The following is a 144,179-nucleotide window of genomic DNA, read 5'->3' on the forward strand; positions in this document are numbered from 1 at the left end:
TTTGATGAAGTAGCCACCTTTTGAGCCATAGATAACTCTTTATATAATAATAAACATTAGAGTAAGAGGTATGTAATTTGTGTCACCTTTATGTGCACTTATTTTCTTTGGCATCTTTTAAAGGAAATAAAGTTGTATTTTAAAATATTAAGGACGTAAGAAACAAACCAACAATTGTAATGCCCCAAATGAATCCTGAAAATTTATTATTTGGGAGAATATCTGATATTGATCCTTTGTTTTACAGCTCATGATAATAATCAGAAAATATAATACATTTTGAAATGAAAGGCAAAGAAAAGAATAATTACATATAATACATATTACATATTTTTTATTTGTACATAAGCAAAGCAAGTACTAAAAGCATATTTATGTGTCCACAATTAGTGAATGTGGCAATTTTCTGTTTAAAGCTGCAGCAACTCAAATCCTTCTAGGGTCAATAAGGAAAAACATACTGAGAAATAGATTTAGGGCTATCACCATGTCTGGCTGTAAACCTATTTTTTAATCTTTCCCCTCCCCCCATATATATGTATATACTTTATTGCCTTTATATTTCTGCTGGTTTAATATAATTAGTATACTAAATAGTTTTCTGCATTTATTTGGTTTCTAAAAATATATAAAATGCATTGGAAAGAGCTCCTGCAGCTTTCAAGCAGTCACTGTCCTGGCATAGAAAGCTTATTCTGGAAATGTAAAGCAGCAATACTGAATAAATAGTGATTGTTTTGTCTTCTTGATACAGCTGATGGCCTTCACCCAAAACTTAAAAATACTGTAGCAAAGAGTATAAACATGCAACTTTAGAAAATGGACATAATATAAAAGTAATACTTATGAGCTAATTTTTAATACAATATAGGTCACTAAAGACAACTTTAGGTAGAAGGGGGATGTGAACACAGCGTTGTTATTTACATGTAAATTAAGGCCCAATTTTTCAAAGGCAATGCACAATGGGAACTGACTGCCCTTCTGCTTAAGCTCTTTGCATGCCTGAAATCAAGAGATTTTTGCCTTTTCCGTATTATTTTCTTAATCCATTACAGTTTTAACTTGAAAAGATGTTCACAGAAGTAAGTTCTTTTCTTTAAAGACTGTTTTGCTCTTATTCACAAAGAAAATTATCTTTTAATGCAGGTGTAAATTTTATTTATGCTATGGAAACAACAAGTGCTTATATGTTCTTCTTATACACTGCTATAGCTCACATTTCACAGTATAAATTCTATTTTTTTTTACTTTATCTCATATATATATGTATTTTACTCTATCAGTCTTGTTTTAGTTCTTGTTGTATATCTAATTTGAACTATATGAATTCATGATTGGCTCATTGATTACTAGGGGAATTAAACAACAGGTAATTCTTATTAATACCAACGGAAGTCTCACATATAAAAAATGCCTTATGCATCAAGACAAAAAAAAAAGGATAACAGATACTCAAGAGGTCAAATATAACAATAGTATTAAAATTATTCCTTGGTAAGAAAAAAATCTTTAAATGTATTTAATACTTATAGAAAATTACAGTAAAACAATTTGCAATATGATTTTTTAAAAAAACACAAAAACTTGTCATCTAATTTAGTATTTAGAACCTGAATATTCCCCTAGATGCAAAATTTTATATTTGGTATTTTCATATACTATTGCCTGCTCTCCCCCCACCCCCGTCAGAAATGTATCCAAAGATGTAGCACTTAGTGCAACTCATTTGTATTCACAATAGATAAAAATAATCACAAATAGACTAAAATATTTTAAGATGTTCCTACGGAAATGAATTGTTTCCCTCTAAGTCTTAGAAAATATTCCTTAGATATGTGCTTCCAGAAATAATATAACTGATTAAAAACTATAGCTGCTCAATGTATTCATCATATTCACACTTATATATTTTCCCCATATAGGAAATAGTACATTTTGTTTTTTTCTATCTGTAATTAGGTCCATGAAGATTGTTTGGCAGCTTGGAAATTCTGAGGAAGTCAGAGAGGTTAACTGGACCCATGCTGGGGGACCCAGGACTGCTGTAAGTTGCAAGGATGCTACCTATCTTTAAAGTTACTAGGTTAATTCTGATAATAATTTACAATAATTAAGTTGGACACTGAATTTGTGTTTTTCATTGTATGCCAAGGCATCTGTGTACTTTCCAATTGCAAAATTTAGTATTACCTACACGTTTTGATTTAAACAGAATGCAATTAATATTAAAAATGTTTTTCTTTGTGAATAAGGTCTCAATTTCTCTGAACAATGACAAAATGACTCTTAGTATTATAGGACAGGACTCTTTAAAAATAAGGCATATACTGGGCATACATAAATCAATGTTGTCACAAAAGCTACAAATTACTTTGATTTTTAATTACCCTAATTTTAAATATATGTTGAAATGAAATAACTATTTTAAACTGAGAGCAAATGTGTACAGGCTGTGGTTATTTAGTTAAAAATCATTTACTTCTTCAGTTATTTGCAAAGTAATATAATGGCAAGATCAACTCGATAACTCCAAGAACCCTCCAAAATAATATCTTCAGGTGAGGTCTGCCACTTAGCTGTACTAGAAAACTCAACTCTACATTGTTACTTTCAGTTCTCTAGAAGCTTCTATATATTTTCATAGCCTTTCTTAAAATGTTTTATAGGAAACCTAAGTAAAGCAGCATTCTCAGCATTCATTGAACCAAAAATAAGTCAAATGTGTTAAAACATCCAAAGTTGCCTTCATGCATAAGACATATCTTTTTATTGTTACCATGGCATTACTACGTTAACCCACTTTTATTTTGTTGCATGTAAATGACACAGAGAATTAATTATCTTCAGAAAAACGACTTTAAATTTCAGATTAAAGTCTTCATTATTCTGTACCATATTTGACCAGAGGGGATGTCAAAATGGCTAAGTGGTATCTGACTGCCTCTGTCTAAATATTCTTATAAATCTCAGTTAAGTCACTACTCATAGGAGAGGCATTGACTCATTTTTGGTTTTATAAGTAAAACAACATGTACAAATGCAGATTAATGTCTTATAACAGTCAAGCTTAAAAGTAAAAACATATACTGAATTTGATTTTATTCCCTTGGTGAAAAGTACCTAACTCCAATCGACTTTCCCTCTAAGTGTCTAGAGAAATCCCAATGGTAAATTATGTGCAAGCAATAACTTACCCATGGGTATGTATATCAATAGGTCATACATATGAAGTGGTATTTAAAAATACAGCACTTAAAACGACATTCTGCAAGTAGAACAATCTGGTCCTCTATAACTTACGTATTATGTCAATTCTAAGGACCTGTGAGAGGAAATGACAGGGCAGGGCAGAAACGAAACATATAATGTATCAGGAAACCCCATGCCTGTCTGGATAGATATCAACGATTCCATTTTTGTTCCAACAGTATCTGAAAACACTGAAAACCTTTTACACATACAATTTGCCTCATGAAAAATATCATATACTTGGGAATATTGTAAAGGAATGACTAAATTCTAGATTTACACACACAAAAAAACCCTCAAAATTATTTCACCTAATTAAGCAATGGCTAATGGACAGTTTCAGAAAATAAATTCAAGTGGGTTCTTCTGGAGTTGGTTTCGATGGCGGAACACCCCACGAGGCTCGTGTAGTTGTAAATTAGCAATGCGCGGATGGAGTCTGGCAACATGCACACGGAGTCATAAGCACACAGCATGTAACGAAATTAAGTCACAGGATAAGTATTAATGAAAAAGATTAAAACATCAACATTCACACATGAATTGATCACACGAAATAAATTAAACTAAGGCCAGTCACAAATGTTTCTTCACTCTTAAGTCACGGTTTACTTATGTAATACACACAAGATGACACTTGGCTAATGCTCACAAAATGCTACAAATAAAAATGAAGGCTTTGCATTACAGCTGCTGGACAAAGATATCAACACTGTTGACGTGTGAGAACACAGTTTCTTTGTTCTTTAGCATCAGTGCACAGGGTATGGCTCCAAGTGGGATGCGATTTAGGAGAGAAAAAAAGACACGGCGGCTTGTGAAATACACCCTCTGTTCATCATTGGCACAAATCAAAGGGAGAATTCTACTGTCCTTGGTACCTTTATTGGGTCTCCCCCCCCAGCAAAGACCGACAGTGTTATACATATATGCCTTCGGGGTTAAAACCAGATGAGATAGGATTCTGTAGAATGCGAAGATTACTGGGGAGCTGCCGAGATGAACCAGGTCGCTTCAGGGACCCGGACTGGAATGGCACCTCTAAACAGGAAACAGAGAAAGTCATTGAATGTAGTAGTCAACTTAGAATACTCAGCAATACGAAAAATTAGAACCTGAAAGAAACGTATAGAACAACAATTGCAAGCCCCTTGTGGCCCTGGACTGGGAGGTGAGGGTTAAAACCCTCTCTGATGGAAGCCTATTTGATAAGCCAGATTTCAGTGATTTGAACAGTGAATGATCCTTTAGAAGAGGTGAGCATTTTGCTTCTCTTTCTTAGATGTTCACGCCCTATGTGTACACAGATTTGGAATTGTCTTTTAAATATCAGCTCAAATTAATAAAAACTTTTAGAAGGAGGAGAAGGAAAGATGGGGCATCTGGAACAGAGAGAAGCTAAAAGTCAAATTAACAGACTATGACTCATATATACCTCAAAAAACATTTTTATAATGAAGCAGTTTAAAACCAGTGATATGAGGCTGGGCGCGGTGGCTCACGCCTGTAACCCTAGCACTCTGGAAGGCTGAGGCGGGCAGATCGTTTGAGCTCAGGCGTTCGAGGCCAGCCTGAGCAAGAGCGAGACCCTGTCTCTACTAAAAAAAAAAAATAGAAAGAAATTAATTGGCCAACTAAAAATATATTGAAAAAATTAGCCGGGCATGGTGGCGCATGCCTGTAGTCCCAGCTACTCGGGGAGGATGAGGCAGGAGGATTGCTTGAGCCCAGGTGTTTGGAGTTGCTGTGAGCTAGGCTGACAACATGGCACTCTAGTCTGGGCAACAGAGCAAGACTCTGTCTCAAAAAACAACCCCCCCCCCCAACAAAAACAATAATATGAGATCTGGTGATTAGATGCTCACCTAATACATAATTTGAATATTATTGATTTTTCCCAGAAACAAGATATAAGGAAAAAATATTTTTCAGTGGCCCACTTAAAAGGATAATACTTTAACTGAATGCAAGCAGTTTATTCAAAGTTAAGCAATGAGAGTAAGGGAGAAAAAGCATCTTGGTCAACGTCTTACCCCTTTGTATATCTGCGTGTGAGGCCTCTATTTCAGTGGGCTCTGCTGGCAAAACAGTGACTTTTGTCCCTGTTTGCTGGATGAATTGCTGGAGATTGACTTGCCGCAGCTCTTTAGTCAACTGCTCCAGTTCTTGTTCTTTGTCCTAGATGGAAATTTATTTTTATTTTTTTTAATTTGAGGATTCACTATTGGTCAGTTCAAGACACCCTAATGACAAGTCCACCTGCTGCAGGGGTTAAACATGAGGTACCTGCCTTTCCAAGATCACATTTATATCAGTACAGTGGGCTAACGAGGTCACTTTCACTCTGTGGCATGGGCCAAAAAACAAGCAAAGGGAAGACAATAGCTTCTTCAGTTTGTCCTCTTAAGTGTGATGCTTTCCTCTGAAATACCATTATGTACCCTTATGAAATAAATGCATGTCTATAAATTTTCATGAAAAAAAAAATAAGGGTTTCTACCCATCCCAGTGGGGTATAGCAATCTTGCTAGTAAGCTGGTCACAAATTTCCCTGTTATCCACTTCATGAATGACTGCAAAATTAATTGTAATTTGGTCCTGAGATTGAGAGCTCTTGTTTTCTGTTAACTGCTTAAGTTTTCATGGGATCCGTTAAGACTTATCTTATAGCACGAGTAAAGCAAGATTCCCATAAGATTCTCACTATGAGGTTCTTGACAGATCAGAGAACTACAGAGCCCTAGAGCAGGATAGCAAGTTTGGACAGCTGGAACGCTCCAAAAGCAAGGTATCATTCAAACAGCTTTTCATCCCTTTCTCTCCTCTACTGCCCTATGAGTAGCATGGCCCCACGCCCTATCCCAGGCTGGGGGCATCCAAAGGGTTTGGTAGGGGTTGGGAAGAGACAGTAGAATTTGGTGGTTGTTTTCTCCACTTACTTTGAGTGTAGGGGATACTTGGTGACATGTTACTAATTTGATTATTAGACACTTTTCAATGGGTGGCGGGATTTACTACTTAGGATTGTCATAAGTTGGTGTTTGCTGTTAAGTAATACCAAAGGCAATAAAACTTCCACTTGTACCTTTTTAAGTGTCAAAATGAATCCACATAGTAAAATACGGACACATCAGAGGCTAACAAACCTCTGAGCGTGAAAAATTCCTGATTTTCAAAATTCTGATAGTAGTTTTCTCTCTCACCACACAGTTAATGACAGAGAAAGGAAATCACATTGGTTTTTCCTAAAACCTCAGCTTTCTCTGATTTTGAAATTGTTCATATTCTAAAGCAGCTCTTCTCAAACTTCAGTGTGCACAGGTGCTACGTAGGGATCTTGTGACAATGTAGATTCTGAATTTCTAACAACTGTGCCCAGAAGCTGCCTGGTATGGACTGCACTGTGGCTAGCAAGCTCCTAAACCAGCGCAGTCCAACAGACCTTCCTCCGGTGACGGAAATGTTCTGTGTCTGTGCTGTCCAGCACAGTAAGCCATATGTGCTACTATGGCTAAAGACAGAGTTTTAAAATAATTTTAAACAAGTATGACTAAAAAACAGAATTTTAAAATTATGTAACAATTTACAGGCTTATTGAATATTATTTCATTTTAAGTGATTTAAATTTCAATAGCCATATTATAATGGGTTGTGTTTATTTCTCATCTCATTTGTTAGAGACTGATACTTCTTTGCAACTCCCGTAAAACAATCACGGTGTCTTTTCAAGAATGCGCACCCAAGAAATGTAAGGGTCGAGTGACCAGGGTCTCAGGGGGGAATATAAATGTTATTACATATGAACTAGAGAGGGGGAAAAAATCCGAGAGGGATCTTTGTGCCTCTCTCAGGAAAGCGAAGGGTAATCTCGAGAGTGGAGAGATGGGGACTGTTTACAACTCGGGGAAAGAAGCCGGGGCTGGCTGGCAACAAGGTGCATGTGACAGAGAAGCAGTCCACCAGCCACACTGATCCTTGGTCAACCAATCTGTGGTAGCCTCTTGGGGCTTCAGGTCCCCTATCTCCAAGAGGAGCAGATCAGATTCACCGTCTCATCATGAGAGTCCCCTCCAGCGCTGACATTCTGTTCTCTTATATGCAATGATCTAAAGCTACAACTGCCAACAGTAAAAAAAAAAACAAAAAACACCTCTCCCCTGGTGCAAGGATTGGTGGCTTTAGGTCTTCTCTTTATTCTGATCTTATATCCAAGCTTTGTCATAAGTTACAAGAATTATACAAAACTTACGCGCAAAGCCAGGTTTCTAATTCTTTAAACATCAGGGAAGCTGGACAATCATGAAAGATGATTACAAGAATATACTAATTCTTTTCAATAGACGAAACGTGCTATTTACGTAAAGATTCCTACCTGTAATCGTTTGGTGGCTTGTCCAAGAGATCTTTCCACAGCTTTGATGCCATTTTCCAACCTCAGACTCTGCTGACCTTGGATGTCGATCTCCCCTTTGACCTTCCCGATCTTTCCTTTAACCTCTTCCTCATTGACTTGTGCCTCCTGAACCTCCCGCTGCAGTTTTTCTGCTTCAAGACCACTTTCCATGGTCTGGATCTGGGCCAAATAGTCCTTTAATTTGCTTTCACACTCTGTTATTTTCTGTCTTATTTCTTGAAGTTGATCCTTCAGCTGCTTTTCATTCTCCTGTTCAATCTGCAATTCATTTTCCCAAAATTCCTCCTCCTCAATTTCTACGTCATTTTTTTTGATCTTTTGCTCCAGGCGAACAATTTCCTCTTCGAGGTTGGAATTATATTTCTGCTCCCAAAATCGTATTTCTATTTCATTAGATTCCAGCTGCTTCTCGATGGACTGAAGCTTCTCTGTCTGCAAATGGACCAGTTTCTTCAATTCATCCGCTGTCGTTCTGCAGTTGTTCAGCACCTTTTGCTTAAACTCGGTTTCTTTACCTTTTCCGAAAATGTCCATTAATCCTTTGGCACCTCCTGTAAAGGTTAGCGATTTCCTTTTGGGTTCTCTCCTTTTGATTGATTTGTCAATCTGAGGCCTCAGTTTAGCTAAGGGGGGCAGGCTCTGCCTGTACAAAGTTCTTTCGGGAATGCGAGCCACGCTGTCCGAGGTGGGCCGCTCGCCAAGGGACGGCCCTGTCCGGCGCAGGATTAGCTGTACGTCGCTGGCATACTGACCCCATTTGTTTAAGGATATGATAGGATTTTCATAAGGTGCTAAATGTCTTTCAGTATCTCTCCATTTTTCTATAAGGGTGTACCTTCCAGTTCGACCTAGACGAAACAGATAAGAATAAATTGTCAAAATGGGGCACGCAATAGCTAAATAATGCAACGGAGGACACCATTTGATAACTGTCTACCTTGATTAGCATCGAGTTTTAGAGTCCAGTCCCTGCTGCCTCTAAAATCTTCACTTGAAGATACCGAACCCCTCAAGATGTGTTAACGGTATAAAATTATAGGATGCATATTGCATATACTCCTCAGGCTTGCTTAGAGAGATTCAACCTGCATGAAACTCTTACATTCCTGTCAAATGTCTGACTGCCTAGACTAACTTATTTGGGATAACACTGAACAAAGTTTGTTTTCCAGCTGAGACAATGAAAGACACTAGAATCCCTATTTGAAGCCACGAGGGGCTGGTCCCAGGAACCAGGGAGAACTACAAAACTTGAGTGAACGTCCACTGTGTAAATCCCTCTGCATTGGCCGGGTGCGGTGGCTCATGCCTGTAATCCTAGTACTCTGGGAAGCTGAGGGCGGGTAGGTAGCTCAAGGTCAGGAGTTTAAAACCAGCCTGGGCAAGAGCAAGACCCTGTCTCTACTAAAAATAGAAGGAAATTAATTGGCTAACTAAAAATATATAGAAAAAATTAGTCAGGCATGGTGGTACATGCCTGTAGTCCCCGCTACTTGGGAGGCTGAGGCAGGAGGATCGCTTAAGTCCAAAAGTTTTAGGTTGCTGTGAGCTAGGTTGACACCACGGCACTCTAGTCCGGGCAACAGAGTAAGGCTCTGACTCAAAAAAAACACACACAAAAAAACTCCCTCTGCTTTCTGTGCTCATCAGGACTTGAGAAGGCTGGAGGCGCCACTTCTCCTGAAGGGAGACTTGGAGCCAAAGGAGAACCTGCTACTCGGCTAACAGGCAGCTGCTGACGTGTCTTGTCGGTCTCCCATGAGTGCTCAGCCAGCCCACAGCCAACTCACACAGCGGTATCTTCCTGCACATCGGTGGCAAATAAAAAAAAGAAAATCACCTCAATGAAAACAATTCTTCAAAATAATGTCATATAAAAAGAGGGCCCTGAAAATGAGGCCTCTAAACTGTCAGTTTTTTTCTCTTCTTTCTTTCTTTTTTTTGAGACAGAGTCTCACTTTGTTGTCCAGGCTAGAGTGAGTGCTGTGGCGTCAGCCTAGCTCACAGCAACCTCGAACTCCTGGGCTCAAGCAATCCTGCTGCCTCAGCCTCCTGAGTAGCTGGGACTACAGGCATGTGCCACCATGCCCGGCTAATTTTTTCTATATATATCAGTTGGCCAATTAATTTATTTCTATTTATAGTAGAGATGGGGCCTCGGTCTTGCTCAGGCTGGTTTTGAACTCCTGACCTCAAGTAATCCACTAGCCTCGACCTCCCAGAGAGCTGGGATTACAGGCCTGAGCCACCTTGCCTGGCCTGAATTGTCAGTTTTGATAGTAATAGTTTTAAAGATTCTTCTAAAAAATGAAAAAAATCCAAAGTGAAATATTATTTATAAAATCACATTTAAATTAAAAAAATATGCTGAACCTATCTAATAATTTTGGAAGACAAAATTTCAGAAGACAATGTAATATCATAAGTCTGAACAAACCTCCTAAATATTCTCATTTAAGGTAGGTAGTTCAGATGGATTATCTTTTTTTTTTTTTTTTTTTTTGAGGCATAGTTTCACTCTGTTGCCCAGGCTAGAGTGCTGTGGCATCAGCCTAGCTCACAGCAACCTCAAACTCCTGGACTCAAGCAATCCTTCCACCTTAGCCTCCCGAGTAGCTGGGACTACAGGCATGTGCCCATGCCCGGCTAATTTTTTCTATATATTTTTTTAGCTGGCCAATTAATTTCTTTCTATTAAGAGTAGAGACGGGGTCTCACTCTTGCTCAGGCTGGTTTAGAACTCCTGACCTTGGGCAATCCTCCCGCCTCAGCCTCTCAGAGTGCTAGGATTATAGGTGTGAGTCACCACACCCAGCCCAGATGGATTATCTTAATTTTGTGAATAGTGTACATTAGTACTTAATGTTATTACAAAGGAAAAAAGACTGACCCTGCCACCTGGAAATTATATTGGCATATCCATATATTAATTTACCTTTCCTGCCTTCTTTTTTAAATTTCATGAGCTTCTGAACTAACAGTACTATTTTCACAATTATTGTGTCAATAGATGGAAATCTGGATGTGTAAATATGAAAACCCATGTATGCAATTCAGGAGTAGCACAAAGAATGATTTTGCTATAAACATATGGGGTATCTTCTCCTTTAAGGAAACCTGAATTTTGGGTGCAGCTGAAAGTCAGGCCTTTGGAAACAACCAGATTGAAGTTTTTAGCCGTGGGTGAATTCCTTACTAGAGAAATAGTGTAACTTCACTCCTAGAACGTTTCGCAGATTCTGAGGGTCAGGTGTAATAAGCACCTATCACATTGCCTGGCCCATAGCAGGCTTTCAAAACATGGTAGCCATTATTAATGTAACCATTACTATTTGCATAACAAAAGGGCTGATCAGAGACTTCCTTTAAATGGTGATTTATCATGAGAATAATCTGACTTTAAAATAGCAACTTTCAACCACAGAAAGCTGGACTGAGTAGAAGGAACAAGGGCTCTGGAGAAGAAAGGCTTGTGCTTAGATCAGGCTCTGGCATCTATTATGATTTGCACAAATTATTAAGTTTCCTTTAGCCTCAGACTTCTCATCTGTAGGGAGAGAGTAGTCGCTCCTTACCTGACAAGGTTGTTCTGAGAGTCAAGAGAGAATATTAAATATAAAAATGTCTTGTATAATTGAAAGGTTCCATACAAGTATTAGTTACTATTATAAAAATACCCAGGCAAACAAGGGGAATGAAAAAGAAAGCCTCAGCACATTGGATTGGCTTTTTGGAATAAAAATGTTTCTCAGCCGGGTGCGGTGGCTCACGCCTGTAATCCTGGCACTATGGGAGGTCGAGGCGGGAGATCGTTTGAGCTGGAGAGTTCGAGACCAGCCTGAGCAAAAGCGAGACCTGGTCTCTGCTAAAAAGAAAGAAAGAAATTAGCTGGACAATTTAAAATATATGGAAAAAATTAGCCAGGCATGGTGGCACATGCCTGTAGTCCCAGCTACTTGGGAGGCTGAGGCAGGAGGATTGCTTGAGCCCAGGAGTTTGAGGTTGCTGTGAGCTAGGCTGACGCCACGGCACTCTAGCCCAGACAACAGAGTGAGACTCTGTCTCAAAAACAAACAAACAAAAAAATGTTTCTCATGATTTTCAGATTAAAAATTACTATAACTGTCCCAAGAAAAACTACATGACATCTGCAAGGTTGAAACTGTCCTGTGCATACAAACTGCTGCGAAGATCACAGCGCTTTGTGTTCCCGGCTCTGCTGCCTATCAGCTGCTTTTAGCATCTCATTCCTTCTCTCTGAACCTCCGTGTCCTCTTCAGTAATGTGAGGGATTAGTCTAGACTGGGAGAGCACCCCCCCAAGTCTATCAGGTCAGGGAAACATCCGTAAAATGAAAACTGAATCATTACATGAGCTAAATTAAAAAACTTAAACTAATTTAGTCATGATTAATATAAAGCTGATTTTCCAATGTTAATGGTACTGTTGCCTTCTGAGAATGTTTTGATAGAAGGTTATTTAGAATTGCTTTTACTGCCAGCGTTTCCTTTTTGTTAAATAATGTATACTTAGTACTATTAGGCAAAAAAAAAAAAAAAAAAAAAAAATCCATCCAGCAATATAAAAAAGCTTTTTAAAAGAAAGGTAAATGAATGAAATACATTTGACTATAAAAATTGGTTTTTAAATGTTTTATATAAGAATTAAATCCTGTAATCATTGTTTTTAATATCCATACTTGGCAAGGCCCTATAGATACTATTTCATTTAGACAGATTCAGATTCTTCCGGCAAAATTCCTTTTAGGGCATTTTATTAAATGGATACATTTAGTTCTACCTTGCATACTAACTTGATATGCCTTAAAACTAATAAAAGGGATATCTATATCTATCTATGGCGTGTGTAGTTTAAGCTGTTTTGCCTATGTGGGACTGTGTGTCTCTGCCAAGTAGCTGTGATTTAATTTAGCTGGTCGATCAGAAATACGGTGGCTTTTGACCTGCAAATGTTGTCTGAGGTGAGGTAGCCTCGTAGCCCTGAGCCCTTTAACTTGTGGGATCTCCAGGCAGATAGTTTCAGAAGAGAAATGAACTGTTGGACTCCCAGTTGGTGTGAGAAGTACTGTAAGTAAGTAAAAATGGCTCAAGTGCTCACAAGATTCTAGACATTGTTTTAAGCTATGGGAATAAGTGATAAAAACAGTACAGACAAAACACAAATAAATGAATGCAGGTCTACTGTCCATTATCCAATTGCTTTAAGGTCACCTGCGTCAAAAATCTGGATTCTAAAAATCAAGAATTTTTTAGATTGTAGAAAGGGTAATGATGGTGCTGTCCTGAGAGTTTTGTAATCAAACATTCTAAAATTTCCAAGGTAAAATGTATCAATGTTCATACAGACATAAATACAGACTAAAATAGCCTCACATCAAATTGGATCACAGTTTTTATCACCAAGTGAGTTTAAGCTATACCAGGCATTGCTAACAAATGAAGCCTAATAAACTTTTAAGATTTCAGAATTTTTTAGGTTGCACAATGTGGATAAGGGATTGTGGCCTACATGTCACATGTCAGGTGGGGTAAATGTTATTAAGAAAAATAGGGAAAACCCTATCAGACATTGGTCTAGGCAAAGAATTTTTAAGGAAGAACCCCAAGGCAATCGCCGCTACATCAAAAATAAACAAATGGGATCCCATCAAATTAAAAAGTTTCTGCACAGCTAAGGAAACCATCATTAGAGCAAATAGACAACCCACAGAGTAGGAGAAAATATTTGCTCTCTACACTTCCAATAAAGGCCTAATAACAAGAATCTATCTAGAACTTAAAAGAATAAACAAGAAAAAAATCAAACAATCCCATCAAGAAATGGGCAATGGAAATGAACAGAAATTTCTCCAGAGAAGACAGAATAATGGCCTGCGAACATATAAAGAAATGCTCAACTTCTCTAATCATCAGAGAAATGCAAATCAAAACCACAATGAGATACCATCTAACCCCAGTGAGAATGGCCTGTATCAAGAAATCCCAAAACAACAAATGCTGGCGAGGATGTGGAGAGACAGGAACACTCCTACACTGCTGGTGGGACTGCAAATTAGTGCAACCTCTGTGGAAAAGAATATGGAGATAACTCAAACAGCTAGATATAGAAATACCATTCGACCCAGCAATAGCATTGTTGGGCATCTACCCAAAAGAGCGTAAGACATTCTACTATAAAGACATCTGCACCCGAATGTTTATGGCAGCACAATTCACTATTGCAAGATCATGGAAACAACCCCAGTGCCCATCAATTCACGAGTGGATAACTAAAATATGGTATATGCTCACAATGGAATACTATTCAATTCTAAGAAATGACAGTGAGTTAGCACCGTTTATGCTATCCTGCGTTAAGCTTAAACCTGTTATCCAAAGTGAGGTGACACAAGATCAAGAAAACGGGCTTCACATCTACTTGCCATCAAATTGGTACTGACTGATTAAAACTATGATGCTCAAATGGGGATAGTGCCCACTAGGGTTTGGGGGAGGGGGAGATACATCTTAGGGTTGTGGTGAGCATAGTGGGGGGGGGTGGGGGAGAGGGAATACATCTAACCCTTCCAAGGGAAAGGCTAAGATATACAATGTAACCCAAAGGTAAAAAAAAAAAGGAACAAACAAACAAACAAACTTTTATCGGGTGGTGGGCAAATGGGAGGGGGGAGGAGGGGAAGAATTTTCACTTACAAAATAGGTGCGATGCGCACCACCTGAGAGTAGGACACGCTTGATGTTTTGGTAAGGGGGGGCGGGGGGGGGGGAATGGCAGGGGCAATATATGTAACCCTAACAATATTTGTACTCCCATAATATGAAAAAAATAAAAAATTAAAAAAAAAGAAAAAAGAAAAATAGGGCATGCCAAACAGAAAGCATGTGTGTGCATGCACGTGTGTGTGTGAACTTGGTGGTCAGGGAGGGGCGCTATGATAAGATCACATTTGAGAAGACACCCAAGGGAGTTAAACACAAAGACACCTGGCTGCAGAGTACTATCAGCAGAGAGAAGAAGAGTTGCAAAGACTCAGGTGGAACGTGCCAGGTTTGTTTGAGAGGAGGCCATCAAAGGGAAGGGTATGAAACAAGGTCAGACTGGTGATGGGAAAGTGAGGATCCACTTAGGGCCCTGAAGACCACTGTCTGCACAGACATTGGGATTTTTTGAGTCAGAAAACCACTGTGGTGTTTTGAGCAGAGGAGTGACATGATGCAACATATTTTAAAGGGATTACTTTAAAAGAAACCTGTTGAGATGCGGCCGGACAGGTCAAGGTTGCATCAGGGAGACGGGCTGGAAAGCTACAGAAAACACCTAGGTGAGAAGTGATGGTGGCTGGCAGTGGTTGTGGGGAGAAGAAACAAGACTCTGGGTACATTCTGCAGGTAGCACAGATAGGATTTGTTGATGGCGTGGTTGGAAGGTAGCAGAGAGAGGAAAGAATCAAAGACCATACAAAGGCTTGGGATTTAATCAATTAGAAGATAAGAGTTCTCAGTTGCAGAGATGGGGGAAAAGGAAGAAGCTTGGGAATGGGCAGTAGTTGGCACACAGAGCTTGGGTTTTGACGTGTTTAGACTTGAGATACCAATCAGTCACCTTCTAGAAATGTGTCATTTACTACCATAGCCAATAACCTTACTTAAATTTTAATTAAAATGAAAAATTCCTTTCTTCAGTTACACTAGCCACATTTCAAGTACTCAATAGCTTCATGTGGGTAGCGGCTACCACACTGGACAGCACAGATACAGCATATCCTTGCAGAAAGTTCTACTGGATAGCATTGTCCTAGAAACTAAGTTTTATTGAGTAGCTACTTTAGGCAATGCAATGGTGTAAGAAAAATAAGCAAGCAAGAGCCCTACTCTGGAGGGAGTTCCAGAGAAGAGAAGTGCTAACAAACACTAAAACTAAAATTTACTATAAAAATGTGTCTTTGAACACTGATTTTGTTGGGGCAAACTATATGAAACATAGCTTTTTAGAAAGAGACCACTCTACCTAGGAGCCCAGCCCCAATCAATCTGTTTCTACTAAATGCTTGTTCTGGCCCCAGTTGAAGAATATATGGGAAAAGGATCACAAGAAGTGGGAACTGAGATAATTCTAAATCATTGGTACTTTAAATGGTACCAGGTATCAAACTATTGTGGATCAGAAACCAAAACTTTAAACTTCCCTTAAACTTCATGATTTCTTCCTCCTCCTCTTTCCCTCCCTACTCTTTTGTTGGCTAGACTTTATTTCTGTGTTAAGCTCTAAGCTATTTGAGGGCAGAAATATATCCCTTTTCATATTTTTGGTGTGAGACAGTGTTAATTAAAGCAAATGCATTTTCTCCACTATAAATTTATACAGGTGATCTGTCAAAGGCTTTTCTGTTTCACTTACAGACTTGAGAAACAGTTTGAACTCTGAAATAATAGCATTTCTCGGATAGTTTACAGGGGAAACAAAGTAGAATATTTAAATTGGGAATGTTTCAGAAAGCCCAGGATGTATAGTGACCAAACACACAGTGTACTCTTGTTGGGCAGTTTAAACACTTCATGAAAATACAATGTTTCAATCATGGTTTCACTTTAGCTATTCTGTCACATTTGAAAAAGTATTGTTCATCCATCATCTAAATATAATGTGTCAAAGCAGTCAAAGATTAGTGTAAAAAGGATTTCTTCCTATAGGTTAGATACATTCAACATCTTTCACCAAACTAAGTTCGTTTTCAGCTCTTTTCTAATTTGATTTGATTAATAGCCTAAGAAAATGTCAGCTGTCATACATATATCTGTAGATTGCCACACTGTACACATATTTTCACAGTAAATCATTCTGATAGTTTCTGTGGTTTCCTAAAAATAATTTTAACCATCCAGAGCAACTCAGTAACTTCTAATCAAGATTATACTGTGTGTGCATGTGTGTGTGTACATACTATATGTTATATTCTGTGTGCGCGCGCGTGCGCGCGCACACACACACACACACACACACACACACAGAGTATGATATATAGTGCCCCCATGAAGCAAATATGTAGACTTAAACCCAAGAAAGCAGTTTACATGTTGTTTCAGTAATAAATTCTTCACAAACTTTTGTGGGTTTGTTCATTCACTCATAGTATAGCTAAACATTTACTTTGTCAAGCCACGGAAATTCTGGAATTGTTTTTTAGAGCAGTAATTCTCCCTAATTAATAAACCCTCACAACAGAAACAGGGATCCACAGCTCTTGGCTACTTGCCAGTTAAGTCAACTCTTAGATGAATTCTGAATCCAATGAAATGTTTATGATACAGCAAAAGAGATGTTTAGTTGAGTTTGGAGGAATATTATAAAACACCTGTATTCAAGTTGTCAACTTTTCAAAAAGGTCTTGGGCTGAGTTATTGAGCAAGCAAAAATGGGAAGGTAGAATAATTTAAAACTTCTTTTTCATTTGTTCGCAAAAGTATATTCTTTAATCCAAATGAATAAACATATACATCTGGACATTTTTTCCCTTGAAATTCTGTGTAGAAATGTTGTTACCATATGCACAGAGGCAGCTTATAACACTACTCAACTACTCTGACTTTGTAAAAACTACTCATTGTTTTTTTTATTTTAGCACTGCCTGTGGCTTAATTCCCAAATACAACAAAGAAAGCTAAATTTGACAAATGATAATCCTAGTCTTCACTAAGGAAAATAAAGCTGTATATTTAAATTCAAATACATTATGTGAGGCTCTTAACAGGGGCAATTACGAATAAGTTGGTAGAAAAGAGTATGAAATTAAATGCCTTAATCTTCCCCTCTTTAATTATTAAACTTAAGTCTACAAATATTAGTATAAGATGCAAGAAAATTTCATTGGATGTGAAAGCCTAGGATTTTTTGCATTGCTGTAATATTTTAGTGTGCTGTAGTGTTTGAGGAAAAAAAAAGGATGTCAATATTAAAAGAAAGCCTCTATCTTTGTATAGGGCATTATCAACTTCCAACAGTGCCTCTCTCTGTCACAACACAGGTGGCACCCTTATCCGTACCAAATGCTAAGGTGCCTTGGCAACATCGTAACTCTTTCAATAGAAACTAGCAAGACATAAACTTTTGATGAGAAAGGCAAAGACGAAGGCACTGACAGATTTAAGATCAAATACAAACTCTAATACACATCACTGGTTTTACTGATGCAGGTGTTTATGCCCTTCATGCTGTTCCAAAAGGATTTAAGGAACTAATAAATATGAATAAATTATGATACATGTCAGTTTAAAATAAATTAGAAGAAAAAGGTCAAACAGGGTAGGAGAGTAAGATGGGGCCAGGAGCTGTGCTTCACCTTTGCCATACAGTAAGATTTAAAAAAGTAAACATTACCTTCCTAATGAGGAACAATGTTACTGACTTTGCTGTATTTTCTAAAAGTATTCAGAAATAAACAATAAATAGGATTTTTTCCTAATGAGGGATCTAGGAACTAAGAATCTAAGTTTTGGCTCAAGAAAACTTCTTTAGTTCCTCCAGAAATCACTGTTTAAGGTGAACAAGGGTGGGGTGTGGTGGCTCACGCCTGTAATTCCAGCACTCTAGGAGGCGAGTAGATTGTTTGAGCTCAGGTGTTCGAGACCAGCCTAAGCAAAAGCGAGACTCCGTCTCTACTAAAAATAGAAATTAGCTGGACAACTAAAAATATCTATAGAAAAAATCAGCTGGGCATGGTGGTGCATGCCTGTAGTCCCAGCTTCTCAGGAGGCTGAGGCAGGAGGCTCGCTTGAGCCCAGGAGTTTGAGGTTGCTGTGAGCTAGGCTGACGCCACAGCACTCTAGCTCAGGGGCAACAGAGTGAGACTCTGTCTCAAAAAAAAAAAAAAAAACTCACAAAAAAACGCTGAACAATGGGTGAGGAGAAGGCAGTGGAGATGCTAGACTCGAGGTGAGTAAAATCTTTGGGGGAGTCAGAGAACAAGCATCATTGCAGATTTACCTAAATATGTGGGCAAACAGTAATGGGTAAAAATGCGCCTCCGTGACTTACTATGGAACCAAATGAACAACATCCACTGGAGACCTGTATTTCATACAAACATAATACACACATGCACCTAACAAAAGGAAGCATGATGTACTTTCATCTCGGACGCCCACTGGGTGCGCTTACCTATCGCTTGAGCTAAGGCTATTACAACCTCCTGGCAAGTAGTGACTTCGGTGACCCCACAAACAATCCTCTGAACTCCATCCACCCATACTTTAAGTTCCATCGTGCACCGGCCAGTCACGCAAGGGCCCTGAGAGTGGTCATCAGGGTGTCAGGTCATGTCTCAGGCTACAGGAACACGGATGGGGAAGGCAGAGTCTGTGTGGTCAGCTTGAAAAAGGAAAAAAAAAATCGTTTTTAATAAAATAAATCTTAACATTTCTTCCAGTGAGTGTATTAATATTACACAATTTTAATGTCATAATCCTACTATTGTTAAAGTCCACATGCTTACTTATCTTACAGAAATGAATTCAGCAGCGCAAATGCAACGACAGCCACCTGACATCGATTCATGTTACTATTTTTATAATAATGATTTTAATCATTAAGTCATGCTCCATCGGGTTAAAAATTCTCATTTCCTTGACATATTGCTCAATACACGAGCTGTTTTTCTGTCCTTTTTTTTTTTTTTCTTTTTTGAATTCTTTCATTAGGACAATTTCTAAGGTTAAAAAAAAAAAAAGGAAAAAAAGTTTCTGTCATTTCAGGAATCATAAATAACCGCACCAATTTCCATCACTTGGCCAGTGTTGCTAACAGTCTTTAAAAGCAGTTGTCAAGGTAGCTTACTAACTCAATCTGCACTGCTCTGTTTAATGTGCCCCTTGCCTCCCTCTGTCCCCCAGGAGTCAGAGCATCTTCCTCACCGCCGGGACCCCAGCACCGAGCACAGCATGAGGACGGGGGTGCAGAAAATCTTACCAGAAGGAAATGAATTACTCTGATGGTTGACAGTTTCCCCACGTATGAACTGCTTGCCCTTTTCTCATTTAAATGGGCTTGACTGTTTTCTTAAATTTTAAGAGTTGTGCAAATAATACAAACTTTAACCTTTTGTTATACTTGCCGTATTTACCCAGTGTTTGATTTTTTTTTAAAATCTGGTTGTGTTATATGCCAAGCAGAAAATTTTACATTCTCATATAGTCAAACCAAATGCCTTGACTTCTTCTATTGATTAGAATGGTACTAACCTGCTAAAAATCAATTACGCACACTTTTTTTTTTCCTGTGGGTTTTAAAAATCTCAACTCTTCCCGTGTTAAATCTCTAATCAATCTATCATTTATTTTCCCCATTGTTTTGTGGTCTTCCTATTTCTTTGTTGTTTTTACAAAAGAATGTTAACATTTATGAGATGTGATGAACACTGATTTAATTAAGAGAACATTTGGATTTGTTTAAAGGTTTACAATGGCGCTGGTGTTTCAGGATTAATGACTTACTGAAAAAGTTATTTAAAAAACACTAAAACTTTTTCTTACAAAACAGTATTTTACTATAAGCAGTAGCTTGGTCCCTTGCACATTCTCTTAAAGGACCCAAGACAATTCTGGGCCGCCTGGTCACCTGGGTAGATGAGTCAGAACATGCAAGGTGAAGGAGAAGAAAGCTAATTACTCTATCCAGAGAAGGTACGAAATTCCTTTTTGTCATCCTGAAAACAAGAAAGGACTGACTGAACATCAATTGCCCAGCATACAGCTTCAGCTCTCTCTGCCTACGACACGCTGCAAGGTTTCATAACCCTACTGTATACACAGAGAAAGGGCGATCTTGGCAAGAACAAGCTGATTCCCATAACTGTGATCAGAGGGCCTGCGAGGTGTTAAAGTTTCTGGGGAAAAACGGTTTCCAAAGTCAAAGAAATGTAAGAAATCCAGTAAACAAAGTTAAACAAGTTCCTTTACAGCTAGACTTCTATTACACTTTAATAGGCTGGTGTGCACTCTAATTTTCAAATATGAGTTTTATATGTTGCCCTTCAATCTAGAGAACATTTAAGGAAACAGAAGAGTTCTAACTTAAAAGACTTTTTTTCTTTTCTACTAAGCACCCTACTTACTAAAATTAGAACATGTTTTATTCTTTCTTTATTCAAAAAATGGCTAAACATTAACATATTGCTTTATTAATTTTTTTTTTTTTTTTTTGAGACAGAGTCTCGCTTTGTTGCCCAGGCTAGAGTGAGTGCCATGGCGTCAGCCTAGCTCACAGCAACCTAAAACTCCTGGGCTCAAACAATCCTCCTGCCTCAGCCTCCCGAGTAGCTGGGACTACAGGCATGCGCCACCATGCCCAGCTAATTTTTTCTATATATATTAGTTGGCCAATTAATTTCTTTCTATTTTTAGTAGAGACGGGGTCTCGCTCTTGCTCAGGGTGGTTTCGAACCCCTGACCTTGAGCAATTCGCCCGCCTTGGCCTCCCAGAGTGCTAGGATTACAGGCGTGAGCCACCGCGCCCGGCCTTTATTAAATTTTTTTAAAAGCTGAATTAAAGTCCATTTAATATCTAGTCCCTTATTTTTCACCAAAAATCTTAAACTTGGGAAATGTACCAAGAAAAGTCTCATTAAAAACCTCCCTTTCCCCAAAGAAACTTGTCATTTACAAGAATCCTATGAGACTCATTTTTTCCTTAATTGTGAAAGAACACTTAACATGAGATATATCCTTTTAATACACTTAGTTTAGGTTAGTTTTTGAGACAGGGTTGCCTCTGGCAACTTCCATTCTATTCTCTATTTCTACAAATTTGATTGTTTTAGACACCTCATATAAGTTCTATAATCCGTTTTTGGCTTTAGTATACTACCACATACATTCTTATCTGAATTACCACTGTTTCACTTGAAACTTATATTAAGTGAACAGAAATGAACATAAGGTGTGTAAATCTGTTAAATATTACAGAGTACAATAATCTTACGGGAAAACACTGAGCATAAATAATACTGCTGAGCAATATAAACTTGCAAAGTATTCATCTTCTTGATCGGAGACTTCCCACCGTGGCTCATGACACACAGAAGACCAGTGTCTGCATTTTTGTTTCAATACCACTAATAATATCTTTCAGACATGAGCCTGTAAGGAGAGCAGGCCTGTGTGATCCATGGTTAGGAAACTGGGCTGCACAGCAGGAGGCCAGCGAGTGAAGCCTCATCTGTATTTACACCTGCTCCCCATCCCTCGAATCACCCCCCTGAGCTCCACCTCCTGTCAGATCAGTGGCAGCATTAGATTCTGCATTATGGTGAGTTGTATAATTATTTCATTATATATTACTATGTAATAATAGGAATAAACTGCACAATAAATGTAATGCACTGGAATCATCCTGAAACCATCTCCCACCCCAGTCCGTGGAAAAATAATCTTCCATGAAACCGGTCCCTGGGGCCAAAAAGGTTGGGGACCACTGCCTTAATAGATCAGGTCAATGGACCAGGCTGCCTCAAATTTTATCTCTAAGAGGGCCACCGTTTTCAGGAAAACATGGCTTCTGTCAGGTTTTGGGGTTATACTGACAATCATCTCTAGCACCCCTAAAAAAAAAATCACAGCATCACTCATGAGAGTCATTTGAAGAACCTGTCTCTCCTCTCTTTCCTCTAGGAAGAACATGACCTCTAGGAGCTGTAACCTTGACCTCTCCTTCATACCCTCCAGAATCCGACTGCAACAGCTCTAGGCCCAGCCTCAAAACTAGACTAGAAGGAAAAATGGAAGTCCTACATTGTAGGTGTGTGTGATGGATCAGTCATCTTTGGAAGTGATGGCCCAGGAAGCAAACGGACTCATGCATTCCAGTTGGAATTTGGAATGAAGTTTTCCATGGAAACAGTGATGTAGACAGAAGTAAGGTTCCACTGCAAGGGTATCAATATAGTCCAGTTACTGTTTTCATTATGAGGTTTCTATATGCAAGTCACTATTATTTTTATAATTTTTAAAATGAAGAACTAGGTTTATTCAGTAACATTCTAGCAGGGAACAAGTGTTCCTTAGCTATGTACCGCTGACTGTCATAAAAGCTTACTGGAATTCAGCATCTGCATTTGTAGAAACGTATTCCCTCAAGATCAATGCTTTAATAAAGCAATTATAGTCAATCCTCATTACGTGCAGATTCCGCATTTGTGAATCAGTCTAGTTGCTAAAAATTTGTTTGTAATCCCAAAAGTCAATACCCCTGGTGCTTTCACAGTAATTTGCGAATGCGTACACGAGTAGTGGAAAATTCGAGCTTCCTGACACACACAGGTTCCCAGCTGAGACCAAACAAGGTGACACTCTGCCTTTTTGTTTCGGCTCTCATAGTGTCAAGTGCTCTTTTCTCAGTCTCTTTAATGTCATGTATGTTTTGCGCTTTTTGTTGGTGATTTCACTGTTCAGAACGGCCCCCAAGCATAGTGCCAAAGTGCTGCATGGTGTTTCTGAGGCAGGAAGGCTGTGATGTGACTTATGGAGAAAAATACGTGTTAGGTAAGCTTTGTTTAGGCATGAGTTATAGTGCTGTTGGCCGTAAGCTCAATGTTAATGAATCAACAGTGTATATTAAATAAGGTGTCTCTAAACAGAAAAAAAAAAAAAAACAACCCATAAAACAGTGTTATGTATTGCTCGGTGAACAGAAATGTTGTTGCCAGAGGCTGGAAGAAAACGAACCCTGTGTTTCCCCTAAGAATGGTGGTTCAGTATTTGCTAATTCAGCGTTCATGTGGATCTTATACCTGGGCCAGGTCTGCGTCCCAGCAGGAACCAGGTGCACAGCAGGGGGCGCTCCACCTGCACCCACAGCCACTCCCCATCACCCCCTGCCCCGCTATCACTGCAGCGATCAGACCCTCAGAGGAGCGCGAGCCCCACTGCACACCGCGCATGGGAGGGATCTAGGCTGAGCGCCACGTGAGAATCCAATGCCTACTGAGTGGAGCCCAGGTGGCGAGGCACCAGTCTGTGGAAAAACTGTATTCCATGAAACGGCTCCTGGTGTCAAAAAGGCTGGGGACCACTGCCTTATAGGACATCAATATCATGAACAACAACAACTTACTGTATATTTTTAGGGGGGCATAACTTCCTTCTGATGGCAACCATCAAGCTATTGAGCAAATTCCATTACTCCCTGGGCATTAGAAGCAAGCATACAGGCGCGGCTTACTGCCAATTTTAACACTTCTGTCATTGCTAATTTTGTTTAAGATCTGAAGTGATACCATATCAGAGTACTCTTTTAAAAAATATAGAATACAGATATGTTGGGTTATATAATAAAATCTTCACAATCAGGCTAGCAACTTTAATCAAATCAAGTACTGATGCCACTAGTTCTTCTGGTGTCATGGAGAAAGAGATTCAGCACAATGAACACAGTATATACTGAATAGTACTTATTAGAGCTATTAATAATCAGACACTAAAATTCTCCTTTCTGTAGAAAATCGGACCAAGAAAAACCAACTAAAGGGAGTTAGTTTACTTTATTCTAAAAGTAATTTAAGGTGGGAATGAAATGAAGTTATGTAGAACATCTGTTATCAACCAAAAAAGTGTTAACTTTTTTTAATGTTCAAAGGATCACTGAGGTAAAGAAAAAAATATTCATAGGTGGCCTGGTACCTGCGGGGATGGGAAAGGAAATGAAGATGAAAAAAACTCCTGGAGAACATGATAGGATGAAGCACAATGTGAGAAAATGAGGAGAAGAGAGAGGGAAATAATAAGGGAAAAAATAATTAGGAAGGCAGGCAGGGAGTAGGAAAACAATATGGTAGATACATGGAACAGTTTTTGGGAAATGGCCTCAGATGCCAGTCACGTGTTACCTGCCCCTGAACTGCAATATTCAGGTGATGCATGTTTGTGACACTCTGGTTTTGTATTTTGGAAGCCCAGTTACACACAAATTGCTTTTAGGGCTGGTCCGAAGGTAGTGAGTTATCTCACGTGATTGTTCACAGTCAGTTACAGATTGAACTCCTTGTTCTACTACTTTCCCCCCTCCTCACTACTGCACTTGACTAGTCTTAAAAAAAAAAAAAAATATAAAAAAAAAAAAAGAAAAAAAAAAAAAAAAATTGCTTTTAGCAAACCCATTATTTTGCTAGAACGCACTTCTGCAAATGGTATCACAGAGAGTGGGGTGCTATTTAAAAGGTGCAATGTTAAGACTGAGTGCTAAGGAAGAGGACCATAGCAATATAAGTAAGTGCCTCCCAAAATGAGTTCTTAAAAACAGCACTCCTGAGAGGTGCACCATGGGGAAATAAGGTTTCATGGTCCAACAACTTTGGGAAACATTTCATAACACATCGTCTCTGGGAGATAAACAATGCCCAGTAAGGTTCTGCCCCATGGTGGAGAAACTGGTTAAACTTTATCTTAGTGATTTAGCATGGAAGAGGGTTGTGTGGAAAAGTGACACAAAGCATAGAAAATATCCCCCTGAACCACAGGACACGAATTATCAACTTTTGAAAAATATGCCTATATACAAAATTAGAAACATCTGTCAGCCTTTTAATGCATGTTGAGGCACCTAGAAGTGATGGGTATATCATTTTACCTATACGGACAATATAGAACAAATGAGAAAATTTTACAGAGCCTAGCTTTTCTTTCTCCTCAGTAAAAGGTCTTCATTGTTACCATTAATCTATCTCTTCTAAAGATGAGTTTACATTTTTCATTTTAAAGATTTATCTAAATGATTTCTTTGATCACATGCTTTTAAAAGATAACAATTCTAAGCAATCTGTGCCTATTCATCATTATTAAATCAAATAAACCATGCTCTTTCCACTACAATTCACCATCCTCAAGTGAAAGCATTCAAATACACCCAATGATTTAACATTTTTCAAACGTGATATGCATAAGTGACGACTATTCTGCCATTATAGCAACAAATGGCATGAGTTTACTACAAGCTAGGCACTATGTACCATGACTCATTTATTCCTCACAATGTAATTCACTGATACAGATACCATTAGTCTCCTTTTAAACATGAGAAAAATGAGTTTCAGCTTCAATAACTAACTTTCCCAAAGTTACAAACCTAGCAATTTATGGACACATTCAAAATTTGAAACTAAAGAATAAAAGCATTCACTGTACCCAAATAAATGTTTTTAAAATGCCCTAAATTGCTCTAAGAAATCTTCTCTATAATCACCTGAAAATTTGTCAATAAACCACCATCAGAAAATATATGCAAACTTGCCATTCTAAAAGAAAGAAAAGCAAATCTATTAAATCATGCTAAGAAACCATAGTTTATTCAGAGAATCTATGATAAACACACATGCCAGCAAAATTAGTGTCTGAGGGTCGGGTTTGTTTTCCAGCATCAACTAATTATTCCTCCAGTTTTGGAAAATCACATTCAGCTTTATTTCAACAGAGTCATAAATAAAATATATTTGAACATAAGTATTAATTTTAACTCCTGTCTTAAATACAAACCAAAGCTTCTTAGAGATTTCCTGTATTTTCTTTTAGTTCACACCATTAAAAAATCCTTTCTGGAATAATCTATTTTTTTTTTTCAAGGCAATGTTGATTGGTGGCCACAGCATGCACTCCGGTTCAAATTCTGAGTTTATTACTTACTGTGTGATTTAAATCAAGATGCACCACTTTCCAAGCAGCATTTGTGAGAAATGGAATGAGATAATGTCATTTTTTTTAAATGTACCTAAGTGCAGGTCTTGGCATGCAGCATGAATTCAAAAGTTAGATCTTGGTACAGAAATTAAAATTATAACTTTTAAAAATTATAAACTATTTTTATGAAAAGAAAAATCAATAGCAAAGCAAATTTTCAGAAACACATATTAATAAAAGCATCTGAAAAACAAGGCATTTTAGCTTATTACAGCATGTACCTAAGAGCAGCTAACACCCTTAAAAGTTCTAAATGACATTAGAAATGATAATCCCTATGTAAAAATTTCAATCACACAGAAATACTGATCCTTCTATTAAGAATTATTTTTTTATGTGTTTAGTAAGTGTTAGCTTAAAAATTACATTTTTCTCAGAATGAACTTTTTAAATGGATATAACTAGTAATATTATTTTTAAAAATTTAGCATCAAATTTAGTGCTGCGAGGGCCATCACCTTCAGTTGAGTTTCTTATTCAAAGCCCATCTCTAGAAAGCTTATTGACAATTACGTTAAACCCTTATCTATGACTTTGAAATAAAGTCTCCCTTACTCAGAGATGTTAACCAATAGTTTACAAAATAGTATCAAAAATCTTTTGGGAGTGCATTATTTCTCAGAATAACTAAAGAATGACACTTATTTTGGAATTAACAATTTGGGTAAAATTTGAGCTTGACAATTGAAGCTCACAGTAGAAATACAGAATTCCTATTATAATGACTATAATTCAAGAAAAAGCAAAATTTTTCAATTACCATATTTAGAAAACAGAGATACAGATATGTTTTCAGTAACCAAGGCTAGTCTCAAAAATTAGCTTTGCTTCAAAACAACCCCTCTTACCAGTCTACTATACTAATGGACAACACTAAAAAATCATTTCTGCCCTATTATTTCCAAGTTAACCTTTTGTAAAATTGTTTGGATACTCTATGGAAAGACTTGTTTATTATACTGAATTCTTCTTTGACATCTATCTGACAAAGGTAATAAAGCAAGTATTTTACTTAGGATTTTAAGCCTGGAACATCATACCTTGAAAAAAAAGGCACACAGAGAGGCCAAACAGCCGTGGGTGGCATGAGACAAGTTCGAAGGAATGTCATAAAAGTCATGGAAACAGGCTGGGCGTGGTGGCTCACACCTGTAATCCTAGCACTTTGGGAGGCTGAGGTGGGTGGATTGCTCGAGGTCAGGAGTTCGAAACCAGCCTGAGCAAGAGCGAGACCCTGTCTCTACTAAAAATAGAAAGAAATTAATTGGCCAACTAATATATATAGAAAAAATTAGCCGGGCATGGTGGCGTATGCCTGTAGTCCCAGCTACTCGGGAGGCTGAGGCAGAAGGATCACCTGAACCCAGGAGATTGAGGTTGCTGTGAGCTAGGCTGACACTACGGCACTCACGCTAGCCTGGGCAACAAAGCGAGACTCTGTCTCAAAAAAAAAAAAAAAAAGTCATGGAAACAAATAGAGACCGATACACAGAAATGTACAGTTCAGCCTAGGTCAAGGCCTCCAATGGCCCTGTAGCCATCACTGCAAACCAATTCCTGATGGGTCCAAACTCTCTAGTGGCAGCAGCCCTGGTGAAATGCCACCATTCCACACAAATGCCCTTATCCTCCACACATGCATCTTTCTTCTCCTTTTTTCCCCCTCCTCTCTACCATGCCAGCTTTGCTATACTCTTCTTTCCAAGTCACAAGCCTACCAACGACACCCGAAATACGTCTGGCTCTACCTGCTGAAGGCCCTAAGGAAGCTGTGGTCTCCTCGCACCTAGCCACGTCAGAGAGGCATGGGCACGTGGCGGTACTTCCTCTAGGCCATGTAAAGGTCGTTATTTCAGAGAGTTCACGGAAACCAAATGGATAAGCGTAGTGAGTTGCTTATAATTTTATGTTGCCTTGACATCCACTTTAAAATATAAGTTTAACTTCCTCACACCAGAAGCAGGGTTCGGTGGCCCCTGCCACAGTTTCCAATACTAAATACCCTACTCAAACGACTCCAGCCCATGGCCACAGATAAGAACTTAGAAGTACCTCTCCCACCTAGCCGACTGGACTCCCTGCTTTCCAGCCACTTCCTTTAAATGCACCATTCAGGCATCTGCCTGCGATCTTACAGTGACTCACATCCTGTTCCCCAATACATACTGCTAAGTTGCCAACTCCCCCTTTCTCTTTCTACCTGCTCGCCCTCCCTGACTTTCCTGTGCATGGCATCCAGGCCTGCCTTGCACTCCCCCAAGGATCCCTAAGTACTAAAACCTAAATCTTTCCCATTGTGGTTGTGTCTTTGAAGCTATGCCTGCAATCTAACCCCCCAACAACAAAGCTGCCCTGAAGGGACTCATGCAGGTGGATCCCCGGCTGGTGCTTTTTTGTCCAGGCCTCCCAGCTGTTGGAGACAGTAGCAGCCAGCCAAATTGATAAGAGTTTCATTCGAAACATTAAGATACTTCGCCTTTCCTGGCTAGTGACTCACTGGCCATCAACTCGTACAATCATTTCATTGAACACAGAAGGCTGGGGCCTGGCCAGATTATACCACTGGATCAAGGTCACAAGCACAGGTGTAAGCAGAGCTGATCTTTGGAATAATACTCATTTAAGAATACTCAGAAAACTGAAATCAAATGATGAAGCTTTACATATGTTGAAATAAATTAAGTGCCCAGTATAGAAGATGTTGAGGGGAGATGGTGTTCCTGTCAAGAACTCTAGGTGAGTGATTATTGATAAAAGAACATTTTGCATTAAAAAACTATGTGTGGTCTGTTCTTGCTAGTCTTCTTATATGTTTACGGAAGGTGGAACAATATGGGACCTTACAATTTGACTTTACTGGCACAAAATCTCATAAATAAGAAATATAAAAACCAATATACCATTGGGTTCTATTTCTTGTAGCAATATTATTAAAAAAAAAAAAAAAAGAACATAAAAAGCCATCTGTTCTGCAATTATACTTTCTGCTAAGGTCCCAATCTACTTTGTGATCCTCCAGAGATAGTTTGAGGCATGTGTGTAATGCCAAGTTCTATGATGGTTTAACTCCTGTTACAGCTCTCAGAACTGGGATTAGAGGCCACACTCAAAGTCTTAACGTGAAAAAACCCTGAACTCTGGCATCAATTAAATCATACTTTCTGCTACATGTGCGATTTCACGCTTTCTTTCACTCATCATTAAAAAACTGGCAGTGAGTATAATACACTGCTACTGAAAAAAAATTACTGAAAACTTGGTGATGTTTTAAAAGGTAGATTTAAGTACAGATAGATTTGTGATATTTCTCCTTGAGCAAGTACACTTTGGTACCTTCATTGTAAACCAACCCATCAAATGGTAACACATCCTTCCTTTTATTGAATCTATCTAGCAACAAGAATAATAAGTACCTGATACTTATGGAACTCTTACTATGTGACAGATACAATGTTAACTGCTTTATACAAACTATTTTATTTAATCCTTTCAATACTCATCTGTAGGTCTGTGTCACATGGATTATTATTAAATAAATGAGGAAACTGAGGCATAAAGAAATCAGTAACTCACCCAGGGTCACCCAGCTGATAACTGGCAGATCAAATCTGACAATGCTCATAACCACTAAATGGTTACATAAATTTATGAAATGAAGTTACTCAGTAAAGTTTGCAAGGACATTTGTAATCATTAATCCTGGCTCAGGAGGAAAGCAATCAAGCACATGTGACCATGGGAGCTATAAATTCCAACACTACTAAGCTGAATGCTATACTTGGTCCAATTACAGCCACAGGACTGAGGAGAAGCAATGAGCTGATGTTTGGTAATCAAATCAGACTTAGTAAGAAACACATGATCCTGAGGTTACTGTTGAACACTACTCTTCCCAGTTTCCATCAGCTAAAGCAGGAATAGAGCTATGGTCTGAATCCAAATGTTATCTGACCACCCTCCACAAAAATCTATGTCCACTAGAGCCATTGGCCAAAGACAGAATCATTTTTCTTCTACACACCTGAATAGATGTAGGCTATTTCATTAGTGATTTTTATCTATTTGTGTGATGGCAAATTATGTTCATTACCTTACGGTCACCATACAGGTATAATGAATCTAATTTCTGAATTGAACACTGAAATTAAACTATTTAAATTATTTAAAATTTGATATTTAACATTCTGTGATGAAATCCATCATTTTCCTTAAGAGGGGATAAAAGACATTTATCTTCATCCATGAAGCCAACATGACTATGGTCATTAATGGTATCATAAATATTGAGCCTATAAATTCTGACAAACAAGGCCATTTTTATGATTATAATAAAGTAAATTTGATAACTTTTCAACAAAACATTGTTCATTCTTAAGACTGGAGTCTTCTGTCTTCAAACAGCCAAACTTCAAGTCAAAACATGTATGCTCCTTTGCAGGTATATATTTCTGAGCTAAATTAGTATATACACATTTCAAGATAACATAAAAAATTCTGTAAGGAAATAGTAATAAAACAAATATAAAGATTAAGGAAAATGTGAGCCCCTGACTCTTCAGTCAAAGTGGTTGCCAGACTATAAAACTTCTACTAGACTTCAATGTTAAGATTTAATTAACACAGTATACAAAGCATAAAAGTTTAAATGTATCTTAAAATTTCATTGCTTTACGTCCTCAGTTGATAAAGTACTGAATGCTATAGTTTAAGGGATGGAAGCCAGAAATTATATTTGCCAAAACCATGCATGATCTTTAAGAATTTTTGTTAAATTAGAACCCTTTTGGTTCATAGATAATGGAAAAAGTGTCCATTTAAGCCATTTAAAAAGGCAGTAGTTTGCCCTTTATCTGTATGAGTCAAGAATAATTTTGCTTATTCTGTTTCCTAAAGAAAATTTAAGTCAATTAAACAATTAAATCCCTAGATGACATACAAAAATAGGTGCATCCTTTGGTGATATTTTAAAGTAATAGGTATCATCCACTGTAGCAAAATTTTAATAGGGAGGCTAGTTATTCAGTGCAATGAAACAAATAATGCTATTATTCGAAAAAGCCACACTTTACTTGCCATTCCCTTTACAGACATACTGTGGTGCTGCTCTGCAATTGGGAAAGTTCTGGGCTCCAAATAATCTAGGAAGTATCATTCTGTTTAATGAGCATTTAATATTTTTAGAGAAGACAGATGCTAAGTTTGAGGTGTACACTGTGAAATGTCAGGGCAAAAGACCTGATGTTTATTGTAAATATAATCAGTGACACAGACTAAGGTGGCACTCTATTTCACAATATTCTATTTATAGAATTGAGCTTAGGCCTAGTTCCTGCCCCTTACTGAAACTACATCACCAGGTGATGATGAAATGTCACTTGTCAATTAGCAGTCAGACTGAATGAGGAAATTATACACCTAACCTAGAGCACATGAATAACATACACAGCTTAACTGTAGAGTATAGCTACTGAACAAATTAACTATTTAAAATCCCCAAACACTTTCCAAAACAAACTGCTTGATTAAAGGCTGGGGGGAACCCTAGTTTTTTTGCTATGCTTAAATAAACATATTTGCACGTCATCGGTATAACTGATTTCCACTATGTATTTATACTTCACCGATTCCTTCATTTTCCAGGTAAAGAGCAAACTCCAAGCACTGCTACAGCAGTTATTCTGGCAAAGGTTGCTTAAAGAAGCATCATCATCCATGGAATAAAATAGGTTCGGCAAAACAGCCAACGATCACTGCAGCAGTCACAAAAATCTCCAGCCTGCCTCAATCAGCCACAAAGTGGGAGGAAGCAGCAACATGGCAATAAGTGACTATTTAGATAGAAGGGGGCAGGGAATGGAGTACTGGAATAGTGTTCATGCCAGCAGTCAAGTAAATGGATTTTTTAAGAAACATCTTAATTGAAGTATAACATATACAGAAAAATTCAGAATTCCTAAATGGGATAAATTTTCACAAAGTGAACACACCTGTCTAATCACCTCCAAGATTAAGAACCTCTCCGCTAGTCCCAGTGCTCTCCTCCAAAGGCAACCATTATTATGATCCCTATCATCACAGACTAGTTTTGCCTGTTTCTGAACTCTGCAAAAATGGACTCTTCATATGTAATGGTAAGCTTCATCCATGTCGCTCTGCACAGCAACACATCATTCTTTCTTGCAGCAGTAGAGATTCCATTGTATAAATGAACCACAATTTATTCATCTATTCTACTGTTGATGGACAAGTGGCTTTCCAGTTTTTGGCTATTACAAAATAATGCTGCTTTGATCACCTGTACCCAGGAGTGAAACTGCTGCATTTTGCAACTGCCTGCTAATTGATCTCCCTGCCTTCCCATCCTGCCTCTCTCCTTGCACATCCACTTTGCACATTATTGCTAGAGAAAAATGTTTGTCAAATACAAATTTGAAGCCGGGCGCGATGGCTCACGCCTGTAATCCTAGCTCTCCCAGAGAGCGGGCGGATCCTTTGAGCTCAGGAGTTTGAAACCAGCCTGAGCAAGAGCGAGACCCCGTCTCTATTATAAATAGAAAGAAATTAATTGGCCAACATATATATATATATATATATATATATATATATATATATATATATATATATATATATATATATAAAATTAGCTGGGCATGGTGGCGCATGCCTGTAGTCCCAGCTACTTGGAAGGCTGAGGCAGGAGGATCGCTTGAGCCCAGGAGTTTGAGGTTGCTGTGAGCCAGGCTGACGCCACGGCACTCACTCTAGCCTGGGCAACAAAGTGAGACTCTGTCTCAAAATAAATAAATAAATAATAATAAAAAAAACAAATACAAATTTGATTCCATGCTCCTGCTCAGAATCCTCCAACGGCTCTCCACTCCTTTCCAGATAAAATCCAAACTCCTCACAGGTCACCGATGAACCAACCCTTGATCATCTTACATCTCTCCTAGTTCCCCTCCACCGTTATTCCAAGACATTTCAGCTCTTTGACTAGATCACTCTCTCAAGCATCTCTGAGCTGCATACGCTGCTCTCCTTCCTTGGAAAAGGGTTCTGATTCTTCGCCTGCTAATTCATGCACATCCTTCAAACACGTAGCCTTCCCCAATTTTGTAGTCCCTCTTCTGATCTGGAGGTGGCCACTCTTCCCTGTGCCTCCAAAGCACTAGGTGGTTTCGTTTCATCATGGTAACCATTAAAGTGCTTACCTGCTGGCTTACCTGTTAGCTTACCTGCCTAACTCCTCTGATTCCTATATTACCCCTGGAACCTCTCAGCACAGTGACTGATGCACAGTGGGTGTACTGTATGTGTTTGGTGAATAATACAGGTACTAGCTCTGCAGGATGGAAACTGACAGAGTTCATGCTTAACTGGGGGAAAAAAAGCACAATACTAATGAGAAGGCGATAAAATTGGCATTCAAGTATTTTTAAGTCCAGTAAAGTCCTTCTCTATTGATTGAAACTCCTAGAATAAATGTTACATCTTACTATTATTTGATGCTACTGTGAATATGACACCACATTGTAAAATTCGTACATATATCCCAAGGCTAAATTTAAAGAAGGAATATTATTGTTCTAACCTATAATACAACTTGTGGTTTCCATATGATCTTAAATAAAGCAGTTAATTGAAATAATTTATGAATATTTTAAAATACTCAGTGAAAGGAAATGCTCAAGTAAATCCTACTTTTAAAAGCAAACAGAAAAATAATTACAAAAAACGTCTAATGTAGCTTAGAAATGGGAAAAAAATCAGTATAGTATAAAATTCTCCCGACATAACTCTTTCTTTCTTAATACTTTCTCTGATTCCAACAAAGCGTTTTCCTCCCTACAAAGAAATAAATCAAAATGGACCAAATGTCACCAGTTGATAAGAAATACATGGTTCACCCTATAAACTAAGAAGGTTTTGATAAAAAGAATGTAAGGAATCTAATGAAATCAAAACAAAAGAATTGATAGAGTAAACACCACAGACTTTTCAAGCCATTTTCAGAGTCTGGTTTATAAATTATCTATCTGAATAACTTGCCTAAGATTATGAAGACAAACAAACTCACAGATAGGCCTGTGATTAACATTCTCTCCCATTCCTAAACTTGAGAATATATAAAGTGAACACAAAACAGCAGGTGCTGTTTTTCCAATTCTTCCTTCCAATACACTGTTTTCTCAGTTGATACATTTTTAAATTGCTGTTTTTCCTTTTAGCTGGGGAAATATAAACTAACCTTTTGACTGATAACTATATTATTTCAGAAAAGAATTAAATTAAACAAATGCCTTATTTCATTTTTAAAATCAGACTAAAAATTTCAAAACATTTACAGTAACTAGCAGTTCATTCTTTCAGTGTGAATCTGCCATAAACAAAAAGTTGTTAATTAAGTTTTGGATATCTTGAATTTGGAAGGACAATACCTATTTCTGTAGCGCTATCCAGCAAAATTAGAAATTTGCATCTAGAACTGAGAAGACTATACAACACATCAAATTATCACAGAGGTTACATAAAGCTATAAAACTCATTTAAGTATATGCCACACCTTAAATTTGTATTATAACACAAATTCGTATCAGCTTGTCCTATGCTTCCATTTTAAGACTGATCTAGGCTTAGAATTTAGTATTTTAATATGTGTGTACATATGTACGTATGTAGATATGTACATGTGTACACAAACTCTGCTTCTTTATCATTTAAACTAGAAACCAGGGTTTCCTCCCTTCTTCATAACCCTCAGTCTTGAAAACAATGTATACTCATTACTCATTAACTGTATCACCCTGCAGGTAAACTATTCAAGTAACACAATCAGCCAGTGTCAAAGCCAGGAGATCTATGCATTTCCAATTACCTAGATTTCCACCTAGGTAGTAATAATAATTATTCATAATATTAATAATACATTCATAGTGATATTAATCCAGCTGAGTTCCCAAAGACATAACATGGTATATAGATCTTTAAGAAACAAACTAAACAATGAAAAAAACTCTAAAAGCAGTATATATGAAAAGTAACGTAAGAAATCCTCACAAAATCCTGGCTTTTGTTTCAACATGATAGATAACATATTCCGAAGACAAGATGGATTAGATTATTAAATTTTAAACTGTCAAAAAATCACATAGAATAAAACTATGCGAATCATGGTCTAACAAAACGAACTTAAATAATTATTCATCTTAATTCTCTATAAATATATTCAGTGCTTAGAAAACAATAAGAAGTCACAGTCCAATAAAGAGCCAGCAGTTTTATCTTACTAATAAAATGGGAATCAAGGATTCAAGGCCTACATAAGGTACTGCTGAGGAGGTGTGGGGACAGGCCGTTAGGGACTCATTGCAGTAGGGGCAGATGTTTTCAGTGTCAAGGGGTATCTCTCTAAAGCTATCAGTGGAAGCACTAGGTAGAAGCTGCAGGTGCCACTGACCTGGTTCCAGAACCCTGTGACACAGTTAACCAGAAAAAAACATTTCCTACCCTTGTTTCCGGACCCTTACAAACTTCAGTCCAATATATTTTTCCTCCTCCAGGCAAGATGTCACTTCACCACTTCCCTTGGCCATCCTCACCCAATGTCCCACCCTCACTGACATTAACCCATTCTGGAAAGTTTTCCACTGTTCAAAATTTACTTAATGGCAGCAGAATGGCTAAGAGAATGAAGTTGCTAATTTTTTTTTTTTTTTGGTTCAAATCCAAGGAACCAATTATTTGTGCTTAGCTACTGAACCAAAAACCTTATGTTAAGAAATCCTAATTTCTTTTTCTAAAACCAAGAATACTAATATATTTCAAAATATGATTCAACAACTTAAAAAAGACGGGGATTATTACTAAAAATAAAACAAAAAAGTCATCGTTTAAGTGAATCTAATACTCGAATACATGTGTTGAGAGAATGACCAAAATCAAAATAAATGAAATTATAACTTAATTTTAAATGCATGATGTGATTCACATGCTCTATTATAGTACTACGAGGGCCAGACATTCAGTAATGCATGATTATTTAGAAAAAACACAAATGACAAATATTCCTTTTCTTTTCATAGTTATTTATTAAATCTAGGCAAATCCACTGATTTCTCTAAATCAAACCATTAGTTATATCTTTTATTTAAATAAATCCACTCAAGAAGTAAATAACAAGTAAAAGCAAAAGTCTTCCCCTGTCATAAGGTGATTCCTTCAAAAGTAATATGGTAAGAACATGGAATAAAAACTCATACTATTAGAAAAATCAATGGAAGACGACACGAAAATCATCAACTACCAGTATTCTTAACATACTATATTCATTAAGTTTTACACAATGGTAAATAGGTTAAAATGTGAGAATAATTACAATTCTGAGATAACTCCTGCTTTTTTTCCTCTGAAAAATTCAAAGTGCTGACGAGTCTTAGATAATTTACAAAGTTAGGCAAAGCAGTTATCACTACCACCGTTTTGTAACATCAACCTCCTCCCCAAAACACCAAACAGATGAGATTAACTGATTTACTCAAGAGTTAAGGTGCAGGAACTTAGGTCTCTTAGACAAAGAACTCAGGTCTCTGATCCTTGTCCTCTAAGATCCAGCCTCCCCGGGACTCCACCACTGAAGTCAGAACTCTGCCCACATGCCTAGACTCACTTCGAAGGAACAGAGAAGTCACATTCCACCTGCTGAGGAAAAACGGAGGAATGAGGACTGTCCTATCTGCTTAGCAAAGGTAATTCTTCTGGGAATGCTGAGTCACCTTAAGAACTCAACTTCTGAGCCTGACCTGAGCAGTGCGCCAATTTCGTGGGCCTAGGATCCCCACTCAAAGCTGTGGGCCATGTCCCCTACCCCAATCACAGGACCATCCATGATGCTCCCTCCAGTTCTGCAATTCTAATGCTTCACGCTGTGAATACCATTAAATAGCTTAAAAAGGCCAGGCACGGTGTCTCACACCTGTAATCCTAGCACTCTGGGAGGCTGAAGTGGGAGGATCATTCAAGGTCAGGAGTTCGAAACCAGCCTAAGCAAGAGCGAGACCCTGTCTCTACTAAAAAATAGAAAGAAATTAATCGGTCAACTAAAAATACATAGAAAAAATTAGTGGCATGGTGGTGCATGCCTGTAGTCCCAGCTACTCAGGAGGCTGAGGCAGGAAGATCTCTTGAGCCCAGGAGTTTGAGGTTGCTGTGAGCTAGGCTGACACCATGGCACTCTAGCCAGGGCAACAAAGTGAGACTCTGTCTCAAAAAAGAAAAAAAAAAGTTAAAAAAACAACAAAAAAAAGACAATTCAAAAGCAAACTTTTAAGAATATGAACATTTTCTAGAATAATGGAAAAAGTCCTACAATTATTTAGGAAGAATAAACATCTATGAATGTTCCACAAAGCTCTAAGTAGAAAAGACACAGACCTGGGTGATAGCAAGGATTTGTCCTTGAAAACAAAAGTGTAATTTATCAGGGCAATAAAATTCATTGTGAGGACACTAAAGTCAATTTAAATAAAACCAACAAGAGACAAGAGACAAAACAATGTCCTAGTTTTGTGCACTGGGAGCTGAGGCTTCACTGAGCACTAATTATAACTGGTGGAAACCAAGCAAATTAAACATGTTCCCTTTTAAACGTGTGTGTGTGTGTGTGTGTGTGTGTGTGTGTGTGTGTTTTACCAAAAGCATTTCAAAGAACAAAGCATTTTGAATTATTTTCTCAAATTAATCTTGCAAATTAAAGAGAAGGTTATATAAGATTTTTTTCCTTTTTTAAATTTGCCTTGGGTAACAAGTGATGAAGAGGTACACTGAAGATATATTTAAAAACCAAATACCTAGTTCTATAGTTTTGGGCTTTTCAACATGCCTCAGAAACTAGAGTTCTAAATGCAAAGTATAAAAGCACATAAGTAATTTAGTAGGATCTGAGGTGCTCATTATTGAAAATATAAAATATTTTCAAGGAAGCTGTCAAAACCACACATTTTTAGCATATTTATTTTTTGTAGTCTCCATTGCAATTTTTTCTTCTAGCCAGTTCAATTTCCAAAGGCACTGAGGATGTTTTTCTGAGACTTCGATATGGAAACAAAGCTTCACTCTAAGAATAAAGGCACCAAAAGAGTAGGCAAGACCCTGTGCTGAGAGCAAACTATTTTATTAGAGTGACAATAGGTCCCGTAAAGTGCAAATATCACATGCAACCTGTGTGCCAATGCCAGAAGTTTACAATCACAACTCAATGTAACTGTGAAGGTGGGGGTGCATACAAGGTAGAGAGACAATATACCAAAGAGGAAATGACAGTGTACGCAGCTCAGTCCCAGAATTGAGCTGGGCTTGGTTTAATACATGTCTGATTCTTTCTGTCTTCCTTTAAATAGCTTCACATTCACAGGGGCCAGGACATTATTTTCTTTTAGTCTCTGACTTCGGAAAGTGTGTTGTGGTGACCATTTAGGGGCAGCTCTTGGTTTCAGGACACAGCCACTCCCATGAAGCTCTTTCCCCTGCAACCCATTCCACTGTTTCCAGCACAAACCGCTTGCACCCCAATGCACAAGCTAGAGGGGCTGGAGGAAGCAGTCATGGAGGCCCACTGCCCATGCTATGAAATATATTTGCTTGTGAAAATAACTACCTGAATTAAATCAGGTAGGCTTGTCATTTCAATGCTAATCTGTTTGCTGGTTATAAATGTCTAATAAGAAGACCCAAGAATATTATTAATTAAATGCAATCTTGCAATAAAATGTTTAAAAATCGGATGAAGATTTTGAAGAAAGATATAATAAGATGGGATCTTGGTAGTAAAAAAAAAAAAAAATTATAAACTTGACCCTCTTTCTAAAACTGCCAAAACAAAAAGTGTGCAAAATATAAAAATTATGTGAAATAATTTGTATGAAATTTTAAATTTATTTGTATAACACTGACTTTTTCAAGAGCGGTCCAAAGGGAGTGAGGGGTGGAACTGGCTGTGGCAAAGATCCACCCAGGTGACAAAGAGCAATTTATTACTGATATTGCCTAGAATTTCAGGAACATGGTGATAAGAAGAGAAGGTCAGCTTTTAGGACTCTAGGTCAGTTTTGCTGTTTGTAAATTGCCTACACCAGGAGACACTGCCTGCTCCCCTGTCCTTGATACACCACTGTTAAGCAGTTACCCAAATTCAGTCTAGTGGCTTTTATATCCATTGTGCAGACTGTTTTCATACAGCAAAAAAGAATTTAAAACAATTATTAGGCAACCTAGCCAATGCTATTAGTAGAAAAAGCAAACTCTGATATAAATGGGGGGGAAAATCAACTTCCTTCCTATCGCTTAGATAGTAATCATACACACAGTGTAATACACACCTTTTAAAAAAAATTCAATCACCACAAAGTGACTCTGCTAAGAAAAAAGAAAAAAGAAAATTAATATTTAGCAAAATCATTTATCATTTTTAAGGTAAAATATATATATAATAAATAGTTAAAAGAAAGAAAATTAATAATAATAATAAAAAATTCAAGTTACCAATCTTTTGGGCTAAATTAAATATTAGTTTCATGGTCATCTTGACTCTTTTAAAAATAAAACTAAGGATGCCTTATATTAAAATTTTAAAACACACAGCTGCTCCAAATAGCCTATATATGAAAATAACTTTCTAAAAAAAAGTGATAAATATTGAAGTAAGTATCAAATTTCCAACAATGGCTGAACCTAAATTTTTGTTAAATCATTTTCTCTGTATTTCTCAATAAGAATTTTTCAGTTCGGGGAAGAGAAGACATTTTGTCAAAGAGTTTAAGACAGATCTATAAATTGAGTCACAGATACCCCCCTGCCCTGCCCTGCAATTACAGAGAAACGATTCACCAAGAATATTCAGGCTGTTTCTACCATTGTTGATCTAAAAATGTATTATTACGTCAGTTGTTTCTAACTCGTGTCATAATTTGGGTACAGAAGCAAGAAGGAACACCACAGAAACTCCGGAAGCCTTTTAATGAGGATATCAGACATTACCTGACTTCAACGAAAACATATAAATTAGTACCAACTTTCTGCACATTCCACTCGCTTATTCCACATTAAATTGAGAGGATGAAGTGGTTTCTCACCTTTGTTCCCTTCCTAATTCTCTATGCTGCCTATTAAAAGAAGGTAATTAAACCAAGGAACACAATGCTATCCGCATCACACAGCTTAGTCTGCTTTAGTGCGCTGCACTCCAGAGCTATATTCATACTCATCGAAACAGAGATGCTACATCACCAGGCTGTATATTCTCTTTTTGTTTAAAGAAATTCTCCCATCTAGTTCACTTCAGTAATTCTTTAGCAGCAGTTATACACATTTGAAAGACTAAGACCTGCAGTGCTTGAACGGATCTAGAAATCACCTAGGCCAGGGGTTCTCCATCTGCTTTCCAACTCCAACACCAGAAGTTCATGAGCACCCCAACCACCCAATGACTGGGACTGGGGGTTGTAGGGGTAGGAGTGAGGGGAGATTTGTCAATACCATTAAGTCCTCAGGGGCAGAATAAAATAGTCCCATGTTCTATCTAGGATTTTTATCATTCTTACTACTTACAAAATTAAAACTCATTCTTTTCAGTGGAAATGATCAAGCAAATGATCTTAGAAAAAAATGCATCATTCTCCTTTTCTGTCAGGCTAAGTATTTCCTATTCCTTTTCTTCCTGCATTTACTTTCCATATTTCAAAATTAAAGAACCGCCTGCTTTCTACATCCTTACCACAATGCATGAAGGAAGGGAGAGGAAATCAAACAGCGGTGGGACAAGATCTAAACACAGCAGAATTATTTATTACATCTTTTCCATGTAATGTGCCTACTATCATTCATGATTAGATGAAAACTTAAAAAAAACCCATCTAACACCATAAGCAGATTTGCCAACGAGCTGTAGATTCATTGTAGACTGCTTTTACCTTTCTAGATACTTTCTGTCACAACACTTTGGTTATAATTTCTATGTGCATTAATTGCTGTAATATATATCCTATTTCTGAGATTTATAATGATTACTCTGATGTTTCCCTATAAACTTTAATGGGCATTTTCCCAATTGTGCAATCCTGCTGACAGAAATTATTAGCCCCCAGAGGTAAGGTTAGTTAATGAGCTTCTTTTTTAGCCTGGACCAAAGCTCTGACCCCTAATCTGTGGAACTGACTTTCTGGTCAGTTTTACTCTTGTATAGTAAATTGTAGGATCTAGTGACAGATAGTCCCCATTTCCACAGCTGGCTTAGAAGAATGCCACCAGGGCTAGAAACAGAAGAACTTATTTGCACAGTCAACATTTCATTTTTTTTTTTTTTTAAAGTGTTCGTTTTGGGGGAACAAAAGCCCCAGAAAACACTGAAAAGATGAAAATATAAAGCCGTATATGACTTCACTCCTCTAACCACAAGGCCTCAGACTCAGTCTAAAGATCAGATACTGTGACAATCTCTTCATTTTAGATTCTTTCCTAAGCCCCAATCCATCCAAGATCCAGCTAATTCATTCCCACAGATTCACTCGCTCACTTATATGACATGAATATACATCTGGGCCTCTCTTGCTTGCATCCGTGAATGTTCCTCACTAACTCTGGGATAACGTCCATTCCTTCTGTTGCCTGACTTGCTCCAGCCCCTTCTTCTACTACTTCCCCCTCTGTGAGGGGGCCGCATCTCCCACCCCACCTTGTGCTGTTCTCTCTCCTAGGAGGCATTCCTCCTTCCCTCACTCCCCTGCTGCCTCCCGGGCACCTTGCTGGGGTCTGGCCCGTGAGGTGGAGGCAGAGGGAAAGGCAGCAGCAGACGCCAAGTCCCTCCTCTCTGCCTGGCACATGTTAACAACTCAGCATCACCCAACGAGGTAAGTTATTATTCTGGTCCCCACCCCAGCTCACAAATGAGGACCTGGAGGCTTTGAAAGCTGAACTAACTGGATGCAATATGGCTAGTCTGAGGTGGAGCTAGGATCCGACGGGAGTCTCACTCCAGAGTTCCTGGAGGGTGGGAAACCTGACAGGGATCAGGCAGGTCTGCATGTGAAATGCAAAGAAACAGTTCTCACCTCCACAAAGAAATATGCTCTTTTTAAAATATTTTAATACATGGCCCTTTAAGTTTATTTCTTTCTATGAAGATGGATAATATTCATGTTCAGCTTATGTCTATCATCAAAAAAAAAAAAAAAAAAAAAACAACAACCCTTTGTGGAATTCATTTTCTTTTTCCCTCTAAAATATCAATCTGGATATTTATATTAATGTCATTTTTCTAGAGAAACCACTTACACTCTAGAAAATGTTAACGTGTTTTGGGATGAGAGAATAAAGATAATACTTCACTAAGCTTGAACAAGGAATATAGTAGAAAAATATAAGAAGATATGGAAGATCTCACTACACTTGTTATTTTATATTGTGAAAACAACAAAAAAATGCTAATATAAACTATTTGTGGTTTTTCTGTTATGACCTGAAAGGTCATCATTTTTACTTAGTGTTTTAATGCTTACACGAACAAATATCAAACTTTTTTGATCAAAGAGCACCACCATATTCTGTAACAGCCTGAGAACAGAGTCTCATGTAGTTTTGGTGACTATCTGGTCATTACAAGAGTATTTATGGTTCAGCCGAACTCTGTAGCAACGTTTAAAAAAATCAGCCTTAATACTTACCTTAGAGGAAAAGTCCCATTTCAAGGACGACTGAAGTATCTCCTCTATTTAGTTACTCCTTTAAAGCAGACAGGTCTGCTTGAAAACAAGGGCACATGTACAAACTGCTTTCTGCAGTACCTCTGTGGGTGAGAAGCGCTTTCTTTTAACTGATTATGTAATATTTTAGCTTTGGTAATAAAAGACTCCAGATGTTTACTCCAACAGCTTTGGTAGACACACTGAGATTAATGTTATACACGTAATCACTGGTTTTGGAGCGGGGCCAAAGTGTGTACATATGCTGTTTAATTATGTTGGCATTTCAAACATCAACAGAATTTCTCAGCTGATATTCCCATTAGGAATCCTGCTTTAAATAATTGCAGAAGGGTGAGGAAATTGGGCATTGTACATGCTAATGAAATCTATTTAGCTCTTTTGACAAATAAATTTGGAGGTTTTACAGATTAAAAAAATCTCTTAGGGCAATAAATAGCAGTAGGTAAATATAATACAAAAACTGCCAGGAAACACTTTCCTCAGAATTCTTTGCAGTATGCCAGTGTAAAAATTTCCAAATTCTTTTCTGTTATTTTTCTTTTTTTCTAAAAATTCGTATGTCCCAAGGGAACCTTTGACTAAGTCATGAAAACTTCCCAAGAGTCCCTAGAACGTGACTTTGGTTTATATTTCTCCACACAAACAGTGCTAGAAGTTTGTGTTGTATAAACATTCCAAAGTTCCTTACCTAGATGCTTTTGGACAACCTGCTATGAATACAAAAACATACAGACACAGAATTTTGATTTATATTAATGACTCCAATTCCTCCCACTTCCTTTTTGAAAAAATGAAGCAGCAACATATACAGTATTCCCACAAATTTTCTAAAAGACAATTAGACGTTTTATGAAAAATGAGTAAAGGGTGAACTGGCCTAATGAAGTGTTACAAACTATCTTGGACCTTTTCAGTAAACTAAGATCAATGGAAAAATCCCTAATTGGGAAATTTTCTGGATATAAAGTTTCCAAACATCCCAAGACCATACCTCTCTTAAGTTAGTCACTACTTCTCCTGGTATATGGAAAGTTGCCTTCATGTACTGTAGGCTGATGACTAAACACATAGAAACATACATTTCAGTAAAGTATGTGATAATGAGAAACTTAAGATATTTTGGCAAATTTATCTGGAACACACTCACAAGTGAAACATATAAGTCGGATCAAGCCATAGAAGCATCCCTGCAGATTTTTCAGATTTCTCTGAATAAGGAATATTTTCAATAATCATGGGAATATTCGTAATTTTATATTTGTGGCTGCTATTGAAATCTCCATTAAACCCTTTTTTCTGCTCTCAAATTATCCTATTCTCATTCTAGTCCCTGAGATTCCACTTAACGAGTGCCTTTAGAAGCAGATAGCCATTTTTTCCTAGTCCTTTACTTTAAAATCTCTTAGACCATCAACTGTCTGACATTCTTACTACCAACAGCAACAGTTCAAAACCCTTATTATCCCAGATCCTCATAATTTTAGAGCCGCTTATGCCTTTCGTCAATCTACCTGGCACACTGCCACCAAATCCTACCCTTCCCTCAGCCCAGCTCAGTCTGTCTACACCTCTCTCATGCATGCAACAGAAGTTTAACAAAGGGTTGCTGACCCAGTTCAAGAACTCTTTTCTGACTTCACGCCATCATGAGGAAGAAGGATGGGTCCCAAGTGTAACACAATACTTTGTGGATCCAAGAAAGTAATGGTGTTTAAAAAAAATAAAACAAAAAACTAAACAATCTAGCATCTTTGAAATTTTAAAGGTTTGGCAATTGGCAAAAAAAAATCAAAGTAATCCAGAAATCTAGCACAATGCAACTCCACAAAGTTGACATCCAAGGCAGAGAAACTGTAATGCTGGCAAACTCAAAATGTAGAAAATAGCCTGACATTTTAAAACACTTTATTAGTAGAGTATCATAAACCCATATAGGCTAGAAAAAAACGGAGGGGGGAAAAAGTCTACGCGTTAATTTGGCACCAAGCTACTAGCTGTAAAGGAAAGTTTTCTGGACTGTTGACTCAGGCATTTGATCACTGTAAGGAATCTTCATTTGTACTGAAGGCGGCAATAATCAAGCTGGTCAGAAATCAGACATATTTAAGAGGAACTCCTGTATTTCCTTCTGCTTCGACTCACTATTTCTATGATCATCTTGAAGGGGCTTGCAAGTTACAGCCTGCCACCTGTTTTTGTAAATAAAGTTTTATGGGAAATAGTCGAGCTCATTCATTGCCTACTGTCCATGGCCCTTTATATGCTACAGTAAGGGAGTTGAGCAGTTACAATTAACGTCAAAAACCAATCACTTGTCTGTACCGTTACATGTGAGGAAATACTTTTTGAGTCCTAATTCTGTTCCAGATGTGAATCTGGGGCTGCTTACCTACTAAAATGTAATTTTAGGCAAAAAGGGTAAGTTCAGAGATGTCTATTTGGCTTACAAAAGAAAGAAGTTAAATATTACTCAGTTAAAATAACATGCTTTTTCTACTTCATTCAGGGTAACGTGGGAATTTTTGTTTCATACCAAACATCTCAGCACTTTGTCTATGGCATTAGTGATAGCACTGCAGAGCCTCACAGGCTATAAAAGCAATTCTGTGTGTGACGGACAAAAACTCAATACTAGATCACAAAGGAACAGAATCCATCTTATATGGACAAGTGGTTTTAAAAAGTACTGAACCATACACAATTTTTTTTTGAAAATAAGTACAATTACGTAGAATGGATTAACTTCTACTTCTTACAGTTCCTCTATTTAGGATTATAAAAAATGGGAAACAATATAGATTTCCACTATCACAGAAAAAATTTGAAAAACATGGCTGTTAAATAATAACAGGTTTTTCTTTTCTCTTGAATAAAACATTATTTTGATTATGGAGGAAACTACTAAGAATAATCTCATCATTAAGTGATTATAATTAATCACTATAACATTTATCAATTACATGTTAGGAAACAAATGAATTAAAATAAACTTTGAGACAATTTAGATACGTTATAGCATAATATATAATCCAAGAAAAAGACACTTTATCCTTTTGACTCATTTTTATTTTAAAATTTATTTTTACCCTTTAAAAAAAAAAATGATATGCCTCTTTGTAAGTTGCCCTAATTCTTTTTAAACAGAATGAGACATGAATAACCAAACTACCAAAGACTGACATAAAAATAAAATCTACAATCTGGCTTCCATTTATTGACAGATAAAATGAGTTAAGGGTAAATATCTTTGAGGAAGCAACCCAATTAAATATTGGTAAGATGCCTGATTGAAAGACAGATAGTAGCCAGGCCCATAAATCGGACAGCATACTTTGAGACTGATTTTTTATTTAACCAGCAGGTAAATTTTTCTAACTAGAATGGTTAAAATTTAAACCAACAAAGAAGTTTTAAGTTTTAATAACATAAAGGAGTGCCAAAGAGATGGTCTTGTTCCTCAGAACAAGATATAATCTGCTACAAAAATATTTTGGCCAGCCTGAGCAAGAGCAAGACCTCGTCTCTACTAAAAAAAAAAATAGAAGGAAATTAGCTGGACAACTAAAAATATATATAGAAAAAGTTAGCCGGGCATGGTGGTGCATGCCTGTAGTCCCAGCTACTCAGGAGGCTGAGGCAGGAGGATCACTTGGGTCCAGGAGTTTGAGGTTGCTGTGAGCCAGGCTGACGCCACAGCACTCTAGCCCGGGCAACACAGTGAGACTCTGTCTCAAAAAAAAAAAAAAAAAAAAAAGAAAATATTTTGGATCTTGAATCAAGGCCAATGACAAATACACAGCTGGCAAGTAACGAAAGATGCAGCCTTTAAACATGGTGGCAAAGGGCATTGATTTACTTGGAATGAGTACATGGTACATCATAAAAAGTGACAAAACACGAACATATGAACACGACTTAAGCAGGGATGAAATAACCTTTTGGTCTCCTGAAATGGGGCTATGGTTTTAGCCACCAGAGGTCACCCTTCCCCAGAGATATAAAAAGCAGGGATTCTGCAGCACTTGTCACTCACTGTGTATTTGTTAAAGGGTTACCATTAAAAAATACATGTGTTGGCAACATTCTTCTCTTTCCTCACCTAAAACACATCTGAGGATGGATCCTCCTCTCTGCTTTTGCTGATACACCGGTAATGGGGAACAGCCTGGGGGCCTGAAGCTTTCTCCAAGACAGAGTTGAGTCAAATCACTGAGGGGTGGGGGAGAGGATACAGCTCTCAGGAGAAGAGAGATTTTTGGAACGGTGCCACGCCAATGAGGGACAAAGGACAGACCTGCAAGAGGTTTCCAGAATTTTTACTGTTTTATAAATATAACCATTCCTGGACATTCTTCAGTTAAATACTGCAATAAAATTTTATATATATATTTTTTTCAATTAGTTTTGCATGTCAAACCTAAGTTTTGTCAACAAATTTGGCTTTGGAAAAAAAGCAAATTAGCCAGGGCTCCTTCAATGTGCAACATATATATTTACAATCAAATTGGAGAGAAAGAGACCCTTAATCCATCACAGGGCCTTGCACAATTATACTCAATAAACACTCTCTCCTCCTCACCCCACTTTACAAGAAGAAGCTGACAATCAACCCTATTAGTTAAGGGAGGGCACAATTCTATTTATTGCCACTTACTTGTAACTACAAGTCGGGGTAAAATTCAAGGATTAGAGTGGTTGCCAATAATTTCATGTATGTGGCCAAGGGACAATTCAGCATAGACACTTTAGATTACCAAGAGATTAAAACCTTCCAAAACACACTATTTCTTATTCCATGAAGCACCAAAGGAAATCCAAAGAAAAGGGTATTCAGTATCCCAGCAGAAGTCCCTAGCAGCTTGTGAAATACTTATTTAGAAAACAATGTTTTGTATTCCAACATACTGCCAAATAAGGTGGTTGCACATCACCCTATCTTTTGGACAACTAACAACTTTCTTTTCCAACTACGAAGACAAAATATGTCCATTACAGAATATTCAGAAAATGGTAAATGCTTTGAAAAAACAAAATCACCCATAATCCCACAGAACATGGGAAACAGAATGAAGTTCTAAAATATTTTAAAAACACATAAAACAGGCCGGGTGTGGTGGCTCACGCCTGTAATCCTAGCATTCTGGGAGGCTGAGGCGGGAGGATTGCTCGAGGTCAGGAGTTCGAAACCAGCCTGAGCAAGAGCGAGACCCCATCTCTACTGTAAATAGAAAGAAATTAATTGGCCAACTAATATATATAGAAAAAATTAGCTGGGCATGGTGGCGCATGCCTGTGGTCCCAGCTACTCGGGAGGCTGAGGCAGTAGGATTGCTTGAGCCCAGGAATTTGAGGTTGCTGTGAACTAGGCTGACGCCATGGCACTCACTCTAGCCTGGGCAACAAAGCAAGACTCTTGTCTCAAAAAAAAAAAAAACCCACATAAAACATTAAATTTGCACATGGTTTCAAATACCTTTAAATTATTATTCATCTATATTCATTCCCCAATCAATCATAATGCTTCCCCCCCTTTAGCACGGGCGGGCTATGTGTCCTACTGGTTGTGCCCTCCCTGGAGCATCTGTACTGCAGGCCACTGCTATACCTGCTCTTTTGTCCTGACTTCTATGTCCTACTTTCCACGGCTTCTCCTGCCCCTGGAGACACTTCCCCCTCCAGTGTCCTGGGCTGTTACTTCTAAGGCTAGCATTAACTACTGGATTTCTGGCTCCATCCTTTATGGTTCTCATTCTACCATCCCCCTAGGTGACCAAAGTCGCTCTCATGGTATCAACTACTAGCTCCAGATTGATGTGCCTAACACATAATAGGTGCTTAAAAACTGTTCAGTTTTATTAATGGCTTAATGATTGATGACTTTCAAATCTAATCTCCAGGAAGTTCTCAGCTCTGTGGCCAGAACCACAGGGCATTAGCCTCTTATTCACCACAGGTGAGACTGGTAACTGGTTACCACAGAAGTAGGTCAAAGGCAGTGAATCATAAAACATGACGGAATAAGTATATTATATGTTAAATTTTAACAAAATAAATTCCCATTTATCTGCCAATATTTTTAGAGTCAAAGCCTTCTCTTTAAGGGCCTGCTGACCCTTCAGTGTTTTTCTTGCCTAAATCATACTTACAGTGAATTATCTGTGCTATCTAGTTTCTGTCTGCTTAACAGCTTTACTGAGCTACCACTAACATGTCGTACAATTCACCTGTTTAAGGTATACACCTTGATAGTTTTTAATATGGTCACAAAATTGTGCAAACATCACCACAGCCACTTTTGGAACATTCTCATTACCCAATAAGAAACCTCATACCCATTCACACTCTCTCCCCACCTCCTTTCTGTCTCCATGGATTTGCCTACTCTGGACGTTTCATATAAATGAAATCATACAACATGTGACCAAGGTTCATCTGTGTTGTAGCAAATATCAGTACATCATTCCTTTTTATTGCCAAATAATATTTCATTATTAATGAAATTAACAATCTCACATGAAATATCCACATTATTATTAAATGTGGACACACCACATTTTATTCACCTATTCAGGACATCTGGGTTGTTTCTACCTTTTGGCTATTATGAATGATGCTGCTATGAACATTCATGTACAACTCTTTGCATGGATATATATTTTTAACTTCACTTGTGTATACACTCAGGAAAATTGCTAGGTCACATGATAACTCTATGTTTAACATTTTGAGGAACTGCCAGACTGTTCTCAAAGTGGCTGTATTATTTTACAGTCCCACCGACAGCGTATGAGGGTTCCCATTTCTTTACAGTCTAACACTTGTTATTATCTGCCAACTTAGTGGGTATAAAGTTGTATCTCATCTTTGTTTTGAAGAAATGTCTATTCAGATCCCTTGCCTGTTTTCTAATTTCTAATTGGGCCGTTCGTCTCTGTTACTACTGAGTTGTAAGAGTTCTCAGACTGTAAGCCCTTTATCAAATAAATTACTTGCCAGTATTTTCTCCCATTACACAAAAGTTGTCTTTTCACTGTTTGATGGTATCATTTGAAACACAAGTTTTTAATTTTGATGCTCTCCAGTTTACTTAATATTTTACTTTATTGCTTGTTTCTGGTGTCATATCTAAGGAACCACTTCTAATTCAGGGTCAAAAGGATTTATACCTAAGTTTAATTCTTACAGTTTTATAGTTTTACTTCTTACATTTAAGTCTTTGATCTATTTAGGTTAATTTTTATATATGGTATGAGATAAAGCGTCAACTTCATTCTTTTGCATGTAGACATCCACTGCATCCATGACTATGTTTTTTCCTTTATTTCCATCATCTTCAATTTCTTTCAACAATGTTCTATAGTTTTCAGTGTATAACCTGTCATTCTTTTGTGAAATTTATTCCTAAGCAATTTATTCTTTTTGCTACTACTATAAATGGAAATATTTTCTTAACTTCACTTTTTTCATTGTTCACTGCTAGTGCACAGAAATACAACTGATTTTTGTATTCTGATTTTGTATCCAAGCAACCTTTCTTTCCAATCTGGATGCCTCTTATCTCATTTTATTGCCTAATTGTCCTGGGCTAGACCCTCCAGCACAATCAATAGAAGTAACAAGGGTGGAACTCCGTGTCTTCTTTCTGATCTTAAGGGGAAAGCATTCAATCTTTTACCACTAAGTAAGATGTTAGCTGTTTTTCTTAGATGCCATTTATCAGGTTGACAAGTTCCCTTCTATTCCTAGCTTGTGGAGTGTTTTTATCATGAAGGGTTGTTGAATTTTGTCAATGTCTTTTCTGCATCTATTGAAATGGTCATGTAGTTTGGGCCTTCATTCTATTGATATGGTGTATCAGACTGACTTATTTTGGTATGTTGAATGAATCTTGGGTTCCTAGGATAAATCCTACTTGATACTAATGTACAATCATTTTTATATGCCACTGGATTTGGTATGCAAGCGTTTTGTGGAAGATTTTTGCATCTGTATTCAGAAAAACCATTGCTGGGTAGCTTTCTTGTAATGTCTCTGTCTGGTTTTGGTATCAGGGTAAATTCTGCTCACACAGAATGAGCTAGGAAGTGTGCTCTCCTCTTCTATTTTTAGAAGAATATGTAAAGAATTGGTATTAATTCTTCCTAAAATGTTTGATAGAACTTACCAATGAAGTCATCTGGACATGAGCTCTTTTTGTATTTATTCCAATGACATATAGTAATGTTATTCCAGTAAAAGTCTATTTCCTCTTCCCAGTTTTTGTGTCTTGTTTCACAAGTAAATAAAGTAAATATTTCACAAATAAATAAAAGATACTACTTTATATATATATAAAGTAATATCTACAAATTTTACAAACTCAATAATACACTGTTATAATTAAACACTTTATAGAATTTTATGACTATGAAATGAGCTCAGTAAGAATAGCAAGTACATAGAGAATTTGGTATATTAATCTTATTTACCATTTCTGTTTCTCTTCATTTCTTCCTGTGGCTTTATCATCTAGTATAATTTCCTTATTCTGATACAACTTTGCATCCGCCAATCTCCTTTAAGTTGGTAGTATGAAATATATTACATTTCTATCTCTCGAAAACCCCCAAATACAATTATATACATATTATTTTATGCAGTTTCTTTTTAAAACAGTTACTAGAAAAAAACAAACAAATGTGCATCTATACTATGTTTCATAATTACCTTTAGCAGTGCTTCTTGTTTTTTAATGGAAATTCAAATTACTGTCTGGGGTCACTTACTTCTAGTCTGAAGAACTTCCTTTAGTATTTCTTACAAGGTGGATGTTAGCAACAAATTCTCTCTAGTTGATCTGGAAATGTCTTTCTTTCGTATAAAATTCTTATTTGAAAATGCCTTCTTAGCTTTTTTTTATGTCATCCACTGACTTCTGACCATCATTGCTTCTGATGCGAAGTCAGCTGTTAATCTTATTGGAGTTTCCTTGCAAGTAACAAGTCTTTTGCTATTGCTGCTTTTAGGATTTGCTCTTTGTCTTTCAGCATTGTTACTATGACATGTCTGGGTCTCTTTGTGTTTATTATACTTGAAATTTGTTGAGCTTTGTGGATTTGTAGATTAACACTTTCCATCAATTTGCAAAATTTCCAGCTGTTAAATTGTTGGCTGGTTGCTCTACTGTTTTCATCAATGCTCTGGGGCATAATTTGCTCCACAGTCTCATCCAATTAAATGGGGGAGGGGGAACAGGGGGAGGAGGAGGTAGTACTATTTGTCCAGTCTTTGAGGTTCGTTCTGACCTCAGGAGAGATCTCCTTAGTTGCTCCTCTGATTCTCTTTTGTGAACTAGCTGGCCTATGGTTTAGCTTGTTGCTCTTAAAAGAGGCTAGCAGTCACCTCTTATTTGTTTACTACCAAAGTCTCCATTCTTTTTGAAAGCATCCTTAGGCTTGAATTTCCCTACATTTTGTTTCAAATAAAATCAGTTCCTTTGGGGAGCATTTTGGAGCTCTCTGTTCTTATGGAATGCCTCTCTCATTGGCCAAAATCTCTGTACCACTGCTTTGGAGACTTGGTAGGGGTAGTGGTAACCTCTGGTAGCCTCTGGTATTCTTGGCTTTTGCCAGTGTCAAACTTCTCCCTTAGAAGTGAGGACAGTTGGGGCCCCAGTATTCTAGACTTGCTACACCTAGGGTAGAGCCCTCTGACCTGTGAGTAGGGGCTAGGTAGAAGAAGGGGACCCCTGACCTCTTTGCATCTCACAAAGAATATAGGCTCTGCACTGAAGCTGCAGAGGATAAGAAATGCTTATAGTCAGCCTTCCCAGTGGCATACAGTATCCCTTCCTGGAATCTAAAAGGAGAGGAACCCTGTCTTCTTAGCCACATCTATTGGGAGTAAAACTTGTGTCATGCTGAGCTGGGAAGAGTGGTGGAAGGAGGGAACATGTCTTAGTGCATTTTGTGCTGCTAAATCAAAATACCTGGGAGACTGGGTGATTTACAACAAACAGAAATTTATTGGTTCACAGTTATGGAGGCTGAGAAGCACAAGATCAAGGCACTAGCATCTGGCAAGGGCCCTACTGCTGTGTCATCATGTGGCAGAAGGCAGAAGGGCAGGGAGGCAAATCAATCCCACACTTCATAAGGTCTCACCTCTTAATAGTGTTACAATGGCAATTAAATTTCAACATGAGTTTGGGAGGGAACAAACATTCAAACCATGGCATAGCTCAAGTCCAGGACGTGCTATTCTTACCAAGTTTTAGATTTTGTTAAATATATGTTTTTCCCTTGTTATATGTCCATAGGACAATTTCCACTCGCTTTAATTCCTTTAAAAAAAAAATCATTTTCACCAATTATGGAGTAGGTCTATTCTGTGGAGCTTCTCATGTTTCCATTCTCAAAGTGGAGACCCAGTTTCTATATTTTAAGTGCAGAAAGAGAGAAAAGCTTTTTGAAGTAATCAGAGTGAAGAACTGGCCTAGATGTTTGCATTTTATTCCAATATTTATTATAAAAAATGAATTATACTCTACATTTAGAATGTGCTAGACACTGTCTTGAGTGCTTAGAAAATATTGATATATTTAGTCCTCCATAAGGTAGGTAGATTGTTTTATTATCCTCATTCTGTAGATGAGAACAGAGGCTCAGAAAGCTTCAGAAATCTGGCCAGCTCACACAGCTAAGTGGAAAAGCAAAAGGTTTAAATAAAAGCAAACTGGCTCCAAAGGCTGTATTTTTTTTCTAGAAATAGATACTTAAAATTTGGTTCATAAGTTTTCATCCTGTTTTTACTTAGTATTATATGGTAGTCATTTTTTTAAACCTTAAATAGTATTTAAAAATAGTTTCTAATGGTTACATAATTTTGTTCCATATTTCCAACTTACTTCACATCTTACTGTCTCCTCACCATCACTGAAAACAGGACTCTCTTTTTAAATAAAAATGTTGTCAATCTCTTATGGTTGCTTTATTTTATATTTATTAATACATTCTAATTTTACACTTATTTCATTACTAAGTGATTATTTAGTTTCCTAGAGCTGCTGTAACAAACTATCACAAGATAAGGTGCATAAAACAACAAAAATTTGCCTGTCACAGCTTTGAGGGCCAGAAGTCCAAGATTAGTTGCACTGAGCTGAAATTAAAGTGTTAGCAGGACCATGCTCTCTCCAACAGTTCTAGAAGAGAACTTTTGCCTGGCTTTCTCAAGCTTTTGGTGGCTTCAGGTGTTCCTTAGCTTGTGACTGTGTCATTCCAGTCTATGCCTCCTTCATGGTCCAACTGCCTCATCATCTTCTGTCTCAAAAACTCCCTCAGCCTCTCTAAGCATAGACGTGACCGCATTTGGGTCCACCAAGATAATACAGGATATGCTGCTCTTCATCTCAAGATCTTTAATCGATTTATTTTGCCGTATAATATTTACTCTTTCGCCATATAAGGCAGTAAGAATATACTTGAGATGTACACCAAACGTGATCCTTATATTCATTTTCTTCCTTTTACATTTCAGAAAAATGCCATTAAGCTGCAAATTTTAAGCTGCAGCTCTGAGGCACCTCCAGAGACACAGTTTAAAAACCATTATCAATCAACGAATATCCAGAAAAATAAATTTCCCCTTAGAGAATTATCTAAGTCACAGTTAAAAATATGGTGTTAAAATCTAAGTAGTACAAGGCTGGGCACAGTGGCTCACACCTGTAATCCTAGCACTCTGGGAGGCCGAGGTGGGCGGATTGCTCGAGGTCAGGAGTTCGAAACCAGCCTGAGCAAGAGCGAGACCCCGTCTCTACTATAAATAGAAAGAAATTAATTGGCCAACCAATATATATAGAAAAAAATGAGCCGGGCATGGTGGCGCATGCCTATGGTCCCAGCTACTCGGGAGGCTGAGGCAGGAGGATCGCTTGAGCCCAGGAGATTGAGGTTGCTGTGAGCTAGGCTGACGCCACGGCACTCACTCTAGCCTGGGCAACAAAGTGAAACTGTCTCAAAAAAAATCTAAGTAGTATATTTGTACCTAATCCAAACATTCCTTTAAAAGAAAAATAACACAGTGTCCTTCTGCAAAATGATAAAATCTCTTTCCACAACTAGGAATCCTTTTAAAATTCAAGATTTCTTTTAAACTCAATTTAGTTATAAACACACACACACACTCTCAAACTTTCACATAAGCCTGTGCATGAAGAATATTTATGCTATTTAGTCTGTTTTGGGAGGCATAAGGAAGTTTAGGTCTGGCTGCATCAAAGCCATTTCTAAGACTTATGGCTATAATGTAATGAGACCACATTTTTCTTTAACATATAATTTCACACTTCTGTATACAGATGCATGCTGTACCTTTTGAGGCAGGGTATTTGGTTAAATATATACTTATTAATTTTTTGCTATTTCTTAAAATATATTTGAGCTCCTCTTTTAGCAATTTCTTCTATTATTAGTTTATTACAGCCACTAAGAAGTCCTATTTTTAATGGTCATACTTTCTTTAAAAATAGCATTCCTAAACTCACTCATAAGCATTGGCTGAACTTAAGACAATCACCTCTTTTCTTTTTTTTTTATAAAAAGCAAGCTTATCCTATGATTTGTTTTTGTTATTCCTAAGGTTATTTTGAAAGAAGATACCACAATAGAGTACACGCTGCCCAATTCCAGTGAGCAATCACCAATGCTGTCTACAACCAACTGGGTCAAGCAGATCTACTGGTCATACTGGAGACACTCGTCAAGGGACAGTTATGACCACCCCATAATAACCTGAGCAGACCCATTCTCCAGTTGCCTTTGCATAATCTGTCCCATGCCACCCATGACCTGGAAGACCTCCTCTAAATGCCTACTTGATTAAAGGACAACCCATCACTTTACCACTATGGCCAAACCAAAACAGGTGGAAGCCAACAGTCTCACTTAGCCATGAGGACCAGATTCACGAGAATTTAGTCCAGCTTTTGAGAAGAGAAAGGCTTTTTAGGCAAATTTGCATGTACTGACTCAAGCCACTCGTGAAGTAGTTACTCTAAATAACTGAACTGATTGTCAAGAGGCCAAAGGTCTGGTGCAGGATCGAATTTGACAATGGAATCAAAGACTGTTCTGGTGGGCATGTCACTGTCTCTGGTTTGGCCCAGTATTCATCCAATGCCCTCTTTCGTCTGAGAGTGGCATGGTACAACAAGAACAACATAGGATCACCTTACATTGTTATGTAGGGAACCCCCTTCTGCTGGTTCTCTCAACTATGTAATTTGTGGCCATTTTTAAGTTTTAAATTTCTAAGTTTTAAGTGTTTGGTTTTTCTTACAACTTTATCATCCTCTAAGAAATTAAAATCACATCCTCTGTTTGGCTACGAGTGCTGGGATCCACCTTTGGCTTTATGAAATGTTCTTGTTTTTAGGTTGTTTTTTTTTTTTTAGCACATGCATTTTATTTCTGTTTGTCATTAAGAAATGCTAAAGTGACATGTTATAAAATTTCAGTAAGGTTATGTAAATGGCAAGAATTTTTAAATTTAAAAAGTGGGTTTGGCCGGGTGTGGTAGATCACATCTGTAATCCTAGCACTCTGGGAGGCTGAGGTGAGAGGATCGCTCAAGGTCAGGAGTTCAAGATCAGCCTGAGCAAGAGCCAGACCCATCTCTATTAAAAATAGAAAGAAATTATCTGGACAACTAAAAATATATAAATAAAAAATTAGCTGGGCATGGTGGCACATGCCTGTAGTCCCAGCTATAGGTATAGGAGGCTAAGGCAGGAGGATCGCTTGAGCCCAGGAGTCTGAGGTTGCTATGAGCTAGGCTGACGCCATGGCACTCTAGCCCAGGCAACACAGCCAGACTCTGTCTCAAAAAATAAATAAAAAGTGGGTTTGTTAAAGAAAAATAAGTAACAAGGTTCTACAGCTATTTCCAAATTATTTTAGGAATAAAGTCTTCGTAGGCAGCTGCTTGGTCACCTGTGTAACATTAATGTTTATATTCAAATAGAATTAGATATGGCTAAGAAACATAATGAAATGAAGCAATCCTTTTTTAAATACGTAAACAAAAACTGGCTTTTATAGTGACACAGAAATTCTCAAATACTTAAAACTTCATGTTCTCAAGACTACAGATGTGCTCCAATTAAAAAGTATTAACAAATGTTATTAGAAGTCAAATAAACAAGCATGTCTAACCATTCAATGTCTTACAGACATTTGGGCAGAAGTGAAGTCAAGCTATCTCACTATCATAGCCCATGGGAAAGGGAAGGTTTTCTTCATCATGAAAGATCTCTTAGGTTGCACTGGCCATTAATGATTGCCTCTCAGGTCCAACTTCATCCTTTCTGCCAGTTCTATAAAAATGGATCTGGGCTCTTGAATATTTTTTTTTTTTTTTTTTTTTTTGGAAAGTCATGCCATGTGACATTTTGTCAAGAGAAGGCACTGGAGAGATACTAGAGAGCGCCAGAGGGCAGAGTTTTGCTTCCTGGAGTGCTTGTTCTGCACTCCTCTGGCATGGGTGGCTTCCCCAGTGTGCAGGTCCTGCGGCAAATGCGTTTCTCCAGCGCCCAGCTCTGCAGCGTAGAAAAGCCAGCAGCAACCAATCAGCAGATTCCCTTAGTATCCATCTTGGGTGGATTTTTAGTGGAGTGCCTCTGGAAAGACACCTACCCAGTAAGGTGGGCTGCTGGTAACTTCCATCAACAAGACACTGCAGTGACTTCCCTGCTGTCCAGTGAGCCATAGCTAGGCCCTCTCCAACATGATATGGATCTCAGTCCCAGGGGGCCTCTCATTCAGGCATTCTGTCTCAGCCTTAGTAGTAGCTGCTATTAAAATCATATTGTGGCTGGACGTGGCGGCTCACGCCTGTAATCCTAGCACTCTGGGAGGCTGAGGCAGGCGGATTGCTCGAAGTCAGGAGTTCGAGACCAGCCTGAGCAAGAGCGAGACCCTGTCTCTACTATAAATAGAAAGAAATTAATTGGCCAACTAATATATAGAGAAAAATTCAGCCGGGCATGGTGGCGTATGCCTGTAGTCCCAGGTACTCAGGAGGCTGAGGCAGTAGGATTGCTCAAGCCCAGGAGATTGAGGTTGCTGTGAGTTAGGCTGATGCCACAGCACTCACTCTAGCCTGGGCAACAAAGTGAGACTCTGTCTCAAAAAAAAGAAAAAGAAAAAAAGAAAGATCATATTGTATAATATCGTATCTGCTAGCCCTATATTCTTTACAGTTCTCTTTACCTCTTACCTATCAATCTCTAACTTCCAATCCCCTGTTATATTTATAGTCCTTTATATTAAATTTTCCCTGTGGTTTCTCTCTCCTGACTGAAACTAAACTGATACATTAATACAAATCTAGCAAATGAATATGCAACAGAAAGCGCTGTTTTCTGACTTTTCCTTGTGTACTTTAGGGTAAATATCCCTACTAACAATTAATGATACTAATATCGAGACAAAAACAACCAAAAAAAAATTAAAAACATCTTAGTTAGTATTGCTATATAGGTTTTGATTCCTATATGAAAAACCAAAGAAAAACAAATAAGAATGTTTCCTCATTTAATATTCATCCATAGGAAAAAAATTCCAGTTGAAAATACTAAAAACATTAAGCAAATACATTCATGGAAAAAAAAATACCTGCCTAGCTTATGCACCACCAGAGAAGTAAAAAAATTAGGTCAATTTTACAAACCACTAGAAATGAAAACAAGGAAGTTCTAAACTAATGAATGAGCTTCAGAGAATATTTTCATTATCCTGTCTTGTTAATGTGAGTAAAAAATTACATAAATGAACATCTGTACAACAGTATACAAATCAGATAACATGAACGTGAAAAAATGGAAGAAGAAAATATTTTCACATCTTATTAAAATAGATTAACCAGGACAACTGCCAGCAAAACATTATATAAACAACCTAAAACTCTGAAAGAAGAATTTGTTAATTTTTAGAAATTTTATATTTTATAATTACCTAAAAATAATTTGCCCATTCAATATAAAACCTGCACAGAACTTTGCAATTGATAAAGCTCTTTCTCATAGATCCTTACATGTAGATAACAATATCAACAAAAGATCCTTCCCCCTCCCATGGCAGATCCCAAACTGTTACGTTCCAGAATAGAGAGCAAAGATATGCAGATTAATTAAGGTAACAGAAAGAAAAAATATGGATATGGGGGCTACAGTTGAAGATTATTGGAAAATCTTAAAATCTCAGGCCAGGGAGAAGCTAATTTATGGACTACCACACTTATGAACTACTATAAACAACGCAAAAAAAGCAAAGTACTGATTTTAGAACTAAGGAGATGCATTAGATAATCCAAAAACAAAATGAAACAAAATTTCATCCAACAAATAAAAAACAAACAAACAAAAAACCCAACCCCAAAACATCCCTTAATAACTTCCTGGTTCTTAAAAATTTCAAACAAACAAAAATGAATGAATTTCCCCCATGTTTCAAGGGAAGATAAGCTCTTCCTGCCTCCAGTTAAACAAACTCTACTTTGAAGGTTCTGGCTCTCCAATTTTAGAGAATATGACTGCTTGACAGGCAAAATACAGGTTGAAAATAAAGATAATTAGTGATTTGGTAACAAATTATAAACTCCAAATGGCCACAAGCACTTGAAAGTAACCGTGAGTCAGAGTTACTGGGGTCTGTGATCACAGAGTACAGAGAAGAATCGTCTTCTGTTTTTAGAGTATGTATAGCCAGGACCTTATCAATAAAGAAAAAGGAGAAATGGTATTTTTGAGAACAGGCAGAGCAAAATGGAAGAAACACTACTAATAAGTTATTTTCCTTAATTTCATTTAATTTTCCAAAGCACATCCAAATCAGCATTTTTAACAACCCAATTACAGATCGTCTAACTTTAGGTATTGCATGTTTTCTTCTTCTTACAACATCACTACAAAAATAAGTAGGGATACTTTCCATTTCTTTGCAAACTGAGATAAGTAATTTACAGAATAATCTTACTTAACTTTAAAGATACGCACAAAAAAGATAATCAGTTTTCCATGGCCTCGCACATTAATCTGCATTAAACTTCAATCAGTTTGATGGTCGGGTGGTCTATCAATGGAAATATATTTTGATATAAATTATTTTCTATTTCTCAGGTCTGTGTCTCAGATTTCAGAGGATAAAACTAAAGAGTATTCTAGAAATGTAAACACTAAGCAGCAGGCAGGAACGATAATTTATTGTTGTCGGTATTACTGGTCTTTGGCTCCAACCCTGAGCCCTGTGTCAAGGTGTTCTTCCATAACCCTTCGGTGGGTTAGCCCCTTACATCAAGGGATCAGAAGAGAGGATGAAACATCTACTTGACCATATATGGAATTTTTAAAAAATGCTGTTTTCAATTTAAGTACTGGTAAGTTCTCAAAGGAAAATGGAGTAAAAAAAAACAACTAAAATTCTAATCCTAACAAGTTTTTACTTCCACAATTACAGCTATAACACAGAGTTTTAAATTCAATTCTTAAAGGATTAGTATTTCGATCTATAATTAGTATTTAATGAAGACTTCACAGCCAATTTCTGCTGATTGTATAAAATAAAGATAATAATCTCATCATAACAAACTGAGTATTGTCAGAATTTGTTTCTTATTTCAAATATTCATTTGAAAGAATTTTCATATAAATACATATTATACATCAGTAATCAACTTGCCTTAATTTTTTTTACATGCAAATGACTTTGACATGCTATTATTAATAAAAATGGAAATGACCTGTATTAAATTCAATTTTCTATACCAATCAAGACTTATGTAGGAAAATGCTGCATGTTTGTTCTTTCTATAAAACAAATCAATAATTTATATTATTTGTTATTTCCCCAAAAACATATTGGCCCAAATTCAACACACCACTGGAATTTGGGACAAAGTGAATACAGACACTTAGAGCCAAGGACAGCCCGTATGTTTTTATCTTGCCTGCCAAGACTAATGGTCTGACAACAGATGCCAAGAATGTGATGCTTAAAAGGACCATCAGGCTCAGCATGAATATCATGATCAATCAATTATGTCTGCCATAGTTGTAGGTAACATACACATGACACATTTTACTACACCCAGTATGGAAGTTGTCGGTTAAGCACACATTCTAGTGGTCTGACAGCCCTGGGTTCCAATTCTGGCCCTACCACCTATTAGCCGTATGACTTCAGACAAATTACTAGTTTCCTTGGCACTAAACAGGAATAAGAATCCTTATAGGCCGGGCAGGGTGGCTGATGTCTGTAATCCTAGCACTCTGGGAGGCGAAGGCGGGAGGATCGCTCAAGGTCAGGAGTTCGAAACTACCCTGAGCAAGAGTGAGACCCTGTCTCTACTAAAAATAGAAAGAAATTAATTGGCCAACTAAAAACATATATAGAAAAAATTAGCTGGGCATGGTGGCGCATGCCTGTAGTCCCAGCTACTCAGGAGGCTGACTCAGGAGGATCACCTGAGCCCAGGAGTCTGAGGTTGCTGTGAGTTAGGCTGATGCCACGGCACTCTAGCCCGGGCAACAGAGTGAGACTCTTGTTTTGAAAAATAAAATATAAAGAATCCTTATATTTGTCAGAACTGAGTAACAATGAACATGAACACTTAAAACAGAACCTGCGTGTAGTACTTAATAAAATAATAGTCGCTGTTAGCACTACTATAGGAGTTTGAGTTTTTCAAAACTAATTACAGACTGATCACTGAATCTGATATTGAAACAGGCGGGTCCATGCTTAACTCAGCTGCTGGAGCAAGCGAGCTCTCGCTCAGCAAGTCACTGCACATACGGCGCCAGCCAGCTGTGGCTGCATCTGCTGCGCAGAGGCACTGGCAGTTCAAGCAAGGGCACAAGAACACAACTTCACAAAGCAAGAAAGGTCCATGCTCTCATACTCCTCGAATCAATGCTACAGGCCTGAGTGTGGCCACGAAACACAGAAATGTGCCATGGACTCTGATGGGGTTTAGAAAAACACTGGTTACAAAAATAGAACTATTTTATTCTTCCCAGGGCTGCTCACCTACCTACTAAGTATAGGATAAAAACCGGCAATTACACTTTTCTAAGAATTTCAGGAAGAGTCTTAATGTAGGCCTAGTGAACACTAGCCACAGTAGAAGAAACAGGACTTCCATCAACATGAAACTTACTTTAATGGTAAAGCATACACAGATTGGAAAAACATCTTTAAAAACTTAAACCTAGTTAGAAAAGGGTTATGATATATAACAATAAGAATAAGCAATACAGGTAAAGGGAAACAAGTCCTTTTATTATAAAAAGTAAAGTCTTCAACAGTTAACAAGTATTAAACCTTAAGATATTATTTGAAATTATAACAACTCCGGGATTATGATTTCTAATGAACAGGCCTGGCTACTGCTCTTACAGCTATTACTATGATTTTACTGAGCCTGAGTGAATTTGATGGAAAAGCAGTAAAATGGGAAGGACACAGGATTTAAAGAGTCAGCAGACTTGGGTTCACTGATTACTTTACCCGTGTAACCCTGAACTCCCTTGGTAAGAATATTTTTCTCAGTGGTTTGCTGTGAGCATCAAACTAGAGTCCCCTATTTTAAAGTGTCTTATAAACTCTAAAGTGCTTTACCACTGGGCGGCTGTCAGTAAAGAAGCCACATTTTCCTGTGGGTTTATAAAACAGACTTGGATTATTAGAAACGAGAGAAAAGCCGGCAGGGCAGCCCCGTGGGCACCACGCAACAAGAACTCTGCCTTTCTACTGCTCAGAGCTGCCAACCTCCCCGGGGACAGAGCCCACGATGACAGAGACGCCTGAGCGGAAGACATGCTGCTGACTACACGGAAACCTGGCCAGTTTTTTTATTCTGGGAGATACACTTTCCTTTACTTTGATCCTATAAATTTGAGTGTAGGAACAGAGCAAGAAGATGGAATACACTACACAGCTCATAAAACTCACATGGGAGAAAAAAAAAAAAAACCAACATCATGGCTACAGAACACCTGAGAAAAAACAAATCTGGATACTAATCATCAGTTTCCGCATATTTTAGAAAATTCAACTCACGTAATTAGCAATGATGTAAGTAATATATGAGCATAGTTATGTTTGGGTGGCAGAAGTGATACACTGGTATGAGGCTGGATGGGAAGACGATGTCCACTCCTTCTTTGGAAACACAGGCAGTTGTTGACAGCCACTGAAAAGGGCTCAATAACAACAGTTCACACAACCAACGCTCAAAGATTCATTGCCGGTTACAATGCTATTTGAGAAGAAAAAAAAACACGGAGATTTTTTTTTTTTTTACTTTTTAAATATCAAACGCCTGGAAGCTTTTGTTATAGTCGTTTGTTAAATGCTTATTTTATGCCAGGCACTGTTCTAAGTGTTTGGAATGTATCGATTTATTTAATTCTCATAATAATCCTATGAGGTTGTCGTTCCCAGTTTTCAGGATAGAAAATGACAGCACAGAGCAGTTAACAAAACTTGTCCAAGATCACATAACCTCATTCAATAGAGAAAAAGCCAAGACTTCAATCCAGGGATTTTGGAACCAGAGCCTTAACTACTACATACTCTACTACCTAATAAAATAAATAACTAAGCAGAATACACACTGTGCCTAATTGTTTCAGAAAGCATTTAACGAAAGGCCTACTGCGTCCTATGCACATGATGTGCATGTGATAACAAAAGCTTTAAAGACACTAGATTTGAACTGAAGTTCATGGGGTCAGTGTCTTAGTCTATTTGAGGTGGTATAACAAAAATGCCGTAAATTGGGTAGCTCGTAAACAACAGAAATTTATTTCCCACTGCTCTGGATGCTGGTAAGTCCATGATTAAGGCACCGTCAGATTCCGTGTCTGGTGAGTGCCCGCTTTCTGGGTAGCAGGTGGTAATAGCTCGGTCCTCCAGCTCTGTCCTCGCACGCAGGAAGGGCAGGGCAGCCCTGTGGGGTCTCCTTTATGAGGACACCAATCCTCAATATGAGGGCTCAGCTGCCTGACCCCTCATAACTTAATCACCTCCCACCTTCTAATCACATTGGTGATTAGGTTTCAACACATGACTTTTGAGGGGACACAAACATTCAGACTACAGCAGTCTCAATTAATTCACAATGCCAAGTCATCATCTTTACCTGACTCAGGTGTTTGTGGGACTGGAGGCAGAGAGGGGGAAAGCATAGAAGAGTACTCTGCCACTATTAAAAATAACATTGCTCACTGGGAAGAGGAAAGCTCTTCTGGGAGACATTTGGCTAATCTCTTTGGAAAATAAGTTCTAAGGAAATTCTCAAAGGGGACTCATTATGCAACACTGGCTCGAGTCAGGACCTACTATTTTGGATGGGGATTTCTCTCCATGGAACACATGGCTGACTCAGTTCTTAGACATAGCTGGAGCTAACACAAACCAAAACAGCATCAGGCTTTATCCCAAAGAAAGTGCAGTACAAACTTCTGTCTGGGGAATTCTTTTCTAGATGTTGTAGAAGTTATTGCAAGGGTTCCTTGGTTTCTAAGGTATGAAGATGGACGATTCCTCAGATGACTCAGGAGATCTTTCTTAGAGCTACACTGGGCACAGCCTGAGGACTCACAAGGTGAGTGACACCTATCACGTTTGGGTTCCAAAGAAGGAAAGACAAAATCGTACCAGAGCCCTTACAACACTTAAAAATGACAAATGTACTTCGTTGGCAAGGGGCTGTTTATATTCTAGTCTTTGTGACCAGGTTTGATGCTAACTAGTCTTCCTTCTTCCCTCCAGTTCCCTGTATCCTGCACCTTAAGTCTCTAAAAGTCTCTCAGGTTGCCCCTTGGTCATGCAAAGGCCCAGGAACCAATCATTTCCTGCTCCCTCTCATCACTAACAAGAGAATTTCCAGCCAGGTGTGGTGGCTCACACCTATAATCCCAGCATTTTGGGAGGTTGAGGCAGGAGGATCGCTTGGGTCCAGGCATTTGAGACCAGCCTGGGCAACATATCAAGACCTCGTCTCTATAAAGAACAGAAAAAAAATTAGCTGGGTGTGGTGGCACGCATCTGTAGTCCCAGCTACTTGGGAGGTAAAGGCAGGAGTATCGTTTGAGCCAGGTAATTCAAGGCTGCAGTGAGCTATGATCATGCCACTGCACTCCAGCCTGGGCAACAGTGAGATCCTGTTTCTTTAAACCAAACCAAAACAAAATGAAACAAAATAAAACCACACACACAATAGAATTGTTCAGCCCAGAAGCACTCCTCTTCCTCTTCACCAAGTCTTCCTTCCTATTCCTTAAGAGTGGCTGAAGTCAACTAGATATTAAAGGAGAAGGGGAGGCCAGGCACAGTGGCTCACGCCTGTAATCCTATCACTCTGGGAGGCCGAGGTGGGCGGATCGTTTGAGCTCAGGAGTTTGAGACCAGCCTGAGCAAGAACGAGAAGTGGTCTCTACTAAAAAAAAAAAAAAAAAAATAGAAAGAAATTATCTGGACAACTTAAAATATATAGAAAAAATTAGCCAGGCATGGTGGCACATGCCTGTAGTCCCAGCTACTTGGGGGAGGCTGAGGCAGGAGGATTGCCTGAGCCCAGGAGTTTGGGGTTGCTGTGAGCTAGGCTGATGCCATGGCACTCTAGCCCGGATGACAGAGTGAGTCTCTGTCTCAAAAAATAAACAAATACATAAAAAATAAAGGAGAAGGATAATATCAGATTAAACTATTAAATGTCAGATTAAAGCACATTAAAGTAATCTCCAATTGGTACTGAGCCAAGAGTCAATTAGGTAAAGCGCTTTCCTCCTGTTCCTTAAACCACAGTGTCCATTCCCAGGGCTAGGGGAGTAAGGGTGTGGCACGGTAGGTACCTGGGGTACAAAATGTAAGGAGGCATTGCTCCCAGGTGCCAGCACTGTGCTTGCACGAACCTGAGAGCAATGCCTCCCAACGTTCTGCACCCTCCTTAGGCGCCTCACTTGCCTTATTCTAAAGGCCCTGTGCCATCTTGGTAAAGATGATCCCAGTGGATAAGAAGGAAATACTTTGGCCGCCCTCAAGTCATTGCCTATGGAGAAGAAGCCATTGGTTCTACCTCCCCTTCTAAGGTATCACTCATTTCTAATGTACTTTCTGACCTAAGCCCCAAACCCTTGGGGCTGGTGCCTGACCGACTCTCCTGCATGAAAGAGGATCGTGGAGAGCGAGGAAGCTTTCTGGCCCCAGGGTCTTGGGATCTCTCGGGCCTCAGTTAGCTGCACCAGGGCCGGGGCCTACAGGAAGCCTGGACCACGGCACTGCTGCACGGGAGCCCTGCAGGCCACCAGGCCACCACTGTTCACACTCGCTCCAGGACCACCGCTACTAGTTTTTTCTATGAGATCAAAGGACAAGTGAGTGGCTATTTTATCCGCCTTAAACAAGACAAAACACCTTTCTTTTGATCCCACTTTCCCCACTGGCTACGTGCCATTTCTTGTTTCTCCTTGCAGCAAAGCCCCTTTAAAGAACGGTGTATACTGGCCATCTTCACCTCCTCACCTTCCATTCTCTATCGAGCTCATTCCTGCCCGGCTTTTGCCCTCACCACCCACCAAAACGACTCTTATCCAGGTCGCCAATCACCTCCACGTTGCTAAATGTGAGAGTCGATTTATCACTCCTTCTTTCTGATGCACTTCGTCCACCTCTCTTCCAGGCACTGCACTCTCCTGCTTTCCTCCTTTGCTGGTGTTCCTTTCTCAGTCTCCTATGCTCCATGGGTTTTTGATGTTTCCATATTCCAGGTCTCGATCGCTGGTCTCCTCCTCCTCTCTATGTTCACCCCCTTGGGGATCTCATCCAGTCTCATAACTTGAAATACCATATTTGACAATTCCCATCTCTACCTTTCTAGCCAGACCCCTGGCCTGACTTGAGTCTCACACACTCAGATGTCCACTGCTACTCTGATGTCCTCTAGACATCTCAAAATAAACATGTCTAAAGAAGAACTTTTTTTTTTTGAGACAGGGTCTCACTCTGTTGCCCAGGCTGGAGTGCAGTGGCAAGATCATAGCTCACTGCAGCCTTCAACTCTGAAGATCTCTTGATCTTACCCTTCGAACCTGTCACACCCACATCCTTTCATCTCAGGTCAAAGCAACTAGATGGAATGCAACCTTTTCCTTGCCCAGGTCAAACTGCCTGCAGTCATCCTTGACTCCTCTTTCTCACAACCCGTGTCCAGTCTATCAGGAAATGCGGTTGGCTCTGCCTCTATCCACTTACCATCATCTCTCACTGAATTTCTGCAATTGCCTCCTCAAAAATCTTCCTGATCCATCCTTGGGCTGCCCCCACTCCCATAAAGCCTATTCTCAACACAGAAGCAGAAGAGAAATAAAAGAAAAATATACTACATCAAACACTGCTGTCTGGGATGTGGTTTTCCCAGATGGGGCACAATTCTTGTTCAATTTCTGAATCAAACACAATTTTTCCTTAAATTTATATAATAATTACTGGAAAATCATGTTAAAACTAAATAAAAGTATACTTTGTGTATACATGGAACAAGTTGTGTTCAGCTGTGGGTTTTTCATTAGGAAAGTAAGGGTGGGTCATCTGAAAGTCATTACAAGGGACTGTCCTGTGCACTACAGCTACGGTTCCCAACCCCTGGGGTGAGGACCAGTGTCGATACGGTCCGTGGCCTGTTAGGAACTGGGCCACATAGCAGGAGGAGAGTGGCAGGAGAGCCAGCAAAGCTTCGTCTGCATTTACAGCCACTCCCATTGCTCACATCACCACATAAGCTCCGCCTCCTGCCAGATCAGTGGCAGCATTAGATTCTCATAGGAGCACGAACCCTTCTGTAAACTGCACATGGGGGGATCTAGGTTGTGTGCTCCTTATGAGAATCTAATGCCTGATGGTTGGAGGTGGAGCTGAGGCGGTGATGCTAGCGCTGGGGAGCAGCTGCAAATACAGATTATCATTAGCAGAGAGGGTCGACTGTAAAATAAATGTAATGTGACTGAATCATCCTGAAATCACCCCTGCCTCCCCACCCCCCGGTGCATGGAAAAATTGTCTTCCATGAAACCAGTCCCTGGTGCCAAATAGGTTGGGGACCACTGCACTACCGGATGCCCGGCATCTCCATCACCACCCACTAAATGCCAGTAGCATCCCCTTCAATCATGGTGACAATCAAAAAATGCCCTCACAGATTTCTCAGCCACCACTGATGGCAGAATCACTCCTGCTTAGAAATCTTACTCTAGAAATAAATTCTCCGCTCCTACAGGTATCTCTTGATTCTGCAGTTTGATCAAAAGAAGTGTGAAGAACATACTGAAAAGCACAGAGTTTCACCTTGAGTATGGAATTTAAATGTATTAGAATGTCCTCATATATCCATGGGTTCTCAGCCCAGATAGCTTTCTCCTAACATGCTCGTGAGCCTGGATTTCTTGTGAGAAATGGGTGGTGTTAAGGCAGCTCAGCGTTATACATAACTTGAAACCTTGGGAATGCTGCTATAGAAATTCATTTTGCAGTAGGAAAAAAGATACGGAACTAATGGCGTACACGAGAGAACATGGAATTGAGTGGAAATCAAAAGGTCTGGGTTGTAATTTAAGCTCTGTGAATAAAGGATAAATTCACCTATTCAACAGACCTTTATCTACTGGCAATGTACTAGGACCACCAAGATGGATGAAAAAGTTTTTTAACCTAGTAGAGAAGTCCAAAGGGAGCAAATCAGTCTCCAACTGTGTTTTGGTTTCTTTAATCTCAAATCTGAATCTCCAAAGTATTTTCCAAAAAAAAAAAAAATTAAGATTCTGTGTACATGCTTGCAATAAACCTTGGTGGCAGAAGGAAAATACAAACAGAAGCAGGTATTATGGTACTAGAGAGGTACTAAGGTAAAGCCACCCATGACATTTTATTTTTCAAATAAGAGTATAAATATTATTATATGAAGTTACCGTTTTATAAACAGTAAAGATCACTATACTTCTATTTCTTGATATAAGAAAGACTGAGAGTACACATTGAAATGATCCTTTGGAGCAAAATGGAATTGAAATGACAATATCAACTTGTTTTTCTGAAAGCATTATTTGTTGTACCAAAAAAAAAAAAATGTGATCTTTAATCATTTCATCCCTTACATAATTCCCATTCTGACAAGGCAAATTTATAAGGAATTTGCACAGTCATGCTGTCTAGTAGCTACAGAGCTCACAGGAGAACAGGCTAAAGTAAGTGGAACAACATCAAGTCAACTGGCTGGAAACAGTATAGCTTTTAATGTTATCTACATCTAATATTTTAAGTGAGAACATTTTAAAGTAGTAATATCCTTTTGAAGAATGAGGATACATTACTAATTTACTGAGATTATAAAGAAATTATCAAGAATAAAAAATATGAATAATTTTTCTACTTAGGTATGTGAGGTTTATTACTCCAAATTGTTAATATTTTCACCTATCCTCCAACTACAACTTTGTTTACTCATATAAATAATTTTGATTCCTTCAATTACCCTAAGGCCCAGTGCCCCTAAAAGAAAAGGTGGTTTCTATCAAACTAGAATAAGAAAGCTACTTTTAAATCAGCTATCTCTTGCCCTTCTACACTCATATTTGCACCAAGCTCTACCTGTTTTTCTCCAAACACACTATCCTCCTGTACGGGCCTTTCTGGGCTCTGCACATGCTATTTCCTGTGATGAAGGGCCTTCTTTTGACTCTATAGAGACCTACTCACCTTTAAAAACATGGCTTACATGACATCCACAAGAAACCTTCTTTAACCTCTACACAGTTACGGTGCCTCCCCGTGTGCTCCCTAGCACCTTCACTATTGCAGAATTTACATGACTGTCATCATCTGCTACCTGTCTGTCCCTCTAGTGGACTCTCTGTAAGCCTGACGACTAGGTAGTACCAAGTCTGAATACAGATTTGCTCATGAAGAGAGCAACTATGGAAGATAATGGTGAAAAAGGCTTTGCTCTTTTACAAAAGACCCAAACTTTGATGTGTATTACTTTCCCCAGTCTGGTGTTATTAATAGAAGTTATTTACATAAGAAATGCATACCTGGTATGTATAGTCCCAGTTACTCTCTCCATTTTCAAGGTTCAGATAAATTTTCTTCCCAAGGAAGAAACATATCTTTGCAACTGATGTATAAATCAGGTACCTTTGATTCACAGTCTCTTTACTAAATGCATATAAAAGTCATACTTGAAATATTTAAAAAATAATATTTCACCTATTTAGACAATTTATCCAAAGAATAAGAAAGCACAAAAGAAAACAAACCATACCACAAAAGAACAGGGTACAGAAAAAGCAGGTGTAATTACTAACACTACAGCTCATGCCAGTCAATAAGTGCTTAATTAAAACAATACCGACCAACCTGCCAGTGTAAGTAAACTGAGCAACCATGTGTATAGCTAGCTATGATCACCACCTACAATGTCCAGGAAAATGGACCATGGAGACACATTAAAGAAGTGTGAGAAGTACATAACACAGCAGAAACATCTATACATGAAACTTATCCATCAGTACAGCTAAGGTAATCTGCAGAGATGGAGTGGGGAATTAACAGGTCCAATTTTCAGGCATATACTCCGTGCTTCACGAGATCACAATTTCATCTTTACAGCCACTCTGGAAATAGGGATTTGCTGTGGTTTCGGTATGTGTCTCCTCCAAATCTCATGTTGAAATTTGATTCCCAGAGCTGAAGGTGGGGCCTAATGGGACATGTCTGGGTCATGGGGGTGGGTCTCTCATGAAGAGATTAATGCCCTGGGTGGGTGGAGGTGAGTGAGCGCTAGCTCTAGAGCTGGTTATTTAAAAAGAGTGTGGTACCCTTCTTTCTCTTTTGTCTTTCTCTCTTCCCCTCTCACCATGTGATCTCTGCACACACCTGCTCCACTTTGCTTTCTGCCATAAGTAGAAGCATCCTGAGGCCCTCACCAGATGCAGGTAGCCAATCTTGACCTTTCCAGCCAAAAGAATTGTGAGCCAAATAAGCCCTTTTTCTTTACAAATTACGCAGTCTCAGGTATTCCTTTATAGCAACAAAAAACAAACTAAGACAGTATTGTTAACCTCAATTTAATGAGTAAGAACTCAAGATCAGCAAGATAAATGTAACCTCACTCTGTCCCATGTGCCCACTACCCTACACTGCCCCAGACCAATGAAGCACACCATGAGCACACACCATGACAGACACTAGGGGTATATCCAGAGTGCCCATGAGTCCTGGTGTACCTGGAACAGCAATGGGTTTACACTGTTACCCGAGTGAAATTATCAACAGTGCTCTGTTTCACTCTCAAGTGTCTGATTTGAACAACTGTCTCTAAGCATAAAAGACTCAGTATAAAAACATATATAGCCTACGTCTGGAGCAAAACTGAAGTATTTGAGAAAAACAGTAATAAAAGCTATATTTTCCCCATCTGATGTGAACCTTCTTAACATGGTGAGACTGTATGTTTCTCTAAGGCAAAAATCATGGATTTCATCCTATTCTAATTTTATAACTTTCACGAGGTCATTTTATTTTATTTTTATTTTTTGAGACAGAGTCTCACTCTGTTGCCCAGGCTAGAGTGAGTGCCGTGGCGTCAGCCTAGCTCACAGCAACCTGAAACTCTTGGGCTTAAGCAATACTACTGCCTCAGCCTCCTGAGTAGCTGGGATTACAGGAATGTGCCACCATGCCCAGCTAAATATATATATATGCATATATATATATAAATTTTTTTTTAGTTGTCCAGCTAATTTCTTTGTATTTTTTTAGTAGAGACAGGGTCTCACTCTTGCTCAGGCTGGTCTCAAACTCCTGAGCTCAAGGATCCTCCCTCCTCAGCCTCCCAGAGTGCTAGGATTACAAGCGTGGGTCACCAAACCCGGCCCATGAAGTCATTTTAGATAAAAGAAATAGCTTTTGCAAAATTATCTTAGATCCTAAGATCTTGAAAAAATGATTTTCTTTTATTTTATATTTTCCCTCCTGCATTCAGATAGATATAGGTACTGTCTCAATATCCAGGGACCAGTCATACACAACGACTTGACTAAAAAGATAGTCACTGGTATATTCAGGAGTAGAATCAAGTGCAGTCTTATATCTAGCAGTTAATTACATACTGACTTCACTTTTATAAATTCAGTCAAATGGAAGAATGCAAACTACTAATAAATGGTCACCAAATTCTCATCAATTCAACCTGCAATCTAATAATCATACCCGCCTTTAAGATTATTCTGGTAATTAAAGGAGTAAACCTGTAAAGAACCTACTATAAAACACACACATGCATGCATACATACACACGATGCCATCAGCATAAATTTAAAAAGACAAAAATACATGTTGTATGTACACATCCCTTCTGCCAAGATAATCAAGAAAATGCTAATAATGGTTACTGATAGGTAGAGGAAACACAATGAGAAAGGAAGTAATCTTATTTTCATTTTATACCTTTCTATCCACTTTAAACTTACTGTATTCATTTTTTTAATGAACAATTGTTTTAAATATTCAATGACTAATGCTTTGCTAAAAACCTCTTGTGCAGAATTTCAGAATAGTGGAAGGTATCAGACAGGTTGTGTCAGAAAGGCAATTTTTTTCAGTAATCAATCCTTACCTTCTAAGCAGGAAATTAAACAAACCTAAAAATGACTTCAATTATGTAAAATCAAATTTTATTTAACTTAAAAGTGGTTCATTTGCCATTAACTGCTACTCTTTCAAGAGCAGACCAGGATTTCCCTTGTTGCTGGGAATTGTCTGGCCATGTTCCCCTCTGTGATCTACGCCTGGCGATACAAGTTCAAGAGCAGCACAGTCTGACCTTTCCAGGGTCTGAAGTACTACTGAGACCAAAGTCACAAAAGGATTGTACATGCCCGCAAATCCACAAACACTGCTAGAAAAAAGACCATTGTAAGAGCCATGTTCAGGAAGAACTGCACAAATAAACAAAGTAGTACTTAGACTTCAAAGGCACAGTATCTCACTCTGGGTATACTTCCTAAAAATTCCTCAGGTTTCTTTTTCTTTTTTTTTTTTTGAGACAGAGTCTCGCTTTGTTGCCTAGGCTAGATTGAGTGCCGTGACATCAGCCTAGCTCACAGCAACCACAAACTCCTGGGCTCAAGCAATTCTCCTGCCTCAGCCTCCCAAGTAACTGGACTACAGGCATGCGCCACCATGCCCGGCTAATATGTATTAGTTGGCCAATTAATTTCTTTCTATTTATAGTAGAGACGGGGTCTCACTCTTGCTCAGGCTGGTCTCGAACTCCTGAGCTCAAACGATCTGCCTGCCTCGGCCTCCCAGAGAGCTAGGATTACAGGTGTGAGCCACCGCGCCCGGCCTCCTCAGGTTTCTTGTAATTGCTAATCAAAATAGGAAAGTCAAAAGGTGATGAGGTGGACGAGTGAATATGCAATCAAGATGGCTATGGAATTAAAGTATCTGTCCTAATTATCCTATCTAATCCATAAAGACTTTAGTAAGTTCGATGCAATGTTACTGACGAGATTTGAACATTTAAACTGCAGTGACACCTGATAGAAAAGGCATGGCAGAAGAGACTAAGATTTAAACACTAAGCCTGCGGTGGTTTGAATGTCTGTCCCCTCCAAAACTTACGTTGGAATCTAACAGTCATTCAAACAGTATTGTGAGGTGGGATCTTTAAGAGGCGATCAGGCCATGGAGGCTCTGTCTTTGTGAATGGATTAATGCCATTATATCTTGCATGTAAGTTTGTCACAAAGGAGCAAATTTGACCCTCTCTTCTTTTTCTCTCCCTCTCTCTCCTGTCACGTTGATGAAACAGCAAGAAGGCCCTCACCTGATCCCAGCATTTAACACTGGCTCCAGAACTGTGAGCCAATACATTTCTGCTCATTATAAATTACCCAGTCTTGGGTATTCTGTTCTATAGCAGCATAAAACACAGCTGACGCTCGAACACGAGTTTGAACTTCGCAGGTTCACTTACACGTGGATTTTCTTCTGCCTCTGCCAGCCCCGAGTCGGCAAGACCAGACCCACCTCTTCTTCCTCCTCAGCCTACTCAATGAGCAAGCAATGATAACGGGGACCTTTATGAAGATCCACTTCCACTTAAAACTGAAGCAAATCTTTACGTCTACATCAGCATATATTCTTTTTTTTTTTTTTTTTTTAGCCTTGGGTCCTTATCTGTAGATCAGCATATATTCTTTTTTAAGATTTTCCACTAAGGGCCAAACATATTTTAACTGGGTATAGATTTTTTTTCTGACTTGAAATAAATTTTTATAAAATATGGGTATTAACTCTATTTTTTATACATTATAATTATATAATTACATATTATGTTTTATAGTCATGCACCACATAATGATGTTTCAGTCAACAGTGGACCACTTATACGACGGTGGTTCCCTAACACATGATGGAGCTGGAAAATTCCCATCACCTAGCGATGTCACAGCCATCTTCACATTGCAGTGCAACGCATCGCACACCTGCTTGTGGTGACGCTGGTGCAAACAAACCTGCTACGCTGCCAGGCATGTAAAAGCACAGCTCGTACAGTTATGTATAGTACATTATACTTGATAATGATAATAAATGACTATGTTACTGGTTTATGTATTTACTATACTACACTGTTTATTGTTATTTTAGAGTATGCTCCTTCTACTTTTTTTTTTTTTTAAGTTAACTGTAAAACAGCCTCTGAGGGGTCTTTCAGGAGGCATTCCAGAAGAAGGCATTGTTATCATAGGAGATGACAGCTCCATGCACGTTACTGCCCCTGAAGATCTCCCAGTGGGACAAGATGTGGGGGTGGGAGACAGTGATACTGATGACCTGAGATCAGATAGTCATGTACATTGTCTTCTAGTATGTTTATTACTACACTTTTATATTCATTATTTACAATGGCATTTTGAGCAATACAACATTTCTTCTGAACTTTCTATTCTGTTCTAAGGATTTGCCTATTTTCTCAACAACATACCACATTTTAATTAATAGCTAGGATTACAACTTTCTCTTTATTATCCTTCTTTTTTTTTTTTTTTTTTGAGACAGAGTCTCACTGTGTTGCCCAGGCTAGAGTGAGTGCCGTGGCGTCAGCCTCGCTCACAGCAACCTCAAACTCCTGGGCTCAAGCGATCCTTCTGCCTCAGCCTCCCAAGTAGCTGGGACTACAGGCATGCGCCACCATGCCTGGCTAATTTTTTCTATATATATTAGTTGGCCAAGTAATTTCTTTCTATTTATAGTAGAGACGGGGTCTCGCTCTTGCTCAGGCTGGTTTCGAGCTCCTGACCTTGAGCAATCTGCCTGCCTCGGCCTCCCAGAGTGCTGGGATTACAGGCGTGAGCCACCGTGCCCGGCTTATTATCCTTCTTTACTGTATAAACTTTTCTTGACTCTTATTTATTCCATAAAAATGTAATTCGAATCGCTGATCTGTGAAAAATTCCTGCTAAGATTTTGTTTGGAATTATGTCAAACGTATAAACAATATAAAAAGATTAAAATAATTAAAGAATTGTCTTCCTAGCCAGAAACATTGGGTCTCCTCAGCCTCAGATTAAAGTGTAATAGTTTTCTTCCTAGGCCATTCCCTGTTCTTAAAAGTTTAATCCTTAGCATTCCTTTCTGCTGCTACTATGAATAGCTGCCTTTTGCCTCTTATTTTTTAACTGGTTAATTAATACACACAAAAGATCACAATATTTATATTATTTATAAAGGTACCCTACTAAACTTTATTAGCTTTAGTGATTGCCTTGGGAATTTTTTATTTAACTTCAAATAACTTTACCCTCTTTTCCAACAGTTCTCTCTCTCACCTCTTTTTCTTAATACATTGGCTAGATATTTCAGTGCTATTTTAGATAGCAGTGACAATAGCAGGTACGCTGCTAATTCTAATAGGAAATAAAATTCTAGTGTTTCACTAGAATTTTACTAGTATTTTGGCTACTGACAGCCTGATCTGTTTGCTTATAAAATTATAGAAAGTTCCCATAAAATAGTAACAGTGGTATCTCGAAACACTGAGATAAAGGGTGGTTTTATTTTCCTTTACATCTTCCAGGAAATGGATTTTTGCATATTTTTTTATTAGACTGGCCATGAATTTTTCCAACTTCTTTTCCAAGTTTCCTTAAACAAATGAACACACATACACATCCCAACCCCCAATGCCATTATCTCCTTATTTCTCCTAATATTCTTTAAGGAGAATGTTTCTAAATCTAATCTTGGTTAGCAATCAATAACTTACAGAAAGCAAGAGAGAAGCAAACCCCTAGAAAAGCTTTCTCTTTAGAAACAACATCCTACTATCCTCTGTGAATTATAGGATATCTGAAAATAATGTCTAGATACAAATTTCTCAGAGTAACTTACTCCACTAATAAAAACGGTACCTCATCCTTTTTACTAAAATACATCTGTGCCTAATTAAGACTGCAGTTCAGGATGCCAGGAAATAAAATTATTAACTAGTAGATATTAGAAAAGTCGTAACACTCCCAAATCAGAGCACCATGAAAACCAGATTCTAATACTCTTAATATCAGACTTACATGTTAACAGATGGATAAAGTTCTTCACTCCTTATCAAATCCTTTCTTTAATATTTTATTAAGCAACCATCATTCTGACCCTATTTCAAAATCTTAACTAATTTGTGGTATATTATCAGAAAATGTTAATCTCAAATATAAACAGCTTAATTTTTCATTTTTACTCTACCAGGAAAGTTTCAAAGTGCTAAAACATGCAAACTGCTAGCTATCTTCTAAAAATAGAAATAAAATAATTAGGTCACAATGGATGGCTCCTTACTTGGCCAAAAAAGAAGGATGATGAATGTAATTGGAATGTTTATTGTCACTGAAATTCTTCAGGCCTGGATTCCAAGTCCACCTCTTGATGCAGGTTACTATGACAACTTAAATTACAGAAAATGCGCCCCCTTCTTCTACCGAGTAGTTTTTCTCTGCAAGAGCAAGACTTCTAAAATCTGCGTGTAGAAAATTATCTGTAATAACAATAAATACTTCTTCGTAAGTTTTATTCAGAAATGCCCCCATCTCAACCCTTAAAACCTTAAGCATATAAAACCCAAATTCTATTATATCTACATGGGACAGAAAACCTAACCTGAAAACACACATGCACACACTTAAAATATAAAATATTGAGAGTATTCTGAAACTACTTCCTATTACCAGAGGCACAGTGTATTACCACCATATGTTTCATTCCATAAACTATGGAAAATTACTTATAAAGCAGTTTTGAAAGAAGATTATAGAGCTAAGTCCTGTTTATCATTATTTTCCCCTCGCTAATGCTTTTTATGAGAAAGTACCAGAAAAGAAATATGGGGGAAGATTATAGTACTGTTTTGAACAGAAAAAGAAGCAAATAAATAATCTGTAAAATTTATTCTGTCTTTTCACACAAAATATGAGCTTTAAAGTTTGTTCTCACACAGCTTCAAATGTATAAACCTAACAGAAGTGTTCTGTGATAAATAAAGTGTGAATTATTCCCTATCACCACATTCTCTAAAAGAAAAATGGCTCAAGAGAAATTGCAAAATTGCATCAAATGTGATTTATTAGAAAGATATTCTGATTGTAAGATATTAAAAAGGTAAGGTTGCCCCATGGGGAAAAAATTTTAGAAAGTTTCACAGTGTAGCAATACTGAGACTTCAAAGCTAATTTTTTAGCCCATCAGAGTTAACATGACTAAAATTAGATGCTACATATGGAAAGGATGAGGGAAGTCACTCTCTCCTATCTTATAAGCTGGGTTAGTTCAGTAGCCAGCATAGGCAAAAGAGTTTTCTAAGTTTCATGTATAGCTACATCTGAGCAAAAAATGACAACTCTTCAGCAATGAACTCTAAGCAACTCATATAATCCCCACCTGTATTATTAGTGGATAACTAATAGCCATCTAGAGGGGAAAACATATATAATTGAAATGTTCAAACGCAAATACACATAATCCCTAAACACTAAGCCTGAACTCCAATTCTTCTTAGTTTAATTTAACATAAATCCTCCTAAACAGAAAATAATTAATGTAGAAGAGACAGCTTTATAGCACAGCTTCATCAGTAATGGAAGCTAAAACTAAAATTTAAATGGCTATCCAATTACAGAGAGAACATTAGTCCGTGGAGCTACACAGTACATTTTTTTTCTTATGCTTTTCTGTTTTAGACCATATTACAAATGGCAGGCATCAAAAATACGTTCTGAATGGGTCTTTTTGGCTCTCACACGGACATAACAAAATTGCCTCATCGACTCTCTTTTACTCTCAACATCTGTGGCCTTCCAGTGGGCAGCTTTCTCTAATGCCACAAGCAATGTATTAGGGTCTGCACGACAGCAACTTAACCAGTGAGAATCCGGACTTGTGGTTTTAGGAGTCCAGTCCTTCCATGTAATCTAGCAATTATTAGAAGGCTCTAAAGTTATAGTTTTGTTTTGTTTTTTATTTCAGGGCGAAATTAGTTTATGTGAGACCTTCGAGATCCATCATGTATTTAAAAATGCAGGCACGTAACTTTTGTAAACGAGGGGCCAAGGCATTTACGAGACAGTACACTGGCTGGTGCCCTTAAAAGAGTTTATTCACCTGTAAAATGTGAACAATTTATTCCTAAGTCGTTCGTTTACTAAACTATGTCATATTACTTTCACTTCTGGGACCAATAAGTCACTCAAATGTTCAAGAGACGAGAGATGACACACGGCAAAATACTAAAAACAAGTGAAACATAATATTCTGTATATTCTTACCTGAGAGATTGTGTGACCCCCTTTGCTTAGTGAAGCCAATTATAGACATTATTTAAGAAATGGAAGCTCAAACTACTGAATATTCCACTTTTTTTTTTTTTGAGACTGAGTCTCACTCTGTTGCCTGGGCTAGAGTATCATGGCGTCAGCCTAGCTCACAGCAACCTCAAGCTCCTGGCTCAAGCGATCCTCCTGCCTCAGCCTCCTGAGTAGCTGGCTAATTTTTTCTATTTGTAGTTGTTTGGCTAATTTCTTTCTCTTTATAGTAGAGACGGGGTCTCGCTCTTGCTCAGGCTGGTCTCGAACTCCTGAGCTCAAGTAATAATCCTCCCGCCTCGGCCTCCCAAAGTGCTAGGATTACAGGCGTGAGCCACTGCGCCCGGCCAGAATATTCCACTCTTATCAAGATTATTACGGAGAAGAGTCAGAAAGACCAGTTAGTCATCAAGACTTTCTAACCTTTCACTGTGAGAAATACTTCTCAGCTTTAAAAGAGGCTGCCAATTTATAGTATTAGTGGAAAAGTGCTCAGAAAGCCCAAGAGTGGTGATACATGACTTCAAAACATTTTGCTTCAGACTCCAATTTTGAAGCCCAAAGCGTGTTTTATGATGCTTTTAGTGTTAACCCAAATTTGGACCTGGGAACTATATTACAGTTATGGCCACAGATGTCATCACTGACTACACTTTATATTCTCTAAATAAAGGCTTACAAATGAAGATTCTGAAAGAGTTCGCCAGTGAACACAATCTCTGAAAGTCTCCCAAAACTTTGAAAAATGTTTTTAGAAGTCTGGCGGGGCGCGGTGGCTCATGCCTGTAATCCTAGCACTCTGGGAGGCCAAGGTGGGCAAATTGCTCAAGGTCGGGAGTTCGAAACCAGCCTGAGCAAGAGCGAGACCCCGTCTCTACTATAAATAGAAAGAAATTAATTGGCCAACTAATATATATAGAAAAAATTAGCCGGGCATGGTGGCGCATGCCTATAGTCCCAGCTACTTGAGAGGCTGAGGCAGCAGGATTGCTTGAGCCCAGGAGTTTGAGGTTGCTGTGAGCTAAGCTGATGCCACGGCACTCACTCTAACCTGGGCAACAAAGCAAGACTGTCTCAAAAAAAAAAAAAAAAGAAGTCACTGAAAGTGACAGTCTTCTAGGATGCAAATAAGGAGTACAAATCTTCTGACTCACCTTACCACGCTGGAGTCTCCAAGCCAGAGTTGAGCATGAGGTAGTCTCGAAGGACAGAGCACCGGCACAGGTATTCTAGGACGATCTACACAGGCACCTGAAAAGGTACACAGTGTTCTTACAGGCCTGGCTAATTTTTATCTTAAAAATGCTAAATCACACCATTTAAACTTACTCAAAGACCAAAATACACACTGCTTGTACTTCAAATAGTTTTCCCAAGAAGAATTTTTCCTCCACTCCCCCTGCTCCCCTTTATTCATTTGAATTGTGGTACTTGTGGGGTGGGCTTGTTTTCTGTTTGGTTTCAATTAGCATTTTTGTGCCTTTGAAAAAAGGAATCTCAGTTGTTTCTAAAAAAGGTCATTTGATGGGCCCGTGGTGTTCTAGGAAAGACTTTGTGCCTTCTTTTTCTACTGACCCAAGCTCCCTACAAGACCACAGTAATTTCTTGACAGCAGTTAGCAGTTAGACAGTTGGAAAATTGCCTGATGCCAGGGCTAAAAATGAAGCTGAAGGAGAGATCTAGGGTTTTAAGTCCTAAAAAATAAAAACAAAAACATGCCACACTTTTCCTTGGTGAGTACAAATTACCAGCACTGGCCAACCTAGGAAAGAGGGTAACCTGGAACCATATCTTTTGACCATTTTATTGCCTACTGCCGTGAGAATGTGAAACTCGGCCACCACATGGGTTACAAAGAAAGCCAAGGAAGAAATCTTGGCCACAAGATGGAAATTGACGCAATTCATGTGTCTGCCACATTCAGACGATGCCCTTCACAGATGTTTCTGAATTTATTTATAGAAAGGTTTACTTTAGCAACAAGACCAGCTTCCATTACCCATTTTTTAAATATACCCAGACGTTGAACTACTTTTATTATGAATAGAAAAATACCACCCAAAAAGGTTACAGTCCTTAAATTCTTAGTCATGATATAATACAAAATATCAAATCAGGATATAAGGAGAAAGAACTGATGGACTCCAAATATGATGCAAAATGTAAGAAAACATAAATTTCAAACACAATTGAGGAAGGGTAAAGTGACTGCAAAGTTTCCCCTGTCCTAGTTGGGTTCTCCCTGCACAGCTGCTATACCCCTGAATGGAGACACTGTCTCCAAATCTGGTTTCTAGCCTCACACTTCATATAACTTAATAGTGGTTATAAAAATGCCACTCGCTTCCTGATTATTTTTTACATAGTGTTACAGCTGTAGTGCAAAGGTGTGTTAGTACATGCTTCCAACTAAGAAAAAGAAAAGTAGCAGTGACATTAAAAAAAATTTTTTTTTCTAATAAAAATAAATAGGTTTAAGCCAGCTAGATATCACAGAATTTGTTTCATCCTCTTATACCAGATGTTAGGTTAGCGTCTCTGGCTTCAACTAGACCTACCTATCTGCTAAAGAAGCTAGAAGAAACAGACACATCTGAGGCTGATATGATTTGGTAAAAGTGCCTGTTTATGCAGAGTGTCATCCAAAGATCAATGAAAAGAGAGTCCTGCTGGGGTAGCAAATTCAGAACCAAGTGAGAAGAGGCTAAATGAACTAACAACCACCCTAATTCCTGTCTTTGGGTCTGGAAGCTACCTGGAATCCAAGCTGGTAGGTGAAACTATTCCCATTTACCTAAACCCATATCTCTTCCTTACCCATCTTATCTTCTTTAAAACCTTGTCTCTCTTTTTAGTTTTGTTTTCAAGAAAACTTTTTAGAGTGGGAAGTGGGCTGCTGAGAATGAGTTTCTAAAATTGACATAATCATTATCTTCTTTTGTCCATAAAATAAGGTCATCTCTGGAGCCAGACATTTAAAGGCCAAGAAGATTACAGTGCTTATTCCCTTATATGTAATTCGAAGTGACACTAACATCTATACTGAGATTAAAAATCTCTCCTTGGTAGATTTTCATAACTGTACAATTCTGAGATGGGACGGGGTATCCCGTTCTGCTGTGCTTGGGATGCCTGTGGAAATGCCAGACCAGACGGGGAAAGTGAGAGGCCTAGGGTCCTGCTCATCTGTCCCCCTCCCAGGCCTCTTTGCACAACCACCCTAACTACTCAACCCACGGTTCACTCTTCGGCCAGGCTCCTTTACAGAAACCAACCAACCAGAAAAGATGAAATCCTATCATTCTACTGCTTTCAAAAGTCTCCACATAAAAAGTTCAACTTTATGTTTGTCACGTAACTGTGGTGACAAATTTTTCCTAACCGCAAACGTAGATCTGGCAATTGCAAGAGTACTTATGAAGACAATGAGAAATTAAGAGATTTAAGCGGGGATGATCTCGGAGAACTTATAATGTACCAGGTGCTCTACAGGAGTCCCTTCACATCCCTTCAGGTCACTGTCCAGGCTCATCTCTGGTCCCTCTCCTGAAGTCCCCACATGGCATGCCAAGCCTCACCCCACTGCCTCTGGCTCCACTCTATGTTGGCATCCCGTGCCCAGTCCCTACTGACTTTCTGTGCTGACCAAACTCCAATCACTCTCCAAGACTCAGCTCAAATGTTATCTCACCACCCCCTAGAAACCTTCCCTCATCCAAATTAGTCACTCTAAGTATTCCCAAATGGCTGACACTTAGTGTTCATGGGTGCTCTTCACTGAGTCCTCCCAACATCCCTGTGAAGTAGGTACTTAAGAATACAAAGGTTAAGTAACTGGCCCAAGGTCACAGAGCTCATACATAGTAGAGCCAGGAATTGAACTCAAACAAACTGACTTCAGAGCCCATGATCTTCAACAACTGTACCTCTATTATAATACTTAGCATATACTCGAGAGGGGAGGGGGGTCCTGGGCAATATATGTAACCTTAACACTTGTACCCCCATAATACGCTAAAATTAAAAAAAAATACTTAGCATAAATTATAATGTTTGCCTCTTCTTGAAGGCAAGGACATTTTGCACGTGATATTTGCATTCCCAATGCCTAGCACATTAAGAGATACTCAAAACGTCTGCTGAAGGTGTGATGGATTCAGAGGGTTTTACAAAATCACAGTGGATTGTTCTGTGGTGCTGAGCTTAGCCCCACCCTGCCTAGTTAAATGGTTCCTTTTACCCAGAGATAATTCTCCTATAACCACATGTCTTAAAAAACAGGTATCTAATATACAAAAGCTTGAAATGGACCAATAATCAACGAATATCAGTGTGTGAAATTTGGGGAAAAAAGAAGGTAAAAATTGGAAACCATTATACTCCAATAATTATTTTATTTTTGGTAAAATTTTATAAGTGTCCACTAATTGGACACTTATAATAATGTGCCAAGGATCGGACAATCTCTTATTTTGGTAGCCAGGCTCCAAGATAACCCCCAAAGATCTTCTCCTTATACCCTTGCATGTCCTCCTCTCACAATGAGCAGAGTTAAGCTGTACAGCCAATAGGATATTGTGAAATGATTTCATAAAAAACACGGCGGCGGTTGACTGCGGTGGCTCACACCTGTAATCCTAGCACTCTGGGAGGCCGAGGTGGGCGGATCCTTTGAGCTCAGGAGTTCAAGACCAGCCTGAGCAAGAGAGACCTCCGTCTCTACTAAAAAAAAAAAAAAAAAAAAATAGAAAAAATTAGCCGGGCATGGTGGCACATGCCTGTTGTCCCAGCTACAGGGATGGGAGGCTGAGGCAGGGGATCGCTTGAGCCCAGGAGTTTGAGGTTGCTGTGAGCTAGGCTGATGCCATAGCACTCTAGCCGTGTCTAGACTCTGTCTAGACAGAGACACTCTACACTAGAGACTCAGCACTCTAGACAGAAAGGAAAGGAAAAGGGAAAAAGGAAAGGAAAGGAGAAGCAGATTAACCTGTAGCAAAGGAAAAAAAAATAAGAAAAAAATTTAAAAAAGGAAAAGAAAAGAAAAGAAGAAAAAAGAAAAGAAAAGAAAAGAAAAAAGAAAGAGAAGAGAAGAGAAGAGAAGAGAAGAGAAGAGAAGAGAAGAGAAGAGAAGAGAAGAGAAGAGAAGAGAAGAGAAGAGAAGAGAAACACAGTTGCTTCCATCCTCCTCTCTCTCTGATTACCTGCCCTGGTGTAAGTTAGCCACCATGCTGTACAGATGTTCAGGTAGTCCTATGAAGAGGTCCACGAGGTGAGGAACTGAGGCCTCCAGGCAACAACCAGCACAAATTTGCCAGTCAAATGGATAAACGACCATGGAAGTGGATCTTCCATCCCCAAATCTTTATATAGACTACATATGACATGGAACAACATCTGGACCACAACCTTATGAGAGATCCTGAGCAAGAACCATCCACTTAGGCCATTCCTGGATTCCAGATCCAAAGAAACTAGGTGAGATTTTTTTTTTTAAGTTACTGTTTTAAGTCTTTAGGTTTGGGGCAACTGATTATACAGCAGTAAATAACTAATACCTATTGTCACCACACAGACTTTACTTAGTTTATAAGAATGCAAACAGAAGTCACTGATGTTAATTAACACAATATCAGGTTCTTGCAATTCTGGAACACTGGACACAAGGAAAATAGAATGCTCAAGAACAACTCAGGAGCAAAATAAATTCCAGTTTCCAAGAGGCTCTGCTTTTTTTTTTTTTTTTTACAAAAGAAGGAGGCAAGCCTGTCATTTGCTTGTAGATCTCTCTTCATGACTGCTGATTAATTGGTGGGTATGTTCTCTTCTTCTAAACCAGGCCCACCAGGAGGGATAACCAATGGACAACAGTGGCATTTTTATTACCATAGAAATGAGAAGAGAGTTTATTGCTCTGGTTATTTATATTAAGTACCACAGGTCAGATAGGAAAAAGTCTAAAAGTTTTGGAGGAAACCAGCTTTCTCTATTCTCTGACCCCAAAACGTCCAAAATGTTTAGGGGGGAAAAAAAAGCACATTTCTTTTCACTGAAAAGAAAAACCCATCTGAAATTCTAAATACTCAACTGTGAATAAAATATGGTAGTACATTTTCATAAGTAATATCCCTTTGTGTCCTCAAAATAAATTTAAACCATAAATATTACAAATCTGGAATACTGCTAAATTTTTGTTTCTCTAATAAAGGAAAGATTGATGTCAACTGCAGAATCACTAAATTCAGAGAGGAGAGCTTTATTTCCAATAAACGGTTATAGCCTAAAAGTTGGCCATCCTGCAGGCTGGGAAGTGTGGCACTTGAAGGGAGGGAAAGGTGAGACCTAGGAATTTATGCTGAATGAGTTGGCTAAGTATACATATTCAGTAGGTTATAGAAGGAGCTATGAATATTCATGAAGGGGGGTGTGCATATGTAGTAAGTAAATATGCATGTTCTCTAAGTCCCATCTTCACTTTGGGGTGGAGACTTAACATTTAAATCCATTAGAATCAGGCTCTATGTGTCATAAAGCGAAATAGAGGGCACAAAAACACCAGTGGGCAACCTCTGTGAACAGCCCAGAACCAGTCCATGGTCCCTGTCCAGGGTCTGGTCTCAGTCTCTTTTCAAGAACGAATGCTGGTCAGTTGTGTAAATGAGCAGTGTGGCAAGTCTTTCAAAAGGACTGATTTCTGTTTGACCCTTAGGAAAGAAAGTCTAATGGCAGTTAGCAGGGAAGGGGTACAAGGAGGCATGTCCAACCTCCCATCCAGTCATGGCCGGAAGCTCAGTTTTTTAAGGTTTCTCTGAGGTCCCCTTGGCCAAAAGGGGGTCCATTCAGTCGGCTGGGGAGCTTAGGATTTTATTTTTATTTCTCGGTGGGATCATTCAATGTGTTTTTCCCCCCTCTGAAATCACAACTCATAGACACACATCTCCAAATATAATTCAGTTCTGCTAAAAGCAATATGCAACATTAGTAAGGAAGGTATCTTTCATATTCTTTCATATTCCATATGAAATGTTAAAACAAAATGATTATAGAAACAATATGATAGATACCATATTGAAATAAATCCATCATGATACTATCAGCTACATTAGTTTAAAAATTAATTATTTATATAATAAACATTTGCCAAGCCCTATCATATTTAAAATAGGGTAGGGATTATAAAGAGCAAGATATAGGTTATGAGATATAACATCTAGTAACAATATCAAATAAATGTTTGGTAAGCACAGTAAAGTCATACAAGAGAGAAATCACTTATAGCTGGTGGATATTTAGGAAGCCTTCATGAAATAAGCCCCTTATACCTATATATGACAGTAAATTTTTTAGCTTTTTTACATTAACATATTAACTTAGATTAAGTGTCAATCTAAAAGGAAGATGCTGAAACACAAAATATGATTTAATGAGTTTATTTGAGCCAAAGTAAGGACAGCTGTAGGAAGATTCGGACCCAAGTAACCTTGGAGAGCTCCATTTGGCCGTTGTTACAAGCAAGTTTTTAAAGGCAAAAAACGGGTACCAGGTGTGGGCTAAAAAAAAGTTATCTGTCATGAATTCTCATTGGTTTACAGAAATAACATTGATTAGTGATTGGTGATACATTGTTAAGCTATTGGATATGGGCCATAGCCCATATGGTGTGGCATTATTAGCTTAATTTAAAACCACTTGTGGCAACATCAAGCAGTTTCATGAGATGAGTACACAGCCGAAAGCGTGATTCCTATCTCATTTTAAAGTCTCTCTGGCCTGATAATTTAAAAGGACTTGCATGCCTCAGGAAAAAGTTCTTTTCTTTTCTCAATAGTCCCATTACACAGATGACAAAGTAACAATAGGCACTCAGTAAATAACTGTCAGGCACTGCTCTATGCCCAATTCCGACACTGTCCATGACCCTGTGAAGGTACATCGTACAGTCCCTGTCATCTGCAGACAAGGAAACTGAGATTTCAGAAAGATTTAGTACCTTTCCAGGTTCACACAGCTAGTAAATGGTGGAGCCCTGACTTGAACTCAGGTGTGTGTACTTGATTTTAATGCTCCTCAGGCCGGGCACAGTGGCTCACGCCTGTAATCCTAGCACTCTGGGAGGCCGAGGCGGGTGGATTACTCTATGTCAGGAGTTCAAAACTAGCCTGAGCAAGAGCGAGACCCCGTCTCTACTAAAAATAGAAAGAAATCAATTGGCCAACTAATATATATATATATATATATATATATATATATATAAATTTAGCCGGGCGTGGTGGTGCATGCCTGTAGTCCTAGCTACCTGGGAGGCTGAGGCAGAAGGATTGCCAGACTCCCATCCGGGTTAATGTGTGTATCTCAAGCTGCTCTCAGTAAGTGTTCGCAGTCTTTACAGCACCTTCCCCCTCCAGCCTAATCAACTGATCCACACACCACAAGGAATTGAAATGCATCCTTGTTAGTCTTATGATTTGTTATTAAAGATCTGGGAAGCCAAGGCAGATCGCTCAAGGTCAGGAGTTCGAGACCAGCCTGAGCAAGAGTGAGACCCTGTCTCTACTATGAATAGAAAGAAATTATCTGGACAACTAAAATATATAGAAAAAAAATTAGCCAGGCATGGTGGTGCATGCCCGTAGTCCCAGCTACTCAGGAGGCTGAGGCAGAAGGATTGCTTGAACCCAGGAGTTTGAGGTTGCTGTGAGCTAGCCTGACACCATGGCACTCTAGCCCAGGCAACAGAGCCAGAGCAGCAAAGGAAAAGAGGAATGATCAGTTGTTTTCTTAAACAGCTGAGCAATCATTTTTGTTTAAGACAGTTTGAAAGACAAACTTCATAAACTTTAGTAGACAAGCTATAGGATGATTAGTAGTAGGAAAGGGTCTCCTTCTCCTAGCTAACACTTCAACATCCCACACACCAGAGAGCTGTTTTCAGAAGACCAACTTCAGAGCTTTGGTAAGTATTCATCAAAGTATCTAGATGTCTTTTATTGAAGATCTATTAAAGATCTGTTACTTTGGGCCAGGCTCAGTGGCTCATGCCTGCCTGTAAACCTAGCACTCTGGGAGGCCAAGGTGGGAGGATCACTCAAGGTCAGGAATTCGAAACCAGCCTGAGCAAGAACAAGACCCCATCTCTACTAAAAATATAAAGAAATTAATAGGCCAACTAAAAAATATACAGAAAAAATTAGCCAGGCATGGTGGCGCATGCCTGTAGTCCCAGCTACTCAGGAGGCTGAGGCAGGGGGATCACTTGAGCCCAGGAATTTGAGGTTGCTGTGAGCTAGGCTGATGCCAGGGCACTCTACCCTGGGCAATAGAGTGAGACTCTGTCTCAAAAAAAAAAAAAAAAAAATCAAAAAAAAAATCTGTTACTTCGATTTGAATCAGCCAAGAAAGAGAAAGAAAGATGGGGAAGGGAGGAGGACAGGCAAATACACACACTGTTAAATGCATATAGATGAAAAGGCAAATACAATTCCATTAATGAAAACTGTGATTCCCTGTAGGACACACATCAGACAAACGTCCTACCAGGACCCGTTAAAGGCTTGCTTACATCAAGCCTGCCCTGAGAAAAGAACAGTATGGCCCTGGGTGTGGTCTGGCGATTTTAAGAAAACACATGGCTGGGCCACAGTTTTAAGAGAAAATGTTCAAACTGAAGGAGATGTTAGGAGGGAAAGAAACCTGAAGAATATATAAGGAAGTAGAATCATTTTGCAAAGGAGACATTGTAAAGCTGTCCTCACTACAGATCAGAAAGTACAAGGCTCTGTCGGGGGCACAGTGAGTTTACAGAGGAATTGCAAGAGCTGCTTTCCGAGAGACTAGAAAACAATTAAAGAAGTAGTTAACTAGTTTTTAATTTAAATCAGGCAAATGACAAAGGTTACTAAACAGATGAAGTTGTGAACCACCCTCCAAGAGATGGTTTCTCTAAACATACTAAAAGGATTCTTTGGAGGTTCCCAGCCGGTTTCCTGCTATCTGTTTAGACCCACTCCCCTGCTGTACCACGGAATCCTGTTTCTTTTCTTTATGGTCCCAGCACGGAGCACAGAATCTGGCACACTCAATAAACAAGGACCAGGGGAAGGCCAGGAGCAGGGCCCCGATAAAGCAGGAATCTGACATGCTATTTCCTGGAGTGGCAGTGCATGCAGTTGACTGGTACACATCTCTCTTTTCCCTCTCCCCTTACCAGGAAGGACTGTCTGGGGGGTGGAAGAACTATTTTTCAAAAGAAAGAAAAAAAATTATAATTCGAACAAAACTTGGGGCTGTAAGCTGTGTTTCTTTCTGTACTAACACAAATGAAATCTCAAATATTGACAGCAGCCACCACTCCCCAGTTACCCTGGAAATTTCTGTAAATACCACACACAGCTTGCTATAGTTAACCTTGCTCATCAGATTTGATCATCCAGCTTATTGTGTGAATTAACCATCTGTTCAATAACACTGCTATCAGACAACAAGAAGAGTCCCAAGATTGCTTTTAAAGACCTGGCAGTTCTCATTGAAGGGTTGTTTGCATGGGTGTTCTAAAGACTCTCCCAATTTTTTTTTTCCCTAACTATCTCAGAAAACTAATTTTAAAAAGCACCCACCACAAAGAGTAAATTCAAATGTTAGGAAGAGATTCATTTTTTAGAATAACATTAATTTCAGGTGACAATGATTTTCATTCTTTCACAACAAGAGCTGACAGAAAATCTTTAGCATACATTTAAACAGGCAAACAAATACACAGAAAGCAAAAAATATTCTACCATTGAGTAGAAAATTACTACAATACGTTGGTATATTCAAGTATGTTTTAAACTATCTAATTTCCTAAATTGAGCTGGTGCATAATGTATGCTAATCTTGCATAATGTCCTCATCTCAGTTCAAAGAAAAGCATAAGCCATAAAGCTACCTAGAGTTGAACAAAAAAGTATCTTTAGGTTTAAATACCATTTAAGCTAGGTACTTGTGTAAATTATACTGACTTGTTTCTGAAACCTTATCATTTCCTGCCTTGATGCCTTAATGAAGGGAAGTTCTTGGACAGTTTCTGGAATTCTAGCATCCCACAGTTTTTGGCTCAATATAGGTATACTCTTTCTCCTTGATGAAAGCATACAATATTGACTGTGATGCTGTGTTAATAATGTTCAGTTTGGCTCCAGGCTCTTCAACAGAATGGGGAGAGGCAAGACTGCACAGTTCGCAGATGTACTGTGGATTCTGGTCAGTTCATATCGGGAATGCTCACCGCCTAGCAACAGCTCTAAAAGTCAAAAGTCAATCCTGCCTCAAGTTGCAGGAAAATGGTAGAAACACACAAGGGCCAACGTGTAAGAATACATAAGGGGGAGAAGGGAATAAAGAAAGGAGGGGGTGCAGTAAGCAGCCAGGAACCTTGTTAGGGTTGTGAGAAGCCAATGACCACTGGAAACAACAGGTCAGACTACAGGAAACACATATGGGTCAATAGATTTCTAATCCCTACACAATTTAGAAACTTGGGTAAGAGGAGCCACCACCCAGAGGTGCTCAAAGCAGCAGCCAGCTGCCCTTGCGTGGCTCGAGAGCTGGGGGCAGCCTGCACATCACAGGCCGTAAAAGGGCACGTGAAACCCACGCAAGGTCTTGATGGTGGAGCAGACCCAAGAACCATGAGGTCCTCCCTCCACATTACATGAAATCAAGGCTCCAAAGAGAAAACTGGTCTTATCCTCTGGACATTCTGGAGGTGACACAGACAACAACAAACACCCAATTCTCAGCTCTGCTGTGATGTGAATTTGGAACGGTCATGACCTCCTTGAGCCTGTTTCCTCCCAGAACAAGCTCTTGGGAATAAGTGCCCCTGGTGTGTCTTCTAGAAACTGTCACTGGCAATCTCTATAGCCCTGGGAGATACAAGATCCCCGAGGAGGAAGATCTGACCAATGCAAAGCAAGCCCCTGGCTATCTTCTGGGTGGGCAGAACCTAACTTGGGATGCTAGGAAACCAGACTGGATAGAAGAACCTCACCCCTTTAAGACCAAGGACAGGCTCTGCTGCAGGGCCACAGGGATCAAAAAGAATCACTTGCTACAGGCCAAGGTAGAAAAAAACTTCCCCAAGCACTTTACATTTATAGCCCTTTCCATGTGCCAAGCCACTTTCAGAAGTACTTTCTGGATATAAACTCATTTAATTCTCCTCACAAGCTCATGAAATAGAGATTTTCCCCATTTTCTGTTAAGCCAAGAGGCACAGTAAATTAAGTAAGTTAAATAACTTATGCCCAGGTCTCCCAGACAGTAAATGGCAGCATGCATATTAGTCTAGCCCTGGCCACTGCAGTCTGTGCCCCTGACCCCTCTACAGCCCTTGCACTGCACTGCAGAAGGCTTGTTCTCCTGACCTTCTCTCCCCCAGTATTGATCTCAGCTACTCCTCCCTAAATTCCACATCTGTAGCATAAGAACAGGACTACTTCCCCCCCCCCAAAATGGAATACTTTCATGTGAAAATGCTTAACACTTGCCTAACACTGCACATCTTCCATAATTGCTAATTCACTCCTTCACCTCAAGTAATTATTACCCAGACAAATGCCACCATCTGCCTACCCCTCCTCGTTTTACGTAGAGTTGAGGCATGGTCAGACAAACTGGCTCCCTGTACAGCTCCAGGCAGAGCAACCACAGGACCAAGCCTGCCTTTCCCCTGAAAGGCACCAAACTAAATCATCCTGCTGTATGTCCCATTGGTGGATACAGGCTGAATCCAGAGAGGCCTTCAAGAGCTGTGGACAGCAGAGGGCTTTGTCTGAGCACGGCGATGAAAGACGCCCTGTTTCTGAGTTGTTATTTGGTATATTATTAGCAACATGCCTGCCATAGGGCCTACAGTTAGAGCATTAGACAGCTACCCACCCCCAATAAAGAAAAACCTTTTGCAAACTACCATACCACAAAACAATTGTGGGAACATTTTAGAAGTCACTTAGGACTAGTACATCAAAAAGTGCATTACCCTGGGAGTTAACAGGATTTGCACTTCCCACTAGCAGGTAGAGTTGGGCAAGTTAAAACTTTGCCAGTACTCAGAATCCACACGAATCTGCATGTGAAAAATAAAAGGCTCAAGACCAGGTTGGTGGTTTAGTATCACCGCATGGGATGTTTTCCTCTGGACACATTCCAGTTTGTTAATGTCCATAAAATTTGGCACCCAAAATTAAAAATGACTTTCCAAAAATGGTCTGATTAGCATAAAAGATTTATTACCTGTGTTAATCTTGTCTTGGTATTTTTAATTAAATAACTTTTACCGAATGTCAAATGAATTAAAAGGAAACAAACATCCATGTACCCACAATTAATTTTAAGAAGAAAAACTAGGCTGTTTTGGCTGAGCGAGGTAGCTCACGCCTGTAATCCTAGCACTCTGGGAGGCTGAGTCGGGCGGATGGTTTGAGCTCAGGAGTTGGAGACCAGCCTGAGCAAGACTCTGTCTCTACTAAAAAAAAAAAAAAATAGAAAGAAATTAGCTGGACAACTAAAAACATATACATATATAAAAAAATTAGCCGGGCATGGTGGTGCATGCCTGTAGTCCCAGCTCCTCAGGAGGCTGAGGCAGGAAGATCGCCTGAGCCCAGGAGTTTGAGGTTGCTGTGAGCCAGGCTGACACCATGACACACTAGCCCAGGCAACAGAGACTCTGTCTCAAAAGAAAAAGGAAGAAAAACTAAATTACTAATTACTAAAAACTAAATTACTATTACCTCTGAAGCTCCCTGTGCAACCCTCTCTAACCCACCCTTTATCCCCTAAGAGGTGACAACTCTCCTAAATTCTGTGTACTCTTGCCTTTTAAAAACTAGTTTAAATACATGCTTGTATCCCTAAACAATATACTACTTAGTTTCACCCAAATTTCATATAAACTTCATATAAATGGAATCATACTACATAAAATCTTCTGGAACTTGCTTTTTCTGCTTAGTATTATGCTGATGCACGAACTGGAAGTTCATTCATTTTCAAAGCTGTGGAAAAGGCTGCCGGTTGGCTGGTGTGCACAGGTGTGGGCTGAGCCACACCGCCCACTCTGGCTGGGTGGTGTCCACACTGCACTGCTTGTTCATTATTTTCAACATCACCCCAGTTCTACAATAATCTACCGTACAGATAAACCATGCCCTGTGTTTTCTACAACAGATATTTTATTTTCCTTCCCATTTTATTTTTTTTGGCCACATAATGCATTAGGAACTATGGTGGACATGTGCTGGGTTGTAGGATATACACATTTTCAATTTTATTAAAATCGGTTTTCTTCAAAATTGTGCTCATGACCCACTATATTTCATAAAATTTTCTGGGTTGGTCCCAACATTTTTAATGAAAAGAAATAAATTAGAAAAAAAAAAATAGCAGAGAATATTGCCCTTACCAGAATAAAAGCAGTTTCTAGGAACTTTGGCTTAAATTATACTCATATATCATATACACACATGTGTCAGTAAATGAATTTCTTAGTGTGGGTCACAGTAAAAAGGCTCAGAACTATATTCCAACTGACTAATTCTCTCTTTGGCTATGTCTAATTTGCCACTAAACCTATTTGATTTTTAAATTCCAATTGTATGTTTAAGTTTTCAACACTCTACTTAGCTTTTTTAGACCTCTTTTTTGTCATTTCTTAAAAAATATTTGCTTGCTATTTACTCACATTTTTAACCTTCCCATTTTCTTTAAAACAAAGTTATTTTACATTCTGTTTGACAACTATGATATCTGAGATCATTACAATCTAATTCTATTACTGTTTTGGCTGGTTCTCTTCATGATGTCTTGCTCACTTATCTGTTTTGTGATTTTTGACTGCAAGTAAAATTTACTTTTTGAGCTCTTTGAGGCCTGCAAGAAGAGTTTGTTCCTGCTTCTGCCTTGTGCTGCTACTCTGGAATCACCTTAAAACTATATATTTGTCTTCTTTTGGACCACCCAGCTAGGTCCAAATTTGAACTGCAAACCTGCATGAATGCTGATTATTGGTTATAAAATATTAGATAGCAGTTTTCTTGACAATTGCTAGAGATTGGGAGGTGGCCAGGGGAAAAGTTGTATTTCCAGTTGAATACTATACTATGGAAGTAGTCTTCAGGGGGTCCCAGCTTTTTATGGAGACATTGTCTATGAATTTTTTTCCTTAAGGCAGGCTCTGGGCTTTGCCTTTTGTCTCCAGAGCAACGGGGGACCAAGAAAATCAAAGCTCAAATTAGCTGGACTCAGCAAGTGCTCTCAATTTGGGGAGTCACCTTAGCTCTCTGATTTCTCAATTTTACTTTCAGGCCAACTTTTGGTCTTTTACTTTGTTAGCTTTCTTACCATTTAAAGATACATTTTATATAATTACATATATACAAATTTTATATAATTACAAATATACATTTTATATAATTCATCCAGCATTTTTATTTTTATTCATTTTTAGTGGAAGAGTAGTTCAGAATATCTAGTCTCACATACAACCGGAAATTAAAGTACATTAACTTTTCAACAGCCATTATTTCCTATTTGCTTATATTCAGCTTGTGCTCAACTAAAACCATTAAATCTTTTTCATATGAATCACGGTGAGGTATATTTCCTCATTCCTGTACATTCGTAACTGCTCTTTTAATCTAAATGCAGAAATGCATATTTTGATCTATTAAATTTAGTCTTATGTTTCAGCTGTTGTTTTAAGCTATTAAAGAATTCTCAATCTCTCATTTTAAAATATTACCAACACCTTCAGACTTTTTCATTCACAAACTTGATTAATATGCCGTCTATATTTTTATTCCAAGTTGAAAATGATGTGGAACATCATATCTCGTTCATCATGTAAGTCATTTTAAAAGAGGTTGTCTGGGCCAGGCGTGGTGGTTCACACCTATAATCCTAGCACTCTGGGAGGCCAAGACTAGAGGATCGCTCAAGGTCAGGAGTTCGAAACCAGCCTGAGCAAGAGCAAGACCACGTCTCTACTAAAAATAGAAATTAATTGGCCAACTAAAAACATATATAGAAAAAATTAGCCGGGCATGGGGGCGCATGCCTGTAGTCCCAGCTACTCAGGAGGCTGAGGCAGGAGGATTGCTTGAGCCCAGGAGTTTGAGGTTGCCATGAGCTAGGCTGATGCCACAGTACTCACTCTAGCCTAGGCAACAAAGTGAGACTCTGTCTCAAAAAAAAAGAGGTTTTCTGAAAAAAAAAAAAAAAGATACATCTGGAAAGTAGCACCTAGTACCTTCAACCTCACACAATAACAGATGTTGGCCTGAAAACGCGCTTTTTAAAAACCCATGTCATATTATCTTTACCTAAGTGTCATTTAGGGATGACTGTGAATGAAGAATGTCGGGCATATATCCTTGAAGTGGGGACTGCCATGCCTCCCTCGCACACCACAAACTAAATCTGATACGGGCCTAAGAATAGGTCAGAGTTAACAAGGAGGATGGCTTTGAAAGCCATAATACAGAAATCATCAATCACGCTTTCAATGGTGCTGACAAGTTAAAACCCTGACAGCAACGGCAAAGATCCTTCAGGGAAGGCTCAGAGAGTCATTCTGAGGTTACCCTTTGCTTCAGTGACTGGCTTTTACAAGCAGCTGCAAGGTCATTCAGCACACCAGCCTCACTCCACCTCTGTGAGGAAGGGACCAGCAACTAGAAGTCACACGAACATGACGTAGGGTGACCATACAATTCATCACCCAGGACGAAAGGTCCCATCATTACCAGAACAACAGGAGTGATCCAATAAACCAGCACATATTTCACCCTAACAATATACTTCCTCCTCCTTTTATTAAAGCAACTGCCTCAGTATCTCCTTATACTGCCCAGAAAAAGTACCCATTCACTGCTTATTTTTCTAATGGACAGTATATTTTTAGGATAACATGCTAATACTGTCCCCTCGACTCCCCCCAAATATTATGTTTAGTATACTGTTTGTTAAAGCAAATGGTATGACACGCTTCATTTTCAAAGGGAAAGTTTTCAAGGAATTTAAGTTATCTAGAAAAATTCACAGAATTAAAACGTCTCATTCCACGAATTTTTTTAAAAAATTAGAGTGATTGTAAATTATTCTTGCAATTAGACTATCTCAACATCTTTTCTGATAGCTACAAGAATTTAAGTTGGGGCCGGGCGCGGTGGCTCATGCCTGTAATCCTAGCACTCTGGGAGGCCGAGGCGGGAGGATTGCTCGAGGTCAGGAGTTCGAAACCAGCCTGAGCAAGAGTGAGACCCTGTCTCTACTAAAAATAGAAAGAAATTAATTGGCCAACTTATATATATAGAAAAAATGAGCCAGGCATGGTGGTGCATGCCTGTAGTCCCAGCTACTTGGGAGGCTGAGGCAGGAGGATTGCTTGAGCCCAGGAGATTGAGGTTGCTGTGAGCTAGGCTGACGCCACGGCACTCACTCTAGCCTGGGCAACAAAGTGAGACTCTGTCTCAAAAAAAAAAAAAAAAAAAGAATTTAAGTTGGGGCATTAATATCTACTGTCCTTGTCCTGGCTTCCCCTGCTTAGCACTGGCTGAGGCTACTCAAGAAAGCAAGAAATCCTTCCCACAGGCCCCAGAACTCTGCACTGCCCCACCCCACTCCCACCGGCTAACAGGAAGACACTGACACAATTCTAAAGCACAAACCCATCTTCCATTAAGTGCTTTGTTTGGCCAATATAGTGTTTTGATGTTTTTAAAGGACGGAAATCACCAAAAAAATCCAAATATATGGCTTCTCTGGAAAAAACAAACAAACGCTGTGTTTGGAAGACACTGTTTGGAAGATCGATGTTTGATGAAGGCACAGAAATGCTCCTGGAGGAAGGGTCTTTCCCACTCCATGCAGAAAGCATTAATTGTTACAGCATTTACTTTTTAAATGAAGTACATTTTTAAAACCAAAGATAATGACCATTTCGTTGCGTAATATATATGTGCTTTTTTTCTTAGGATAGGCGATGCAATAAGGAGCCTTTGGTTTTCCTTCTCCAAAGAGGTTATACAATTAAATAATGAGTATCACAGCATTATGGCCCACCTAGCCAAAAAAGCTAGAAATTCTCATTTGCAGGTTAAGTACCTTGTTAAGACAAACCCAGGAGAGACTTTTAAAGACACAGTATACCTGCTTAAATTGATTTTTAACCAAGGGGGAGGGTACTTAGGAAATCGGATGAAAACAGAAAGACATAGCCGCAAGGTCAGAATCCAGCTTCTCATACCTACACTTTTTTAAACTGCCACTGTGAATTTTGCCAACTGTGAACCTCCCTTTAAGGGTCACCTTTCCTGACTCCTCCCTCCCACTCCCAGCAACAAAAAGTGGCCACTGCCCTCCCTACCTTCTACATACTTACACCACTGCACCCGAGGCACTCCCAATGTTGATCTACCTCCCTACCGGAGAGGGTAGCGTTGTCTCTTTGTCCCCATCACTCACACAAGAGCACGAAGTACTCAGCCCCTCTCCTCTGCAGTGAGGCATCAGCATGGAATGGTAATCAAGACCCATAGTGGTGCTGCTGCCCTTGCATTAGAATCCCAGCTCTGCCCCCCCCCCCTTCCTGCCTATGTGAGTTTGGGCAAAGGATTCCATGCCTGTTTTTGCAGAGGTAAAATAGGGGATGAAAAAGCATAGACTTTATGAGGTTGCTGTGAGATTTAAATGAGTTAATACATATAGAGAGTGCTTAGGATCTGGCATATCAAAGCGCTCAGGTATTATGATAAGTAAAATTACTGTTATTATTTAAATATAAGACTCCCATACTTCACACTTTGCAACTCAATGCTAACCTCACAGTTCTTGAGAAGAGCATCAATGATTTCCTCACTGCCAGGAGTCAAGTCCTAATCCCACATGATTTCCATCTGCTGGCCAGCGCTTTGTTCTTGATGTTTTCTCCTGTTTCCAAGGAGGGCGCTGAGCTGATGTCATTTTCTCTCCCTCGCTTCTCTTCTTGCCTGGGGCCAGCTGCTAGAGCTCCCCGTGCTTGACTCTCTTCTTTCCCTACCTGCAGCAGGGCAAGCTTCCCTACTGACTGGTAGGCTTCAGCTTCAGCTGCCACCATGTGTGTCCAGTCTGTCCTAGGGCTGACCATGTCAAATGAGTGACTGGAAGGACGACTGGGCTGCATGGCTATTTCCAGCTCAAGCTCCCTTTTGAGCCTCCAATCTATTTCTAACTGCATTCTAGGTAATCTCCATCTAGAACTGAGCATATTCCCTTTTCTGCCCTCTCAAATTGCTATAAATAGCATGAGGTACTAACTGAATTCTCTCTCCCCCCAGACCTGATATTCTGTTAGCTATCAAATCCTACCTATTCTAACTTCCAAAGAGCTGACCACAAACATCTCTCTTCTCTGTTACTATAATAATGCAATGCTTTCATTAAGGTTTCCATGCGCTCACGTTTATTACTGTGCATACCACCTTCTGGTCATGCCACCAGGGCGCGTAGTGGCCGCACCTGTAATCTCAGCTACTCCAAGGCTGAGGAGAGAGGAATTATTTCACCCAGGAGTTTGAGAGCAGCCTAGGCAATACAGCCAGACTCAGTCTCCAAAAAAAAAAAAAAAATTTTTTTTTCCGAGACAGAGTTTCACTCTGTTGCTCGAACTAGAGTGCCGTGGCATCAGCCTAGCTCACAGCAACCTTAAACTCCTGGGCTCAAGCGATCCTGCTGCCTCAGCCTCCTAAGTAACTGGGACTACAGGCATGCGCCACCATGCCCGGCTAATTTTTTTTCTATATATTTTTTAGTTGGCCAATTAATTTGTTTCTATTTATAGTAGAGACAAGGTCTCACTCTTCCTCAGGCTGGTTTCGAACTCCTGACCTTGAGTGATCCACCCGCCTCAGCCTCCCAGAGTGCTAGGATTATAGGCATGAGCCATCAAGCCCAGCCAAGAAAAAAAATTTTTTTTTAATTAGCTGGGCATGGTGGTGCATGCCTGTAGTCCCAGCCACTGGGAGGCTGAGGCAGGAGGATCACTTACACCCAGGAGTTCGAAGCTGCAGTGAGTTGCGATCACACCACTGCACTTCAACCTGGGGTACAGCGTGAGACCTGTCTCTAAAAAAATTAAAAAAAAAAAAAAGTGCTCGTTTCAGCACCACATATACTAAAAATAAAAAAATAATAATGCCACCAGAATGACTATGTGTAGGCTTACACATATCTGATCCCATCATGCCCCTGTTTAAGCTACATATATGCATTTGAAAGCAATCAGTCTACCAGTATCTAAAGAGTGTCTTCCATGCTAAATAAAGCCCTGAGTCCCTAAGAGTTCTAATAAGAGTTTCTGTCTCTAAGGACCTTATTTGGCAAAAACTGTATGTATTGTTGTTTATACAGTGCCATCAATTCTAAGATGCAGTTATTTTGTTTACCAACAAGGAAAAACTGCTAATTAAATAATGGTAAGTTTTCTTATCACTTAGATTTTTAATTGAAAAAAATCCTTATCGAAAGAGTTTCTTAGACTTTAGATATTATCATATCTTATCATATGATAATCTATGATAATGGGCATAGCTGTAGCACATATGAAAAGTTGGTAATTCAAGGCAAATTATAATTATGTGTCAAATGGTAAAGTGGATATTAAATGCTAATAAATCACAAGAGGTAAAAGAGATAACCACGCACTACACTAATACACAAAAACAATTTATAAGTACACTGAGTACTTCTTAAGTGAGTAAATGAGAAGTTTTTTCTTAAATAGTCAGTATCCTGTTCCACTATAAAACAGCTCGATAACCTCTTTCATAAATACTGCAATTGTAATTCAGCCTAGCGTCTTATCCAAAATGAGGGCAAATTTATCAACAAATTAACAGAAAAAGCAGAGTACAATTTAGTGAAGCCACAATTGAGATACTCCTAGTAGTCTTCTTCTTTTTCCCCCTCTACAATTTGGTAAAGAATTACAGAAAGCTCAAAAATGGGCTAACTTTAAGGGGTCAAAATAAAATATAAATTTACTGTAACGGGAAGCTAAAGTCTATCAAGGAAGAAAGAGGTCAGCAAAATAACCTAGAAAGCATGCTAGAGAAACAATATTTTTTTAAATTTAAAATTCTATATGTGAAGATGCCAACAGATACCAATGGATAATATTCTCCCTGCAAAAGAAAAAGGAATACTAACCAGATACTCCCAAAAGAAATAACACAGAGTAACCAAGTTTATAAAAAAGTATCTTAGTTCATAAAAGTTGTGAATTAATCTGAAGCACCCAACACAGAGAAAGAAACATGGGGAAGCACAGTGAAAATTTCAATATACATATTGTATCTTTGAGGATGGCTATAGCTAATAGCTACTACATTTAGGGTAAATTTAAATTAAAATTTGGAATGAGGATGTGTGTGTTTGTGTGTATATGCCACTGCCTCACATTTATTTTCTATACATTGATACGTTCCAACCTATTTAACCCTTTGCACTCAGATGTCGAGTGTGACTCGACACGGTTAAGTAGAATAAAGGCATCGAGAAAAAAGCAAGTGAGTGCAAAGGGTTAAAAAATCATCTATATTAAGTTCAACTACCAAACTCCATTACCACACATTTGAGTGTATAAATGTCTGCACAGAGCATTCACCAGGCTGCTATTTGTTTAAAGTGCTTGTACAGATGGATAGATTTGGGGGGGGGGAGCAAAATCTCATTCTTACTGCAGTAATAGGAATCTTTACATCTTTAGCACTCATTTCTTTTTAGGGTAGGTAAACTGCACCTGAAATTCACTCAGGCTTTGGGCTTTACGAGGGTGATACACATGCAAATATGCACTAAACAGATAGAAAAATGCATTTGACCTGTGCACACTGCATTAACATGGGCATGAATAACATCACCACAAACCTACTTTCAACATTTTGTTAAGGTATCCTATAAAATAAAATTAATGTGCCTTCTTTATTTTATTAAGGAGAATACACAAAACTGTAACCTTCCTAGATAACAAACAAGGAGATGTATTTCAGTAAATGCAATTTACTTTGTGAGCTATTTCAGCATAAGCAGCCCGTAACAGTCTGTGATATTATTTAAGATAAGCCTTAACTCTGCTGGTATTAGGAACACACTGTCCAGGTTAAATCTGGTGGGCTCCAATCAAGAAGCCCATACACCAGAGGTGCTTTACTACAAATGCTCTGAGGTCACTTTACTCATTAGCCTACTACGTCAGTTTTCTTTGGTAAAATCAGTAGCTTGCTAATTAGCATTATGAATGTGAGAAATGGGATCACACTGATGAAATTAAAGGATTCAATGTGTGGGCTTGGCAAAATGTTTTAGAGACACCACACACTGGAATGAATGGTATATAAGAACCTGGTAAAACTTGCACCCTTCAAGGCAACGAGAAGAGCAAGAATCTGGACTCTGTCCTCCTCCATGCTATTAGGTAAATGTTTCTTGAAAGGTGTGTCAAATATGTCAAATACCTAAAAACACAGAGATCTGAACCTCCATGGAACTCATAAATCAGTTGCATAAACTGCTTTGTGCTACTTGCTAGGGAATGTTTATCTAAAAGTTGTCTGCACGTGCAGTTTAGTCTGAAACTTGCTTACAATTATAGCCCGGTAGTGAAGTTGAGAGAGCAGGTAACCCCACATGCTTTAGGTTTCTTTGGTGGATATCATTATCTACCTACTCTCCCCAAAAAAGACACCTAGGGGTTGGGTACAAACGAATTGACTGTGGAAGAAGGGTCTGGATACCTGTTATGATACTCAATGCACAATCTTTCTGTAACTTAACTATGCATGGATAATGTGAATGATGCTTTTTGCCTGCCATTCTCCCAGGTTTGCTGATATCAAATGACTGAAAATATGTGAAAACATGCCCGGTGCGGTGGTTCACGCCTATAATCCTAGCACTCTGGGAGGCCCAGGTGGGAGGATTGCTCAAAGTCAGGAGTTCAACACCAGCCTGAGCAAGAGCGAGACCCCGTCTCCACTATAAATAGAAATTAATTGGCCAACTAATATATATAGAAAAAATTAGCCGGGCATGATGGCACATGCCTGTAGTTCCAGCTACTCGGGAGGCTGAGGCAGAAGGATCGCTTGAGCCCAGGAGTTTGAGGTTGCTGTGAGCTAGGCTGACGCCATGGCACTCTAGCCCAGGCAACAGAGTGACACTCTGTCTCAAAAGAAAAGAAAAAGAAAATATGTGAAAACAATCTGAAAACTGTAAGGCGCCATAATCATGTGCAATATTATTACAACCTTTTCAACATATACTGTGAAACAGAAGAGTGCTGGCCTTGTGGCCGTTCTGCCTCTTTTCTTGGATGTCAGTCTTATGGGTCTGCATTTCTGCTCTGTAAGGCCTCCATGTCTGCCCACGCACTGTGCACGCACACACGCGTGCTTCCGTCTAAGACCTAAAACACTCTGCACTGGAAATGAGATGAGCAATACTTATTACTATCGTAATTAATATTATTAACATAATTAGATGTAGTACATACGTAATTAACATAACATTAAGTAAGAATTAATAAAGATAGGGAAGGTGGAGGTCTTGTGACCACCACTGCAAGTGCTCTTCTTAGGTGAAGTCGGCCAGTCTGACTGCCACAATATATAAAGATGTTATAGCTAAGCCCAAGCCTAGTCATTTAGGAGCTTAAAAACAACTGGATTTGACCTTAGAATTACACAATGTGTTCTAGATCAGCTCTCTGTATCAGAGTCCCCGAAGCTTTAGACTAGAATCTATTGTATGTTGTTTTTTTTAAAAAAACAGTGCTAAAAGAGCTCCTCCACCTTTGTTTCCATGATAGGCCTGAAACTTACCAGTGACGTAATAACACCACTGATGTGCGTTTGCTCAGCCCAGATATGGCACTAGGAAGAAGAGCCAGGCAGAGTTTGGGCCTGACCCTCCCAGCAACAGGGAGCCACTGAGGATTTCGAGAGAGGAGTGTCACAAGTCCTACGCCCCATTTTACCACAAACCATGTGATTTTTTTTCCACTTCTCTTCTTCGGTGACTGCTCTCTGAAAGAGAATATGGTGCAACAGCCTCCCAAGTGTCTTCCAGGGTCAACGCAGCCACGTCCCTATGTGAATTGCACAGGCTAGTCTATGTCAGTGGTCCTTAACACTGACTGCCACACTAGGAAAAAAAAAAGTTTTTTTTCCCTGGGGCCACAGCATTTTTGTTAATACAAAACGATCTTTTTCTAATTTGTTATTTTTTATTGTTTTCTGTGCTTGTTTCTGAGCATATGCAACACAATGCACGTTTTTAGAATTTAATTGTCGATATTCATTGTAACAATAAGAACATCAACAAGTAAGATTTTGTCGAACCTACTGCAGGCTTTTGCAGCACAAGGCCCTGGGGTCAAAACTAGCCTGAGTTAAATACAACTCATATAGTAGTCAATGTGTTAATTATAAAAACTACAGGGTGTCCCCAAAGTCACCATACATAGGGGAAATGGGAAATTGTAGCTAAATGTACCTTTATTTACAAAATATTCATTATGAAATTTACAAAATGTTTCCTTTGTATAGAGACCCTTTTGGGATACCCTGTAGTATCTTTGCCCTTACAGGACCTGTCTCACAACCTACCAGATGATCTTTGTGGTTTTTAAAAGGCCAACTTTGTTACTTTTTTTGTCTTACAAATATTTTAATTTGTGCACTTAAGTTGGCAAGTCATATTGCCAACTAAATTCACCAAATTGGTATATATACACTAAACTTTGTTAGCTTGTTCACTATCTGAAAGCTGGAAAACAATTTTCTTGCTAAATATGTGAGGTCAAGAATAAAATCTACCATGATTTGGGCTGATTATTTCCAGAAAAAAAAAAAAATCACAATGATCAGCTGAATGAAAAAGACTTGCTAAGGTTGTTTCCCAAACAGTGGAAACACAGATAACAAGATGGTTATGGGCAAACTCCCATATCAGCCAAGTAGTTTCTCTCTGTGTAATGGTCACCAATGTAGCCCATAATCTCAGCCATTTCAAAATACTTAAGTCATAGCCCAACTGGGATGAATCCACGCGAACACCTCACCCATGCGGTAACAACATGGCTGGCGTGCATTCCCTGGTAATAACTCAGAATCACCCAAGTGGAAGGCTATGGTGTAATGACTTAATGGCAGAAACCCTGGACCAAACAGGGTCATAAAGATGATGTTTCTAATCTCATTCCAAACACTCACTGCTAAATGATCGTGGCCTATTCACTTAGGCTTTCTGAGCTAATTTCCCTATCTATAAATTGCCAGACCCAATTATTTGCAATTATTGTTAAGAATCCAATGAGATAATGGACACAAAAGTTGCTTAAAAACTAAATAGTTTAGGCCGGGCGAGGTGGCTCACGCCAGTAATCCTAGCACTCTAGGAGGCCGAGGCGGGCGGATTGCTTAGGTCAGGAGTTCGAGACTAGCCTAAGCAAGAGACCATCTCTACTGAAGCGAGACCCCGTCTCTACTGAAAGTAGAAAGAAATTAACTGGCCAACTAAAAATATATAGAAAACATTAGCTGGGCATGGTGGCACATGCCTGTAGGCCCAGCTACTCGTGAGGCTGAGGCAGAAGGATTGCTTGAGCCCAGGAGTTTGAGGTTGCTGTGAGCTAGGCTGACACCACGGCACTCTAGCTCGGACAACAGTGTGAGACTCTGTCTCAAAAAAAAAAAAAACCAACTAAATAGTATTTCACAAAAATCTAAGGTGAGGAGAACCAACACTGAGGAGATACACTGTTAACTAGGGAAACATCTTAAAATTCTAGACCCAAATCAAAACTTTCTTGGTAATCTGCCCAAACCAGGAGAGTCCCGGTCACATGGTGTTGGGACCAGGTGTAACACACCGGGCTTAGGCTCTGAACTCAGCAGGTGCAAGAGAACTGCAGATGGTGGTGGCCTGGGTGAGGAGGGGAGACCAGAGGACCTGTTCATAAAAGCCTATTGCCTTGGAATAAAGTGCAAATTCCCCAGTGCACCATGTAAGACCCTCCACACCTGGTCCCAGCCACACCAGCCCCATTTCTCTCTAATCCCAGCAGCACATCCTGAGCTGACTGACTCTAGACACTGTGCTAGAGTGTCCCGATGCCGCTCTACACATCCACACTTTGGGGCCAACCTCCACCGTGGTCCCCTGGCTGTCGGGGCCTGTCCCCAGCATCCCATCACCTCCCACCGGCCTTTGTACCACTCTCCGCCAGGCATACCATGTCTTCTGGTCCTTTGGTCCTTGATCAGCATGTCCTGCCTTCTAAATAGCTTTCTCTGCTTCCTACAGGTATAAGGAATAAGTCCTTCCTCCTTCCTATTTCATTTATGTTTATTTCTATCAGAGGGCTTTGTAAAAGTTCAACTTTTGCTTTGCTAGATGGTAAGCGCTTCTTAAAAGGCAGAGGCCATTTCTTATCTTTGCAATACCAGACAGACACTACAAGTATCTTTCCTTCAGTACGGCATGTGATCTTTATGTTGTTTGGAGTGAATGTAAACAAGGTGATCTCAACACATTACACTGGAAGACACTGAACAGTACTCTAACTTAATTTTAAAGCAATTCCAGGCTGGGAGCGGTGGCTCATGCCTGTAATCCTAGCACTCTGGGAGGCCGAGGCGGGAGGATAACTCAAGGTCAGGAGTTTGAAACCAGCCTGAGCAAGAGCAAGACCCCGTCTCTACTATAAATAGAAAGAAATTAATTGGCCAACTAACACAGACAGAAAAAATTAGCCGGGCATGGTGGCACATGCCTGTAGTCCCAGCTACTCGTGAGGCTGAGGCAGCAGGATTGCTTGAGCCCAGGAAGTTTGAGGTTGCTGTGAGCTAGGCTGATGCCATGGCACTCACTATATATAGCCTGGCCAACAAAGCAAGACACTGTCTCAAAAATAAAAATAAAAATATAGCAATTCTAATGTTTTCTAATGTAAAATCTGAATAAGTATAAATCTTTTTTTTTTGAGACAGAGTCCAGGATAGAGTGCCGTGGCGTCAGCCTATCTCACAGCAACCTCAAACTCCTGGGCTCAAGCAATCCTTCTGCCTCAGCCTCCTGAGTAGCTGGGACTACAGGCATGCGCCACCATGCCTAGCTAATTTTTACTATATGTTTTAGTTGGCCAATTAATTTCTTTCTATTTTTAATTGAGACGGGGTCATGCTCTTGCTTGCTCAGGCTGGTTTTGAACTCCTGACCTTGAGCAATCTGCCCAACTCGGTCTCCCAGAGTGCTAGGATTATAGGCGTGAGCCACCGCCGCGCCCGGCCAATAAGTAGAAATCTTAATTCAGGACAAAGACAAAGAAAAACCAACTCTGCTTCCCGTAACCAAGCTTGCTATCAACCAAAAGCAAAGCAAACTTTAGGAAAGCAATGGGGCGCGGTGACGATGACTCCTAACTTCAGCTCCAGCCACTCCCCGAGCCCACTGTAACTTTAACGATATTAAGACTATTTCTAGGGGTGGCGTGGGGGTGAGAAAAAATTTTTTAAAAATAAAAAAGACTATTTCTAGTTCTCCAGCAGACCATGTTCTCCTTACACCCTGTGCATTGCGCCCGCTGCTCTGTTGGTATGGAGGGTCCTCCCAGAAAAATGCCTTTCCATTTGAAGTCTTAGCTCAAGAGTGAACTTTTCCTCTTAAAACGGTCCCTAATTCCCTCAAGCGGACTTAGAAAGATCTTCCCAGATGCACTCACTTCCAACCCCAGCCCAGGAACCCCACCTCTCCATTTCATCTGTTATCACTCTCCAAAAATTATCTGTTTAAAGGCACTAACAAAGTATCTGAAAGATAAGATTGGTTCTTTTTGGTTTTGCAAATCCAGCTCACATGCACCGCATAGATACTGTTCTGAATAAGTCAGTGATGAGTAAGGGCACCGCCCAATGAACCAACACCGATTATCTACAGATAGCTGACCCACCCCTGCGGACTCCGGGTTGAGTGCTCACCTCTCACTGTGCTGGAAAGAGGCAGAGCTCAGGCAGCCAGCAGCCCGGCAGTCTCCCCAGAGAATTACTGTTCCAGTAGAAACAACAGTCGTATAGGCTAGCCCATCAAGCCCTATTCAATTCGAACGTTCTAAAATAGTTACAACTGCACTCAGAGAAATTAAGATTTCTATTTATTCAGATTTTATGCTGGGAAATGCTGGGATTGCCTTAGAATTAACATAGGCTTAGAGTGCTGATCAGTGTCTTCCAAGATAGTGTTATGGCGGAAATTATAACATTAGTAAGAATTCCCTGTTTTGTAGACTTCTGTGGGCTAGACTAAAATCTTAGCCCTCCCTTTTAGGGTAAATACCTTTGTAAAAAGACAATCCAAATCACTGTGGACTTCAACAACGCTCCCATTGTAAATCAGAGGCTTCCCTTAAGCCTGCTCTTTCCTTTCTGTCTTTACCTCCTCCACTTGTATGATTAAGAAAAATTAGGCTAATATTGGCAAACCCAGCCATGTGGGCTAACATCAGACAAAGCATCATGAGTCTTCTGGGGGCAGAGCTGCACACCACATTTACACCCACGCCCCAGCCTCACTGGGCCCCCATGCCGAGCCCTCCTATGTTCTCCTGGGACCCCCAGCCCACTATGAGCTTAGGGGCTGCTTGCCCCAAAACTTCTCTGTCTGCTCAAACTCCAACCTCAAAGCCATCTCCTTTCACTTCCAGATAACACCCTTCCTCATCCCTTTAAAGACAAAATTAAGGCCAAGAGACATGGGTACTATCTAAGTCCATTCAGGATGCTACAGCAAAACATCATAAACTGGGTGGCTTATAAATAACATAATATTATATTTCTCACAGTTCTGGAGGCTGCAAAGTCCATGATCAAGGTATCAGCAAATCAGGTCTCTGGTGAGGGTCCACTTTCTGGTTCATGGAAGGTGCCTTCTTGCCATGTCCTCACATGGTGGAAGGGACCAGCCAGCTCTCTTTTATAACCACATGCATCCCACTCGTGAGGCTCCGCCCCCATGACCCAATCACCTCCCAGTGGCCTCATCTCCATGGACCATCACCTTGGGGGTCAGGATGCCAACATATAGATTTTGGGGGGGACACAAACATTGAGACCACAGCAGGCTCCCTCCCTGAGCAGCCATCCTCTCTAACTCTAGTATTTCAATGAAGGACCTCACTGTCTGGCAGACTGTGTCACAAACTCAACGTCTCAAGTTAATTCTCAGGATCGGTTTATAAGGAAGATACCGCCACGCCCAGCTGACCGATGGATGAGCAAACTGAGGATCAAAGGGATGAAGTGATGTGTCCAGTCCCATGACTATGAAATGACAAACAGAATCTGGCACTCCCGACCCTGAGCTCATACCACGCTGCACATCTGTCACACAACAGCCCCAACTCGTCTTCTCAGGTCCCCTTTCATGTGTCCCATGGTCCGGTCAAATTGGCCAAATGAACCTGCCCAAGCATTTTAATAAATAAACATGGCTTTACCTCTTTAAAAAAAAACCAAATGTGATGTTTTTATAATTATAAAATACATGCTCATTATAGAAAATTTTGGAAAACCTAAAATGATGAAGGAGTAAAAGTCATCTATAAAAAAATAAAAAGAATTAACCATCTACAGCTACACACAACGTGGACAAATCACACAACCTCTGGCGTAAGAAATCCAAAATAAAAGAGTACATGTTGTATGACATCAGTCATATAAGGAACAAAAAACAGTCAATACTATGAGATGCCAGGGGCCTCTAAGGATGTTGATAATGTTCTATTTCTTGATCTAGGCACTCGTTGCATGGGTATGTTCAGTGTGTAAAGATTCAATGAACTGTATATTTATGTATGTGTGTACACATGTACACACACACAACACACTTGAAGTCAAAAACAATGTTAAGGCCGGGCGTGGTGGCTCACACCTGTAATCCTAACACTCAGGGAGGCCAAGGCGGGCGGATCGTTTGAGCTCAGGAGTTCGAAACCAGCCTGAGCAAGAGCAAGACCCCGTCTCTACTATAAATAGAAAGAAATTAATTGGCCAACTAATATATATAGAAAAAATGAGCTGGGCATGGCGGCGCATACCTGTAGCCCCAGCTACTCAGGAGGCTGAGGCAGGAGGATCACTTGAGCCCAGGAGTTTGAGGTTGCTGTGAGCTAGGCTGATGCCACGGCACTCGCTCTAGCCTGGGCAACAAAGTGAGACTCTGTCTCAAAAAAAAAAAAAAAGAAAAAAAACAAAACAAAAACAAAACCCACAATGTTAATAGTTTGGTGTGTTTTCATTCTGGTGCTTTTTTTTTTTCCTTTTGGTATTAAATTTTAAAGAAGTTTTTAAAAATTGCTATCACATTATACATATAATTTTGTTTTCTGACATTTTACCCAACAAAAAAGCATAAGCATTTACCCAAATTACTGTAAACTCTTCATAAATACTTTTAATGGCTGTATAACAGTCCATCTGATGCCTATACCATAATTTACTTACCCAGTGCCCTAATACCAATCATTTAGGTGTCTCCAATGTTTATTATCATAAATACTGCTGTAGTAAATGCCCTCACCCTTTAAGTTTTTCAGCTGCTCTCTCCTCTTATGCTGCTTTAAACATTTATGATATTATATATTACAGCTTATGTAATTATTTATGCACCTCTGTATCCTCACTGCTCAACAATAATCTTCCCCAAATCACAGAGCACATCCCTCTTCCTCGTGTTCCCCCACAGAATGTTCCGCTAGTCTCCTGAAAAACAGTCAAGTACTGACTATTTGGTGATGTGTTTTCAGAAGAAAAGTAAAACCCCCATTCCCATCAATGGATTTCTGTATCACCATAGTCATCCATGTAATATGAATATTTCAGTCAGTTTTATTTCAAACTCCTCTTTTAGTCTGCACAGCTAAATGCTTACAGGCAATTTAGCACGGTCCTCCATTCATCCAACAACCAGCCAAGCCAAGCCCAAGGATCCAATGGGAGCCAGCTAAGCGTCTGCCACCAGAGAGCATGCAGTCAGTGGATAATTAAATATGGATCCTGCTTGTAAAGAGACTCGCAGTCTAGCAGGGAAAGCCACACGAAACAAATCTGCACTCCTCGCTCTGGAACTTTCAAATCACAACTGTGCAGATGGGAACAGATACCAGCCCCAGAGCCAGACTCTGAACACTTGACCTGGGTGGGTTTGTTAGTCTGAGGATGAATGTGTCTGCTGTATTTAATACGTTTTGAAGTGTTTTTACAAACATTACTAACCCCATCATATCTGATCCTGCAAAAAGCACGGGGCATTTTTAAAGTGCTAATAAAAAGAGACACGTTAGGTAGAAACAGAAACCAAACTAAAAGCTCATAAAAACAGAGTGGTGACAAATATTTTTCTTTTCCTTTTTTTTTTTTACACATAGAATAAAGATTGGGAAGACCCCTGAAGGGCAAAGGATGAAATCCAAGCAGTGATGATCAATCAGAACACAGCAGAGAGATCTTCACAAGTTTTCCATTTTGAATGTGTAACGGGATGACCCATGCCAAAGGTGGAAACTTGGCCCGACGTTAGTTCAGGAGGCCAGGAAATTGTTCTCGAACAGAAAGGCTAAGCACAGCCAGGGCTGAGCCCACCCAGGCTCCTGCGATTCAAGAGGTGAGGGGTGAACCTGGCCACAAAGGGCTACTGAGGGGGCTCCCCAGGACCCCAAAGAAAATCATGAAGGAGCCACCGGCTCCAAGAGATGTTTAATGCAGATGAAGCTGCTCCACTTTAGAATAAGACACCCCACAGAATATCCAGCAGCAAGGGCAAAACCGGTCATAGGGCTTCAAAGAACCAACTTACACTCCTTGAACTGCATCGAGGACTGCAAGCTGAAAGACCTCTTAGTCACTTTGAACTTGTGAACAAATGAGCTTAAGAAGAGGCTCTCAGAAGCTCACCTGTTTGAAGTAGAGGGCTTCTAAAATTACAGCACAAAGGAATAAAAACACTATGCATGCACATGGTACGGAAAGACGGCACGATCAGCTCATAAGGGAGTGAGCTCCTCCTTCACGAAAGGAAGGGACAGCCAGGCTGGTTCACTAGCTCTGGGGTATTCTGGTAGGTAAAGAACAAGCTGAATCATTTTTTTAAATTATTATTAAAATTTAAAAGAAATTTATATTAATTTTTTCTCTATATATATATTTTTTTAGTTGGCCAATTAATTTCTTTCTATTTTTAGTAGAGACAGGGTCTTGCTCTTGCTCAGGCTGGTTTCGAACTCCTGACCTCAAGGAATCCGCCCGCCTCGGCCTCCCAGAGCGCTAGGATTACAGGTGTGAGCCACCGCGCCCGGCCTGAACCATTTTTGTGTGTGATCAAATGGCATATTCAGATGTTTCAGCATCAAGGCATGAGACAGCTTATTACTTTAGTCCTGGTGGCGCCTGGCCCGTGAGGACGGGCAGGGGGCTGGAGGGCAGACAAGCAGGGAGGCATGACAGCCACCTGGCCAGCCCAGGGTGGGAGGCCAGAGCCAGGTGTCGGAGGTCCTGTGTGCCCTAAGGGAAGCTGAACGCCACCCTGAGGACACTGACAGACTTGAGCTTTTAGGGAGGCGACACAGCGAGATCTGCATATCCAAGAGCTCATCGGGCAACAGGGAGGATGGGTCTCAGGCGAGGAGACCAATTAATAGGCAAAGTCTAAATGAGAGATGATAAAGGAGGGCAGAGAATGATGGGAGATGGGGGACATGTCCTCTGCTGTCCAGGGGGTAAAATCAGGACTTGATCCATCAGTCAAGGTGCACTGGCACAGAAAAGGCGCGAATGGAGTTAAGCTGGATGATGGTGCCACACAGCCGAGAAGAAGAAAAAGGAAGAACGGAGGATATGTTGATCCCGAGGAAGTGACACATGGTTGAGCAGGCAGGGACCCGGAGCTCAGGGACAAAGCACTGCGGGAACACAGACCTGAACGTCCCCCACCACACAGGCAGGAGGAGAAACAAGGAAAAGTGGGTGCGATCACTCATAACAGGAATTTTACATTCTTAGGACAGAACCCTTTTCAAAAAATTTGGCAATCTCTCACCATAAAAAAAAAAAAAAAAAGGCACATCAATAGACATTTTTGAGAAAAAAATATCAGGAAGCTTACAGGCCCCCTGCTGCCCATACTGTGGCTGGTGGTTCAGAAATCTTGGGCCTAGGGGTGGGGGTGCAGGGGTGGGAAGAAGGTCTAAAGCAGCATTTCTCAACCAGGATGTCACTGGCACATTGCAAGGGACAAGTCTTCACCACGTAGGACACTAGCTCAGCCCCTGGCCACTTAATACCAGAAATACCCAATCTTCAGCCTCTGTGATAACCAAAACAATGTCCCCATGTATTTCCAAAATGGTACTACCCCACTGGAGAACCCCTGGTCAAGAGCGAGAGGAGGAAAAAGCAGAGGAGACTTAGGAAGATCAGAGATGGAAAGAAAAGTAGATCCAATCCTCCAGCCATCCCCTCCAAACTATACCCAGGTGGGGCCTTTCTCCCACCCTCACCCCATCCCCACCACCAGCGCCTTGTCCAAGCCATCCCCTGCATAGATTATTGCAATCATCTCCTCTATCTTTCCTACCCCTTTGCAAGCGACTTTCCATTAGAGCCAGCAGAGTAACCTGTTTCCATTTTACTAATTGTATTTAACAAACACTTTTATACTCACTACCTGCCATGCTCTGTTCTTTACAATTATCAACTCATCTAATCCTCGCAACACCACTATGAGATAGCTATCATTACTATCCCTATTTTATGGATGCCCCACAGAGAAGTTAGGGAACTAACCCATGGTCACAGAGCCAGTTAAGTGTAGGGTTGGGATTTTCACCCAGGCAGAGAGCTCTGGAGTCTGTGTTCTCCCACTACCCCAGGCTGCACTCCAGTCTGTTCAGTACTCTGTCCAAGACCCTGAGCTGTCTTCTCAGAGTAAAAACCAAGATGCCTGCCACAGCCAGGAAAGCCCCACTATAGGGATGCCCACTACCTGTTTGCCTCCCTCCTCCAGCCTCACCCACCTGGCCCCTAGGGTGGGCACCTGTGAGCCCCTGCTCCTCTGCATGGTGTCCTCCCCTGCAGCATTCTTCTCCAGACCTCTGGCTCCTTTGTTCTAGCAAGGTCTCTGCTCGTGTTAGTGAGGACTTCCTGCCCACCCAATATCAAGTAACACCTCCAAGCCCACCCCTTGCATTTCTAATTCCCCCACCTTACTATAGTTTTCCCGCCAAAGCATTTGTCATCATATAAATAATGTGAAGTTACTTGCTCACCTATTATCCCCCCATTGCTGTGTGCCCTCCACGCAAGCAGGAGCTCTGTGTGTTTGACTCTCTGCTGCGTCCCCACGAGTGGAAGGATATGCACTGCAGGTGTCAATGAATGCATAAATAAAAGAATGAACAAAGAAAAAGTGATGCCAAGGAAGAGAAGTTTCAAGAGAGAGGGAGTGTAAACAGGCAGCAAAATACTTCAGTTATATTAGGGCTGGAAGGTTCCACTGATTTTGGCAACTAAGATACGGGGTTGCCCACGGCGTGAGATGTTTCTAAGAAATGGTCCCTGGCTGGGGAGTGAGCAGGCAGGTGAGGTGACAGAAGCAATAAGCAGACAGCCCCTGTGCGAAGCTGGCCGCCAAAGGAGACAGCTAGCAGGAGCGGCAGTGCCGAAAGAGACCTGAGCACACTGTTTCCAGGGCGAGGAGCCAAGGCAGGGTGAGGCTGAAACCCAGTAGAGAGAAAGGATTACTGACAGAGGTCTGGGGACAGCAGGTCCAGAGTGTGTGGAGGACGAGGAGGATCTTCCGTTAACAAGCAAACACTCTTCTCCCACCCTCGGATGACCTAGACTGGCAGTGTCCGGACTCCAGCGCTCCTCAGAACCATCGGCCTGGACAGAGGGCTCAATACCTGACCTGTTCTGCCCAGAAAGCACGGAGGCCTTCCCGGGCCCCAGTGCAAACAGCATGGTCACGCAGAGCACACTGGAGCTGGGTAAGGGGGAAAGGCACCGACTTTCCACTGTGGCACTTCATATGCCTAAATTCCCATACATGGACACATTGAAACATCTTTTATTTCAAAATCACCCTGAGTGATAAATCAGCAGCCCCACTTAAAGATTAGCAACTTGCTCAGTAAGCCTCACAACTTCTTCAAGGCTACCCAGGTACAGCTGGGCATCATTTAACAAAAGTGGGTGCTCTTTCTAACGCCATTCGTTACTCAGTAGAATGCAACAGGGAGGAGACAGATGATCAAGACTAGGAAGATTAAAATGAAAGGGGTGACCTAGGTTGGGGAGTTTGCAAAGAGAGCAAACAGTGAAATAACTATCATTCACAGCTGGGCGTGGTGGCTCACGCCTGTAATCCTAGCACTCTGGGAGGCCGAGGTGGGTGGATTGCTTATCAGGAGTTCGAAACCAGCCTGAGCAAGAGCGAGACTCTGTCTCTACTATAAATAGAAAGAAATTAATTGGCCCAACTAAAAATATATAGAAAAAATTAGCCGGGCATGGTAGCACATGCCTGTAGTGCCAGCTACTCGGGAGGCTGAGGCAGAAGGATTGCTTGAGCCCAGGAGTTTGAGGTTGCTGTGAGCTAGGCTGACACCACAGCACTCTAGCCAGGGCAACAAGAGTGAGACTCTGTCTCAAAAAAAAAAAAAAAAAAATTAAAAAAATAAAACAGGAAAGATAACAAAAAGTGTATTGAGATTAGTTAAAAGGGGCAAGGTATGTACATACCGCCCCCAACAGACTTTGTAACAGCAAATAACAAAAGGAAAAAGGAAGAGAGAAAGAAGGAATGCCTAAATAGGAAAAGCTTTCCATGAAGGCTACAGTAAGAAAACTAGAAATTTTGTCAAACATGACAAAAACACATTATCAAGTACTGTACTGGATTTAGTTGCTTTTCATTTAGTTTTGTTATCCAGCTGTGAATGTCAATTGATACAATAAAAACGGATGTAACAGACAACTGATTTTTGACAAAGATGCAAAGGCAATTCAGTGGAGAAAGAACAGCCTTTTTAACAGTGCTGGAACAACTGGATTTCCATATGTAGAAAATGAACTTCAATCCATAATTCACACTATATAAAAATTAACATAAAATGGATCATAGACCTAAGTCTTAAACCTAAAACTATAAAACTTCTATAAGACATGAAGAAATCTTTGTCGCCTTAGTTAGGCAAAGATTTCTTAAACACCACACCAAAAGCACAATCTATAAAAGAATAAATTCATAAGTTTGAACTTCATCAAAATTAAAGCCTTCTCATCTTCAAAGTCACTGTTAGGAGAATGAAAAGACAAGCCACAAACTCGGAGAATCTCTTTGCAAAGCATGTATTTGATAAAGCTCTCGAACCCAAAATATATAAGAACTCACAAAATTCAACAAGAAAACAATCAACCCAATAAAAACACAGGCAAAAGACTTGAACAGACACTTCACGAAAGATATAAAGATAGCAAAAAAGCACATAAAAAGATGTCAACATCACTGAACACTAGGGAAATGCAAATTAAAACCACAATGAAATACCACAAATGACTAAACTTAAAAAGACTGACTCTACCAAGTGTTGGCAAAGATGGGAAGGAACTGGCATGCTTATGCACTGCTGTTAAGGATGTAAAATGGTACAATCATTTTGGAAAACAGTTTGGCAGTTTCTTAAAAATCTAATTATACACCTATCATATTATTCAGCCATTCTATTCCTAGGTACTTACCCAAGATGAATAGAAAGTATGTGCTCATGAATGCTTGTATGCAAGTATTCATAACAGCTTTATTTGTAATAGCCAAAAATTAGAAACAACACAAATGTCCACCAATAGGGGAATAGATAAATGAATCGTTGTACAATCATACAATGGAATACCATTCAGCAACGAATGGGAATAAACTACTGCTACACACAGCAACATGAATGAATCTCCAAATAATTATTCTGTGTGAAAGAAGCCTCAACAAAGAAGAGTACATACTGCATGATTCTATTCACCTAAAATTCTAGCAAATGCAAACTACAGGGACAGAAAGCAGACCAGTGGTTGGGGGCAGGGGAAGGATGGGGAGGAGAAATTACAAAGGAGAATGAGAAAATTTGGGGAGGAGTGATGGATATGTTCATTACCTTGATTGTGGTAATGATTTTACAGTATATGCACAGGTCAAATCTTGTAAAATTGTCCTGGTGAGTACGTGCACTTTATTGTATCTCAATTATATCTTGATAAAGCTGTTTAAAAAAGGAATACAAGGGAAGGAAGTCACGGTACACTAAAAAACAATAAGGAAAATACAGCACAAATAAACTATAACAAGGTTTTCTGACATCTAATATATCAGGTATTAGAACTTCCTATAGAAATGCCCAAACATTACAAAACATCACCAACCTATTTCTTAGTGTTATTTCTACAATAAGGTTTCATAGATTATAAATCCATTCAATTTTTTTTTTGGAAACAAAGTCTCAATCTGTTGCCTGGGCTAGAGGTCAGCCTAGCTCACACAACCTCAATCTCCTGGGCTCAGGTGATCCTCCTGCCTCAACCTCCCAAGTAGCTGGGACTACAGGCATGTGCCACCATGCCCAGCTAATTTTTTCTATATATTTTTAGTTGGGCCAATTAATTTCTTTCTATTTTTAGTAAAGACGGGGTCTCCCTCTTGCTCAGGCTAGTCTCAAACTCCTGACCTTGAGCGATCTTGGCCTCCCAGAGTGCTAGGATTACAGGCGTGAACTACCGCACCTGGCCCATTCAAATATTTTAAGCAAGAATATCTGGCCAATGTCTAGCCATTAAGAGAACCTGAATTTTTTTCAATATAAATACTTATATCTGGAAGAATGATTTAATCTTAAGTGATTTTTTAATAATAAAATTACTATAAATAAGGATAAACATGGTTTAGCATTTGGTTAACCAAAGTGACAAAATATATCACCCACATTCATAAGACCTGCAGTAACTCTCCCTTTGTTACAACTTGTATCTATATGTGATTTTTTTTAAAAAGCAAAGAGTAAAACATATGCTACTGAATAAAAAAATCTTTTTCTAAATGCATACAACTTGGACAGCCCTAGAGTTCACTGTAATGCACTTCGTGATATATCGGAACGTACCAAAAAAATAAAACTACAGAATAAGTCACCTAAATCCTATAGCAAGGTTGTGAAATAAATGGGTAACAAATATTATTGGTGCTAAAAAGCTCCAGGCAACTTGTTCAAGGTCACCCAAGTAACCAGTGGACATATATATATATATATATATATATATATATATATATATATATGAGGAGGAAAAAAAAATAACAAGGGCTCCCAACCATAACTTTTCTCTCCTCCAAATGCAAATGTCCTGCGGGCACAGACACCCAGCACAAAGCAGATCACATGGTGTGTCCCTCTCAGGCCTCACTCTCAACATTTTTATACAGGTAAAATTGGATCTCAATTAGCCTCGTGGATAACAGGGGCTTCTCTATCTTCCCATGCCTGCCTGACTAGAAAACCAGGGGCGGGGTAACGAGGGAACAAGAAAGAACAGTTTCCCAAAGAGAAGCCAACGTACGGAAAGCTTAAGCTTCCCTTTTCCAATTTTGACCAGGTAAACTACTCACTCCTCCTTTGAGAGCACCTAGTGCAGGCCCTGGCACACAGCAGGAGCTCAGAAATGCTACCTTCATCCTCGGCCAGCAAGACCGCTCAGGCGTGTCACAGTCTGGGGAAACCCAGAGGTTGAGTGCAGAGAAGTTAAGTTCTGAAGGGATCAGAATCAATTCCAAAGTCCCCTGTATACTTAGTGATCTACAATACACAAAACCAGAAAAGAACAGGAATTACACTGTAAGGGTGCGAGGGGATAATTCTGAAGGAAAACTAAAGTCCTAAAAAACAAGAGAAAAACACAGATGAGTTATTAAGAAGCAGAGACTCCAAACATCAACAATAGAGATGTAAATACTTCAGAGTTATGGAACATCAAACTAACATTTCATAAAGAGAAACCCCAAGACAAAAATACTCAAACCAAGCTTGAAGCTTTCCTGGGCCTGGGCTGGTCATGAGACTTTTTTGGCTACAAGAAGGAATGCTTTTGGTGAGAGACAGAAAAAAAAAAAGAACTTCCAGACCTTTAGGTGGCTCCCATTTTTAAACAACTACTCCTCTCCCTTAACTATGTGGTCAAATGATATCTACTTATTATGCAAGTCACATCAACAGCCGGACAGCACTGAACATCTTTAGAACTCTAACTCCCATTTTTCTACGACAGTTTTCCCAACCTTCCTTTGAAGTCTAGCACTGAGCAGTTAACAGCAGCTAACTAATGTGTTATCATGTGACACCGTGTAAAATAGTATGGCAAAGTAAGATTTTTTTTTCCCTTCAGTAATCCTGTGCTGATGAAAAATAGCATCATTATTTTAATGATGTACTTGGAAAAAGGATTATCTACAACAGAAAGTCACAGGGCCACACTAATTAAAAGGTACCTCAATTTATTACTAACTATGAGTCTTCCACAGAGCCTAAATGCATTAATTTCGCCTGGTATCAGCAAAGGTTGTTTCATGTTATACATATAACCAGCAAAGAAGGAACATAAGAGAGGGCCCGTCTGGCTTTTCTGTCGTGATAAATTAATTTAAGTGACAAAGAAGGCAATCGAGATACAAACACAAAACTGATATTATTATCTCATTCACTGTATCAACACATATTTATTGAGCACCTATGTATACCAGGCACTGGTGAATAAACCAGGTCCTATTAACCTCATATAAACCTCAAGGGCAAGAGAAAGACATTAAACGATTAAATAATAATGTGTAATTATAAAGTGTGGTAAATATTAAGAAGGAAAAGATGATTAGGCTATCAAGGAGAAATTAAAAGGGCTCCAATTGAAAGGATGTTAAGGTGGCCTTGTCAGAGAAGATCTGTATAAGAAAGGATATTTGGGCTAGTGTCCAAGGCTGAGAAGTTGCTCAAGGAGAGGGTCCTAAAATAGAGAGAAGAACAGCAAGAGCAAAGGCCCTGAGGCCGTTCTGCTGAAGAATTGGCCAAGGTACAGGCAAGAGATGTAGATGGGGAGCAGGGACTTTGACAGCATGTTCAGGATTTTGTACCTCATCCCCAAAATAAACATGTTTCCTAAGAGCCTTGAAAACTTCAAAACAGTAAGTCACTTTTTTTTTTTTTGTTCTTTTTCAGGCTGCTGGTGGGAAAACAGACTGTAAGGGGTGCAGAGTGTGCACGGGAAGCACCTCACCAGGGAAAGAGAATGTGTAGTGGCTTGCATTAGGATGGTTAGCATAGTGGAGACTGACAACCAGACAGGTTTGAAAGAGATTTTGCAAGATAAATGGACAGCAGGACTTTGGGATGGACTGCTGGTTTGGTGGGGCTGATGGAAAAGAGAGAAGAATGGCTCTTGGAATGGCACTCATTTGGGTGGCTGAGATGAAAAATGGAGGCGGAACAGTTCAAAAGTTTGGGTGATCAAGAGCTCAGTTCTGGAGTAGTTTGAGATGCTGCCATTTATTGGCTGTCTAAAATGTGCCAGGCACTATTTTAGATGTTCTATTCACCACAGCATTGCTTTTAGTAGAAGTATTCTCATTTTCCAGAAAGTAAACTGTAGATCACTGAGATTGAGGCAAGCATGGCTACATTTACTCACTGAAGTAACAAAGTTTGGCTGGCTGTGGGGTAAACATTCCTTCCGCTATACAGAGTACTTGGAAATTATCTCTATACTTTGAATTTTGAATTCTATTTAGGGTTAGGGTAAGCCAGCATCCAAGGAGAGTAAATAGGCATTACATTAGTGTTAACATCCAAATCCTCGGATTTATGATGCATAGTGTTTTTCTACCCAATTACTATCCCCACTCCATTTTTAGCTGCAAAGAGTTTTGCAATGTTTAGAGCACTAGCAAGATACCTAAGACCTTAATGTTTTACAACAAATGAGCAAAGCCATTATGCCAGGGATTAACCCTGATGAAAAGGGCAACAATATCCTGCAGCAAACAATATTTTTACACCCAAGTCATTACATATGTCAACATAAGACAGATAGATTAATGAGTAAGAAACCCTGAAAAACTAATCAATTCTCAAAATGCAACGCATTCAAGTCAAAAATTGATGCAAGTCACCAAGTACAAGAGGCTACAAAAACCAAGCACTGAAGATTCAGGTTAAAAAGTTGAAACCTAAAAGAAAATAATAGAAGGCAAAAAGAAAGGATACCACAACTGTGAAGAATTTTAAATCTGCAATTCCCAAAGATCTCAGCCAAATGTCAAATGCCATAAACCCGCACCCTAAAACTTAAACATTCACTCTTCTTTGTAACTGCTTTTCCCTGCAGCACACTGATACTCCTGCAAGCTGAAATGCCCTTCCTGTCTGCATAGACTCATGATTTGCTCCCTCTCAGGGCTCTCTAATGCACCCCTGAGCTACTGAAGCCCAGAAATAAAGTTTGATCAATGAACCCAGAAAGAACTCAATGCATAACTGACAATTGTGTCTGTTATGGAAAGTACCACCTGGAGACTCTTAAAAGGAGAAAGAACTGAGGCTGGGCGGGGATTTTTGAACTCTACATTGTATCATCTACATTACAAATTATATTTGGTTGTGACTGATCCTTCAATAGAATTATATTCAGTTTTCTTAAAGTGGGGTATGGTCATGTATAATTTTGATGGTTTTGGAAGAGTTCCCCATAGAGATAAATAATAATAAAAAAATAATACCATTAGTATGCCTGCTAAAACGTAAAATTCACACAAACCACTTCCCCACATGACAACGCTGGATCCTGCGTCCTGATTCTTGCGCCCACCTGGCACCTCTCCCGAAGAGGGCTGGCTGGCATTCACTACTGCCTCACCCAGGCAAAGGACAGGATGTGGAAGACCCATTAAGAACGTTTCCCATTTTCTGTTCCTTCGTAACGTGATAGCAACTCCTGGCAACCCCAAGATGAAAGACTTTAAAATTTTTTTAATTTTAAAAAAGATCAAAGGCCAATCCCTTGGGGAAAAAAAAAATAAAGAATAAAAACTACCTGAGCCCCACCTCCCCCCCCCACCAGAAATGCGTGGTTAACACAAAGAACAAAAAAGCAGAGATGTATACATATTTAATGACACTTCCTGGGGACAATACAGATCTAATGAATCGCTGAGACACAATCTGCAGGAAAATCCATGCATGTTCGTCCCTGCTGTCACCAGGCTGGGGGAATTTTAAAAAATGCAATGCGTTGATGTATTGACGGGGCTAACCTGACAGGTTTAAGTCACTATGGAACGTGCTTTGCATTTATTTCCCTTCTGAATCCCCGAAGATCAGGAGCAGTATTGACCTGCAATTATGTCCTACGACTGCACTGCTCAAGATGCCTTTTGATGCTGGGAAAGTAGTGGTTGAGCAACACCAGGCGGCTCTGTGATGCTAAAATAACAACGCAACACCCGGCTGCGAGAACCCAGGTACTCGGCTCGTGTGACCTAGTGTGCCGCACAGGGACCCACGTTCAAAGCTCGCGTCCCCTCAAAGTTGCACCTTATCGGGCTTTCTGCGATTTTTACCTTCTCAAAGTTTCTAGCCTGCAAAACAGAATTACTTTGAAAGTCCTCTCTTCTGGACTCCCCTCCCCAGAGGGACTGGCGGCAAGGGGGAATAGGAACGCAGAATGGGTTAACAGTTCAAATAAAATTTAAAAACCCATAAACCAATCTTTTTTTTTTCTTTCCAGAAGGGGGAAAAAAATAAATAAATAAGCGTTCACCAAACCGCCGCCCGGCAAGCGAGCATCCGATTTCCATCTGGAGAACAAAATATTAAAGAAGCCAGACATGCAATTCCCTTCCCAACAAAAGTGGCCTCCAAACTCCTCGCCAAGGACACCGGGAGGGAGCAGAGACGCAGCGAGCAGGCTCGCACTTTTCAGCGCGCGGCGCGGGCGAGGCGCGGGGAGAAGGCGCAGAGGGTGACACCAGGGGAAGGCGAGCGCGGAGGAAGTGGGGCGCCCGCGCGGGAGAGCGGACGAGGGGACCCGCGGCGCCGAGAGGGGAGACGGGGTGCGGAAAGGGGAGCCCCGAGGCTCCAGGAGAGGAGGGAGGGGTCCCAGGCGCTGCCCAGAAACCGCCGCGGCCAAGTAAAGTTAATACTTACTCAGTTTCGCAACTGCGCCGCCCCCGCAGGCCGCCGGCGGGGAGGTCTGGACGCGGCGGCGCCCGGAGCCCGGCGGCCGCCCAGCGCCCGTCCCCGCGCGGCGCAGCCCCGCGCCGCCCTCCCCGGCGCTCCCCGGGCCGCGCGCCCCGCACCGGCTGGAGGCCCCGGCTCCCCGCGCGCCTTCCCCGCGCGCCTCCCCGGCCGGCGCTGGCGAGCGCGGACGCCCCTGGCGGGGTGCGGGGGTGCGGGGTGCGGGAGCCGCAGAGCCGCCGCGGGAGCCGCCCCCAGCGCAGCCGCCGCCGCCGCGGGCGGGCGGGCGAGGCTCGGCGAGGCGCGGGGCGGCGGGCCCGAGCGGGCAGCGGCGCGGGGCGCGGGGCGAGCGCGGCGGCGGCGGCGGCGGAGTTGGCGGCCGGCTCGCTCCCGCGGCCGGTGCCTCTGGGCTCGGGGCCGGGCTTGGGGGCCGGGCCGGGCCGGGCGGCCGGGGGCTCCGCCCCTTCGCCGGGCCGCGGCGGAGCGCGCGGGAGGAGCTGCGCGGGGGCGCCCCCCTCGGCCGGGCGCTCGGGTTACAGCCGCCCGCGCCGGGCACGGCGTAACGGAACCGGGGGCGGCGCTGCATTGTGGGAGCCCCCGGCGCGGCCCGGGGCGCGGCGCGACCCTCGGCCCCCCCGCCAGCCCGCCCGGCCCCTCGCGCGCCCCCGCGGCCTGGGGACCAGAAAGCCGGACGCGGGGAGAGGACCGGAGCGAGCAGAATCTTCCATAGCCCGGGGCCGAGACTCGTAAAACTGCCCTCTACGGTCACCCCGGAAAGTAGGAGGCTTTTTCCGCAGACGGAAAAAAAAAATTAAAAAGAGCCTTTCCATGCCCCCGAGGACTGGGTCTGAATTGCTTTTCATCTGGAGTGGCTGTGATTCAGCGTCCCTCTTAGCAGCGGGCAATGACAGAGGCAGGAGAGGGGAGGAAAAAAAGGCAAAAAAAAAAAAAAATAGCGAATGAATCAGACGGACGTGAGTAACTAAAGTTTAGAAAGAACTGGGCTCGGATTCAGAAGTACGTGTCTCCCTCCCCCACGCCACTAAAAATAGCAGATAATCAAGGAAGGAAACCAGTACTTTCATCTGGAAATGCAGATAATGTATGTTGTTTTCACTATTTCACTTTTTCTTTTTTAATGGCATGCAGTTAATCAGGTCACTGGACAAAATTCAGTCTTTGGTCCAGGCTTGTGCTCACACATGCCCACAATTCAGCCACAGCTATTAACTTGGAGGGAGATGGGGGTGCAGATAATGGATGAGATATAAGAAAAAATTGCAATTATAAATTGTCCCCCTCCTTTGAATTCTCTAGACACTTGTTTTGTGTTTTTTTTTTTAATCATCAAAACAAGGGTATTAAATTTGAATCACAACTTGTTACAGCTCATCTGACTCAGAACCTTGATTCGTTTTGTTTTGAGTTTTGGGTTTTTTGGCTCTTTGTTTCTTCCTCTTGCCTTTTGACCTTTAGTTATTCCACAGCTCATTAATTCCTCTACCTCGCAGGTAGACTGAGAAGAGAGATGCTAAGACTTTTTGTCAAATTTGTCAAACCAACATTTGGAGGATTTGAGAAGAGTTTTCTGGGATCCAAATGCAAAACCTAAGGGGATGTGATTGAAAGACTTATCTGTAGGACATGGATCCTGCCTTTACCCTACTAGACTCTTTTCAAAGTTGTTGTCAAGACCTAAGGTGAATGTTTCCTAACCTCTCATGCCGTTGACAACCTTTCACTCCACTGAACAACATCAGTCACTGCCTAATTGCCAAATCTAATGGAAAAATTTAATCCTCATCTTGTCGTGCACTTTGTGGCATTTGCCAGTGTTGACCTCTCTCCTTCCTTCTTGGAACTTTCCCCTTTTCCTTTGTTGTGAGAGTCATCCTTGTTTTGTGGAAGGCTTGAAATGGGCTAGTGATAGCAAGCACCAGTGTGGCTTTTGTTGAACCAGGATTCAGAATCTTGCTGAGTAGCTGACCCCTAGTCCAGTTTCTGTGGATCACCAGTAGGAACCCGACCTCAGTTTTACCACTCGCCCAGAGATGAACAAGTTGCTAGACTCATGACAACCAACTGTCATGTGACCAACATTTAAATTTACTATGATTGGATAAACATATTCACTATTTAGGAGAAACCCTTCCTAAAATCCAGGCACCTGTTTAGGTATCCTACCATGCCTTACTGGTGGCTGCCGCTATCTGTGTATTTGCCTCCATCCAGTGCTGAGTAAACCCGGAAAAATTTCGACTCTTAGCCTATTTAGTTAATGCATTCTTTTTTCAGAGTATAGTACAATTTGTTTTAACCTTTCTTTGCTATCATCACATCCCTGTGAAGCCTTCCTGAGATCACACCAAATGTCCTTGATGGAATTTGTAAACAACTCTTACTTCTGGTTTCTAATGATACATCCCAGAAAGGTGCCTAACTAGGGTCAGTATTCATGCGCTTCAAACCCTGTGACATGATAAGGTTTGATTTTTAAGAAAACAGCTAGAAAATGGATTCAGAAAAGAGGCTAATCCAAAGGGAAAGACTAATGCGGAGAGCAGTGGGACTGAAAGGGAGGGGAGATGTATTAGGAAGTATGCATTAGTTTCCCATTGCTACTGTAACAAATTACCACAAACTTAGTAGCTAAAAACCATAAGAATTTATTACCTTATGATTCCCAGCAGTCAGAAATCTAAAATCAAGGTGTGGGCTCTGTTCCTTATGGAGGCTCACAGGCAGAATCTGTTTCTGTGACTTTCCCGCTTCTAGATGCCAGCTGTGTTCTTGGCTTGCAGACTCCTTCCTATACTTGCAAGGCCAACAGCACGGCATCTTCAAATATCCCTCACCTCTGCTTCTTGGTGAGGGGGCATCTCTTTCTCTGAGAATAGGAATTGGTTTGGATATGTGTCTAGCCATATACGCTATGAACTGAATTGAACTGAATTACTTGTGGGGATAGATGACAAGTGACTTCGTCCCTTGCCAAATCATCATTGGGATAACTGGATTTATAGGATCGCTGAAGCAGTGGCTTGTTGCTTCAACTAAATCTGTGTCAATCTGGTAACCCATGCAACCGAAACCAAGGTGTTGGCACACACTCAGAAAACCTAGCTTACCTCTGCAGTTCATAGGGATAAGTCCTTACATCTGGAAATCCCCGGCGACTCTTCTGTGATATCCAGTGGAGCCATATTGCCAAGTTTGAGAATGTTTGTGTCTAGACCCAGCATTTCCCAAACTGGCCCACCAGGAAGTACCAACCTGGGAGACGCGATGCTGGGAAGACGGTTGTTCCGTGCTCAGTAGGGCCCGTGGAACAGGTCGTGACTGCATTCTAGACCAGCCAAGAATGTGCCCAGAAATGGGTTGTCAGTGAGTCAGAATCCATCAAGGGTAAAGTGTTGGGAAATCCCTTCATGAGGACATCTGGGGAGCCATAGAAATGAAAATTATAAAACAAATTGGTGCACGGTACTGGCAGGAAAAGTTGTGGACTTCTGAATATAATATAAAGTCTTTTATTATCTGGCCCCACCTGTCTTTCTTCTTCTCCCCCACTTTTCCCAGTCTGTGTTTCACCCATAGTAAACTGCGGGTTCAGGTCTCTGAACCATTCCTCAGTACTCTCATCATGTTACCCTGAAATTGCTTGTTTACTTGCAAAGCCCTCACCATCCTTTTCTAACCTCGGCCCTTCCCACTTCTGAAAGCCAGGGACAATGTTGTATTCATCTCTGTATCTATCCTTGGTGCCTGACACAGGGCTTGGCTCAGACCAGGATCTCAGTTAATATTAGTTGAAATAACAATTAAATGAATAAGTGACAATACAAATTGAAAAAACACTAATGTCACCTACTCCCCTCCCCTGTTACAAACCTTTCTTCGCTCTTCTTCCTTCTAACATATAACTCACTGAGATTTCCATTCTTCTTTTTTCAATTAATAACATCATTTTTAAAATAAACGTAGCAAACTATGGTACTGTGCTTGGTTCTGGGATTATAAAAATGAACATGACATAATCTCGACCTTTTGTGAGCTGGACATCTATCTAAGGAAACGTGCTAAAAAAAGAAAATGAGGCAGATAATACAGGCTGCCTATCCCACTCCTTTCTCCTTTTCTTCGTTAGTAATGGAAACCTGATTTTGTGCCCAGCTGAAAAAAGTTTATTTCACAGCCCTCCTTGCAGATGAGAGTTACTAAGTAGAAGCCAATGGTAAGTGGATAGAAGTTGTTACTTGGGTCTCTTGGGAAAAACTCCTTCTTAGTGTGCTAGCAGTGGGGTATTTACAGAGCTGACTCGGTCTTCTTCCTGCTTGGAACATGGATGTGATAGCTGGAGTGATGGCAATAATCTTGTGGCATCAAGACTACTTCAAAGCCCAAAGTCATATGCTAAGAAAGACAGCAAAAAGATGAAAAAAGCTCTCCTGAGAACCCCGATCTCCCTGCCATTGAATTTGTTTTATGTGAGAGGAAAATAGCATGTCCCTTACTGATAGCCAAACACAACTGCCAACTAGTACAAGTAATTATAATATGATGGAATAAGAAATCTAAAGGAGGTATATGTATAGTTCTTGCATGTACATTTAAAGAAAGGGTGACTTCTGCCTGAGTAAAAGAAGATTGGGAAAGACTTCCTCAGGGGATGACTTAAAAGATGTATTCACTAGGCTGAGAAAGATGGGATTTCAGAGGAAATGCTATAATGCTGATAGTCCACATCATTGTGTCATTGTTGTTTGTGGTAAAGATAGATTACTGGCTGGGCATGGTGGTTCACACTCATAGTCCTAGCCTTCTGGGAGGCCGAGGCGGGAGGATCACTTGAGGCCAGGAGTTCAAGACCAGCCTGAGCAAGAGGGACACCAATCTCTACAAAAAATAGAAAAATTAGCTGGTTGTGTTGGCATGTGCCTATAGTCCCAGCTACTCGAGAGGCTGAGGCAGGAGGATTGCTTGAACCCAGGAGTTTGAGGTTGCAGTGAGCTATGATGACGCCACGGCACTCTAGCTGGGGCAACAGTGCAAGACTCTGTCTCGCAAAAAAAAAAAAAAAAAAAAAAAGATTATGGTATTAAATTTTTTTTATTATTAAAGAAGATGATGTGCTATTAAGCATAAGAAATCAATGGGAACCCTTGAGGTCTGTGACGGGAAGAATTTGAAGAAGTACTGATTAAGGGAACTATTATAATAATAATTTAGATATATTTGTCTTCATAGAATTTTCTTCCTATTTTTGAGAAGAAAATAACATATATTTTTTCCTGTTTAATTCTATTCATTCTAATGTTTAATTGCTTTTACAGTTTGTACAAATGAGAGCATTTGAAGTTCTTCAGCCTATCTTACCAGGCTTTCATTTAGCCACTGTTAAGTTTGGAAGGAAAAAGAAAAGAAATCATATCTCTTCACCTCTTCAGTGTACATATGTGTTAAACAAGTAAATATGGTATTCTTTCCCATTCCTAATGAAAATTTTGTTCACATACTGAAATGCTGAAAAGATCTATAAATATTTTAATTGACCAATTTAAAGGGTCTTTTTAGAAACAACCAACTGTTCTCAGATCTGTAGAAATTTTTAATTTAACAAGAATTTCTTCTTAAAAAGAGAAAAATGTTTAATTACCAAATCATAAACTACCCTTTAGAAGACCCTCCAATAATCCGATGGGGCAGGAAGGTGAGGATGAGCATATTTTGTTAAACAATAAAATACAATATGGAAAGAAAATGAAGCATAAACTCTAAGATGGAAACTATAGGCAGTTTAAACCAAAAAGAATACATCCAAATATCTTCAACAATAGGATTTAAAATATGACTGGATCCTTCTACAGGTGGAAGTTATTTGAGAGGACAATCCCTTGAAAATTTGAAAGTCTTAATTATTTTATTGTAGGCCAGAAGAATGGATTTAGTCAGCTGAGATTAAGTATGGGGGACTAGACAAGAACCTGTACTAGGATAAGAATATTGGGAGGAAACATCATTTAAGGCACCAGATGTTATGAACTTGCACCTTTGTAAATACATGCAGTAAAATCTGGTCTGTCTGGCTTTCAACCTGAATGCTACTCACTAATCTCTTATACTTCTGCAATATTGATTGTAACTGAAGTTTATATTTCAACATACGAATTTTGGGGACACACAAAAAATAAATAAAAATAATTGGGGGTTATAATGATACCCTGAATGATACCCTGATTTCTGAATCATAGCAGAAAGATTAAATTATGTTCTGCTTTGCCTTCATGTATTTAATTATATTTTTATTAGTTGCAAACAAGAAATCTAATCTGTTTTATAACACTGCTAGATTAATAAGAGCCTCCTCATCAGGGACCCAACCACCCTCAATAGCAGAGTTTACAGTTCATGGGGGGGAAAAAACCCAACAACTGGTTTTAAAATGTGAGATTTATATTATCATAGCAAGAATAATTATTACAAAAAATTTAAAATCATCTAACCACATTTTTAAGATTTGTAACAGTGTGTTGGTTCATAATAAATGCTGTGTAGCCAATTATTTTAGTAAGTATAATTATTCATATTCTGTAGTGAGAAAAAAATTACCTTAGAATGTGAATAAATACATCTTTATTTCATATTTGATAGAATGTGGTCTGTTAGTGTCAGCAGGACAGCAGGTATATTATCAGTTCAGTTGGTTTGAGGGTCCTTTCGAACTTCTTCTCATCTCACCCTTGGTTTCCCCAGAGATTTATATGATGGCTCTGGTGGCAATAAAGGACTCTAATAGACATAAGGGGCTGGGCGTGGTGGCTCATACCTGTCATCCTAGCACTCTGGGAGTCTGAGGCGGGCGGATGGCTCAAGGTGAGGAGTTTGAGACCAGCCTGAGCAAGAGCAAGATCCTGTCTCTACTATAAATAGAAAGAAATTAGCCAAACAACTAAAAATAGAAAAAATTAGCCAGACATGGTGGCTCATGCCTGTAGTCCCAACTACTCGGGAGGCTGAGGCAGGAGGATTGCTTGAGCCCAGGAGTTTGAGGTTGCTGTGAGCTAGGCTGATGCCATGGCACTCTAGCTCAGGCAACAGAATGAGACTCTATCTCAAAAAAAAAAAAAAAAAAAAAAAAAAAGACATAAGGAATAAGCATATGTTTTAGGTCAGACTTCTTCAGAGCAGAGCCTGAGGCAGGGATTCTTGTGCAAGTGACTTGCTAAGGGTGTGCTCTCAGGACAAGGGGAGTGAGGGGGGTGCCGTGTACTCTTAGCTGGAGAGGAGCTTTGGCCTGACTGTGTGAGGAACCAAGGACAGAAATTGCACCATGGGCCGGGCACGGTGGCTCACGCCTGTAATCCTAGCACTCTGGGAGGCTGAGGCGGGTGGATTGCTCAAGGTCAGGAGTTCGAAACTAGCCTGAGCAAGAGCGAGACCCCGTCTCTACTATAAATAGAAAGAAATTAATTGGCCATATATAAACTCAGCCGGGCATGGTGGCGCATGCCTATAGTCCCAGCTACTTGGGAGGCTGAGCCAGGATTGCTTAAGCCCAGGAGATTGAGGTTGCTGTGAGCTAGGCTGATGCCATGGCACTCACTCTAGCTTGGGCAACAAAGTGAGATTCTGTCTCAAAAAAAAAAAAAAAAAGAAAGAAAAGAAATTGCACCATGAAGGTTGGTTCAGTTGAGGCAAGAGGGCTGGTCTTTTGCACCCCCACTTTCAGTCACTGTCAGAGAGCCTGGGATGGGGCAAGGGGACCCTCGGGTTAAGGCTTATGTCTGGGGTGCACTTGCCAATCTCCCCTTTCTTGCCTCCTGTGGGCCTAGAAACATACTTGCCTGCTTATATTTCTGCTGCGATTCCCTTTGCTGGCAGGATCTACCGGCAGGATCTCAGTCTTCCCGTCTTCCCCTCTCTTTCTTCCCCATTCATCCCTCTTCAGTTTTTCCATGACTCTTCATATAACAAACATCCAACTTCTCTGACATTTTCTAATAGTGTGACAACTAAATATGGTGGTGAGTATGGGGCGGGGGCATAGAGTGAAAGCCCTTCCCAGGCTATTCCCCTTCCAGGCTGTGGGCGTGGCGGAGGGGGACAGGGAGCTCCTGAGGCCCAGGAGCCAGGACAAGGCAGTCGTGGTACATGTACCTCCAGGCACTTCACCGACCCCAGACCTTCCGCTCAAGATGCCATTTCAGACTAGTGGGAGGATGGTTGGGTGGAGGGCAAGAGTGGCCAGACACTGGCTACTGTGGACTCTCAAGGAAGAAATGAAATATATATATATTATATGTATATAAATATATATTTATATATATTTATAATATATATTATATAATAATATATATTACAATATAATATATATATTACATATTAATAATATATAATATATTATATTATATATTTATATATAAATACATATTTATATATATTTTGTATATATAATTTTTTTCCTCTGGGAAACAAGAGAAATTCCTTTTACCCCAAGGCTGGGTAGAAATAAATGACTTCAAGAACTACTGATATGGAAATCATAAATACTTCCCCTTTGGCTGGAATCAGAACATCTCCTGATACCGTACTCAGTGACAAAATTGGCGAGGGGGTGGCCACAGCAGTGCAGTCTGCCTTGGCACTGCTTGACACAGAAAGAGGCAGAGCTGAGCTGGTTAAGACATTAATGGTGGCCAGGCACGGTGGCTCACACCTGTAATCCTAGAACTCTGGGAGGCCGAGGCGGGCAGATCGCTCAACGTAAGGAGTTCGAGACCAGCCTGAGCAAGAGCGAGACACTGTCTCTACTAAAAATAGAAAGAAATTAATTGGCCAATTAAAAAAATATATAGAAAAAGTTAGCCAGGCATGGTGGCAGATGCCTGTAGTCCCAGCTACTTGAGAGGCTGAGGCAGGATGACCATTTGAGACCAGGAGTTTGAGGCTGCTGTGAGCTAGGCTGACGCCACAGCACTCTAGCCTGGGCAACAGATTGAGACTCTGTCTCTTATAAAAAAAAAAAAAAAAAAAAAAATTAATGGTTTTTCATCCCATCCCTGCCACTTTCCAAAGGAGACCCCTTCCTCTTGCCCTTCAGCCTCTGCGGAGAGCCTAGCCTTCCTCACCTATATGGGAGCCGAGCCAACTAATTTTCAAAAAGAACTTTAACAGAACTCTAAGGCCCCCTTCTGAGAGAGATTGGAAAGATACCAAGACAGAGATTGGTTCAAATCCTGGCTCTGCCTCTTATTACTTTGCTGCCCATGGGCAAGTTGTTTAAGTTCTCTGGCATTAATTTTCTTATCTGCAAAAAAAAAAAATAAGGGGGTGGAGGGAAGGGGAGGATAACATTAGTAGCACACGAAGAATCATCATGAAGATCAACGAGAATAATGCGTGTGAAGCACAGTGCCTGCTACGTAAGTATTGCTGTTATCATAATAGTATCATCATCATAATTGTTATAATTATATTATTATCTGAGGGCTCTTAGGTGAGAAGATACTTTTCCTTTCATCAAAGCAAATAATTATAATTTTCTATTCCAGTATACTCTATGCCAGGCACTGTTCTAAGCACTCACATATTAACTGTTTTAATCCTCACAACAGCCCAGTGAGGTAGGTACTATCATTATGCCTATGTTATAGTAATAGGTTAGGAAGCCAAGGCAAAGAGAGATTAAGTAATTTTCCCAAGATTTCATCATTAGTGGCATAGCTAAGATTCGAACCAGATTTTGAAGTCTGGCTTCAAAATCTGTACTCTAGCACTCCATAAGTAGTTAAAGAGTGAGGCAAAAATCAAAGATAACTGATAGAGTTGGCACCGGCTCAAAGTGAAAAGATCAAAATGAAATCGCAAATTGAGAGTCTGGGTTAGGCAAGGTCCTTCCAATTGGTACCCAAAGTGTGCTGAGGGTGAGGATTAGGCAGGTCCAGCAGCCTCAGGCTTCATCATGAACCGTCCAGCTAGCAAAATACCTTAACCTATTTCATTTATTTATTTAGAAACAGAGTCTCACTCTATTGCCCAGGCTAGAGTGAGTGCCGTGGTGTCAGCCTAGCTCACAGCAACCTCAAACTCCTGGGCTCAAGCAATCCTCCTGCCTCAGCTTCCCGAGTAGCTGGGACTACAGGCATGTGCCACCATGCCCAGCTAATTTTTTCTGTATGTTTTTAGTTGTCCAGCTAATTTCTTTCTATTTTTAGTAGAGACGGGGTCTTGCTCTTGCTCAGGCTGGTCTCGAACTCCTGACGTTGAGCGATCCTCCCACCTCAGCCTCCCAGAGTGCTAGGATTACAGGCGTGAGCCACACTGCACCCGGCCAACCTATTTTATTTTAGAATGCCAAGCTGCCAAGTCAACTTCCAAGCAAATTGGGAAAACACGACTATGACTAAGGTAATCATTACGTATTTTAAAGGACATTCCTAGTCTTTTGTGTCTTTGATCAGGTAGGGGACCATCCTAGGAAATGACACAGTGAGTACTAACTAGTTCACAAATTAACATTGTGACTCTGGGCAAGTCGCTTTGCCTTCCTGCATCTCTCTTAGAAGGAAGGATGATCTGAAAACAGAGGCTCCCCTTTGAACCCCAGTACTGACAGGCAGACCTGGCTGGCCAAGAGTCCCCTTTCCTCTCCACTGTGCTCTGTGCATCCCCGAAGACTGTGTGTGTATTCCAGGAGGACTGCATTTGTATCAAGGGCTTGCTTACAAAATGACTTTAAAGGCCATGTCTAGCTCTAATGTTCTGAATCCACGAATCACAAGTTAGAATAATTGGTGCCTTTGGAAGAGAAGTGACATGGCAGGATAGGCTTGTGCCAGCTTCTAATAATGACCTATATACCGCAGCTCAAAATACAACTAAGAAATCCAGGAAAACAAAAGTTAGATAAGTCTTTAACATACAGTGACATTAAGAACATAATACTCGGCTGGTCTGATGGTAGTGGGTTATCAGAACTTATTAACAGTACTGTCACTAAAGTTGGTATTCAACCCCCCACTGCTAAATTTGACTGGCTTTAAAAAAAAAAAAAAAACAACAATACTCACTGAATATAATTCTATAGTATATTTTATACTTTATTCTGTGACTTCACTCCCAACGTTCAATTTATATGTCAATTTTTGAGCATTGGTTTCCAAAAATGTCATTATCCTGTGAGTTCTATTAGTCATTAAAGCTTTATAACAAATAGATCAGGTGTCCTCAAACTGCAGCCTGTAGGGCACATGTAGGTGTTTTTGCCCTTTTTTTTTTTTACTTCAAAATAAGATATGTGCAGTGTGCATAGGAATTTGTTCATAGTTTTTTTTAAAGTATAGTCCAGCCCTCCAATGGTCTGAGGGACAGTGAACTGGCCCCCTGTTTAAAAAGTTTGAGGACCCCTGAAATAGATGAACCAAGTGTTGATACTCTAAGAAGAAATAGCCTCATGTCACTTGTTGCCCCTTGGCTCTCAAAACTGGGCAGTCCACATACACTAATAGGGGTCACGACAGCATCTCAGACCAAATTAAAAACAGAACAATACTCTAGTGATTCAAGGAGGAAGTAGATTCTAAATCAATTGAGCCCTGGGTAGTTTCAGAGAGTAAACCAAGGAAAGGAAATCTTTCTTCTCCTCAGGGCAGAGACTTTTTTTTTGGTGGTGGTATTTTTTGTTTTGTTTTGTTTTTTGAGCACTTGGTATTCCCTAGGGAAGTGTTGGTTAAAACAAAAACACTATTTATTAGAATCCAAGTATCAGATATTAATCCAAGATAGATTAGCATGCCAGTCTCCCTTTTCCTCTTTTGTAATAGAAGAGCAATAGTGATTGTACTATATGAGAGTCTTTGTAGGGAAGGGGTTTGGTTCTGTCTGGCCATGCTATGCAGGAGTGAATAAGGCAGTGTGAAAGAGTTTTTAGGATCCTTTTGTAGCTCATAAGTGTGATGACTGGCTTTTTATGCGGATGCGTGAGATGTGCTTCCCTCAAACCTTGTTACTACGTCTGCACGTTGCCCCTCTGACCTGCATTAAAAAAAAAAGTTTTTTAGAAAAAAAAGTTTTAACTAAAAAAAAAAAAGGCAGACAAAATGAAATATGGAAGCTAAAATTTCAGACCTTCATAATCAACACCCCAACTGATTGCCACTTAGAAAAGGAAGCTAATGGAGACCTGGTGGCAGCAGGCAAGGCAGGTGTTTTAGTGGCCATATTTCTACTAGCCTGGAGTTGGAAAATGGAAGAAGTAGTGATTTGGAAGAAGAACTAATTTGCACATAAATATTTCACTGTGAGAACTCAAGGACATCTTTAGGGTATATTTTAGACATAGTGTATAATTAACATGAATGGTTAAAATTCAAATTTCTAAATTTGAGAGAAAATAGACTGCAGGTGATCCCTAAATTTCTTAATATAGGCAGAAAGTTATATGGGCAGAAGAGAAGATGCGTTGGGAGGTAAGATGGGTTTGGAAGACGTTTGAAAGGCTGGAAGTACTGGATTATAATCCTTCTAGAGCATGGACAGCATCTTGAAGTTCTTTTCTTTCAAACCTGCTCGCCAACATCAGTTCAGAACTCACTATGCATGACAGTGCTTGAGTGAGTCTTTTTGTCAGATAAATGAAAAGCAAATTAATGCACTTTTCAGAGCTTTCTTGAGAGGCCTGAGCTTGTGAGCAAGATAGTTGTCAAAAGGACAGAATATTTGGGAATGAAAAATATGGCCGGGCCGGGCGGGGTGGCTCACGCCTGTAATCCTAGCACTCTGGGAGGCTGAGGCAGGCGGATTGCTCGAGGTCAGGAGTTCGAAACCAGCCTGAGCAAGAGCGAGACCCCGTCTCTACTATAAATAGAAAGAAATTAATTGGCCAACTAATATATGTAGAAAAAATTAGCCGGGCATGGTGGTGCATGCCTGTATTCCCAGCTACTCAAGAGGCTGAGGCAGGAGGATCGCTTGAGCCCAGGAGTTTGAGGTTGCTGTGAGCTAGGCTGACGCCACGGCACTCACTCTAGCCTGGGCAACAAAGTGAGACTCTGTCTCAAATGAAAGAAAGAAAGAAAGAGAGAGAGAGAGAGAGACAGAGACAGAGAGAGAAAGAAAGATATGGTCGTTAGAAGATGCTGCTTATCACTTTTTTTTTTTGTCCTTTTTTCGTCCTCCTGGCTGGCTACCCTAACCCTACCCTGGAAGGCAAGAGAGCAGAGCACGCTAGATGGCTCCGGGCAAGCTGTGAGTGTGCGGCAGCAGCATCTGTCTATACTGGTGATGCTGCTGCTGACTGTGGGCAATTTGTTTAATCTGTTTGGGCCCCAGTGTCTGCACATGTAAAAAGGGATGATGAAAATGAGGATTTACCAAATAAGGCAGTTGAAGGATTAACTCTCTCTGACATAGAGAGGCCCCAGTTCGTGTTAGCTTATTGTTCTCAGTCTGCCTGCTGAAAACCAGAGGTTTCAGGTTGGAGGCCTGTTCTTTCAGTGAGGTACTTTCCTTTGTATGGTGTCTTGGGGTGGGACAAGGAGTTGGTGGATGAGACCAGAAATGCAACCTCTCAGGAGCGGGAAAAGAGAAGACCTCAAACTAGGTGCAATGGCTCATGTCTATAGTCCCAGCACTTCGGGAGGCAGAGGCAGGAGGATCCCCTGAGGCCGGGAGTTCGGGACCAGCCTGCCTGGGCAACATAGTAAGACCCTGTCTCTACCAAAAAAAAAATTAGCCAGGCATGGTGACATGCACCTGTAGTCCCAGGTACTCAGGAGGCTGAGGCAGGAGGACCCCTTGAGCCTAAGAATTCAAGGCTGCAGTGAGCTGTGTTCAACCCACTGCACTCCAGTCTGGGGGACAGAGTGAGACGATGCCCTGGTGATGATCAGAGATAACTACCAACACCAGAGGTGGCTGTTAGTCTCCAGGCAGGCAAATATCAGGCAGAAATATTTCATTCATGTACTTGTCTGTTTTGTTTTGATTTTTTGCCCATTCTACTGATAAATATCATTACTGAGATGTTATTACTGCACACGAAAATACCGGTAAACCAGGGGCTCTGATGTGTCATTGTCATCACCTCTTGGCCTTTTGGCTAAGATCAAGTGTGATGTGTCATTGTGTGAAAAAAAAAAAAAACAAAAACCACAAAACAGTGTTTTATTCAGAATCTGAGCTCAGACTTGGCTTTATTGTTCTGAATAAGAGTTCTGTGTGGCAGGGCAGTAACATCGGAAGCATTTCTTGGTGTTGACTGTGAATGCCTGTTTGTCACTTTGTATGGTTGGCTTAGGGTAGCCAGATTGTATAGGAAAACCTTCTTAAGAGTCACATGGCAGCTTTCCAAAAACCCTTTAGAGCTGGGTACAGAATCTCACTAGACTTCCCCCTGTCTCGGCACCTGTGACAGGGCCCAGAGCGCCTGTGAGGTCCCTGTTTGGGGCAGGATGGCATAGGCACGAAGCAAGATGCTCCATCCAGATTCAGCAAAGACTGCTAATAAAGGTCCTTGTCATGGCACAATATAAGCTGGAAAAATTAGAATGAGAGCCTCTTGAGCTGGAAGGGGTTTTAGAAAGCTCGTGTCAGCCATTCCCTTCATTTCCCAGCTGAGGAATTAACTCTGCAGATGTCTGGTGACCTGCTCAAGATAATGCACCTAATTAAGGTCAGAGTTAAGACTTGAGGCAGAATACAAACAATTTTTCAAAAAAAACTTCTGTGCTGGTGTTTGTATTTATTAAACTTCATACCACTTCTAGTGCTTGTCTCATCAACTCTTATCTCTACAAAATAATTAATGTTGCAATAAGCTGGAATACAAAGAAATCGGTGAGAGAAATCATGCCGGCGTGTTTGGGGTTGTCTTGATAATTCTCTGAAACCACAAAGAGCATTTGGTTAAATAGTTTGCAGCAAATGTGAACATTTATGTTTATTTTCAAAGGGCGCTGTCATTTTCAGAAATTAAGGAAATCTTTGTTCCATTCTTCAAGCTTTTAAGTCTGGGCTCTCACAACCCATGGCGATGGTTTACCGTTGCTCGTGCCACTGTTCGACCAAGTACCACTTTAAAAGCCGTTTGAGGCCATTTTAGAGGAGCCCAAGCGTCATGTCTCCCTGATTATAGTACATGCAGTTGTCAAGTGCGAGAAGCCAGCATCCCTGGGTGAGTTCTGCAACCCCTGAGCTGTGAGCAGTCAGGCAGGCTCCCAGAGAACAGCCCGCCCCTGTATTTAAGACCCAGGACTCACCCCCCCCCCCGGGATCAAGCTGCTCAAAATTGCCTTTTGACTCAAGATCAAGCATCTTCAGAAGTCATGTTGTAAGCAGTAGGGGAACTATTAAGTTGAACTGAAATAGAACTGCTAGAAAGAAGAAAACCAATGTGTATTTGAAAGATGCCAAGAGGCCGGCCGCATTTCTTAGGGCCCTGTGCAGAGGTAGTGTGGTCGTGTTTCCTCTAGACTAGTTTAAGAATCTTATGCCATGAAGATTTTTTTCTAGTTTGCATTTTAAAATGTTTTCCTTTTCTTAATTTTAAACCATTGAACTTCCCTTGTGCCAATTAAAGAAAAATGGGATGGAGGTCAGCCTCTCCCTGAATTCCTCTCAGCTCTTGAACATTCTTTCTCTACACACAGTCACCACGTGCCTGTTGACTCCCCAACCCAAGACCCTGGTTGCAGGCAATAATCACATTCCTGGTGGCTCGACCAGGGAAGACGCAGTTGCAGGTTGCTCTCCTCTTTCCCCCTAAGAGATCAAGCACGTGACAGTCTGTGTATACCTGTAACACACCCTCAACTCTGTCCTCCCTCTGCCCGTCTTTCTTTCATGCACATGTGGATGTAGAGGCCTGTGCTTGTGGGGCTTTAACCCCTTCCTTCTGCTGCCAGCGCTTTCCTGTTCTCTTACAGAATCCTCTCCTCCCACGCTTCTGGTCATTATTTTCTCCCTCCCATTTTGTTTCCGAATCTACGTGGAACACATGGCTCATGGGCATCCACATTAGCTTGTGATAAACCTCAAAGGAGGAAAAAGCAAAGTCACATTTTGGCTGATGTGTGTCCAAACCAAGAAGCACTCCCACGTGCTTTTGGAAGTTCACTGTCCATGTAAGCATTCGTTCTCCATGTCCCGCCCCCACCATGCCCTACTCTATTTATGCTGAACTTCCTTATTAAAAATATGTTTGTAAGGCCGGGCACGGTGGCTCATGCTTGTAATCTTAGCACTCTGGGAGGCCGAGGCGGGTGGATTGCTCCAGGTCAGGAGTTCGAAACCAGCCTGAGCAAGAGCTAGACCCCATCTCTACTAAAAATAGAAAACATTAATTGGACAGCTAAAAATATATAGAAAAATTAGCCGGGCACGGTGGTGCATGCCTGTAGTCCCAGCTACTTGGGAGGCTGAGGCAGGAGGATCGCTTGAGCCCAGGAGTTAGAGGTTGCTGTGAGCGAGGCTGACGCCACGGCACTCTAGCTTGGGCAAGAGAGTGAGACTCTGTCTCATAAAAGAAAAGAAAAGAAATATGCTTGTAAATTATTTCTACTTAACAGCTTTCCCATTTTGAGTACTATAGAACAGCATTGTCTTCCACTGCTTTTCATTGCAGCCGTACCACATAAGGTAAATAAGCTCTTTTGAAATAATCTTGGAACCTAGCCATTTTTTGAACATTGTTTCAATGAGAAAATGAATTTCCAGCTTTTAGAACATGATTTATTTTAAGTTGGTTATTTCCTCTGTGTGTTTGGTAACAAAAATCTTTTTGATGTGGTGCCATAAAATCAGAGAGGCTTGCCTTGGTTGGTTTTTTTTTTTTTTTTTTTTTTTTTTTTACCTTGTCAAATGTGTTCGTCATAGAAAAAAAAATCAACCTGTTTGTTTCTTACATTTTTTATTTTGTTTCGTGTAACATTCTAGAGACCTTGCCGTGCGTGTTGTTGATTATAATTTTTTACAATCAAAAGGTATATGGAGGCTGCAGGGTTTCTACTGTTTCTGTTCTTCCCTTCCTCCTGGGCACGTGGAGAGACTATAGGTTCCAGTCTCCCTTGTAGCGAGGTGTGGCCATGTGACTGGACATTTGCCAATACAATACGAGCCTGGGTGATTTGAGGAATTTCTGCCTCGTCTGTGTAAGAGGAAATCCCTGGCCAAGGATTCCCCCCTCTTTCCCCCATTCAGCTGGCTGCAATGGCCAAGACCAGAACCACCCTGGACACCAACTATTGATGGCAGAGCCGATGCCAGTCTGGGTCTCCGGTAACCGACAGGACCTGAGCTGCCCACCTTGCTGCAACACTCATCTGGGATGTTAGCTGTTACCAGGGAGACGAATAAACTTCTTCTTCTATGAGCCACTGAATTTGGGGGCTCTTTTTCTTACAGCAGTTCGGCCTACTCTGTAAATACTGACACCAAACAATGTTTTACAAGGTGTCCTGTTGTTAAGTATTTTACCTCAATATACTGAATAACAAAACTATAGAAGCAAAAAGTATTTTCTTCAGAAAACAAAACTGCGGACATTTTTTAACTATTTTACTTTGGTTCTGATAGTGAACATTTCTTAGACCTCAAGAAATTTATAAGGCTAATTTAATCTTCTATTCAAACATAAAAATCTATTTACCAAAGCCAGAACATATTTTACAAAGAGTTGTTATTTGAAAGAGATAATTTGTTCTGGCCTTCATTTTGTCTATTAAAGGAAAATAAGTAATAGAATACCCACCTCAGAAGCTGATTTCTTGGATCTAATATCCCATGATAATCCCATTTTAATTAGGACCAAATTCTGCTTATGATGAAAGTTTTGTTATCAAGAAACAAAACTCTTCAAGGGTCACTCGGTAATAAAATAACAAAAGAAGCATGAAGCAAGGGTAACATTATTGAATTTTTAAAAAGAAGTGTAAATTGGAATAAGGGTAGAATCATACGTGCTCATGATTTGTTTTATTATCAAAAAACAAAGTGTCATACTTAATGGTACTTCTTACAAATTGCTGAATAATTTTGTTTGTTGGTTTGCTTTGTTTTTCTCACAAAGTAAAATTTTAGTTTAGGTTCCTTGTAAAGTTCTTTAATCAAAATATATATTACAAAATATATAAAAGTATAGACATATTAATATATAAAAAATATATTATATATTAAATATATAAAAGTATAGACATATCTCACAGTTGTAAAATTTAAGAGTTAGGAAAGAGGGTTACAAAAGAATCTGTGCCCTTAAAGACCTCGTAAAAATTTAAATGAGGCCAGGCGTGGTGTCTCACGTGTGTAATCCTAGCACTCTGAGAGGCTGAGGTCGGTGGATGGCTCAAGGTCAGTAGTTCAAAACCAGGTTGAGCAAGAGCAAGACTCCATCTCTACTAAAAATAGAAAGAAATTAATTGGACAACTAAAAATATACAGAAAAAATTAGCCGGGCATGGTGGTGCATGCCTATAGTCCCAGCTACTCGGGAGGCTGAGGCATGAGGATTACTTGAGCCCAGGAGTTTGAGGTTGCTGTGAGCTAGGCTAATGTCACGGCACTCTAGCCTGGACAACACAGTGAGACTCTGTCTCAAAAGAAAAAAAAAAAAAACTTAAATGAAAATTACAGTATTCTCAGTGGAACTCAGAATTCTGAATGAGTTCTGAGAAAATACACTGAAGAGGATAAAATAGGCATTAGCAACAGGAAAATAATCCATTTTCTTTTGATATCTTTGGAATTAACAGTAAATGCATCTCATTTTTTTTTTATTTTTTTGAGACAGAGCCTCACTCTGTTGCCCAGGCTAGAGTGCCATGGCAACAGCCTAGCTCACAGCAACCTCAAACTCCTGGGCTCGAGTGATCCTACTATTCAGCCTCCCAAGTAGCTGAGACTACAGGCATACGCCACCATGCCCAGCTAATTTTTTCTATATATTTTTAGTTGGCCAATTAATTTCTTTCTATTTTTAGTAGAGACGAGGGTCTCGCTCTTGCTCAGGCTGGTCTAGAACTCCTGACCTTGAGCAATCTGCCTGCCTCGGCCTCCCAGAGTGCTAGGATTACAGGCGTGAGCCACTGCACCTGGCCTCACTTTTTTTTTTTTTTTTTTTTTTTTTTTTAATGCAGTAATGGACTTTAACTCTCTCTTCTTGTACTGGAATTATTATGATAGTAGATCTCCATTGCTCATATGAAGATTTTACCTCAACCCTAGACTGACATCTGTGGGACTTTGCTTGTGCCTCAGGAAACACTGGTTCCCCTCTTCCCCCCATTCCTGGCTGCTCTACTATGCTAAGCTGAAGCAGCATAACCAGGCATCAGACTGGCAAGAGAACCTGCTTACAGCAGGTGGGATACACGGTAATATGGATTGTAGATCTGGAAAGAAGTTTGAAAAGTTTTCTAACTATTTCTCTCTTTCTGTGTTGAAAGATATAAACCACACATTATAGGCAACTGACTGCTGTGTGGCAATCCACCTAGAGTCTTGTTCTGAAAAGTCCAGAAAATTGAGTCCTGCTGCTGCATTTAGCACTACTTAACTCCCTGACAGATCCCAAGCTGGGCCCCAACTTTCTTATTTGGAAATGGGAGTGCTGTATTCATATGTGTTTTCCCCAAGTCCATGCTACACAAAATCTGCACCTGTAGGAAATTACACAAAACACAACTCCTTATTTTAAAATAAAAATGAAGACAGTCCTAAAGAGGAAGCAGCAGGGAGGGAGGAATAAATGGGTGGGGGAACACGTGTACCACGAGAATGCCTCTAGAACAGGGTCTCTGAGAGCTGTATGAGGACCAAACCCAGCCTGCCACCTGCGTTTTCAAGAGCTAAGAAGGATTTTTACATTTTACAAGGTTTTCTTTTAAATCCAGAGAAGGTTTTAATTAATTTAAATGTAATTAATTAATTGAGATTTAATTAATTTTCATGTGATACATGAAAATTATATGAAAATCAAATATGAGTGCCCATAAATGGAGTTTTGTTGGAACACAGCCACACTCATTCCTTCACATGCCGTCTGTGGCTGCTTTCACACTGCGACAACAGAGCTTAGGAGTTGTGACAGAGACCACAGGGCCCGCAGAGCCTAAGGTATTTACTATCTGTGTTTATAGAAAAAGTTTGCCAATCCTTTCTCTAGAGTATCCAAGGTAGAAATGTCCAATAGACAGAATTTAGATTTTGGAATTATCCACAAAAAAGCAGCAGTTGAAAATGTCAGAGTGGATGAAGGTAAGGTAAGGAGAGGCCGGGCATGGGGTGGCTCACACCTGGGGTTGAGGCAGGAGGATCACTCAAGGTCAGGAGTTCGAGACCAGCTTGAGCAAGGGAGAGACCCCGTCTCTACTAAAAATAGAAAGAAATTAGCTGGACAACTAAAAATATATAGAAAAAATGAGCCGGGCATGGTGGCTGGCGCATGCCTGTAGTCCCAGCTACTCGGGAGGCTGAGGCAGGAGGATCGCTCAAGCCCAGGAGTTTGAGGTTGCTGTGAGCTAGGCTGACGCCACAGCACTCTAACGTGGGCAACAGAGCCAGAATCTGTCTCAGAATAAATAAATAAATAAATAAATAAATAAATAAATAAATAAATAAATAAATAAAATAAAGGAAGAGATGAGAGAGAAGAGGACTGGAGGAAGATCACTTCTGAAAAATTGGGAGAGTAGGGAATCCCCTGGAAGCGATGGAGAGGACACAGTGAGGGCACAGTGTGTCTCCTGAGAGCCGAGCAAAGAGTGAGCTCAGGATGAGTTGGTGAGTAAAAGCAGACATCTCGGAGAGATCAGGTAAGTTGAATAATAAAAAAGCTCATTGGATTTGGTGGTAGTTAAGGTCACTGGCTGCCTCTGAGAAATTTTCAATTTCTATGAAACAATGGGGCATCTGCAGTCATTATATCTATTTAAAAAAAAAGAAACAGGCCGGGCACGGTGGCGCACACCTGTAATCCTAGCACTCTGGGAGGCTGAGGCAGGCAGATTGCTCAAGGTCAGGAGTTCAAAACCAGCCTGAGCAATAGCGAGACCCCGTCTCTACTATAAATAGAAAGAAATTAATTGGCCAACTAAATATATATATATATATATATATATGTAAAATTAGCTGGGCAGCTACTCGGGAGGCTAAGGCAGGAGGATCGCTTGAGCCCAGGAGTCTTAGGTTGCTGTGAGCTAAGCTGACGCCACGGCACTCTAGCTCGGGCAACAAAAGTAAGGCTCTGTCTCAAAAAAAAAAAAAAAAAAGCAATGGGACATCAGCAGCCAACTGTCAGGATGTCCACGAGTGAACAGGTACACCCTGGAAAGGAAACTGAGAAGATAACAGTCTGAAGACATTGCAAAGCCCAGGGAAGTTGACTTCTGTTTGCTTGTTTGTTTGTTGTTTTTCACAGGAGGGTGTGGGCATTTACTGGCCTAGCAGAAGCATTCAAGAGCTGGAGATGAAAAAAGCAGACAGAGCAGAGCAAATGTGAGGGAAAGAGATGGAGAAAAGGACGACGAGATGACCATGTTGAACACAGAAGGGAGACTCCTCCCTCTGACGCAGTAAGAAAGAAGGAAAAGGGCGAAAGTACAAAGAGAACTTGAGGGGGCAGGTGGAGGAGGGTGTAGTGGCAGTGAGTGGCGAGGTCACCTGCATAGATAAGGGGGCTGGGGTCAGGACGGGCAGGTCA

General features: G+C 40.0%; 1 protein-coding gene and 1 non-coding gene across 3 annotated transcripts; one reads left to right on the top strand and one right to left on the bottom strand.

Moving 5' to 3' along the window:
- Positions 1–2,928: 2,928 nt before the first annotated feature.
- Positions 2,929–80,377, bottom strand: RASSF8 (Ras association domain family member 8). 2 transcript variants are annotated; one of them, XM_012739541.3, is made up of 5 exons: positions 80,262–80,377; positions 18,842–19,051; positions 7,625–8,514; positions 5,286–5,430; positions 2,929–4,293 (listed from the first exon to the last, which is right to left on the bottom strand). In XM_012739541.3, exons 2-5 carry the CDS (start codon positions 18,942–18,944, stop codon positions 4,172–4,174), a joined length of 1,260 nt encoding a protein of 419 aa, XP_012594995.3. In that variant the 5' UTR covers positions 18,945–19,051; positions 80,262–80,377; the 3' UTR covers positions 2,929–4,171. The 2 variants fall into 2 exon arrangements, with proteins under 2 accessions (XP_012594995.3, XP_012594994.3); XM_012739540.3 differs by lacking the exon at positions 80,262–80,377 and adding an exon at positions 22,468–23,204.
- Positions 80,378–134,415: 54,038 nt separating this feature from the next.
- LOC142873641 (small nucleolar RNA U13) lies at positions 134,416–134,519 on the top strand. Its single transcript, XR_012921630.1, has one exon. It is a non-coding gene; the product is annotated as a small nucleolar RNA U13 (small nucleolar RNA).
- The last annotated feature ends 9,660 nt before the right edge of the window (positions 134,520–144,179 follow it).

The sequence above is a fragment of the Microcebus murinus genome, chromosome 10 (assembly GCF_040939455.1).
Source record: "Microcebus murinus isolate Inina chromosome 10, M.murinus_Inina_mat1.0, whole genome shotgun sequence".
NCBI lineage: Eukaryota > Metazoa > Chordata > Mammalia > Primates > Cheirogaleidae > Microcebus > Microcebus murinus.

Excerpts from the sequence above, each read along its gene's own strand:
- RASSF8 (XM_012739541.3), bottom strand. The coding sequence starts at position 18,944 with ATGGAACTTAAAGTATGGGTGGATGGAGTTCAGAGGATTGTTTGTGGG. Across the intron at positions 8,515-18,841 it reads AGCCTTAGCTCAAGCGATAG|GTCGAACTGGAAGGTACACC; the intron begins GTAAGCGCACCC and ends TGTTTCGTCTAG. Across the intron at positions 4,294-5,285 it reads ACACGCAGATATACAAAGGG|AGGTGCCATTCCAGTCCGGG; the intron begins GTAAGACGTTGA and ends TTTCCTGTTTAG.